At 32.9% G+C, this 144,179-nt stretch overlaps 4 protein-coding genes and 1 long non-coding RNA gene across 5 annotated transcripts; all 5 read left to right on the forward strand.

Moving 5' to 3' along the window:
- The first annotated feature begins 34,963 nt into the window (after positions 1 to 34,963).
- On the forward strand, positions 34,964 to 38,349 carry LOC114924845 (uncharacterized). Its single transcript, XM_072208357.1, has 5 exons — positions 34,964 to 36,191; positions 36,273 to 36,356; positions 36,438 to 36,723; positions 37,709 to 37,899; positions 38,003 to 38,349. Exons 1-5 carry the CDS (start codon positions 34,964 to 34,966, stop codon positions 38,347 to 38,349), a joined length of 2,136 nt encoding a protein of 711 aa, XP_072064458.1.
- Positions 38,350 to 38,681: 332 nt separating this feature from the next.
- LOC140176807 (secreted RxLR effector protein 161-like) lies at positions 38,682 to 39,389 on the forward strand. Its single transcript, XM_072208358.1, has one exon. The coding sequence runs from the start codon at positions 38,682 to 38,684 to the stop codon at positions 39,387 to 39,389; it is 708 nt and encodes a 235-aa protein (XP_072064459.1).
- A 28,526-nt stretch (positions 39,390 to 67,915) lies between these two features.
- On the forward strand, positions 67,916 to 74,544 carry LOC112727818 (BEL1-like homeodomain protein 9). Its single transcript, XM_025777728.3, has 4 exons — positions 67,916 to 69,939; positions 73,031 to 73,389; positions 73,520 to 73,580; positions 73,675 to 74,544. Exons 1-4 carry the CDS (start codon positions 68,743 to 68,745, stop codon positions 74,203 to 74,205), a joined length of 2,148 nt encoding a protein of 715 aa, XP_025633513.1. The 5' UTR covers positions 67,916 to 68,742; the 3' UTR covers positions 74,206 to 74,544.
- A 10,008-nt stretch (positions 74,545 to 84,552) lies between these two features.
- On the forward strand, positions 84,553 to 89,712 carry LOC140177344 (uncharacterized). The gene is made up of 2 exons (XR_011869180.1): positions 84,553 to 84,916; positions 89,527 to 89,712. It is a non-coding gene; the product is annotated as an uncharacterized lncRNA (long non-coding RNA).
- Positions 89,713 to 105,411: 15,699 nt separating this feature from the next.
- Positions 105,412 to 110,888, forward strand: LOC112727819 (uncharacterized). Its single transcript, XM_025777729.3, has 6 exons — positions 105,412 to 105,568; positions 106,808 to 108,233; positions 108,312 to 108,387; positions 108,940 to 109,319; positions 110,298 to 110,396; positions 110,523 to 110,888. The coding sequence occupies exons 2-6, from the start codon at positions 106,899 to 106,901 to the stop codon at positions 110,667 to 110,669; spliced, it is 2,037 nt and encodes a 678-aa protein (XP_025633514.1). The 5' UTR covers positions 105,412 to 105,568; positions 106,808 to 106,898; the 3' UTR covers positions 110,670 to 110,888.
- Positions 110,889 to 144,179: the final 33,291 nt, after the last annotated feature.

Raw genomic sequence — 144,179 nt, forward strand, 5'->3', positions numbered from 1 at the left:
CCAAGACAAACCAAAAACACAATATTTTTCTCTATAACAACAAAACACAAAAGCCACTAGAAGCCAATGGAGCACTTCCCCTCAAAACAAACCCCAGAATACCCAACACCCACCTCCCCTCACGCATGGAGCATTAAAGCTGATGACTTTACTCTTATCGAAGACCTTCTAGAAGCAACGGATCTGATGCTTAATGTGTGTTCCTTCGAAGAAGCAGAACAGAGAGAATCAAAACACAGAAGAAGAGAGAGACAGAGGAATCGAAGAAGGAGAAGAGGTTGAGCAAGACGATGCTGGCGACAAGCAAGACCATTGTTGACCACGACCGAGGACGAATCAGAATCGCTATGCGCTGCGCCGGAGGCAGCAACGGCAACAGCGGCGCATCGGAAATTAGCAATGGGACGGTCAAACCCGCACATCCCAGCTTGAGCGAATGCTTCGAAGAACATAACCGGGCGAGCCACCGAGAACACCATCGTTGTGTTGGCGGAGGCGGCTAAAGGGGAGAGTGAGGTCGAGCGTTGGCGGCGTGGGTGCCGGTGGCGGAGGAGAGGAAGAGTCTAGAGTGCTGCTCTGGCTAGGACTACATGCGGCGGCGCTGTTGATGATCTCGGATGGTAGGATGGGGTTTGGGGTGCGGGGTGGGGGAGTTCAAAGAGGCTTAAAGTGTAGGAGGAAGGGGGCGAAGAAGAGATGCTGGGAGTCGGGTGGGGTGGGGTGGGGTTTTTCTTTTTTTTAATATTATTTTTATTAATAGTTAAGGGTAATTTGGTCAAAAAATATAATTGAAGTAGAAAAAGATGATTTTATAACGTTTTGTAACGTTGGGGATGATTTTAATAACAAAAAGGTCAGAGACAATTTTAATTTTCACCTTAGACCTTAGGGACGAAAAAAGTACTTAACCCTAATAATATTAATAATAATAATAATAATAATAATAATAATAATAATAATAATACAAGTCTAAACTTGTATATAATAAAAAATAAGAAAAATTCTAACATAAATAAAAAAATTCTAACATCCTCTAGAGTAAATATATTTAAAATTTTAACTTTTACTTATTAAATACACCAATTAAATGTATAGCATATCACTGGATAGACTAGACACTTCATCACCATATTTTGATAACAAAAATTTGTGTAGAGCTGCCAACTGGATTTTAGTTTCTTCATATCCATAGTTTTTTCTCTAAAGATCTAACATGCTTCTCTAAATTTATCACATGTTGTTGAGATACGTTGTTGGAGACTCCACCAGTTGAAAACTCAAAAATACGTTTAGACTTGTCAAAACCTACCGGACATACAGCGCTACACTAAAACTACGCACTCACCTTACATTTTCAGCACCAAAGACCTTTCCAATTTATAGCGTTGCTCTACAGACCATTACACCTAGAAATCGTACCAATAAGTTCGCACCATTATCTCAACCTTATCCATGGCCATCAAGTTCCATCATGACTGTTTTATTCTTTTTCTAATGGCAAGTTTGAATTGTTGTCATCTTGCTAGTTGTGATTTTTTTTCGTAGAAATGTCTACAATCGAATGCGAAATTGAATAAAAGAAATAAATTAAATATTAGAACCCAAAAACTCACGTAAAAAAATGAAATTGCATATACCTTTAACATTCACAACTAAAGAATCATTATAATCTTTTTTGGTATGTGCAGTTGGTTGAGACTTATTTCATCTAAATCTTCTACAAATTCTTCATTGTTGTTGATATTCTATGGTTGTCGAAGTTATGCTAAAAGGGTCTCTCCTGAATTACTACGTTTTTGCTTCACGAAAAAATCCTCTAAAAGAAAACCAACAAATAAGGCTCATTTTTTTTTGTTATGGAAGCCATGTATGTGTTGTGCTTGGTTATGGATTCTAGGAGTGCTAGACAAATGTGTGGGACAGCTTTTTCTGAGTTACCGTGTGAAGAACTCGGACCATGCAAGTTCTTTAGTTAAAAAATTGGATGAGCGAATCGGAGGGTCCGATTTAGAACGAGGTAAAATTTGAATTTCGGAACAAGCTAATCGGACCGTCCGTGTTGTATATATATATTTAATTTTTTTTAATAATGCAAAAATCAAATCGCACAGTCTGAGTTGATTATTATAAATTTTTTTTGAATGAGCTGAAACTAATCGCTGGGTACGATATATATATATATATATATATATATATATATATATATATATATATATATATATATATATATATATATATATATAGTGTGTAACTCGTAAACAAGATATCAGATCCCGTCTTCTTCTTCTGCTTTGCTATGAAATAAAAAAATTTGGTAGTGAAGTTTCTGTTCTTGTTTAGGTGAGTGAGAGAAATGGATGATAGAGTTATTTTAAAAGTGTATTATTTTGGGTCAGATTTTGTTACAAACATTTGAAGGAGTAAAATTTATTTGTGAAAATTCGTTAGATGTTGTTATTCATTTCATAATCTCATTTGAAGAGCTCAAATGTGTGATTTGTGAGAAGATAAATTCTGAGATGTCAAGGAAAATATCATGTATTTTATACAGATATCCCATACCAGTGTTTGGTGGATTCATCCAATTTCAAACTAAATATGTAACGGACGAAGAGAGTATGCAAGAGATGTTTTCAATGTATATTGAAAGTTGTGCTCAAATCTTGTTCATCGAGTTGTACATTGAATTCGAACAATCTGAGGCCGACCGGAATATTGTACGGAAAGATTACAATAGTGACAGTGAAGAAGAGTTCGAAAGCAATTACGAAGCTGACCAGATGGAGATGAAGATCAAGGTGACGGCACTATGGCTCCAAATGTGACAGACGTGCCAAATGCACTCGCAAACGAAGTGCCATTTGAGGAGCCATATTTCATGCGAGTTTTGGATTTGGAACCCATGCATGTTCTGGAGTTTCCGGAATATATGAGTGCAGGTACGTAATTTCCTATATTTATAAAAAATATTAGAATTTTGTAATAATTTATCTTGATCGATGGACCAAATAGTTAAGTGACATGTGAAAATATACTCAATTAGCATCTGTTTATGTGTTTATTTAGTTAAGTTTAAGATAATAATTTTTTTAGTTAGTTATTGATTTAGTTAAATAAAAATTAGTATTTATTAATCAGTATATAATTATGTGTTTATGTTTTTAATTGATGTAGTGAGTATTGATTTGCTTTTAATTTCGGTTATTAAATATTCGTGTATTAAGTATTTTTCGTATGGCTGCCGTCGCGGCAGAGATTTCTATTGTCACAGATGGTGAATTTGCCGTGGGGATGTTCCAGAGAAGCTGTTATTAAGGCGATGAAAGAGTATCCCATCCGAACAACTGTAGACTACCGGGTGTATGAGTCGAAGCCGTTGACATTTTATGCCAAGTGTACACAGTATGGGTCCGGGTGTGACTGGCTTATCAGGGTTAGCATGATTGGTGCACGAAATTGTGATGTCCAGGCTCAAACAATTCCTGGCAACGTGAGCAACTTGGTACGCGCAATCGTGATTACGCTTTGATTATGTAAAATTCATGGCTCTTTCTTTCCCTGGCAATGGCGCCAAGAACATGGTGCCAATACCATGGTTCACAACTTCGATACAACTAACCAGCAAGTGCACTAGGTCGTCCAAGTAATACCTTACGTGAGTAAGGGTCGAATCCCACGGAGATTGTTGGTATGAAGCAAGCTATGGTCACCTTGCAAATCTCAGTTAGGCAGATATAAATTGACAAGGGTGTTTTCGAATAATAAATAAAAGAATAGGGATAGAGGTACTTATGTAAATCATTGGTAGGAATTTCAGATAAGCGAATGGAGATGCTTTCGTTCCTCTGAACCTCTGCTTTCCTGCTATCTTCATCCAATCAGTCTTACTCCTTTCCATGGCTGGCTTTATGCAAGGGCATCACTGTTGTCAGTGGCTACATCCCCTCCTCTCAGTGAAAAATATGCTCACATGCTCTGTCACAGCACGGCTAATCATCTGTCGGTTCTCGATCATGCTGGAATAGGATTCACCCTCCTTTTGCGTCTGTCACTAACGCCCAACAATCGCGAGTTTGAAGCTCGTCACAGTCATTCAATCATTGAATCCTACTCAGAATACCACAGATAAGGTTTAGACTTTCCGGATTCTCTTGAATGCCGCCATCATTCTAGCTTACGCCACGAAGATTCTGGTTAGGAGATCTAAGAGATATTCATTCTAGCTTATTTCATGTAGAACGGAAGTGTTTGTCAGGCACGTGTTCATAGGGGAGAATGGTGATGAGCGTCACACATAATCATCACCTTCATCACGTTCTTGGGTGCGAATGGATATCTTAGAAGCGAAATAAGATGAATTGAATAGAAAACAGTAGTACTTTGCATTAATCTTTGAGGAACAGCAGAGCTCCACACCTTAATCTATGGAGTGTAGAAACTCTACCGTTGAAAATACATAAGTGAGAGTCCAGGCATGGCCAAGAGGCCAGCCCTCAAATGTGATCTAAGATAGCATACAACTGATCAAAGATGCCTAATACAATAGTAAAAGGTCCTATTTATAATAAGCTAGTCACTAGGGTTTACATGAGTAAGTAATTGATGCATAAATCCACTTCCGGGGCCTACTTGGTGTGTGTTTGGGCTGGGCTTTAGCTTTCCACGTGCAGAGACCATTTGTGGAGTTGAACGCCAGGTTTTGATCCATTTCTGGCGTTCAACTCTGGTTTTGAATCCTTTTCTGGCGCTGGACGCCAGATTTGGGCAGAAAGCTGGCGTTGAACGCCAGTTTACATCATCTATTCTTGGCCAAAGTATGGACTATTATATATTGCTGGAAATACCTGGATGTCTACTTTCCAACGCAATTGAAAGCGCGCCATTTCGAGTTTTGTAGCTCCAGAAAATCCATTTTGAGTGCAGGGAGGTCAGAATCCAACAGCATCAGTAGTCCTTCTTCATCCTCTGAATCTGATTTCTGCTCAAGTCCCTCAATTTCAGCCAGAAAATATCTGAAATCACAGAAAAACACACAAACTCATAGTAAAGTCCAGAAATGTGAATTTAACATAAAAACTAATGAAAACATCCCTAAAAGTAACTAGATCCTACTAAAAACATACTAAAAACAATGTCAAAAAGCGTATAAATTATCCGCTCATCACAACACCAAACTTAAATTGTTGCTTGTCCCCAAGCAACTGAAAATCAAATAGGATAAAAAGAAGAGAATATACTATAAATTCCAAACTATCAATGAAACATAGCTGCAATCATATGAGCGGGACTTATAGCTTTTTGCCTCTTGAATAGTTTTGGCATCTCACTTTATCCATTGAAGTTCAGAATGATTGGCATCTATAGGAACTTCAGATTTCGAATGGTGTTATTGACTCTCCTAGTTCAGTATCATGATTCTTGAACACAGCATCTTTATGAGTCTTGGTTGTGGCCCTAAGCACTTTGTTTTCCAGTATTACCACCGGATACATAAATGCCACAGACACGTAATTGGGTGAACCTTTTCAGATTGTGACTTAGCTTTGCTAAAGTCCCCAATTAGAGGTGTCCAGGGTTCTTAAGCACACTCTTTTTTTGCTTTGGACCTTGACTTTAACCGCTCAGTCTCAAGTTTTCACTTGACACCTACACGCCACAAGCACATGGTTAGGGACAGCTTGGTTTAGCCGCTTAGACCAGGATTTTATTCCTTTAGGCCCTCCTATCCACTGATGCTCAAAGCCTTGGGATCCTTTTTATTGCCCTTGCCTTTTGGTTTTAAGGGTTATTGGTTTTTTGCTCTTGCCTCTTGGTTTTAAGAGCTTTTGGCTTTTTCTGCTTGCTTTTTCTTTCTATTATTTTTTTCGCCTATTTTTTTTTCTGCAAGCTTTGCTCTTTGCTGCTTTTTCTTGCTTCAAGAATCATTTTTATGATTTTTCAGATTATCAAATAACATGTCTCCTAGTCATCATTCTTTCAAGAGCCAACATATTTAACATTCTTAAACAACAACTTCAAAAGACATATGCACTGTTTAAGCATTCATTCAGAAAACAAGAAGCATTGTCACCACATCAATATAATTAAGCTAAGTTCAAGGATAAATTTGAAACTCATGTACTTCTTGTTCTTTTGAATTAAAACATTTTTCATTTAAGAGAGGTGATGGATTCATAGGACATTCATAACTTTAAGACATAGTTACTAACTACTAATGATCATGTAATGAAGACACAAATATGGATAAGCACATAACATAGAAAACGAAAAAAAAAACAGAAGAAATAAGAACAAGGAATGAATCCACCTTAGTGATGGTGACGTTTCCTTCTTGAGGAACCAATGATGTCCTTGAGCTCTTCTATGTCTCTTCCTTGTCTTTGTTGCTCCTCCCTCATTGCTTTTTGATCTTCTCTTATTTCATGAAGCATGATGGAGTGCTCTTGATGTTCCACCCTTAGTTGCTTCCAATAATTGTGTGGAAGAAAATGTATCCCCTGAGGTATCTCAGGGATTTCTTGATTTGCAGTCAAATGTTCTACCACTGAGCTATAGACCCTTGATGGAAGCTTTTTTTCTTCCCTTTCCTCTTTCTAGAGGTTTCTCTGGCCTTAGGTGCCATCAATGGTTATGGAAAAAACAAAAAAGCTATGCTTTTACCACACCAAACTTAGAATGTTGCTCGCCCTCGAGCAAAAGAAGAAAGAATAGAAGAATAAGAAGAAGATATGGAGGAGATGGATGGGAGTGTGTATTCGGTCATATGGGTGGGATTGGGTGGGAGAGAGATGTTGAATTTTGAAGGTAGTGGGTGTATAGATGTGAGTGGTAAATGGAAAACAGAAGGGATGATCATGAATGGAAAGAGAGATGATGAGGTAGGTGGGGATCCTGTGGGGTTCACAGATCCTGAGGTGATCTTGTGGGGTCCACAGATTCTGAGATGATCCTGTGGGGTCCACAGATCCTGAGGTGTCAAGGCATTTACATCCCTGCACCAATTTAGGCATGTAAAATGCCCTTGCACACAACTCTGGGCGTTTAGCGCCAGGTTGGTGCCCATTTTGGGCGTTCAACGCCCATTTGCTGCCATTTCTGGCGTTGAACGCCAGAACCATGCCTGTTCTGGCGTTCAGCGCCCAGAAGCTGCCCATTTTGGGCGTTCAGCGCCAGAACCATGCTCTGTTCTGGCGCTGAACGCCAGACAGATGCTCCTCCAGGGTGTGATTTTTCTTCTGCTGTTTTTGATTCCGTTTTCAATTTTTATATTTATTTTGTGACTCCACATGATCATGAACCTATAAAGACATATAACTAAGAAAAATATAGTTAGATAAATAAACATTGGGTTGCCTCCCAACAAGCGCTTCTTTAATGTCAATAGCTTGACAATGGGCTCCCATGGAGCCTCACAGATGTGCAGAGCTTTGTTGGGACTCTCCAACACCAAACTTAGAGTTTGGATATGGGAGTTCAACACCAAACTTAGAGTTTGGTTGTGGCCTCCCAACACCAAACTTAGAGTTTGACTGTGGGGGCTCTGGTTGACTCTGCTTTGAGAGAAGCTTTTTCTGCTTCCTCTCCATGGTTGCAGAGGGAGATCCTTGAGTTTTAAACACCAGGGAGTCCTCATTCCATTGAAGGACTATTTCACCTCTGTCAACATCAATCACAGCTCTTGTTGTGGCCAGGAAAGGTCTTCCTAGGATGATGGATTCATCATCTTCCTTTCCAGTATCCAGGACTATGAAATCAGCAGGGATGTAAAGGCCTTCAACCTTTACTAACACGTCCTCTACTTGTCCATAATCCTGTTTTCTTGAACTGTCTTCCATCTCTAATGAGATTTTAGCAGCTTGCACCCCATAGATTCCCAGTTTCTCTATTACAGAGAGGGGCATGAGGTTTATTCCTGAACCAAGGTCACACAGAGCCTTAAAGATCATGGTGCCTATGGTACAGGGTATTATGAACTTTCCAGGATCCTGTCTCTTCTGAGGCAATGTCAGTTGATCCAGATCACTTAGTTCATTGATGAACAAGGGAGGTTCAACTTCCCAAGTATCAATGCCAAATAATTTGGCATTCAGCTTCATGATTGCACCAAGAAACTTGGCAGTTTGCTCTTCAGTAACATCCTCATTCTCCTCAAAAGAGGAATACTCATCAGAGCTCATGAAGGGCATAAGGAGGTTCAATGGAATCTCTATGGTCTCTAGATGAGCCTCAGATTCCTTTGGTTCCTCAGAGGGAAGCTCCTTATTGGTCACTGGACGTCCCAGGAGGTCTTCCTCCTTGGGATTCACGTCCTCCACTCCCCTTGTAGGTTCGGCCATGGTGCTTATGTCAATGGCCTTGCACTCTCCTTTTGGGTTCTCTTCTGTATTGCTTGGGAGAGTACTGGGAGGGATTTCAGTGATCCTTTTACTCAGCTGGCCCACTTGTGCTTCCAGATTTCTAATGGAAGATCTTGTTTCGTTCATGAAGCTCACAGTGGCCTTGGATAGATCAGAGACTAGATTTGCTAAATTAGAAGCATTTTGTTCAGAGTTCTCTGTCTGTTGCTGAGTGGATGATGGAAAAGGTTTATTATTGTTAAACCTGTTTCTTCCACCATTATTAAAGCCTTGTTGAGGCTTTTGATCCTTCCATGAGAAATTCGGATGATTTCCCTATGATGAGTTATAGGTGTTTCCATAAGGTTCACCTAAGTAATTCACCTCTGCTATTGCAGGGTTCTCAGGATCATAAGCTTCTTCTTCATAAGAAGCCTCTTGAGTACTGTTGGATGCAGCTTGCATTCCATTCAGACTCTGAGAGATCATATTGACTTGCTGAGTCAATATTTTATTCTGAGCCAATATGGCATTCAGAGTATCAACTTCAAGAACTCCCTTCTTCATAGGCGTCCCATTACTCACAGGATTCCTTTCAGAAGTGTACATGAACTGGTTATTAGCAACCATGTCAATGAGTTCTTGAGCTTCTGCATGCGTTTTCTTTAGGTGAATGGATCCACCTGCAGAAGTGTCCAGTGACATCTTTGATAGCTCAGATAAACCATCATAGAATATATCCAGGATGGTCCATTCTGAAAGCATGTCAGAGGGACACTTTTTGGTCAACTGTTTGTATCTTTCCCAAGCTTCATAGAGGGATTCACCTTCTTTCTATCTGAAGGTTTGAACATCAGCTCTAAGCTTACTCAGCTTCTGAGGAGGAAAGTACTTGGCTAAGAAAGCCGTGACCAGCTTATCCCAAGAGTTCAGGCTGTCTTTGGGTTGAGAATCCAACCATAATCTAGCTCTGTCTCTTACAGCAAAAGGGAAAAGCATGAGCCTGTAGACTTCAGGATCTACTCCATTAGTCTTAACAGTATCACATATCTGCAAGAATTCAGTTAAGAACTGAAAAGGAACTTCAGATGGAAGTCCATGAAACTTGCAGTTCTGCTGCATCAGAGAAACTAATTGAGGTTTCAGCTCAAAGTTGTGTGCTCCAATGGCAGGAATGGAGATGCTTCTTCCATGTAAATTGGAATTAGGTGCAGTAAAGTCACCAAGCATCTTCCTTGCATTATTATTATTTTCGGCTGCCATCTCCTTTTCCTGTTCGAAAATTTCTGAAAGGTTTTCTCTGGATTGTTGTAATTTATCTTCTCTTAATTTTCTCTTCAGAGTCCTTTCAGGTTCTGGATCTGCTTCCACAAGAATGTTCTTATCCTTGCTCCTGCTCATATGACGAAGAAGAGGGCACAGAAAAAATAATAATAATAATATGGATCCTTTATACCACAGTATAGGGATCCCTTTGTGAGTGGAAGAAAAGAGGGGGAGACAAAGAATGTAATATAATGGAAGAAACACAACTGTGAGGATGGCAGAGATGTGAGATGAGATGTTAGGATATGAATGAATAAATAGAATAAGATGGGAGAGAGAGAATTTTCGAAAATAATTTTTGAAAAGGAGTTAGTGATTTTTGAAAATGGTTTTTGAAAAATGTTAGTATTTTTTTTTCGAAAAAGTTTTAAAAATTAAAATAATTAATAAATTAAAAAGAAATTTTGAAAAAAAAGGGGGAAGATATTTTCGAAAATGAGAGAGAGAGAGAGTTAGTTAGGTAGTTTTGAAAAAGTTAAGAAACAAACAAAAAGTTAGTTAGTTAGTTGAAACAAATTTGAAAATCAATTTTGAAAAGATAAGAAGTTAGGAAGTTAGAAAAGATATTTTGAAAAGATTAGATGAGAAGATATTTTTGAAAAGATATGATAGAAATTAGTTTTTGAAAAAGATTTGATTTTTAAAATCACAATTAATGACTTGATTCATAAGAAATCACAAGATATGATTCTAGAATTCAAAGTTTGAATCTTTCTTAACAAGCAAGTAACAAACTTGAAATTTTTGAATCAAAACATTAATTGTTATTGTTATTTTCGAAAATTGGATATAAAAATAAGAAAAATATTTTTGAAAAATATTTTTGGAATTTTCGAAAATAACTAAGAATTTTGAAAAAGATTTGATTTTTGAAAAAGATTTTGAAAAAGATAAGATTTTCAAATTGAAAATTTGATTTGACTCATGAGAAACAATTTGATTTTAAAATTTTTTTGAAAAAGTCAATCCAAATTTTCGAATTTGATGAGAGAAAAAGGGAAAGATATTTTTTTGATTTTTGAATTTTTATGATGAGAGAGAAAAACACTAAAAAGATGCAATGCATGAAATTTTTAGATCAAAACATGTGATGCATGCAAGAATGCTATGAATGTCAAGATGAACACCAAGAACACTATGAATGTCAAGATGAACATCATAGACACAATTTTGAAAAATTTTTAATGCAAAGAAAACATGCAAGACACCAAACTTAGAATTCTTTAATGCTTACGCACTAGGAATTCAAGAATGCATATGAGAAACAAGAAAAGACACAAAACAAAAAATCATCAAGATCAAACAAGAAGACTTACCAAGAACAACTTGAAGATCATGAAGAACACTATGAATCCATGAAATTTTCGAAAAAATGCTAGATGCATATGCAAGTGACACCAAACTTATGATATGACTCAAGACTCAAACAAGAAACACAAAAAATATTTTTTTTGATTTTTATGATTTTCTAATTTTTTTGGTATTTTTCGAAAATTAATTGAAAAAGGAAAATAAGGATTCCAAAATCTTTAATATGAATTCCAGGAATTAGACATGGCTCACTAGCCAGCCAAGCCTTCAATGAAAGCTCCGGTCCAAAACACTAGACATGGCCAATGGCCAGCCAAGCTTCAGCATGTAATTCAGATATGACATGCCTGACATACTCATTCCCAAAGGAATAGACATGGCTTTACAGCCAGCCAGGCTTCAACATGCTTCATGAAACACTAGAATTCATTCTTAAAAATTTTGAATAAAAATTTTTTTGAAAACATTTTTATTTTTTTTTCGAAAACAGATGAGAAAATTTTAGAAATATTTTTGAAAATAAAACAAAAAGAAAATTACCTAATCTGAGCAACAAGATGAACCGTCAGTTGTCCAAACTCGAACAATCCCCGGCAATGGCGCCAAAAACTTGGTGCACGAAATTGTGATGTCCAGGCTCAAACAATTCCTGGCAACGTGAGCAACTTGGTACGCGCAATCGTGATTACGCTTTGATTATGTAAAATTCATGGCTCTTTCTTTCCCTGGCAATGGCGCCAAGAACATGGTGCCAATACCATGGTTCACAACTTCGATACAACTAACCAGCAAGTGCACTGGGTCGTCCAAGTAATACCTTACGTGAGTAAGGGTCGAATCCCACGGAGATTGTTGGTATGAAGCAAGCTATGGTCACCTTGCAAATCTCAATTAGGCAGATATAAATTGACAAGGGTGTTTTCGAATAATAAATAAAAGAATAGGGATAGAGGTACTTATGTAAATCATTGGTAGGAATTTCAGATAAGCGAATGGAGATGCTTTCGTTCCTCTGAACCTTTGCTTTCCTGCTATCTTCATCCAATCAGTCTTACTCCTTTCCATGGCTGGCTTTATGCAAGGGCATCACCGTTGTCAGTGGCTACATCCCCTCCTCTCAGTGAAAAATATGCTCACATGCTCTGTCACAGCACGGCTAATCATCTGTCGGTTCTCGATCATGCTGGAATAGGATTCACCCTCCTTTTGCGTCTGTCACTAACGCCCAACAATCGCGAGTTTGAAGCTCGTCACAGTCATTCAATCATTGAATCCTACTCGGAATACCACAGACAAGGTTTAGACTTTCCGGATTCTCTTGAATGCCGCCATCATTCTAGCTTACGCCACGAAGATTCTGGTTAGGAGATCTAAGAGATATTCATTCTAGCTTATTTCATGTAGAACGGAAGTGTTTGTCAGGCACGTGTTCATAGGGGAGAATGGTGATGAGCGTCACACATAATCATCACCTTCATCACGTTCTTGGGTGTGAATGGATATCTTAGAAGCGAAATAAGATGAATTGAATAGAAAACAGTAGTACTTTGCATTAATCTTTGAGGAACAGCAGAGCTCCACACCTTAATCTATGGAGTGTAGAAACTCTACCGTTGAAAATATATAAGTGAGAGTCCAGGCATGGCCGAGAGGCCAGCCCTCAAATGTGATCTAAGATAGCATACAACTGATCAAAGATGCCTAATACAATAGTAAAAGGTCCTATTTATAATAAGCTAGTCACTAGGGTTTACATGAGTAAGTAATTGATGCATAAATCCACTTCCGGGGCCCACTTGGTGTGTTTTTGGGCTGGGCTTTAGCTTTCCACGTGCAGAGACCATTTGTGGAGTTGAACGCCAGGTTTTGATCCATTTCTGGCGTTCAACTCTGGTTTTGAATCCTTTTCTGGCGCTGGACGCCAGATTTGGGCAGAAAGCTGGCGTTGAACGCCAGTTTACGTCATCTATTCTTGGCCAAAGTATGGACTATTATATATTTCTGGAAAGCCCTGGATGTCTACTTTCCAACGCAATTGGAAGCGCACCATTTCAAGTTCTGTAGCTCTAGAAAATTCATTTTGAGTGCAGGGAGGTCAGAATCCAACAGCATCAGCAGTCCTTCTTCATCCTCTGAATCTGATTTCTGCTCAAGTCCCTCAATTTCAGCCAGAAAATACCTGAAATCACAGAAAAATACACAAACTCATAGTAAAGTCCAGAAATGTGAATTTAACATAAAAACTAATGAAAACATCCCTAAAAGTAACTAGATCCTACTAAAAACATACTAAAAACAATGTCAAAAAGCGTATAAATTATCCGCTCATCAATGATCAGCAGAAAGTACTGTTGGATTATAAAGAGGTATAATGGTAGTCACACTTGTACTAGAGCCACCATTTCTCAGGATCATTCGAAACTGGATTCGAACACAATTGCAGAAGCAATAAAGCCGTTGGTTGAGGCTGACCCCTCGTTAAAGGTAAAATCAATTATTGCAGAAGTGCAATCGAAGTTCAACTACACCGTCAGTTATCGGAAATCATGGTTGGCTAAGCAAAAGGCAATAGAAAAAATATTTGGAGGTTGGGAAGTATCGTACGAAGCATTGCCTATATGGTTTGAGGCCACGTGTCATAAGGAGCCATCAGCTGTCGTCCATTTTGAGACTATGCCTGCATATCAAGGCGATGACTTGGTAAGTGATATTCGGGTATTGCATCGAGTCTTTTGAAGTTATTACCCCTGCATTAGAGCATTCAGACATTTTAAGCCAGTTGTCCAGGTGGATGGGACTCATTTGTACAAAAAGAATAAGGATTGTCTGTTAGTGGCAATTTCACAGGATGACAACAACAATATCGTCCCAATTGCATTTGCTATTGTAGAGGGAGAGACTTCTGATGCATGACACTTATTTTTTTGTAATCTGCGACAACATGTTATGACTCGAGATGGTGTGGTACTGATATCCGACCGACACGAATCCATCAATGCAGTTGTGGCACGTAGTAACGGAGCTTGGTCACCTCCTAGAGCTTTCCACATATTTTGCATCAGGCATATAGAGTCGAATTTTCAAAGAAAATTCAAGGCACCATACCTGCAAAAATTTGTCATCAATATAGGTAACGTTGAGTTATTCTAAGTTTGTTATTAACAGAGTTACCTTCAATAAGTGTTTGTCATCCCTTTTTTTCGTTTGTTTTTTGTTATTGTGCAGGATATTCGAGGACGGTGCGCGAGTACGAAATGCGTTACCAGCGTTTACAAGAATGGAGTGAGGTTTACACTAACTGGTTAAACCGAATCTCCTGCGAACAGTATGCGTTGGCATTTGATGGTGGCTATCGATGGGGTCACATGACGATGAACCAAGTGAAATGCATCAACTCAGTCTTGAAGTGTGCTCACAATCTTCCCATCACTGCACTTGTCAAGGCAACATTCTCTAGAAGCACCCGACGAAGTGCAGGACGAATTCCTCGCGTCTAAGGAATACCTACCCTCTATGAACTCAGGCTGTTGTCTATATTGTGATTGTCCTGCATCTTCAGCCATGTACCCAAGCAACTGGCTAAAAGAAGCTCCTTCCCCTGAGTCTGACTGTGGCATACCCCAATACTACTGATGTATTGGGTATGATGAGGTAAACTGTGTTTGAGGTACATATTGGCTTGAAGACTGAGGTTGTTCTTGTAGAAGTGGATTTGGAGGTGGAGGTGGCGGTTACTGTGGCTCCTGCTCTTGATTGTCATCATCCATAACTTGATTATCCTCGTCATTCTCTTGAACCACAACATCCGACAAGTTCAAATGGCCCCCATATTTTGTACGGTACCAGTACATGTAAGTATCCAAGAGATGCTGTGAAGGCATGGGAAGCTCAGTAAGAATGTGATTGTACCTGTTTGTCTACTACATCACCCAAAACGAATGAGTCGTGGCCGTGGCCTAGTTAAGATTCTTAGGATCAGTCAGGACTTCTCCGTGTGCCTTGTCTAGATTCCGTTCCTGATGAGGAACTCCTTGGACAAAACTGAACTGTCGCCTATACTTATCGGTTGCATGCCACTCAATGCATTCAAAAGACACCAACGACACCGTAGCGCTCCACACAATCGAGTGCATGTAGATGTCTGCAGGAATTATGTCCGGATCCATATGATCCACAGCATAAGCAACCCACACAAACTGGGAAAAATAAAGGAAACTCATGATTACAATCTACATAACAATAACAATAACAATAATACTAATACTAAACCCAAAACGAATACTTCTTTAATGAAAACACACCTGGCCTTCCTGAAGATCATCGAAGGCCTTCCTAAAGTGAGCAAGTGTAAGATATCTATAGTGTCGGTCTCCACGCTCCCAGTTACGCCACCTAATATGACTTATTTCATTAACACAATTGGATTCTAAATATGAAGATAGGGGTAAATGTAAGATAATATTATCTGTTTGCGAGCGGAAAACTGCGGGGTTCCCTAGGAACTGGCGCTAGATATGGCAAGCGGATCCAAGCCCAACCGAGCAGAAATGTTAGTGGACCATCGATTTTCTTACAGTCAAAACGAGATGCCCTACATAATGCCTTGTAGAGGTGTGCTAGGCATGTCGATCTCCAACTGTACTGTCCAATACAACCAAAATCACGAAGCAAAGGCAGAAACTTCTAGTGCATAGATGTCCCAGACTTGTCCCTAAACAAGATCATTCCGATCAACAACATAATATGGCACTTAACGTACCTCTGGATATTGTTTTCATCAGTCAACTATAAACGTTCTTTTAGATCCCGAAGTCACGTCAGTTTTATGCAGCTTCCTCTACAGTCCGACTTTCTCGGTGCAACTCTAAATTGGTGTAAACACTCCGCCTCTAAGGCTTCAAAACTACTCATAGTCATCCCTGTGACTGGAAGACCGTTCGTCAGAAGACCAAGAATTATAGCCACATCTTCAAGCATCACAGCACATTCACCAATCGAAAGGAGAAAAGTATGTGTGTCTGTGTGCCACCTTTCGACTAGAGCATTTACCAGTGCTTTCTGACATTGAACTACCCCAATTTGGGACACATGATAAAACCAGTAAATCGTAAATACTCATCCACCCTATCATTGTACCGATCCGGAGGGACTGAGTGATCACATGTCAACATCCGTAAACTCTACAAAAACATAACAAATTATTAGTCAACTCATTAACAATTATTAACTCAACCTACCAACTAATTAACTCTCATTATTAAAAAATTTGTACAACCAACTCAACAACACATATTAATTGAAATCACACAACTATCATAGATTATTTTACGAAATCCAACTAAAACAAATAATTTTAACTTCTAAATTTAATTAATAATCCTAAAAATTATTTCTAACTTACTATTAATAATAATAACTAATAAATAATTCCAATTTTTATTAAACTAATAATGTTCCTCTTTAATATTAAGACCTCAACTCAACTACAGTAACATATTTATGTCGGCTAAAAAGCTACCAATAACCAAATTAATATTACCAAAAAAACAAATCCACTATATTTAACTACATTTAACGAAACCGACTCATCAATTAAAATTCTCAACATTATTACAAGATCTAGATTAGTTTATTTACAGTTACGAAAAATTGTCATAATATCTAAAATTATAATTTCTAAAATTAATTATAAAAGTTAATTATATAATTATAATGTCTAAAATTATTATAAAAAATTCTAACCATATATTTTTTACTAATCTATCATGTTAGTGTAACTCAAATATTATCATTCATTCAAATATTTTCTAACTACATTTAAATACATATATTTCTAACTATTATTTAAACATATATTCTTAAATTTTTATCAATAATAATAATCATTGTGTATATTTCTAAATTCAATTTCTAACAACAATAATAATAATTAACTTCCTAACAATAATAATTATAATTCTAAAATATAAAAATTTTTTTAAAAAGACTTACATAATCAGGATGACAGAGAAATTATATAATATAAAGTTCAGGACGATCAACATCTCTAAATTTTTGTTTCTTTGGCATTTTAATTTTTTTTCCAGCATGTGGAGGAAGAAGAAATGGAGAAACGAAGAAGAAGAAGAAGGAATGGCTGCTCTTTCGTATCAAGGTGAAAGTGATATCGGATGGTGGGTGTGGGTTCAACATGGGGCTATGTTGGGATTAAGGGCACCGTTGCAGGGAACTACGTTTGCGCAAAACGTGGCAGGGGGATCACTACTCGGACCGTCCGTTTTGTCCCCTACAACTTGGACCGTCCGATAAACCAGCCACTTCTCACACTGTAAGACCTAGAAATTTTAGAAGATCTTATTAAGAGCTAATTTAGATTTATTTATCATTAAGTATTTTAATCTCTAAAATTATTTTATTAAAGATAATTAAAACAAATTTTGATTAATTGAGTTTAAAATAATTTAAGGTTTTATCTGATTTTACAATTATTGAATTATTTTCTATATTTAAATTATAAAATAGCAAATGTAAAATAATGAGAATTTTATATGATTTGGTTTAAATAATTTAGATTTTGGAATTTAATGCTTTAATTTTTATAAACAAAGAAAATTAATTAGATTATCTTATATTTTAAATTAGAATACTTAATTAAAAGTCAATTATCGAATTGATAAATAAATAATATTTTTAATATAATTTTAAGGGATTAAATTAGATTTTTAATTAATACTCTATACCCCTAATTTTATTAAAATTATCTAAACCACCCTATTCTAATCCTAATTCACCATCGCCATCCCCTTTCCCCTTATACTTCAACCTTCAGGAAAAGAAAAGAAAAGAAAGGGAAGAGAGAAAGGGGAAAAACCGATCGGGGAAGGGGGGAAGAGAGAATTATATCTGAGAGAGAGGGAAAGGGAGACGCAGGAAAGGGAGAAGGGGGAAGGAGAGGAAGGCGGCGCGGTGGGTGTCCCTGCTACCGCCACCGCTGCTGTTGGCAAAGGAGAATGAGATCTGAGAGAAAGAGGGCACCGAGGATGAGGGAGCTGCAACAGGGGAGAAGATAGGAAGAGAGGGAGACGCCGCCGTTCAGCTCGCCACCGTCATTCGGGCTGTCGCCGAGGTCCCGCGCCGTTGCGTCGCCGTTCGTGCCACCAACCGAGGAGACCACGCGAGAGAGAGCGAGACGCAAAGGAGAGGAGGCCGTGGGTCGCCGTCCGTGAAGCTCGCTGCTGCTGCTGTCCGTGCCGCTGTTTGGGTCGCGTGGAGGAAAGAGGAGGCGCCGCCATCGCGCACTCCGTCACCGCTGTTGCTGGAAGCCGCACCGCCATGGCCGAGCTTCTGCCGCCAGGAACCACCAGCTGCCACCACTACCATTCATGTCTGCCGCAGTCACCGTTGGAAGCCGCCGTTCCAGGAATCACCACCGCCACTACCGCTAAGGGTTTTAAGTTAGTTTTTCTTTCCGTTGAGTTTCCAGAAACTTCATTGTCGTTGCATGTTGTTCAGGCCGCCGCTGCCACTTGGGGTGGCTGTTGGGGCTGCCGCCAGATCAGTTCAGAGATCGCCACTGCTCTGTTTTTTTTACAATAAGTATTTATGTTCTGATAACCCCTGCGTTAGTGTCCTGTTACGTGTATTAAAGTCTTTGCGATATTAATGTGTTAGGAATTAGTAACCGAGCTTACATGTGGCGTTTGGGGCTATTTCTGTTATTTGAGAGAGCAAGCGAAGCAGAGGTTTTGGTTGTCGTTGATTTGGGTTGAGGCGAAAGGAACTCTGTGAGGCGTTTGGGTTGTGGTTTCAATGTGTTGAGGTAGGAGTTTTTTTTATACAAACTAATTTATTTTAAACTGAAATTTTTATAAATAGATATAGCTTGCTAAATGTATTTCTGGTGATTATGTAAGTCTTATGCATTATCTGATTTGTCTTTGATGAATATGGTTGTTTATTGAATTGAAATAATGTCTGATTTTGTTAAATGGAGGTTTCTGATTGTTTTGATTTGAAATGACCTTTAATATTTGAAAGTTTGAATTTGGTGTCATTGAAAACTAATTTGGTCTTGAACCCATTGGAAAGGGGTTGCGAAAAGGTTTGGTTGGGACCCGAAAAGGGTGGCAAAGTCCAAGTTTTAGGGGAGATGCTGCCGAATTTTTATGAAAATTAAGATTCTGTTTTAAAATATGATTTAGAAAAAGAATGAATTTGAGAGGTTCCATTGCTTGGTTCTTGATTTATTAAGAAATAGATATTTCGAATTTAATTTGTTTACAGGAAGTTTATGTTTAAGATTGATTTAAATATGAAAGAACCTATGTTTTGAAGTTTGACTAAAGAAGTACTTTTGCGAGAATTTTTAGTGGATTTTAAATGAAATTGAACCTTAATTAATTAAGTTCATTTTGCTTTTAAAGTACTCTTTAAATTTTGATTTAGCAAGATTAAACAATTTCGGGCCTTTGGGAAGGTTACCGATTTAAGAATGAAATGGAATTGATTTGGAACTTAGTATTTTAAACATGTTTTGGTTTTTGTTTTAAATCTCTATCTCAATTGACTTCAAATTAAGTAAGTATGATTTCGGGAATTTCTAAAGAATTTAAGAAATGATGTAGGCTATTCTTCTCTAGGGTCTTGAGTCATTGCCAAGGTTATTAATTGACAACTCTAATTTAAAATAGTTTAACGGATGATTTAAAAAGTGAAAGATTTGTGTCTTTTTAAAGAGGATTGATTTTAAAAGAAAAGTGGAATATAAACTTGGAACAATTGAGATATGAGGATTCTGAATTTTGAAACAAAGATGAGTTTGTTTTCTGGTTTTAAAGAAAAAAAGTGACTTGTGGCTTGAATGATAATTGATTTGATATGAATTGTAATGAAGTGCGAAAATGATGATGAATAAATGAATATGTAGCCTTTGCACTTCTTTTATCTGAGACACGAGTTTCCCTGAGTAAAGTACCGTGGCTTGCCACCACGTGTTCCAGGTTGAGACTCGATACTATGTTGACCCTACGACGTAAGCGTGACCGGGCACTTATAAATTCCTGGGAATGGTACCCCCATTGAGCGATTTGATATATATATATATATATATATATATATATATATATATATATATATATATATATATATATGAGAAAAAGCTATGTATAGACTCATGGGGATGCGCGTCGTGGGACAGTCCAAGGGTTTAGCAAACCGGACTTGTCGAGCTGGCTTGATAACCGACAGATGAGACTTATCAGCCATAGGGCAGGCATTCCTCATATGCATCTATGTGACATTGTTTGGGTGTGCACATTGTAATTGGTTTGCCTATGTGTATAATTATGTCTAATTACTAATTACTCTACTTGATGTAACTGCTTGATTGTGCTTGAACATTCCTACTTGTGTTTGTGACTGAAAATTGGTTGGATTGGCTGTTGTTTGAATTGTTTGGGTCTAGGGCCATGCTTGATGATTCTCTTGAATTTTGTAAACAATTGCCCTGTTTTCCTCTATGGTTTCTATTGGAGTTCTTTGAAATCAAAATTCTTTCCTATTTGTATTTCAATTCTTCCTTCCGGCATACTTCATGACTTTTGACCATTCTTATTTGTTGGTGATTTAAATCATTCCTTCATATTCTTGTGAACTTTGTGCTCCTCTGATTTGGTTTTAGTTTATTTTGGTCTAATTTACCACTACCCTTTTCTTATTTCCTTTGGGGTTCCTAAATTCAATATTTCTTGTTAAGATGCGAAATAACTCTTTTTGAAACGCTTTCTCGTGCCTGTACATTATTACTTAATTGTAATCCTACGCCTCCTTCCGAATTCATGTGAATCTTATATTTGTCTCTTATTCTTCTCTTACTGAGATTTGTATCTCTTTGAACATACTCGCGCTTATCTCTTTAAGAATTGTTTTGGTACGACACGGACCTTGAATCTTTGAAAATGTTAAGTGCTCCTTCTAATTAGGCGGTATAGGCTTATGCTTTCTAATCGTGCCATGTAATTTGACGTGTCATTTGTCCTTTTTTTTTCTTTGCTTGATATGTAACTTATATTTCCTTGCTTCACAATATGTACCTTATGCATCTCTTGATCTGTTTATGTTTCCAACTGGGTTAAAACTCTTGCAACACGATTGTTGATCTTATGTTCCTCCATGAACTATGAACCCTTGTGATAATTTGAAGTTGGTCCGCTGCGATGCGTTACTATTGGTTTTGATCATTTCTCTTCTGTAAAATCTCATACTTCTTCGACTTAGTCTGATCTATTTCAAACTAATGCACTGTTTTTCTTCTTATTGATCCTATCGAATTTCTCTGATTTAAGAATTATCCTCGAAGTTGATAAACGATTCCTTTTTGACAAACTTCATTGCTTGTGCATCTTTGTTTACTTGCAATTTCATTCATTCTTCCAAATTCTTATGAGTGCTGTCTTTGTTGCTTGTCCTTCCTTTCAAAAACCTCGTGATCTTCTGAGTGAACTCGAGATATATATTAGTATCACGTGCAATCTTAGATATGGCAAGTAATACATTAGTTCTTAGTACACAGTTAGCGAATGCGGAAGGTAAAGCTTCTAAGTGTGCGATGCCACAAGATATTATGGAGCTTTGTTTTACGCAAAAAAAATTTTGTTGATATTGGACTTGTGACCGATAGTGATTTTGCAATGTTTTGATGAGGTTGAGAATCTTAAGTTGGGAATTTTGACGACGAATTATGTTAATGTGTGGCAAGTTGAAACCTTAGGGCTTGATGTGAAAACTAGTTATCACCACGGATGTGTCAGAGGTGTGCAGCAGAATGAAATCATGAGATTATGAAGTAAGAATGTTCTTGGAAAATTATAAGTGAGTTGAAAAGTGCCTAGTGATTGATTAGTTCAGGGAACAAGAGTGTTGGCTTTTCGAGTGCATTGTTTTTGCAAATACCTATCCTAAAAATTTGCATCTTAATGTGTTTCAAATTTTGGTAAAGTGTTGACACGATATAACCCCTTTTGTTTTGAACCTATTTTGTAACTTCTGCTTTACACCATGCTTTTCCTTTATTTCTAAATCTTATGGCTTATCCGCTATTTGAAAATTTATATATATGCCGAGACTGCTTGCTTTTCTAAAGTATTCAAAAGTAACGTATTAAAACTATGTATTATCTTGCGTATTACTTTAATTTTTGAGGACAAAAATTTTTATAAGGTGGGTAGGATATAAGACCTAGAAATTTTAGAAGATCTTATTAAGAGCTAATTTAGATTTATTTATCATTAAGTATTTTAATCCCTAAAATTATTTTATTAAAGATAATTAAAACAAATTTTGATTAATTGAGTTTAAAATAATTTAAGGTTTTATCTGATTTTAGAATTATTGAATTATTTTCTATATTTAAATTATAAAGTTTAGCAAATGTAAAATAATAAGAATTTTATATGATTTTGTTTATATAATTTAGATTTTGGAATTTAATGTTTTAATTTTTATAAACAAAGAAAATTAATTAGATTATCTTATATTTTAAATTAGAATACTTAATTAAAAGTTAATTATCGAATTGATAAATAAATAATATTTTTAATATAATTTTAAGGGATTAAATTAGATTTTTAATTAATACTCTATGCCCCTAATTTTATTAAAATTATCTAAACCACCCTATCCTAACCCTAATTCACCACCGCCATCTGCTTTCCCCTTATATTTCAGCCTTCAGGAAAAGAAAAGAAAAGAAAGGGAAGAGAGAAAGGGGGAAAACTGATCGGGGAAGGGGGGAAGAGAGAGTGATATCCGAGAGAGAGGGGAAGGGAGACACAGGAAAGGGAGAAGGGGGAAGGAGAGGAAGGCGGCGCGATGGGTGTCACTACTACCGCCGCTGCCGCTGTTGGCAAGGGAGAAGGATATCTGAGAGGAAGAGGGCGCCGGGGATGAGAGAGCTGCAACAGGGGAGAAGATAAGAAGAGAGGGAGCCGGCGCCGTTCAGCTCGCCGCCGTCGTTCGGCCTGTCGCCGAGGTCCCATGATGTTGCGTCGCCGTTCGTGCCACCGACCGATGAGACCGCACGAAAGAGAGCGAGATGCGAAGGAGAGGAGGCCACGGGTCGCCGTCCGTGAAGCTCGCCGCTGCTGCTATCCGTGCCACCCTTTAGGTCGCGTGGAGTAAAAAGGAGGCGCCGCCGTCACGCGCGCTGGTGCGGTATTTTACAACCACACTTACTAACCGGCAAGTGCACCGGGTCGTACCAAGTAATACCTTACATGAGTAAGGGTCGATCCCACGAGGATTGATGGATTAAGCAACAATAGTATTTGATAGGCTTAGTTAGACAAACAGAAATTGGTGTTGAGATGCAATATAAAAGACATTAAACAATATCAAAAATATTAAAGATAGGCAGATAAATAAGTTGGGAATAAAATATGGAGAAGATAGTTAAGGTTTCAGAGTTATCTATTTTCTAGATTGACTTTTCTTATTAACTAATTTTTAATCATGTAAGATTTAATTTCATGGCAAACTATTTGTGACTAGACCCTAATTCCTTAGACCTTCCTAGTCTCCTCTAAAATTCATCAACTGCCAATTCTTTGGTCAACTAATTCCAATTAGAGGGTGATGATCAAATTTCCAGTTATATGCCACAAGAACTCTAATTATCCAAAAATAAAGGGATTATATGTCACGTATCCCGTTAAATACAAACAATTAGAAATTCAGGATAATATGTTTTCAAGCTATTGTTCAAGTAAAGAGCTTTTCCAAGTTTTGCAATAACTCAAATAGAACATGGGTCATACTTCCGTTCCACCCAAATTCATAAAATAAATAACGAAAACAATTATTGAAATATAAATCAAAACATGAATTAAAATAGAAAAATAATATTACCAATCCATACAATAGACAGAGCTCCTAACCTTAACAGTGGAGGTTTAGTTGCTCATGGAAAAGAGAAAATAAGGATTCAGGTAAAAATGTACAGAGTTCCAATCTGATGGCATCAGATCCCTTTTTATATCTAATCCTAATAAATTTAAAAATCTAATATTTAAAATTAAACTTAAAATAATATCTTTTCCTAATTTAAGATTTGAATTTAAATTTGAATTAATTAACAGATCTTCAGTTGATGGATGGGGACCACTTGTTCTGTCCATTCTGCAGCTTCTAATCTGTGATTTCTGGGCTAAGAACTGGGTCAAAACAGCCCAGAAATCGCCCCCAGCGTTTTTCTACATTTTCTGCACGTGGCACATGTGACGCGTCCGCGTCGTCCATGCGTTCACGTCATTTGTGCAGATTCCAGTCCACGCGTTCGCGTCAGGCACGCGATCGCGTCATTGCAATTTCCTCCATTCCGCGCGGTCGCGTGAGCCATGCGTTCGCGTCGGTATTCGCTGGTCATCTCCTTGGCTTCTTCTCTTTCTCTGCAGAAACTCCATCAAATTCCGCCAAATGCTACCTAAAATAAATAAAATTGCACAAAACTCAAAATAGCATCCATAGTGGCTAAAATATAATTAATTCTTAATTAAACTCAACAAATTAGATGCAAATTCACTAGAAAAAGATAGACAAGATGCTCACGCATCACACGCCGTCACCGCTGTTGTTGGAAGCCGCGCCGCCGTGGTCGAGCTTTTGCCACTAGGAAACACCAGCTGCCACCACTACCATTCATGTCTGCCGCAGTCACCGTTGGAAGCCGCCGTTCCAGGAATCACCATCGCCACTACCGGTAAGGGAGTTAAGTTGGTTTTTCTTTTTGTTGAGTTTTTGGGAACTTCATTGTCACTGCATGTTGTTCAGGTCGCCGCTGCCGCTTGGCATGGCTATCGGGGCTGCCGCCAGATCAGTTCAGAGATCGCCACTGCTCTGTTTTCTTTTGCAGTAAGTATTTATGTTCTGATAACCCCTGTGTTAGTGTCCTGTTACGTGTATTAAAGTCTTTGCGATATTAATGTGTTTGGAATTAGTAACTGAGCTTACATGTGGCGTTTGGGGCTATTTCTGTTATTGAGAGAGCGAGCGAAGCAGAGGTTTTGGTTGTCGTCGATTCGGGTTGAGGCGAAAGAAACTCTGTGAGACGTTTGGGTTGTGGTTTCAACGTGTCGAGTGATATACCACTATTTTATGATATATTTTGGACTAAATTGAGTGAGTTTTGTCAACTATTCTCACACTTATTCATGTAAATTGCATATTTTTAAGTTTCCTTCCTAATTTTGTGCTATGATTAAAAACATGCTTCCTAGCCCTTAAAATTGTTAATTTTTAATTATTCTTTATTACCATTCGATGCCGTGATGTGTTTGTTAAGTTTTTTGAGGTTTATAGGGCATGAATGGCTTAAAGAATGAAGATGAAGCATGTTAAAGTGGAAGGAACACAAGAAATTGAAGACTTAAGAAGCGAGGAGCGACACGCACGTATAGCTGACGTGTTCGCGTGATCATGAGCATTTTTCAGTGATGCGTACGCGGGACTGACGCATATGTGTGGCCAGGTGCAAGGTTCAGCGACGCGTACGCATGGCCGACGCATACGCGTGACAGAGCATCACGTGCTGCACTTAACAGAACTCACTAGAGGCGATTTTTGGGCTGATTTGGACCCAGATTCAAGCCCGAAAATACAGACTAGAGGCAGGGATGGAGCTGAGACTGAACACACTACACTTTTCACTTTAATTTTAGATTAGTTTTGAATTCTAGAGAGAGAAACACCTACTTTTCTCTAGAGTTTTTGATGTTCTTAGTTTTGCTTTGAATTGGATCTTGAGAGGGCTGCTGCTACCTTCCATTAGAGTCATTGTTCTCATAGTTTTCTTCTCTATTATCCATATTACTCTTTTGCACTTGATTGCTTTGAATTCATATTTAGATCTTGTCATTTTTTAATTTTATTAATGTATTGAATTATTTTTATGTTTATTTTTATTGCTTGTTTGATCGTCGTTATTTACTATTAGTGCTAATTTTAATCTAATTAATTTCTCATAATTATCATGTCTTTTAATTACTTCTATTATATGTTTATAAAAATGGCATTCATGTTAACAGAGTAGATCTTTCAACTTGGATTGGGGGTTGATTAATTGGGGTCCCTTGAGTTGTGATACTCAAGTATTGATATGTAATTGGGAATTGCTGGCTAACTCAACTCTCACCAACTCTAGTCCTTCCCCATGAAGTGACTAGGACTTGTGGGCAAGAGTTAGTGATACTCACTTGACTTTCCTTCAATTGTTAGAGGATAACTAAGTGGAAGCAATGAACAATTACTATTATACTTGGGAAAGACAACAAGGATAGAAACTCTAATTCTCTCGCCTGATCAAGACATTTTATTTTAAATACATATCACCTCTTGTTATTTATTCATTGCTTAATTCCTAGCCATTTATTTTTCCGTTCTCAATTTCAAAAATACTCAGAAAAATCCTAACCAATAATTTGCATCTTGTGTCAACTCTTAGGGAAACGACCCGAGATTCTACTCCTGATTATTTATTATTAATTGTGGCACAATTTAAATCGATAGTGAAAATCTCATCGGTTAAGACTGTACTTGCAACGCTGTTTTAGAAAATATTTTTCAGGAATTCTTAATCGGCATTTTTTTCACCCATCATCAAGGTAGGGTTTTTTTTATACAAACTAATTTATTTTAAACTGGAATTGTTATAAATAGATATGGCTTGCTAAATGTATTTCTGGTGATTATGTAAGTCTTATGTATTATTTGATTTGTCATTGATGAATATGGTTGTTTGTTGAATTGAAATAATATCTGCTTTTGTTAAATAGAGGTTTCTGATTGTTTTGATTTGAAATGACCTTTAATATTTGAAAGTTTGAATTTGGTCTTATTGAAAACTGATTTGGTCTTGAACCCATTGGAAAGACTTTGCGAAAAGGTTTAGTTGGGACCTGAAAAGGGTGGCAAAGTCCAAGTTTTAGGGGAGATGCTGCCAAATTTTCATGAAAATTAAGATTCTGTTAAAATACGATTTAGAAAAAGAATGAATTTGAGAGATTCCATTACTTGGTTCTTGATTTATTAAGAAATAGATATTTCGAATTTAATCTGTTTATAGGAAGTTTATGTTTAAGATTGATTTAAATATGAAAGAACTTATGTTTTGAAGTTTGACTAAAAAAGTACTTTGGGGAGAATTTTTAGTGGATTTTAAATGAAATTGAACCTTGATTAATTAAGTTCATTTTGCTTTTAAAGTACTTTTTAAATTTTGATTTAGCAAGATTAAACAATTTCGGGCCTTTGGAAAGGTTATCGATTTAAGAATGAAATTGAATTGTTTTGGAACTTAGTATTTTAAACATGTTTTAGTTTTTGTTTTAACTCTCTATCTCAATTGACTTCAAATTAAGTAACTATGATTTTGGGAATTTCTAAAGAATTTAAGAAATTATGTAGGCTATTCTTCTTTAGAGTCTTGAGTCTTTGCCAAGGTTATTAATTGACAACTCTGATTTAAAATAGTTTAACAAATGATTTAAAAAGCAAAATATTTGTGTCTTTTTAAAGAGGATTGATTTTAATAGAAAAGTAGAATATGAACTTGGAACAATTGAGATACGAGAATTCTGAATTTTGAAACAAAGATGAGTTTGTTTTCTGGCTTTAAAGAAAACAGTAACTTGTGGCTTGAATGATAATTGATTTGATATGAATTGTAATGAAGTGCGGAAATGATGATGAATAAATGAATATGTGGCCTTTACACTTCTTTTATCTGAGACACGAATTTTCCTGGGTAAAGTACCGTGGCTTGCCACCACGTGTTCCAGGTTGAGACTCGATACTCTGTTAATCCTACGACGTAAGGGTGACCGGGCACTTATAAATTTCCGGGAATGGTACCCCCCATTGAGCGATTTGATATATATATATATATGAGAAAAATTTATGCATAGACTCATGGGGATGCACATCGGGGGACAGTCCAAGGGTTTAGCAAACTGGACTTGTCGAGCTGGCTTGATAACGACAGATGAGACCCACCAGGCATTCATCATAGATATGTGACATTATTTGGGTGTGCATATTGTAATTGGTTTGCGTATGTGTATAATTATGTCTAATTGCTAATTACTCTACTTGATGTAACTGCTTGATTGTGCTTGAACATTCCTACTTGTGTTTATGACTAAAAATTGATTGGATTGGCTGTTGTTTGAATTGTTTGGGCCTTGGGCCGTGATTGGTTATGAGATGTGCCGAAGGCCGTGCTTGGTGTGTTTTTGGTTTAGTAAAGTATGAAAAACTAAACTGGTTCAGCATAGACTTAATGAGACTATGCTTGGAACAGTTTGGTCATTCCTGCTGTCCAAGAAAAACTTTCAAGAAGGCTTTTGAATTTCTGAGAAATTAACAGCTTTCCCTTTTAGAAAGCATTTCGGATTTTGAATATTAAATCCTTGGCTTTTGAAAAGAAGCATAAGGCGGTTATTAATCATTGTACTTTAAAAACAATTTTATTTTCGTATCTTATTATAACAATTTTGTAACCCTATAGTGAGAACCCTTTCGAGGACGATGTTCTCACTCCCCTACAGATCTTTCCTTTTCAGGTTATGGACGACGGAGTTCGGAAGAGCTTAGTTAATTCATTTCTGTTTAAATGCTATGTTGCGTTGTATTAGTTACTTTTTCCCCTCGCCTTTATCCTTACAAATTTTTATAAGAGAGATAGGAATTTGGATTATGTAATGTTTGTAAAATTAATTTTATATATATATATATATATATATATATATATATATATATATATATATATATATATATATATATATATATATATGTGTGTGTATCCTTTGTAAGTATTAATATTTATACGGATGTATGATGTTACTTATTAAAAAGTCCGGTTATATGGTTTAAGTTTTAAACAGGCTCATATTTTAGTATTAAATATTGTAAAAGTCGTCGTAATTCCTGAGCTATCAAAGTAGCGCAGCCGGAAGCGTGACATTCTGATAGTAAGGGTGTTACACGCACCGTCCGATTTCTTTCAATCTAACACCACATACATGTAAAGCACCCGTGTTCTCCATAACCATGTCCTACCCCATTATTGCCTCCATATTAAAATTAAAAAGTGAACAAATAACACCAAAATAAAGAAATCGGTTTTTTGGGTTTGGAGAATACTGTATCATATGATAGCGCTCATATAGTGTGGTTAAAGAAAGTGCGTGTAGAAAGTAGGAGTCAAAGACGACATGAATAGAAGTGATGAGAAGTTATGTTGGACTTTTTCCATAGTTACTTCAACTTTCCCCCAAAAGCTACCTTAAAAGTTAAGCGTACTTTAAAAGTTTAAATTTTAAAAATTCAGTTTGGTCATTGTTGTTTAGGTCGTCTTTTAACTTTCTTTAATCTTAAAAATTTTTCTTCTTATTCTACTGTTTATTATCTATTAAATATACTTTAAATTATTTTATTTTTAATACAATAGTTTTTTTAATGGTTAAATACGATTAAAATTTTAAATTTAAATTTTGAGTCGATATTATTTTTATCTTTAATTTTTGTTATGATAATAACAAATAACCAAAAAACTACTTTAATAAATATAAGTGCCTCACAATTTCTCACTTCATGCGATTGATAATTCAAATAATGCACTATCATTTAAATATTTACCTATTATGCAAGAAATAATATATAAAAGTTATACATTAAATCAGTTTTATAAATATTTTTACTTGAAAAATTTAATATTTAATAAATTTTAATTACTAAATCTGTTACTAAAATTTTATTTCGTTAGCCAAATTAATTATCACATAGAATTGCTATAAAAAATTTTACAAATCAATTTCTTTGTTACTTAATAAAATTACAAACTTTTATACGAGTGAATAATTACTCATAAATTAATTAGTATTAATTTTTTATAATTAAAAATAATTATAAAATAATTAATTAATGGTATATATCAAGTAAATAATAATATAAATAAAAAAATTAATTTATAATTTTACAAAATAATTTTTAAAAAGATAATTATGCATATAATAAGGACACAGTACTCACAAATATACGTAGTGAGACTAAACCATATAAATAAAGACTAACTTTTTTTTTAACTTATCCTCATGTTTTTTGAAAATCCAATAAATGATAAAATAATTATTTTTAATAAAATATTCACTGAAAATTTTTTTCTACTTAAAAATTACTGAATTTTTATTATCTATCGAAATTATATTATTTTAGCTAAATAAATTTTGTCTTTATAATTAACTCAAATATTAGAATATTATCTTTATCTTTATAATTTTTTATTTTAAAGAATATTATAGATTAATAAATTTATTTAAAAAAATAAATTTATTCAAGGTACGTCAATGTGAGATAGGGAGAGTACGCAGAATAAATAAAGTTAAAAGAGTATAAACTTAAAATTTAAAGACTATGAAAAATATTATTTGTGAAAAATGTCAAATTTTAGCTATTTATTTTGTTTAAATAGAAGACTTGCTCATTTATTTTTGAGAAAGTATGAAGAGATAATAATATTAGTGTACAAGGTGTACAATAAGGATAAAAAGAAATTTAATTCAAATGATAATTAATTTAATTAATTTTTAATAATTTTTTATTTTAAATTCAAAAAAATAAGAATTTGCAACAACGGGCAGTTACATATACTGCAGACTCCCCTCTTCATATGTGACGTGACTTCTTTAGGTACCTTCTTCTCCTCCAGTCTCTTCCCTTCTCACCGGTAAAAGCTCCGCTAGCAACATCAACCGTCGCCTGTCCAAAGGACCGATCGATGCCGCACTGCGCCCCACGAACGTACGAGTCGCACACGGTGCGTCATTCGCGCAGCCTCCCACTATGCGGCCGTGCGGTCCCCTCCCGCAGCCGAGAATTCACCGTGACAGCATTTTCATCAGCTGGGGAATTCACTGTGATTCAACGGGCGGCCGTGCGACACCTCCCGCAGATCCATCTGCAGCCGCACTCATGATTTTCAAACAAGAAAAACCAGCGTAGAATCCAAATCGTCATTGGTAGTATGTCTCCAGAGTATCAAGTGTTAAAAACTATACCAAGAGTAAGTTTAAAACTTTATCATCTATGGTCAATTAACTAACTCATCTTCAAATTTTTAACCCAAGTTAAAAAAATATATATTCACTATTCTTTTTTCCTTTTCTACTTCCTTTCCTTAGTTGTTTTATTCATGCCTTGACTTCACTTTACTTCTTCTCAAGTTTCCACTACCCCAATAATAATTTTGACATTTTAATTCTAAAAAATATCAAATATGCTGGATGGTCAATTTACTGTATATGCAAGTGGTTATTTTAATTTTTCATTGGATGGTTATTTTATTTGATTCGGTTTAAGTATATACAATTAATAAATATGGATGGTCATTTCACTAGGTAGTCGGATGATTATTTTAATAACTACATGGATGGTTGTTTGATGGCCGGTGAGAAAGCTTCTAACGCCGGAGATGATTGATGAGAGTGGGATAGCAGACGGTTGGGGAAAGATGGTGTTTTGAGTAATTTCTTTTAGTAAATTAGGATTGAGATGGTTAATTTTTTGAAATAACTGTTTAGGTTTTTTTTTTTCTTTATATTGGGCCAAATTTAAAACTCATTGTACACATTGTTAAAATTTCTCATTATCTCCCTAACAGAGTTCTTTATTTATATCACAATTTAGTGTTCGTAGTTAAAATTTGGTGGTCAAACTTCGTTTTTATGGTAACGAGAATTTCCTGAAATAATAATAGTATAGTAAAAACCTTTGTTTTGTTCGTTTTTTGTTTGGACCGAACAATAACTTTTTTATCCAAATGTTTAAGTGAATGTTTGGAATAAAGTTAATAAAAGTAGGTATTAAATTAATTTTATAAACTTGATTTTAATAAAAAGTAAATTAGTATAAACGTAATTTATATTTGATAATTTTGTGTCAAAATAAATTATAATAAAATGAATGTTGTTTGAATTACATTGTTCAAAAAATATGTTTAGATAAAAATTATTAAAAATAATATAAATTTATATTATTTAAAATCATATTTATTTTCATACTATTTGACTATATGTTTTTAAAAAAAAATTATGTGTTAAAATTTAATATTTTTTTTGTAATAATTTTTCAATATTCTTTTTTAAGTATTTTCTTGTATTTAAGTTGATATTTTTAATGAAATTAATAATTTATATTATAAAAAAGATAATGAAAAATAAAGTATATAATAATTCAAAAACACATAATGAAAATTATACAAAGTTAAACAAAAAAATAAAGCTCCATAAAAAATATGTATTAATAAAAATGATTAAAAAAATTATATGAACAATGAATACTAAACATTCCATTACAAAAATACAACAATATAAATTAGAGAACATAAAAAAACTCTAAATAAAAACATTCATACTATGAACCAAAAAATAATAAAAAAATTAAAACTTAAAAAAGAATATTAAAAATGATAGTATAAAAAAATATTTGTTTGTAAAGCATGACTATAAAAAATGAGAGAAAATGACAAATTGATCCATAACTTTTTGGTCTGTGGGCATTTAAATTCTTGAGAATTTAAAAATATATTTAAGTCTCTAACCTCTTCAAAATCTGGACATATCGATCCATGAGTCTAATTTGTTCAATTTTAAAAATTCTCTCACGTGTGCATCCGTATCAACCAGGTCAATACAACGGGAGTCACGTTTGATTTTTTTGTTGAGTCTGACAGACCCAAGTGAACATGAGAGATCAATATATCTAGATTTTGAAAAGGTCAAGAATTTAAATGTATTTTTAAATTCTTGAGAACTTAAATGTCTGCGGATAAAAAAGTCAAGGAACTATTTGTCCTTTTCTCAAAAAAATAAATATAAGAATTCTGATGATCAGGGATGGATCCACTCCTCTGGATGTGGGGCAAGCGCTCCGACTATAATTTGAAATTTTATTGAGTAATATATAATAATAATAATAATATTTATTTACCCCCACTAAATTATTAAATTTGACCCCACAATAATTTTTTATTCAATTTTCAACACTTGATAGCCAATTTGAGAACTTCATATTAGATGTCTATTATAATGATCAATTTTTTAATTTAAATAAGATTGATGTTTTTTCTTAGAAATTGACTCAAAGGAATATTATCTCTATCCAATTGTGTTTTTTCTTTTAAAATTAACTTTAGTTTTTTTTTTTTTCATAATAACTACACTAATTGAATGAACTTTTTCAACTATGAATATCATCAAGAGCTAATTATATGAAAGTTGAGTTTTAAATAATTGTTTAACGACATATACAAAAAAAAAGACATTTTAATTATATTGTCAAGTTTTCAAAATATGAAATATAAAAAGTTAAATTTTAAATTATATGTTATTATTTAAATTACTATTTTAGTATTTTAATTTGTAATTAAATATTTTGAAACCTAATCATATTTTATAATAACAAAATATAATTATAACAACAATTATGTTACGTATACATAAAACAATCACTTGTACAGAATAAATCTTAAAATACAAATTTTGAAATACAAAATATACATTAAAAATAAGTTAAATGATATATGTATTTATACACAAATTTATAGTAGATAATTTGATAGCAAATTTTTTTATGTAAACGTAATATTTTTATTATAAAAATTATTATCATGTTATATATATTTTACCCCATTATTAAAATTTTCTGGATCTATCACTGCTAATGATTATATCTCTTATTCTGAATGAGATTGAATGACAAATTAAAATTAATAGAAAAAATTAAATTTTTTCAATTACTTTCTAATCTAATAATTTAACGTTAATGCAAAAGTTACTATTTGTTATTTTTGGTGAAGGGAGTTAAAATACAGAATTATGCTTGTGTTTAAAAAAAAATAGTCAAATAAAAATTTCTACTTACTTTCTGTATTTCAAACGCGAAACTAAATACACCCTAATTACTAGATAAACATATATAAACTAAAAAGTACAAACCCGATATTAAGTTTATAAATAGGAAAAAAATTTCTCTAAATGAGTTAAGGATCTAGGGTTATACAAAAATGAAGGCTTTTTTATTTTTATTTATTTTAAAATCTAATAATTTGATATTATTTTATTTTATTATTTGTATTTAAAATAGCGACCCATTATTTTATAACATTATTTTTAGTTGGTATTTATCTTTTTATATAAATTTTCTACTGCAATTTTGTCCCTTTTTAATTTTCTGTTTTGAGATGGCCTAATTTACTCAAATCGCTGGTAACAATATTATCAATAGTTGGTGATAATTCGCAAACATGAATTAATATAGGATAATTAATAATGATAATATTTTTTATACAATATACTCTTGAAAAACCTTTGGGGTTTGTAACTTAAGTACAAGGAATAAATGCTGAAATTGTGAAATAATTATTAGTGCCAGCTGTTAAGAAATATAGTTAGTTGTAGTTAGCTTGCTGCACGTGTTAATATGTATAAATGGCTTGTAAAATTCTTATTGTAAAAATTAGTTTTCATTTTCATCAATTAGAGAACTGCACAATGCTAATTTTCATTTCTCTTTCCTCCCTTCCAATTTTACATTCTTTGTAAACACAACTCCTTCATTTTTAACTTTTTGGTTTTCTTCCCAATTTGATTTCTGCTTCACTCTTGGACTCATACAATAGAGTCTAATGAGAGCTTGATCCTCTCTTCCATGAAATTTCACATGGTGCGGTGAGCGTGGAGGAGAGGTTATTGCTCCGATTAGCGAGACCGAGAATGGAAGATCTGAATCTGACATCTTCACAGATTCATCGACCTGGTTAATTTTTTGTCTTTCTTCCCCTTCCTCTCTTTTCTCTTTCTCAGATTTCGTTCCTCTTCTTGGAGCTGTTTTTGAAATCCCTTTCGATTCAACATTTCTTCGAATTTCTTTAATCTTGATTGACAATGGAAGCAAGTCAAAATCAGTCTGCAAACTTCAATTCAATGGATCCCCAATCAATTGCAAACTTCCTAAGTCAGATTTCAGGAATCCAGGCTCATGTGGCCAAGAACACAGTCAATCCGATGCAAGATCCAGTAAGTCCGTATTTTTTGCATCCTGGTGAAAGTCCTGGTAATCATTTAATTCTAGTTACATTGAATGCACATAACTACAGCTCTTGGAGCAGAGCCATGTTGTTAGCCTTGAAATCAAAGAACAAATTGAAGTTCATTGATGGTTCGATAATAAAACCAAATGAGAATGATCCCTTATTTGAAGCCTGGGAGAGGTGCAACACATACATTGTGTCATGGATAAATCTGTCTTTGAGTCCAAATATTGCAGGAAGTGTCATATGGAATAACAATGCCTCAGATCTTTGGAGAGATTTAAGACGCAGATACTATCAAGGTGACAAGTTCAGAGTGGCTGAATTACAAGAGGAACTCTTTCAATTGAAGCAACGAGATGCTAGTATAACAGCTTACTACACAAAACTGAAATCGATTTGGAAGGATTTGGACAATTTCAGGCCCGTTCCTAATTGTGAATCTTGTGATTCAATTTGTTCTTGTGGATTGAAAGTCATGAGGGAGTATAGACGCGAAGACCACACAACCAGATATCTCAGGGGACTTAATGAAAAATATTCTGTTCCTAGATCACAATTAATGCTTATGGATCCTCTGCCTGACATCGACACTGCCTTTTCCATACTCACACAGCAGGAGCGAAAATTTAATGAATCTCAAGAAACCAAAATCTTCCTCAACAAAGCAACACCAAACTTCAATGATGATAGAAATAAAGGGAGAGGCAGAGGAAGAGGAAGATCTAATGCAACTGGAAGAGGAAGAGGTAATAGGATGCAGTGCACCTTCTGCGATAAATCAGGACACACAATTGACACATGTTATAAGAAGCATGGTTTGCCACCTCATTTGAGGCAAAGGCAGTTTAGCAGCATCAATTACATGGCTGCTGAGGCACCTGCTGAGAAGAAAAGTGATTATCTCAGCCAATGCAATCTAATCAATTACCAGAAGGAAGCTAATGACTCGTCAAGCCTCGATCTCACTCCACACCAAAGGGAAGCTATCATCAAAATTCTCAAAGGACAGGAAGCTCAGCCGCAATCTCAAGTCACACCTCAGGTTCAATTTCCTTCAGCCAATCCTCAAATGAGTCAAGGTAAAACCATCATTTTAAAGTACAGTAGCAATATTTCATCCTTTGTTACTGCCAAATCACACCTCTAAGTCATTGACACAGGGGCCACTGACCATGTCACATTCAATTCAAATGATTTCGAAACTTACCAACAAGTCAACCCCATAATTGTTAGAATGCCAAATGGTAACCAAACCATTAGTAACATCATTGGTACCATTAGGTTCTCTAATCAATTATATCTTTCAAATGTGCTGTTCATTGCAGATTTTGACTTCAAACTAATTTCTGTTTCAAAACTGACAAATGGATTAAAGTACCAAATGCTTATAGATAATAAAATCTGTGAGATCCAGGACCAAACTACTTTGAAGAGGATTGGAGTAGCTAAATGTGCTGATGGCCTCTATACAATGGATAGTCAGTCTCTTAATCATGCAGCACACACAAACAACCATATCATGCATAATTCACATCACCCACATCTGACTGTTGCAGCAGCTGTAACAAGAAATAAAGTACCTGCAGATGATGCTCATTCACATACTGCAGCGCATGCACTTTGGAATTTTAGATTAGGACACATTTCCCAACACAGATTAGAAATAATGCATAAAACTCATCCTGTTATTGCCTGTAATGAACAAATAAACCCATGTAATTCGTGCCACTTGGCAAAGCAAAAACGATTGCCTTTTTCTTACAGCATTATTGAATCCCTCAATTGTTTTGATCTGTTACATGTCGATATATGGGGACCTATTTCAACTCCTTCAATACATGGTCATAAATTCTTTTTAACCATAGTTGATGATAAGAGCAGATATACATGGATTTTTTGCATGAAAACAAAATCGAAAACTACGGAACTCCTTAAGAATTTTGTAAAACTGGTTCAAACTCAATTTGAAAAGGTTGTAAAATGCATAAGAAGTGATAATGGTCCTGAACTTTCTCTAAAATCCTTCTATGCATCAAATGGCATCATACATCACACATCATGTGTTGAAACTCCCCAACAGAATGTGATAGTGGAGAGAAAATATCAACACATTTTGGGAGTAACTAGAGCACTACTTTTTTCATTCATCCATGTCAAAATGTTTTTGGAACTTTGCCACAACACTTGTTGTGCATTTAATTAATATACAACCTAGTAAATTTCTCAACAATGCATCCCCTTTTAAAGTTATTTTCAACAAAATTCCAAGCTTATCAAATTTAAGGGTTTTCGGATGCCTGGCATATGCATCAACACTTACAAATGGCAGGACCAAACTAGACCCAAGGGCTAGAAAATGTATTTTCTTGGGATTTAAAGAAGGCACCAAAGGCTTTACTCTCATGGATTTGAAATCTAAAATCATTTTCACATCTAGAAATGTCATCTTTTATGAAAACCATTTTCCATATTCCACACAAGAAACTGATTTACACAATGCAAATAATGACCAAAAGCATAATGCTCAAGTGCATAATTTTGATCCATTTGCATATGACTTTTCTTTTGTTGACAGTAATTTCTCATCTTTATCTAGGGTCAAACGAATACCAACTTACTTAAAGGACTACCATTGTAAGATAAATAGCACTGTTTCCACTTCCAATGCTCCTAGTAGGTATCTGATCTCACAACACATTTCCTATGATGCACTTAGTCCAAAGTACAAAGCTTTTTCTCTGGCCGTCACTACCAATGTTGTTCCTCGTGACTATGAGGAAGCTGCTGGTCACCCTTGTTGGAGAGAATCAATCCAAAGTGAACTAGAGGCGTTGGAAAAAAAATCAAACTTGGCGAGTTATGAAACTTCCTCATGGCAAGAAAGCCATAGGATGCAAGTGGGTGTTCCGTATCAAATTCAACCCTGATGGGACAATTGAACGCTACAAGGCCAGGTTAGTGACCAAAGGTTTCACTCAGATTGAAGGAGTGGATTTCATTTACACATTCAGCCTAGTGGTTCGCATGACAACATTGAGAGTCATATTGGCTCTAGCTGCGGCCAAGAATTGGCACATCAAACAATTGGATGTAAACACGGCCTTTTTGCATGGAGACCTCAATGAAGAAGTCTATATGAAGCTGCCACCAGGTCTGCAACATCCAAATGTTGATTCGAATTCAGTTTGCAAATTAGAAAAGTCTCTCTATGGATTGCGGCAAGCGAGCAGACAATGAAATCTGAAATTAACAGAAACTCTGAGCTCAGCTGGCTTCAACAAATCAGAATCAGATCACTCCCTGTACACCAAAATCACTGCTCAAAGTGTCACGATCATCATGGTCTATGTCGATGACTTAGTCCTAACCGGCAACGACCTTAATGAGATTGAATCCATTAAAAGACTGCTGGACCAGAAATTCAAGATTAAAGACCTGGGCGATCTCAAATACTTTCTGGGTATGGAAGTGGCAAGATCCTCAAAAGGAATTCACTTGTGCCAGCGCAAATATGCAGTCGACATTCTAAAGGATCACGTTTTTTGGAGTGCAAGCCAGCCAGCACACCCATGGACTACACCTCTGCCTCTAAGTTGTCTCGGAACAGTGGTACAGCGCTTGAAGACAAAACTCATTACAGACAACTAGTTGGGAGGCTGCTCTATCTAACCAACACCAGACCAGACATAGCCTATGCTATGGGGAGGCTTAGCCAGTTCATTGATTGTCCCACCAATGTTCACATGCAAGCAACTCAGAAGGTGTTAAGGTACTTGAAAGGATGCCCATCAGTTGGCTTTTTCTTTGCAGCAGACAATGATCTCAAAATCATTGGTTTTTCAAATGCGGATTGGGCAACGTGTGCTGACTCTCAAAGATCCATCACTGGCCACTGTTTTTATTTTGGAAGATCCTTAATCAATTGGAAAAGTAAGAAACAGAGCACCATTGCTAGATCATCTTCAGAAGCGGAATATCGTGCGTTGGCTCTTGCAACTTGCCAAGCTCAATGGCTATCGTATATCATGTGGGACTTGGGAATGCCAGTCATAGAACCTATTACATTGTTCTGTGATAACAGATCCGCCATCCACATTGCTACAAACCCCATCTTTTATGAGAAAACAACGCATATAGAAGTAGACTGCCATACTGCGCGCAACCAACACCTCTCTGGACTCACCCACTTAATGCCAGTGTCCTCTTCAAACCAATTAGCTGATTTTCTCACAAAAGCTTTGACACCTGGCCCTTTGCAACCAATATTTTCAAACTAGGACTCTTAGATATTCATAGCCCTAGAGGACCCTAGATCTATCATCTCAGAATATACAGCAAAGAATGGTTATCATTTCTCTAAAGATCGATTATAATGCTAATTTGGTTGTTAATGATTAAATTAGTGATTAATTTAATAATTAACCGCATAACGACTAATTTAACTACCACTAAAATTTGTCAAAATTTATGTTTGTCGCTAAATCGATTGATTATCATTAAAATAACAACCAATTTAATAATCGATTATTTTAAAATTTGATTTTTTTTTGTTGGTTGCTGCCTTAATTATTAGCAACAAAATTTAACGACTAATTTAACAACTAATCAATTTTCAATATATTTTTTGTTAATAATTAAATTAGTCATTAAATTAAAAATAACGATCAATTTAACGATTAAAAGATTTCAAAACTTAAGTTTTTTGTTTTGATTTTTAAATCAGCTACTAAATTAAAAAAATAACAACCGATGTAGAGATAAATTAACATAGTTTCGGTGCTAATTGTTAAAGTCACTAATTTTAATTTGTCGCTAAATAAAAAAATTAACAAAAATATTATTAATCACCAAAATTAGTTATTAATGTATTTTGGAATGGGCATAGGAACATGTATTGATGTACCAGATCGGCTAATGCTCCCAGGTTGATGCAATGTATTCCACCAGTTGACGCGCTCGATCAGTGAGCTATTACGCACTCTTTCAAGGGTGGCTGCTTCTAGGCAAACCATCACTGGTTGTTGAGAGGTCTCTGTCAAGAAAAAGCTAGTGTGTAAGCGCTTTCCATCTGCCAGCCATCCATCTAAGGTCAGCCCTGCCCTTTTTGTTGGCTTAGAGTTTCCGGTTCTCCTGTAGCTGGATCCTCTGGAACCACAAGAATCCTTAGTTAGAACGGGATTCCAACGGGATGATACTGACTTTCATACAGGTGCTGCATGGCTGTCGTCAGCTCATATATGATTTAATTTATTTTTAATATATATTTATATTTTAATATATATTTGATATTGATAACTAATTTTAGCAACTAATTTTAATGTACGTATAATATAATAAAAAAAAGCTAATTAATGGCAATTACATATTAACGTATCGAAATTTTAAACCAAATCCTATCCTTCACTGTTACAAATCCAACCAACATGGTTAGATTTGTTTCTCGTGCACTGTCAATAATTGAATTTATGAGATCTGAAATAATGAGGCCCATTATTTCGTACCAAAGCAAAAAGTAGAATTCGGTTTCTCTCGGAGGAGTTGAAATCTGCGGTGTTACAAACAATTTATCTGTTTTTTATATGAGGAATTTTCTTCAACATCCTTTGTGTTACAAGTCCACGTGTATCTTGCTTACCATGTGAAAAAAAAAAAAAAAAAAGATAATTGCAAGTACTTTAATGAGAAGAAAGATTATTATGTTTAAAAATGGGCAATTCAAATGTTAAAGATAAATAAGTAAAAAAAAATAAAGATCAACATAATCGGTCAATATAAAATTACTTTTTTTGTAATCGAAGATAAAAAAATTTAAACAGCGACTTCTTAGGTGAATATAAGAGGACTATATCATTTAAGATATAACTCATTAAAAATATCAAATATTAATTTTTCAAATCTTTTTAATATAAAAACATAACTTTTGTGTCATAAACTAGTATAATTAATATAAGATTAATCAAGATAATAAAAACCTTAAATTTGATTAAAATATCTTAAATTCGAAAACTAAAAAACGTAAAAGGTAATTTTTGTAAATTTACATGATAATATATATTTTAAAAACAAAAAATTATAATATTAAAATATTTTTTTATAATATATTTAACCTAAGTATATAGAATAGCTAAAACTCTTATTATAATAGTAAAAATTGCCGAAACTTCATGGACCTTCGCAAGTTTTAACACTACTACTGTCCTAGTTCTTACAATTAATTGAAAACAGATAAGACGTGTTGATCATTTATACGACCCTGCTTTGAAGTTTAATTATTAACTATTAGCATGGGTCCTCTCAAAGTATACAATGATTTCAACTACAATTAATGATTAGAATCTCTTCTTTTGTTGTAGCTGTACAAGTAATTTTCATTGAAGTTAGTTAGTAAGCGGTATGAGAATATTTGTTAAAAATAATTTAAGAACACAACACACGGACTATGTGAAACAACTCATTTTTTAAAGCTTACTTTTACCATTAAATATACTTCAAACACTTTTTTAAAGATATAGCATACACAAATCAATTAACTACAATTTAAATAACATAATTTTTTTATTTTTATCTAAAAGTTTTATATTCGACTTTCATTCTTAATTTAAAAAAAAATACATAGCATACACAAATTAAGATTATTAATGTTGTTGTTACATTTAAAATTTTGGTAACATTAAAATAATATCTTTTTATTATTTAAAAATATTTTTTAATAATACTTACATAACCATTTTAATTATCCTAAACATAAATATGCTAACATTTATTTTATAAAATACTATAAAAAGATATTTAAAAAAAAGGAAAATAGATGAAAGCATAAAAACCTCGTAAAGCGGGAGAGAGATGCAAAAGGATATTTGATGGTTAAATTTGGCGGATGAGTGTTGAGAAGGGTAAACTCAGCCTTCCTTTCTTTCTTTCTTTCATCGCTCTGTTCCTTTCTTCTCACGTGCGTCATCAGCATCACTATCGTTATTTTTCTGAACTTTTTCTTTTTAATATTGTATTACTAGAGGTGAAATCCTTTATCATGAACCAAATTGTGTGTTGAACACAACTATGGCCATTTACAAAACGTCAATGACGTTTTGTGTTTCTTCAATTAAAATAATATTTTTCTAACAAAACGTCAGCGACGTTTTGTGTTTTAATAATTAAAATAATATTTTTTTTATTACAAAACGTCAGTGACGTTTTGTTCTTTGATGATTAAAAAAAATTTTTTATTACAAAACGTTAGTAACGTTTTGTGCTACTACCACAACCCTGTAGAACACCAAAATCATCAAATATTTTTGTATTTCACATTAAAATTATCCATATATAAAAATTTTAGCCTATTTTTCTTTTGATTATAAATTTTATTTTGTCTAAAATATAAAAAAAAATTATACAAATAATTAATTATATATTATTATATTAATAAAAGTATTCCTTTTTAAATTTATTATCTAAAGTATTATTTAAGCCCATAAATCTAATTAATTAAATAAATATGTCATATTTTTTAAACTAACTATATATTAAAATCAATTTTTTTATAAGTATTTAATTAAGTGAAGACTCACATAATTTTTTATATAAAATTAATAATCAAAATATCAACTTCACATCGAAATATCTACAAATAAATTTTTTCTGTTTAATTAAGTTTTCACAATAGCTAATCTTAAAATAACTCACTTATATAGTTATACTAGTGTATGTTTTTGTATCCTACTCGAGGTAATATACAAAATTATATAAATTTTTTTATTAAAAAATTAAATGAAAAATATACACAATAATAATTATTATAAACATTTTACAATTTAAAAATAATTAGTATTTATGTTAATTAATTTGGGTTGGTTGAATAATAATTTTATTTATTCGCTTAAATAAGTATTTGAAGTTCAAATCTTGCGTTGTGTGCATAACAATTTATTAGTTAGTGGCAGACCCATAATAAACAGAGCATTAATACGTGGTGGATTAGTTCTCGGTCTGTCGAATTAGAAAATTCGTAAATAAAATTGTATTTGTCTTTAAAATATAGAACAATTTCTCGTTAATAGCAATATTTATGTTTTGTTTTTGTTGAAATTTATTTGGTACAATTTTATTTGTTGCTATGGTATTTATTCTTGAAGTCAAAACAATATGATCAACATTATTACTTGTTAAAACTTTATATTTTATGACATAATTTTTAAACTTATAAACTCATGTCATTACAAAAGTTATTAAATTGATTAATATTTTTTGGTAATATAGTGTATCCAAACACCATCATTGAGTATTAGTTAGTGTAACAAGAAACTAATAACAACTTCTATTATTTAATATATAATTTATTCTATTAAAAATAAATTAGTATTTCCTGAATTAGTAAATACATTTTTTCTAATTTTTTACACTATTTTATTTGATAATATTTTCCATTAAAGAATAACAAATGATTACACTATCTTATAATATAATGTAAAAAATAATTTCTTATCTTAAAATTAATTCTGGTTAGTGAGATAAAATTCAAAATATTTTTTTATTTTTTTACTCTTAAATTGATTAACAACTCATCCTTTTTAATTTCAATAACAAAAATAAGATTGATTAGGTGCAAAATATTCGACATTTAATAATTTTAATAATTTAAATTTTAGATACCAAAAATTGAGTTAAAAATTAATTATAAACTTAATAATCAATAATATATATTAGTATGTAAATAATAATATCTAATGAATTAATTATTTATTTTTTTGACATGGCTAATTTATAATCTATTAAAGATTAATTTATTGTCCAAAATTTTTTCATAAATTTTGTAGTATGTAAAAATAGTGATTTTATTTTTTTATTATTATTATAATAATTATTTATAATTTTTAAATTATATAATTAACTTAATTAATAATCTTTATTATTGCTTTTATACTAAAAAAATTATCAATTTATACTATTTACATATTTTTCACTACTAATAAGTAAGTAGGTAATTGTACTATTATATTTATTGTTCTAAATGATAACTTAAATTATTTATTTTGTATGTTAAATAATATCTTGTATCTTAAATTTAGGGCAATTTACGTATTTAAATAAACTGTATGAATCCTTTACCCAAATGTGCAAAACAGATAGTTGTTACGTACTTGTGCAAATTTTGTTATTATGTAAACCGTGGGAGCCAACCACGATTTCTCATTTATACATAAACCGTGGCTGGCAGGGACGGTTTACGTGTTGGATGAAAATGAGCATAAACCGTGGAAGCCTACCACAGTTTATGATTGCATGTAAATCTTCATAAAATCTTGCTACGGTTTATGAAGGAGTGGGAATTGACATAAACCCTTGTAGCCTACAACGGTTTATGAGGAGTAAACATCTAGGTAGCGTTTGTTTTCGGGAGCAGGACACGGAGACATGGACAACACTTGTTTAAAAAGTGTTTGGAATCAGAGACATGGACAGTGGATATATTGTCTCCGAGATAGTTTTTTATACTTTTGTGTCCACTCTTTTACGAAGGACAATGATGGACACGGGATTTGGAAGAGTGGACACGGATAATTTTATAAATTTTGTGTTTCTTTTTTTCCACTATTACCCCTTCTTATTTTTCCTATTGCGTTGTTCAGAGATACTTTTTTCTTCCTGTTCTTCCTCTATCTCTTTCTTTTCCAGGTACTCTCTTCTTTCTGTAGAATTTTTTATTGGGGGTAGATAATTCTTTTTTTATCGTTTTACTTCAATACAATTTTAACCTTATATTATATTATTTGATTTGTAATAAAAATAATAACAAAAATAATTAATCTTGAAACTTTTGAAAGATAAATATTAGCAAAAGTAAAATTAATCCTTTAAAATGTTAAAAAATAATTTATAAATTGTAATTGATTTTATATACCTTAAAGAAAAATCAGTTTTTTATAAAGAAAAATCAGTTTTTAGATTAAAAAAATAGTTTTTTAAATAAAAATATATTTTTATATGCAAAAACTAATTGTTTTTTCATGTAAAAATGGATTTTTTTTAAATTAATTTTTTATTTAAAATTAATTTATCTTATTAACTTAAACAAATTTTTTTATTAATCAAACTCAAATTTATTTTTTTGTTAATCTTAACCATATGTATTCCTACATATTAATAATAAATTTTAAAATAAAATAATTATATTTATAAATTTTATTTTAATATAAATACTAATATATTTTTTTATTAAAATTTTTTGCCTCTTCAAATATTTTTTTCAAGTTCCGTCTATACTCCTACGTACTCTCAATTTTTTATTAAATTAATTTGTATTGATGTAGAAAATTTGGAATCACAGGGCTATTTTAATCATTTCATATAATATTTTAGTCTTGTCCATGTGTATCCAAACATAATACTAGACATTACATTAGTGTCTTATTCATCGTATCCAAACACAATACACAAAAGATAATTTTTAGTGTCTCCGTCCTATTGTCTCCATTTCAGTGTCATGTTCTGTCCTGTCTCTAAAAACAAACGCAGCCCTATATATATGTGGGTGAGATTCAAGCCGCATGAGAGAGATCATTATCATAATGGCAAGTGAGGAGGAGAGTGTTCTTGTCCTATTGCTAAATTTTAATTTTCTACTTTAAATAAAAAAAATAAATTTTATAATTTAAGAAATTAAAAATTAAAAAAATAAAAATTAATCTTTTAAAATTTTTAATTTTTCTAAAAATATTTTTTATTTTTTATTCACCGGATAATAATACACCCGGACTGTTGTTTTTTTTTGTTGCTGGACTTGTTCACAAATTAAGAATAAATTAATTTTAAAATTTTAAATTTTTTTTTTATTTTTTGTTTATTAGATATTATTGGAATTTTTTATTTTTTAACTGTTAGAATTAATTTTTTTTAGATTAAATAAAAAAATTTACAAATTTGTTGTTTATTAGATATTATTGAATTTTATTTTATTTTTCTATTTTAAATAAAAATATTTAATCTTATAATTAAAAAAATAAAAAATAAAAAAATTTATTTTTTAAAATTAATTTATTCTTAATTTGTGAACAAGTCCAGCAACAAAAAAGTCAATGATCCGGGTGTAGCGTTATCCGGTAAATAAAAAATCTGAAAAATATTTTTAGAAAAATTTAAAATTTTAAAAAATTAAATTTTTTATTTTTTTAATTATAAAATTAAATATTTTTATTTAAATTTAAAAAATAAAATAAAATCCAATAATATCTAGTAACAATAAATTTGTAAATTCATTTTTTTATATTGAATCTAAAAAAAATTAATTCTAACAGTTAAAAAATAAAAATTAACAATAATATCTAATAAATAAAAAAATAAAAAAATTTAAATTTTTAAAATTAATTTATTCTTAATTTGTGAACAAGTCCAGCAACAAAAAAAGTCAATAGGTTGGATATAACATTATCCGGTGAATAAAAAATCAGAAAAATATTTTTAGAAAAATTTAAAATTTTAAAAAATAAAATTTTTTATTTTTTATTTTTTAATTATAAAATTAAATATTTTTATTTAAAATATAAAAATAAAATAAAATTCAATAATATCTAATAAACAACAAATTTGTAAAATTTTTTTTATATTTAATCTAAAAAAAATTAATTCTAACTGTTAAAAAATAAAAAATTTCAATAATATCTAATAAACAAAAAAATAAAAAAATAAAAAAATTAATTTATTCTTAATTTGTGAACAAGTCCAGCAACAACAAAAATCAACAGTCCGGGTGTATTATTATCCGGTGAATAAAAAATAAAAAATATTTTTAGAAAAATTAAAAATTTTAAAAGATTAATTTTTATTTTTTTAATTTTTAATTTCTTAAATTATAAAATTTAATTTTTTTATTTAAAGTAGAAAATTAAAATTTAGCAATAGGACAAGAACACTCTCCTCCTCACTTGCCATTATGATAATGATCTCTCTCATGCAGCTTGAATCTCACCCATATATATATAGATATTTACTCTTCATAAACCGTTGTAGGCTACAAGGGTTTATGTCAATTCCCACTCCTTCATAAACCGTTGCTGGTAGCAAGGTTTTATGAAGATTTACATGCAATCATAAACCGTGGTAGGCTCTTACGGTTTATGCTCATTTTCATCCAACACGTAAACCGTCCCTGCCAGCCACGATTTATGTACAAATGAGAAACCGTGGTTGACTCCCACGGTTTACATAATAACAAAATTTGCACAAGTACGTAACAACTATCTGTTTTGCACATTTGGGTAAAGGATTCATACATTTTATTTAAATACGTAAATTGCCCTTAAATTTATTAAATATTAAGATGAGAAAAATCATGTAATAAATTATATAAATAATCATTACAAAAAAAATTATTTATCATATATAATAATCTTTGGTATATGTAGTGTCATGTATATATTAGGATTATCTATTTTAATTATGTGAGTGATTATTGTTATTTTCACTTTTTATTACATTAGTAAATAATATTTAAAACTAAAAAAAGATAATTAATTTTTTTAATTTGAATTAAAAAATCTCTTGTAAATATATCTAACTTTTACATATACTAAATGTTATAATATTAAATAGTATATTATTTATTACAACAATGACTCAAAATATTAATCCAAGATATACTTGGCCTAGTAAGTCTCAATGCAAGTAAGATCAACCTAGGTTCATTGTTAGGGTCTCAAATTCAACTTAGATTCATTACCTTAAAGGCCCAATGCAGATGAAGTCCACGTGTCCCCTATCAAATCAGTTTAAATTGGATCTCCGTTACTAGTTAGGTATGTAAATGGGTACTCAGGAGAGCGTGGCAGGTCTCTTCCCATCCCCCACTCCCGTTTTTAAAAAAAAATGTTCCCGTCTCTTTTCCGTCTTTACAAATTCTTGTTTAATTATCCCTTAGGGAATACACATCTCCTTGGATATCTATGAATATTTTTTGAAAATTTTTGAAAAAAATTAACACAAAAAAATATAATAATTATATAATAATCTATTCAATATAATTCAACACGAGAGAGAGAGAGAGAGAGAGAGAGAGAGAGAGAGAGAGAGAGAGAGAGAGAGAGAGAGAGAGAGAGAGAGAGAGAGAGAGAGAGAGAGAGAGAGAGGGGTTGAGAATGAATCTGGAAGAAAAAGGATGAATTCGAATTGGAGGAGGAATTAAGGTTACTAAATTTAAGAAATAGATTTATGTATGTATAAATTAAGATAAATTATTAATTTGATATTCGCGTGAATTTATTGGGTCTCATGAGATGGGTACTTATGTTTGTGTCCCATCCATTTTGTGTGGCCAGATTGTGGAGATTTTGTGGGTCCCCATCTAGCCCTAAAATGCGAGTAATTATCGCAAATACTTGTTTTGGCTGTTTTTGTGATCATCTTTATTGCTAGCATTCATTGGTTCATGACGTAAATCTATTCCAGCCACTCAGTAAATTTTTAGATAATCAAAATCTAGCTTATATTATTCTTACAAAGTTACATGTATTCTTGTTATAACAATATTAATAGAAGATAAATGGATAAACACTAAATAAGTCACATTTTTCATATATATAACAATAACTAATATCACATATTATAACTTGTGAAATTATAATACTTTGAGAAGTGATGTATAAACAACTTAAATGTTGATAAGTCTGAAAAATTTTAGAAAAAAAATATCAAAAAATTGTATGTTAATCTATAAAATTTTCTTTTTAGAAATTTGTCCATAATCTATGATTAATAACTTTTTTTTTTGTTTCCCACGGTATCCTCTAACCCGATAGGTCAAGAACTAATTCGTCGCGAATCTTAGCTCCATTTAAGGGTCTGCTGCAAGCCAATGGGTTGCTGCATGTAACTTTGAAATTAGGGATAAGTACTTTTTTCGTCCCCAAGGTTTGGGGTCGAAATCAAAATCGTCCCCGACCTTTTTTTCTTATTAAAATCATCATCAACGTTACAAAACGTTATAAAATCGTCCTTTTCTATTTTTTTGGACCAAATTACCCTTAACTATTAATAAAAATAATATTAAAAAAATAAAACCCCACCCCACCCACCCCCTCATCTCTTTGTCTCTCCCCCTCACCCTAAACCCACCCTCAATTTCCCTTCCTCCTTCATCAGTTGCCACTCCCTCACCCCCTTACTCCCTCACCCCCTCACTGTAACTCCCACCCCCTCACCCCATTCCATCACCCCCTCACCCCCTGCGTCCAACCCGCCGCCGCCCCTGCCTCCAACCCGTCGTCGCGCCGCCCCTGCCTCCAACCCGCCGCCGCCCGCCCTGCGTCCAACCCGCCACCGCACCGCCCCTGCGTCCAACCCGCCGCAGCCCCTGCCTCCAACCCGCCGCCGCTCATGCCTCTATTTTTGTTTTTGTTGTTGATTCACCCTTCTCTTTTTCTGTTCTTTGTTCTTCCTATTTTTCTTTTTTTTTTTAATTTTTGAAGAACATATACATGATTGATGATGGATTGTTGCTAATTTTGTTATTATTTTGTGATTGATGTTGTTGCTGAATTTTTTATTTATTTTGTGGTTACTGGGTTACTGGGAGGGAGAGAGAAAGAGACTTGGAGAGGGAGGGAAAGAGAAAGAGGCTTGGTGATGAAGAAGGGGGTAAGAGGTTTGGTGATGAAGAAGGGAATTGGGGGTTACTGGGTTAATGGTGATGAAGAAGGGGGTAAGGGGTGAGAGGAGTGGGGGGTTACGGTGATGGGGTGAGAGGGGTGAGAGGGGTGGGGGGTTACAGTGAGGGAGTTGGGGTGAGGGGTGGGGAGTTACGGTGAGGGGCTTGATGGTGGTGATGGTGGTGGTGATGTTAGTGTTGATGGTGGTTGTGGTGGTATGGTGTTGGTGTTGGTGTTGGTGGTGGTGGTGTTGGTGTTGATGGTGGTTGTGGTGGTAATATTGGTGGCAGTGGAGGTGGTGGGGTGAGGAAGGTGAAGAGGAGAATGATGATGATGAGGGTATTTTGGTCCAAAAATTTGGAAAAGGATGATTTTAAAGCGTTTTTAAACGTTGAGGATGATTTTAATAAGAAAAAAAGGTTGGGGACGATTTTGATTTCGACCCCAGACCTTGGGGACGAAAAAAGTACTTATCCCTTGAAATTACATATATGTTATTTATCTTATATATTTTTTATTTGACAGACTTATAATTTTTTTTATCGTAGAGAGATTTTTACTTTTAAATAAAAAAAATATAAGAACTAACTCCCTAACCAACCAATTTAAACAACTCAATTAATTATAATAATTTTAATTTATTTTAATAAAATATAATTTGAATAATTGACATTAATGATTTTTTTAAAAAATTAAGATTTGTGAAAAAAATTGCACATGAAGAATGTGAATCACGTCTCCGTTACCCATCCATCTTCTTTCACGCATTGAGTCTTGGTTGACACTGATCTAGTACACCGACAATCTCAATACCATAACTACCATGTCACTGCCTCCTTGGTGTTCCGCCGTGCGTGACGCCATAAGTGTTGTCGTTCATGAGAGGGGTGCAAATGTTGTTCACTGCTCGATCATGTTGTCGTTCTGCCACAAGGATCATCACACCACAAGGACCATCACACCACAAAGTATGTGTATTCTATTACTGCCTTGACTATAATAAATGTCATGATAGTGTGAATTTTTTTATGCTGAAAAAATCTATATAATTATATTTGATTTTTAAGAGTATTAAAATTATTTTTAAATTATAAAATTTAAAAATAAAAATATAAATAAACATGCTTGTATTAGTTTAAATTGACATATTCGTATTTTTTAAATTAAAAATTTTAAATAATTTCATACCTGTATTATTTTAAATTAATATAATAGTATTTTTAATTAAAAATTTTAAATAAACATACTTGTATTATTTTTAATTAACGTATTCAATTTTTTTAAATTAAAAATTTTAAATAAAGGTACCGTTGCTAATTTCATACTTGTATAATTAGTGAATGTTAGATAAACGTATTGTTGCTAATTTTGTACTTGTATAATTAGTGAGTATTAGATAAATATATTGTTATTAATTTCACTCTCCAACATGGTTTTCCTTTTTATATAAATAATGGATTTTCTTTTTGTTTTTGGTCTCGTACACATAAATAATGGGAATCTCTCATATTCTACTTTTTCATGACTTAAAATCCAGGTTGATCGCATAATTTATGCTCAGAAGGAGAATTTGGCCACTGCATATTGTCAGTGCATAAATCGTGGTACTTGTTCTGATGGTTACTTGAAACTGGATTGTACCTGGACCTGAATGTGAGGTCCAAGCTCTCAATGGGATGGTTTTTGACTTAGCCTGTGTCAAGCGACCGTCATCCGAGCTGTTTATGAGAAGATGGGGGTGGTACCTGCAAAACACTCCGATGCCTAAGTCAGCAAGGATCTTAGCAAGTTTTAGTGTATTGGAACTTAAGTATACCTGAGAGTGTTAGTGTATTTATAGGTGATGAGTCAATAACCACCGTTTGAGTAGTTCTACTTCTAGTAGTGGATAACCGTTCATTTATCTAAGGGTTGTTGAGATCTCTCTTCTAGAAGTGGAGAGAGATATTAGGAGTTTGTTATAACTCCTTCAGAATGAAGGGTGTTTCTATGTAATGTTTTTATCCAATCTGTGAAGAGGTCGGTTATGGACAGCTGCATTTTAGATTTTCTCTGTCTTTGGGCCTGGCTTATACCTTGGGTCAGATATGAACAGTACTCATATGGGTTTTATATAAATTTTTGAAAACCTATAGCAGATCCATAATTTATATAAAATAAGAGAGGATAAAAATGTTATCGTTTTTTATTTAGGATAATTGGATAGTTTTTACACTCAGTTAGTTTATTTAAGTAATTTATCCTATATAAATATATGAAGATGGAAATTAAGTAGCTAATTAATAGCGATTTTGAGGAGAAAAAGTCACTAATAACATTTTTTATTATTTTTAAACTATAAAAAACAATATTTCATAGGTATTTTGGCGATAAAATATTGTTAAAAAACACCTCATATTGTTATATATACTACCATTTTAAAATAATTTTTTAATTTCTAAACCATGTAAAAAAGAAAAAAAATTAGAACCACTCAAAACTCTTGTAAAATATAAAAAAAAGCCACCATATTTTTAAAAATAAGAGTAGTTTGTAATGTGATAGAGTGCATATATATATATATATATATATATATATATATATATATATATATATATATATATATATATATATATAGTCCCATAATTTTTTTAATAAAATTGATATTTGAATAAAATTATAAAAATATTAAAATTGAAATTATGTTTTGCTCATTTATTATATGTTCGTCTCCAATTTTTACTCTCTTTTTTCTTTCACAAAAATCACAATCACCATCAAATCATCATTCATAACATATCTTTCATGTCACAATTTCTCACTCTCCCACCCTCTCAAATCTCAACCTTTCACTCTTCCAAATCTCTATCTCTTACTTTTTTACCCTCTCAAATTTCACTCATCTCAATCTTTTACTCTTAGTCTTACTATTATATCAATCATTTTGTACTTTATTTTGATCTCTCACTATATCAATTATGTCTCATCTAAATCTTTAGCGATCTCAAACTCACAATATTACTAATTTTTATTTTAGTATTTTTTTTGTAGTTCTTTTGCTTTTCTCAACAAATATACTTTTATCTATGGCGAATCTAGCCTTATATATAGCAATTCTAGTTTTATCAATAACTTTATCAACAACTAAACTATATATAATGTATATATTATATATCTTAATCTAGTCTTATCTATAGAAACTAATTATACTAATATTATCAGAGTCATTCTAAAACTAATTAATAAAAAATCTACTTCTAATCTAATATAGAATCAACAAAATTTTTATACATTAATCTTTTTATTTATATATTTAGAAAACATGAATAATGTCATCTAGTCAGTAAAAATAATCTGTATTATTTATTATGAGTATTTTTTTGGTGTTCGTATCTCTGAATTTTCTCATTAAATAATAAAATGTAAATACTTAAATATATATATATATATATATATATATATATATATATATTTGCACTTTAGAATTGTATATATCTAGATCAATTTTTTCTATTTATTATGTTTATTTACTTGTTTGATTTTGTTTTTTGGTTGAATTAAATAGATCAAGTGTGTAATATTATCTTTTGTTGAGTCTAAGATTAAAAATAAATAGTTATGATAGGATATTTAAATAGGTTAAATTTATTAGACTAGTTCATTAAATTCGTAAAAATATCAAGTTAAACTAAAATTTTAAATTTGTTAAATTAAAAAAATTCACTAAATTTATATATTTTAGCAGAGTGAGAAGAGCTAATTAAATAGTCCCATAATTATTTTTAATAAAAAAAATATTTGAGTAAAATTATAAAAATATTAAAGTTAAAATTATGTTTTGCTCATTTATCATATGTTCGTCTCCAATTTTCATTTTTTTTCTTCTTTCACAAAAATCACAATGACCATTAAATCATCATTCACAACCTACCTCTCTTATCACAACTTCTCACTCTCCTATCCTCTCAGATCTCAACCTCTCACTCTTCCAAATTTTTGTCTATCACTTGTCTATCTTCTGAAATTTTACTCATCTCAGTCTTTCACTCTTAGTCTTATTATATTAATAATTTTGTATCCTGATTTGGCCTCTCACTATATCAATTATGTCTCATGTAGATCTTTAGCGATCTCAAACTCATGGTGTTACTAGTTTTTATTTTGATATTTTTTCTGTGATTCTTTTGCTTTCTCAACAAATATACTTTTATGGTTTAATTACTCTGTTGGTCCCTATAGTTTCGCAAAATTTTCAATTAGGTTCCTATATTTTTTTTCTTTTAATTGGGTCCCTATACGTTATTTTTTTTTTCAATTTAGTTCCTATTAACGTTAAACATCAAAAAATGTTAGTAAATTTTGAAATTACTTTTATACCTTTAGGGACCTAATTGAAAAGAAAAAAAATATAAAGACTTAATTAAAAATTCGGTGAAACTATAAATATTCAATGAAAGATATTCCTATAATCCCTTTTATTTTGTCACTATCATTCTTTTGCTTATTTATATACAAATTGTACCAAAAATACCTTCTTCTTTTTTTTATTTTCAAAATACCTTATCTTAAGAACCTAAAAAAAAGAATGGATAAAATGAAATAGAAATAGTAGTAATAAGTATATATAAAATTTAGTTTTCATCCTTCAAGTATTCATTATGATAATGTAACATTTTACATTTGTGTGAATTCATAGAATATAATTTGTGTCTTTAGCATATCATGGTACACAATAAAAAACTACAAGACTATGTTATTTGTGTTATTGAAATTTAAAATCTGAAAATCAGTTCTTATGTTGTAGTCTTCCACTCTCTGAACTAGCATAGAAATCAACATACCTATGTACATTTTCATAAGCTGAATGAAAAGCATCTTCACTATCGACAAAAAAATAACCCTAAAATTAACATTAAATACAACCAAATGTATATTACTGCATGTAAAAATATACTAGAAGAGCTAAATTAAGAAATAATTGCAGAGTGGACATAGCATATCAATGATATGTTTTCCAGTTGATTAAGAAAACATTTTAATGTAGTTATTATCCAAGTAATGACAGCATAATAAACTTTACATTAATACTTAAGAGCATACTTACATCTAGTTTAGAATTGGAGAAATGCATCCACCAATTGAAATTGTATATAAATAAGCAATAATCGATGTAAAATAAAATACTACAATTTTATGTGCACCCTTTAGCAAATGGGCAAAAGATTATCACTATGAAAATTCATGCTATGCCTAATGAATGCAAAATTGGGTGACTTCAATTCAATAGGTAGCTACTCATGCCTATCTAAGAACTTCTCTATAACGACTGAGAATGCCGCAAAGCCAGCACAACCAGCGCACAACCAGCACATGCTGCTTTTGGACCACCTACAATCACAAACCAACACCAAAGCATTTTGAAACAAAGACAGAGAACATATTTTTGAACTAAACAAGAAATATTTAAATCTTAATTGAAAATAGTGTATTAATGCCACATTTAGGATTAGAGTAATTATAGTTCTTCAGATCATCTTGAAAATTTTCAACCCATTTTTATCCTCCAACCAAACATACTCTAGTATTAAATTTTTAAGGTAATTTGCATATTCACAACTACAGATTATGTCAAAAGCAGAACAAAGCTTGAAATCAATACCTTTCTAAGTTTATCAATCTCCCAAACACAAGCATAAGACTAGAGATAGGACTTCAAATCAATGGCTAACCACAATTTTGTTCAACGGTTATCTAAAGATTTAGGACCTTACCACCTAAGAATGCAAAATCCTTAGGCTTCAGTTGCCACTTCTCGTGTATAAACGTATTCTTCCAAGCACAAAAAACGTCAAGAAACTAAATTTACAAAGCAGAAATTAATCCAACTATTAGCCCTTCTAAGCAGCTATGTTACATGCAATTAGAGCTACAAAGCTTTGATTCATAATCAGGTAAAAGAGAGAAGAAAACTTACCCCATTCATGACATTCTGCTCACTATCGGTCAAACCCAAGAACTCCAATTTTCTTGGCTCAAATACTCTTTGAAAGATACAAGTGCAATACAATACATCCTTAATTTTGAAGAATCTACGGATCATAGCCATCAACAAAATTTAGAATATAAATTTAGAATATAATTTGAGAAACAAACAGAAGTTGCAAACAATTAAGCAAAACTGAAATTGAACTGCAAATTCACACAACTTAAGAATTCACAGCTTGAGAGACAGGAACTGAAAACAACTAAAAAAATTGAAAAAAAAAAAACAACACAATACGAATAGAACACTCCTAAAATATTCAGCTTTTCCTTATTCCCAATCTCAGTCAATCAATTCTTCCTCAAAAACAAAGAGATTAAAATGGGACACTAAGATGAAGAAGAAAGGTTGAAATATCATCATATCTAAAATATCATTAACTATGTTGATCAATTATCTGGCTACAGAAGAGATAAGAAAATATAACAAACACCACAAGTAAAGAGCAATCATAGCTAATTCTTAAATACTTGATATTAGTCCTTTGAAGATCTCATATGACCCATCAGCCAAATAAGCTCCATAGCTCCCCACTGAACCAGAGATTAGAATAGGGCGTTTCTTGAAGATTCTACCATCAGGATCGACACCCGAAGAGCAGAGCAGCAAGGTGAGCTGCGGTCAGGCGAGGCGTGGTGCAGTGACGCGATGCGCGGCGCGACGATCCACGGTGAGGGAACGCGACGGAAGTGACACACCACCAACGCGAAGCATAGCAGAGCAGACGCTAGGGTTCTTCATTTTTGGGACAAAATGTTAAGGGTTAGTTTTGGTATTTTAAAAAGATGGGGTGAATTTAATTAGTAATTCTAATCTAATTAGGAGAATATTCTATTTTTGAACAGAATATTCCGTTATCTCAAACGATTTTGTCACGACAAGGACTAAATTGAAAAAAAAAATTAACGTATAGGGATCCAATTAAAAGGAAAAAAAAGTATAGAGACCTAATTGAAAATTTCGCGAAACTATAGGGACCAACAGAATAATCAAACCTACTTTTATCTATGACAAATGTAACAACTACCCCTTCTAGAAACAAAATTAAATTCGAAATTTGAAAATCAATTAGGAGATAAGCTTAGAATTTTGAATTTATGGATAGGAACCTAGTAACCACCCTCCATTTGAAATTTAAAATATCCCAACCACCCTATCCCCAAATCTATATAAATAGGGGAGCACCCATAGGTAGAAAATCACTCCTCTCAAATACTAATCATCTCCCTTCTCTCTCTACAAGAAAATAATATTCTGTGTGCAAACACAAGAGGCAAGCTCGAAGAAGCGTTAGGAAAATGAGTAGGGAATTATGCCTTTCTCACTTTATGTTGGCACGTAGTATGCTCTAGTTATTTTTCTTCCATCCATGCATGGTTACTATCTTTCATGTGTCTCATGGCATTAAGTACCTTTTTCTCATCCCTTATCCATATTGACCATGTCTATCTATTTTTGTCATTCATAATCTCTTGATTCATGAGTACATACCTTTCTACCATGTTTTATTTAATTATTTAGTATATCCTAATTTTATCCGGTGCATTTACATGACTTTTCATATCATTATATCATCAATGTTCCTTTAATATTGAGAGTACATACCTTTCTACCATATTTTATTTAATTATTTAGGGTATCCTAATTTTATCTGGTGCATTTACATGACTTTTCATATCATTATATCATCAATGTTCCTTTAATGTTGATAGTACATACCTTTCTACCATATTTTATTTAATTATTTAATATACCCTAATTCTACCATGTGCATTTACATGACTTTTCATATCATTATATCATCAATGTTCTTTTAATGTTGAAAGTACATATATTTCTACCATGTTTTATTTAATTATTTAATATACCCTAATTCTACCATGTGCATTTACATGACTTTTCATATCATTATATCATTAATGTTTCTTTAATGTTGAGAGTACATATCTTTCTACCATGTTTCATTTAATTATTTAGTATATCCTAATTTTATCCATCTTCATGCATGAATGCTTCTTGTATGACCCTCTTTTTATGTATGCTTAAACAAACCTTGATTGTAAATTGAATTGAGAGAATGATCTTTCGGTAAGGGAAGGTGACCCCAAAGACAAGATATCGAGATGATCCTTCGGTAAGGGAGAGTGATCGATCGAGATGATCTTTCGGTAAAGGAAGGTGATCGCCAAAACATTCGAGATAAGAACCTTGGTACGGGAAGGGGACTCTCTTTTTATACCGGTTTGAGTTCAATACCTTCCATGAAAGTTATACGTTAAGAAAGGAGAAAGTATAAATGAATGTTTTATTTTTATGTTTTTTTTAAAGATTTATTTATGATTATGTTGATGTTACATAAAGATGTTATCCTTCTAATTTTTTATGCTCTTTCCTTTTTACCTATATATTTTACGCTTTACGAGAGGTTCATATTACATGCCATATCATATGCCCTTTTTAAAAACCCCGCACGTGGGCTAGAGATGGATATGGAGGTGTTGCATAGCACTCCTACTGAGACGTTAGATTCTCATTCCTTTTCTTTTCCCATACTGTCTCCAGAGGAACATGGCACAGCGGATAGAGACGATGCAGTGCCCCCGAAGGTAACTTCTGAGTATGACCCCTCGAAGCACGCGTGGGTAGTTGCGACCACTACTACCGTGCTCCAACCTATCTACTTAGGTCGAGAGTTCGTGGAAGAAGAACCCCAGTTGCCCGTCGTAACCTTCCTAAATAGGAACGCTTCAGCATCTAGGAAGCGGTCATCTAAGGTGATACACCTCGAGTCATATTCCGAGACCGAGGGAGAAGAGTCCGACAACCCTGACCAGGAGGAAGACACCATGGAGGAGGATCCAGAGGAGGAGTTGAACCCTTACGGAAGTCCAAAGGTGGAATACGTGCCCTATTTCCCTACTTCGACACCCCGTCGAGTTTTGGTTCATCCCACACAACGGAACCGGATCTTCACTGCGCGAAAAGGTGTTGGAAGAAGACCCCTGGTACCTCGATTCGTGAATAACTGAAGAGTCCTGATCAAGGATAGGATAGGATACAAGTATGGGAGCCTCTTCGACGAGATTAGTTAGGACGTAATTAGTTTCTTTTCTTGTTATAATTTTCTCTAAGTATTTTATTTTGAACCGTACTCATGGTTAAGATATTATTTCACATTTATTCAAAACGTTGGAATTAAATAAATGTGAAATAATAACAAGAAAAGAAACTAATTACGTCCTAACTAATCTCGTCGAAGAGGCTCTCATACTTGTATCCTATCCTATCCTTGATCAGGACCCTTCAGTTATTCACGAATCGAGATACCAGGGGTCTTCCTCCAACACCTTTTCGCGCAGTGAAGATCCAATTCCGTTGTGTGGGATGAACCAAAACTCGACGGGGTGCCGAAGTGGAGAAATAGCGCACGTATTCCACCTTTGGACTTCCGCAAGGGTTCAACTCCTCCTCTGGATCCTCCTCCATGGTGTCTTCCTCCTGGCCAGGGTTGTCGGACTCTTCTCCCTCGGTCTCGGAATCTGACTCGAGGTGTATCACCTTAGATGACCGCTTCCTAGATGCTGAAGCGTTCCTATCTAGGAAGGTTACGACGGGCAGCTGGGGTTCTTCTTCCACGAACTCTCGACCTAAGTAGATAGTTTGGAGCATGGTAGTAGTGGTCGCAACTACCCACGCGTGCTTCGAGGGGTCATACTCATAAGTTACCTTCGAGGGCACTGCGTCGTCTCTATCCGCTGTGCCATGTTCCTCTGGAGACAGTATGGGAAAAGAAAAGGAATGAGAACCTAACATCTCAGTAGGAGTGCTATGCAACACCTCCATATTCATCTCCAGCCCACGTGCGAGATTTTTAAAAGGGGCGTATGATATGTCATGTAATATGAACATCTCGTAAAGCGTAAAATATATAGGTAAAAAGAAAAGAGCATAAAAAAATAGAAGGATAACATCTTTATGTAACATCAACATAATCATAAATAAATCTTTAAAAAAAACATAAAAATAAAACTTTCATTTATACTTTCTCCTTTCTTAACTTATAACTTTCATGGAAGGTATTGAGTTCAAACCGGTATAAAAAGAGAGTCCCCTTCCCTTTATCGAAGGTTCTTATCTCGAATGTTTTGGCGATCACCTTCCCTTACCGAAGGATCATCTCTATCGATCACCCTCCCTTACCGAGGGATCATCTCGATATCTTGTCTTTGGGGGTCACCTTCCCTTATCGAATGATCATTCCCTCAGTTCAATTTACAATCAAGGTTTGTTTAAGCATACATAAAAGAGGGTCATACAAGAAGCATTCATGCATGAAGATGGATAAAATTAGGATATACTAAATAATTAAATGAAACATGGTAGAAAGGTATGTACTCTCAACATTAAAGGAACATTAATGATATAATTATATGAAAAGTCATGTAAATGCACATGGTAGAATTAGGGTATATTAAATAATTAAGTAAAACATAGTAGAAAGGTATGTACTTTCAACATTAAAGGAACATTGATGATATAATGATATGAAAAGTCATGTAAATGCACATGGTAGAATTAGGGTATATTAAATAATTAAATAAAATATGGTAGAAAGGTATGTACTCTCAACATTAAAGGAACATTGATGATATAATGATATGAAAAGTCATGTAAATGCACCAGATAAAATTAGGATACCCTAAATAATTAAATAAAACATGGTAGAAAGGTATGTACTCTCAACATTAAAGGAACATTGATGATATAATGATATGAAAAGTCATGTAAATGCACTGAATAAAATTAGGATATATTAATAATTAAATAAAACATGGTAGAAAGATATGTACTCATGAATCAAGAGATTATGAATGACAAAAATAGATAGACATGGTCAATATGGATAAGGGATGAGAAAAAGGTACTTAATGTCATGAGACACATGAAAGATAGTAACCATGTATGGATGGAAGAAAAATAACTAGAGCATACTACATGCCAACATAAAGTGAGAAAGGCATAATTCCCTACTCCTTTTCCTAATGATACGTGCTTCAAATGTTCGTGATATGAAGAGTTCAAGAGTTATTTAGAAGATATTTTAGTTTATATTTTTAGAATATTTTATTTAATGTATTTTGATTTTGTTTATTTAATTACTAGATTGGGCCTTATGTTTATGGGCTTTAGGGTTTTCTTTGTTTTAACCTAATAAGAGGTTATAAATACCTCCTTAGCTATTGCAGTCGTAGCATAGAATGATTTAGAGGTTTCAAAACCCCTTTTTGGTTTCGTGATGAAACCATGGTGTGGACAATTGAGGTTGAGGAGTCCCTCTCTTGTTGCATCGGGGAATTGGTTAGAAGGTTGAGGAGTCCCTTCGAATCAATTTCCAAAATGATACGGAAATAAAAGATAAATAAGAAAATAAGAATTCAAACTGAATAAAAAGATACATTGAAATTAAAATAGGAACAAAAAAGATAAGTTGAAATTGAGTACAAAGAGAATCACTCTACTTTCTACCCAATTTCTTGACGCAACAAGAAAGGGACTCCTCAACCTAACTTGTCAACGACATAGTTTGGAAATTGAATCGAAGGGACTCCTCAACCTTCTATTCAATTCCCCGATGTAACAAGAGAGGGACTCCTCAACCTCAATTGTCCACACCATGGTTTCATCACGAAACCAAAAAGGGGTTTTGAAACCTCTAAAAATTCTATTCTACGACTATAATAGCTAAGGAGGTATTTATAACCTCTTAGGTTAAAACAAAGAAAACCCTAAAGCCCATAACATAAGGCCCAATCTAGTAATTAAATAAACAAAATCAAAATACATTAAATAAAATATTCTAAAAATGTAAACTAAAATATCTTCTAAATAACTCTTGAACTCTTCATATCACGAACATTTGAAGCACGTATCATTCTCCTCCTCTTCAAAAAAAGATTCGTCCTCGAATCTTGTAGGTGGAAAAAATAATATATGAAAAGGACAATAATTACAAGGAAGATAATTTCTTTTTTTTTTATTTTTTTTTCTTTTTTTTGTTTTTTTTTCACTTTAATGCTTCTTTTTTTTTACAATAATGAAACGCAAACGAAAATAAGAACACAAGAACAAAAAGAAAGACGCGAAAAATACTGGACTCTTTTTTTTTATGATAAAAGAAGCACAAATATAGATTAATAAGAATTAATCTAATACCTGAGCTCTGATACCAAATGATACGGAAATAAAAGATAAATAAGAAAATAAGAATTCAAACTGAATAAAAAGATACATTGAAATTAAAATAGGAACAAAAAAGATAAGTTGAAATTGAGTACAAAGAGAATCACTCTACTTTCTACCCAATTTCTTGACGCAACAAGAAAGGGACTCCTCAACCTAACTTGTCAACGACATAGTTTGGAAATTGAATCGAAGGGACTCCTCAACCTTCTATTCAATTCCCCGATGTAACAAGAGAGGGACTCCTCAACCTCAATTGTCCACACCATGGTTTCATCACGAAACCAAAAAGGGGTTTTGAAACCTCTAAAAATTCTATTCTACGACTATAATAGCTAAGGAGGTATTTATAACCTCTTAGGTTAAAACAAAGAAAACCCTAAAGCCCATAACATAAGGCCCAATCTAGTAATTAAATAAACAAAATCAAAATACATTAAATAGAATATTCTAAAAATGTAAACTAAAATATCTTCTAAATAACTCTTGAACTCTTCATATCACGAACATTTGAAGCACGTATCATTCTCCTCCTCTTCAAAAAAAGATTCGTCCTCGAATCTTGTAGGTGGAAAAAATAATATATGAAAAGGACAATAATTATAAGGAAGATAATTTCTTTTTTTTTTATTTTTTTTCTTTTTTTTGTTTTTTTTTTCACTTTAATGCTTCTTTTTTTTTTTACAATAATGAAACGCAAACGAAAATAAGAACACAAGAACAAAAAGAAAGACGCGAAAAATACTGAACTCTTTTTTTTTATGATAAAAGAAGCACAAATATAGATTAATAAGAATTAATCTAATACCTGAGCTCTGATACCAAATGATACGGAAATAAAAGATAAATAAGAAAATAAGAATTCAAACTGAATAAAAAGATACATTGAAATTAAAATAGGAACAAAAAAGATAAGTTGAAATTGAGTACAAAGAGAATCACTCTACTTTCTACCCAATTTCTTGACGCAACAAGAAAGGGACTCCTCAACCTAACTTGTCAACGACATAGTTTGGAAATTGAATCGAAGGACTCCTCAACCTTCTATTCAATTCCCCGATGTAACAAGAGAGGGACTCCTCAACCTCAATTGTCCACACCATGGTTTCATCACGAAACCAAAAAGGGATTTTGAAACCTCTAAAAATTCTATTCTACGACTATAATAGCTAAGGAGGTATTTATAACCTCTTAGGTTAAAACAAAGAAAACCCTAAAGCCCATAACATAAGGCCCAATCTAGTAATTAAATAAACAAAATCAAAATACATTAAATAAAATATTCTAAAAATGTAAACTAAAATATCTTCTAAATAACTCTTGAACTCTTCATATCACGAACATTTGAAGCACGTATCATTCTCCTCCTCTTCAAAAAAAGATTCGTCCTCGAATCTTGTAGGTGGAAAAAATAATATATGAAAAGGACAATAATTATAAGGAAGATAATTTCTTTTTTTTTATTTTTTTTCTTTTTTTTTTGTTTTTTTTTTCACTTTAATGCTTCTTTTTTTTTTTTACAATAATGAAACGCAAACGAAAATAAGAACACAAGAACAAAAAGAAAGACGCGAAAAATACTGAACTCTTTTTTTTATGATAAAAGAAGCACAAATATAGATTAATAAGAATTAATCTAATACCTGAGCTCTGATACCAAATGATACGGAAATAAAAGATAAATAAAAAAATAAGAATTCAAACTGAATAAAAAGATACATTGAAATTAAAATAGGAACAAAAAAGATAAGTTGAAATTGAGTACAAAGAGAATCACTCTACTTTCTACCCAATTTCTTGACGCAACAAGAAAGGGACTCCTCAACCTAACTTGTCAACGACATAGTTTGGAAATTGAATCGAAGGGACTCCTCAACCTTCTATTCAATTCCCCGATGTAACAAGAGAGGGACTCCTCAACCTCAATTGTCCACACCATGGTTTCATCACGAAACCAAAAAGGGGTTTTGAAACCTCTAAAAATTCTATTCTACGACTATAATAGCTAAGGAGGTATTTATAACCTCTTAGGTTAAAACAAAGAAAACCCTAAAGCCCATAACATAAGGCCCACGCTTCTTCGAGTTTGCCTCTTGTGTTTACACACACAGAATATTATTTCTTTGTAGAGAGAAAAGAGAGAGGATTAGTATTTGAGAGGAGTGATTTTCTACCTATGGGTGTTCCCTATTTATATACTTTTGGAAATAGGGTGGTTGGAATATTTTAAATTTCAAACGGAGGGTGGTTACTAGATTCCTATCCATAAATTTAAAATTCTAAACTTATCTCCTAATTAATTTTCAAATTTCAAATTTAATTTTTTTTCTAAAAGGTGTTGTTACAACAAATCTAACCTTATATATAACAACTCTAATCTTATCAATAACATTATCAAATTAAACCATATATAATATATATACTATATATTTTAATTTAGCCTTATCTATAGAAATTAACTATACCAACATGATCAGAATCATTCTAAAACTATAGTAAAAAATATACTTCTAATCTAATAATCAACAAAATTTTTAATACACAATCTTTTTTATTTATATGTTTAGCAAATATGAATAATGTCATCTAAATATCTAATCAATAGAAATAATTATATCATTTATTTCGAGTACTTTTTTAGTATTTGTATTTCTGAACTCTCTCAACAATAATTAAAATGTAAATAAAATGGTAAATTAACTGGAACCGATTTTGTAACCTCTCAATCACAATCGTTGTGGCTCAAATCAATTTATATAGATAAACCAAACATTAAATCACCCTAGCCAAAAACGATTTAACTACAGTCTTACTAGTAAATCGTTAGTCCCAAGGTTTTATATGGACATGAACCTAAAGCGATTTATATAGGTCTTAATCCTCTAATAAATTGATCCAAGAACACACTACTCATGCTTCTTATGCCATGCTAAATCGTCTTAGTTAAGGATGATTTAATTTATAATAGATTTAAAATTCAATAAATCGTTCTAGTATATGATTCATTAGCATTTCCTATTAAATCGTTCTAGGTCATAACGATTTGCATAAGCTAAATTTATAATAAATGTATTCAGTACAATCAGATAAAATTATATCTAAATAATTTTATATATGTACTTTAACTTAGAAATTACAATTCTAATAATAATTAAAAAATATTACAAGATTAAAATTTATTTTTTATTATTAATATTTTAAAAATATAAAATAAAATATATTATTAAACTAAAAAAATTAAATTAAAAAATTAAATTAATAATTAAATAATAATAAAAAATAATAAATTCTGATATATATATCTAATATTCCTCTAACAGTTATATAAACATGCATGCGACACCATTAACAGAAAATTAATTAAAAGAGAAAACCAAGTCGAATTTTAGAAATGAAATTATTAAGACGTTAAAATTTTTAAGAAATAAACTAACTCGATGCGTGTTTTTGATCGGACAAATTGAAAATAGTTATTTGTAATGTCTTACTAGAATAGTGAATAATATAAAGAGGAGATAAAGCAAGTGTATTGAGAAAACGACAAAAGAGAGGAACCCCGTTTGTCAGAAATATCTGAAACAACCCAACACAGAAAGAAAAGAAAGCAGCACAAATGTTACTCTCACACACACACTAGCACTCTTTACTCTTACTATTACCGGAAATAGCCGGTGTTCATCCGGTTTCTCTCGAAACCCTATGCAGTAGTAGCAGTAGGCGTTGCTATCCCCAACAAGAACAACATCATTCATCATTCATCAACAATAACACCCTCTTCCATATCCCTTCGAATAGAAATAGAACCGTCTTTTCTGTATATTCTCCCCGGTTCCGTTGCTACCGCGCGCTTTACGCAATCGATCGGATCGTGTAGATATCCCTTCAACACAACGTAGGTCATCGAAAGGGTCTCGAAGACTCACCAAAGCACGAAAGCCGGGATCTTTCAGAAAAATGGATTCCTATTCGAAGGGTGCATAACCGCATGGATAAGCTCACACTAACCCGTCAAAATGGGAAATTCATGGAAAGTTAGAATCACTACCGCGTAATAGTGCACCTACACGTCTTCATCGACGTTGTTTTTTGACCGGAAGACCTAGCTGATAGAGCTCTTATGCCTACTTCTACAAGTACGGAGGAACAAGGCTTGAAGGCGGATTAGCTAGGGAATTAATCCGACCGTGTATAAAACATATACATGGAAGATGAAGATAGCCATTGAAGAGACGATAAGAGCAAAAGCTTTGATGGCTTATGCCGACAGGAGCTGCTAGTCCAACTTCTTGAGCAGCCGAGATATTGCAGACCACTCAAAAGATAAAAAGATATCCTTGAGCCAGACCATCGTGGCGGAACGTACCTACCGTCAGGGACTTAGGAGCTAGGAAAGTGAAGCTTCACTCTCTCCAACCATTCACAATTTCCTGACTTCTCTATTGATCTGACCGGCTCGATTGAGACAGAGAGTAAAGGTGCGAATCGGCTAAAAGGCTGAGTCCCAATGAGAACCAAGAGAAGAAGGAAATTGGATTCCCAAGGACACATCTATACTACGGAGTGTCAACCAGTCGGAAGGAGAAGCAGGGGAGGAAGCCATTTCAAGGGACTTTGTATAGTTGATTATGAAAGTATAGATCGGGACTACTCAAAGCTACGGAATCAGTCTTTCCTGCCCTCTTGTCTTGACTTTTGTAAGAATGTTTCAATTCCACCCAATTTCGATAAAAGGTGGACAAATTCATAGCTGCCGCAGGTTAGACGAACTCCTGTACGGCGGCGTATTAGCCTAAGCAGCCGCTTGATTTAGTGTTACCCCTTAAACAGCATTTACTACGAAGGTTACCACTAGATGATCCATTACTCCTCAGAACTTATAGCTCACTCACGGAACACTTTCTATATCAATCTTGTACATCTTGAGCCGGATCTTTGAGTTGGAGTTTGTTTCAGAGCTGTTGGATGTTGCTCAGTGCTGCTATAAATTAACAACCAAAAAGCTCTGCGTCTATCTGTGAAAGTTTCTGCATTGGAGGCTGAACATGAGCCGTCTTCAAGACATTACGTGAGAAGGAGAAATGCTCCTTTGTAAGGGAAGAGGCTCACTTCTTAGGGCTCCCCCGTTGAGCGCCTGCGGAACACGAAGAGAAAAGCCGGTTCTGACTCCGTTCCGCAAAAGCTCTCTTCTAGGCGCTTATTCCCACTGCAGACTCCATAGCTGCAGTTACGGATTCAATTGCGACAAGATCTTATTCTTCCTTTTCTGATTCACGTGCAAAACCGATCCTCTTTCTTCTTAGAAAAGGTTGCTGACAGTGATTTGGGAGACTGAAAAAGGCTTTGTCAAGCAGGCATGATTGTCGCGTCGATCGACAGTTGAGAAATCCTATCTCCGGGGCCCGGACAGAATGAACTCTTACTGTTCTCGTAACCGGTGCCGAAAGCCGGAGCTGACTTTCACGAATCAAGCCCGGCCCTTTGGTAATACCAGAGGTGAGATGCCTTCCTACGGCTCACCATGAAATGGGCCATGTGGGCGAGTCTGGTGGGTTCTCACCGTAAGAGAATGTCGTCTTTTCGTCCTGTGGTACTCAGTTAAATATAAGGCCCGGTTAGTTGCTAAGGGCTACACCCAGAAGTACGGTGAAGACTATGATGAGACATTCGCACCGGTAGAAAAGATTAATACCTTTCGAATACTGAGACGAAATTCAATTCTTTTGCTGGAAAGACAAGAGACCAGAAATGAAAGATTAAATAGCTGGTCCAGCGATCGATGACATTTCAGAAGTCTGGCACTACATTGCTAGGTTCTAGTATGAAAGTTACGGAAGACCTGTGTAAGGGCATGCGGAGTTGGAACCTCACTGGCTTGGCTTAAGAATGCCAACTCACTTTGATAGCCGAGAGAAGCCGGTTGTTCGCTACAGCCTTGAAGTCTCGCTAGCCTCTCAAGGTGGCGAATAGAAGAAGCGGTACAAAGAGAATTCCAGGCAGGATTAAAAAGAATCCGATCCAACCTCTTCTCTATCAACCTAGCCTGGAATTATTGCAGTGACTCTGTTCCGGTTCTATATGCCAGATCTCTCTATCTGACTCATTTACGCACACAAATAACATATATATCTTAATAGAGTAATTTCTTGATATGGAATGCAATCGTGGGAAAGCTGTGCTTCTGCCAGATTAGCGTTAACCGTAAAGGGTCCGCTGTCTGCCAGGACAGGACCATCTCAATCTCGTTTTTTTCGCACTTTGAACAAAGAGAGAATCTCTCTGCGCCACACAAAATGAAAGACACACCAACACTCATAGACCCAGAACCCCATACCATATAGCTCCTATACACTTACTTCACAAATCACCCCTTTTATTTTTTTTATTTATTATTCTCAAATCAATTATTATTCATCATCATCATCATCAATTCACGTATCTCTCTCTCTCTCTTTCTCTTTCTATCTATCTAATCTTTTGCTTCTTCTTGCAATAACATACATCACTTGCTCTCTCTTGCTTACTACTACTACTACTACACTACTACATGCTCTTTTATTCTCTCCATGTCATTGAATAATCCCATCGTTTCTTCTTCTTCTTCATCATCATCATCATCATCATCTACTTGTTGCTGCTGCTAGCTAGCTACTACTTCTGAAAAGAAAAGCTTTCATTTTTTTATCTTTTATCTTTTGGTTACTTTTGAATTTTGTTTTCTATTTTTACCCTTTTATGGCTGAGGAGGGTTTTGAGGGTTACCATGTCCCACAACAAAGCAGAAGAGATAAGCTTAGAGTAGTTGTGGCTCACAACCAACAACACCACCATCAACAAACAACAACACTACTAGAATCTTCTTCCACTCCTCCTACTACTACTACTTCTACTTCTTGGTACGACCCTTCTTCATTCATTCCCTCCGATTTATTAACCTGTGCAGCAGCAACACAACAAGGTCATCACGGTAATTTCCACCTCAACAACGAACCTTCTAAACCCAACAACACCACCAACTTATTCGCCTCTTCTTCTGCAGTGAAGCAGGAAGAACAACAACGTTCTGGTTTGATGATGATGGGGTTTGGTGTAGTAACCGCCATCAACAACGGTTCTTCTTCTTCATCTTCTTCTCCTTCTTCTAACTCCTCTTCCGTTTCCCTTTCCCATCACCATGCTTACATGGATCCACAATCTTCTTCTACTTTGCATTTGAATAACCCGTCAATTCACGTTTTTGGAAACAACAACAACAACAACAACAACAACAACAATAATCCGTTGTTTCTCTACCAGCCACAGAATCTCAGAGATTTCGATAACCATGGCGGTTACGGTGGTGGTGGTGGCAGCGGCGGAGGCGGTGAAATCATGGTGTTCAAGCCTGAACCATTATCTCTATCTCTCTCTTCCCACAACCATAACCATGGTAGTAACAATAACAATCATAACAGCAACAATAACGGCAATAATCTTCCTCTAGAACTGAATCTTCAGCGGTATGGGGCTATGATTTGCGGTGGTGGTGGTGGTGTGATTCCGGGGTTGGTGGTTAACAGTAGTGGTGGGGGTTCTGGTACTTCGAACGAAGTTTCTAGAAGCTGTTCGTCGGTAATGGTGGTACCACAAATGATGGGTCCATTTACGGGTTACGCTTCGGTGTTGAAGGGATCGAGGTTCTTGAAACCAGCACAGCAATTGTTAGAGGAGTTATGTGATGTTGGTGTTGGTGTTGTTGGTGCTGAAGATAAGATCATTGTTGCTGATGCTTCGTTAATGGAACCTCCTCCTACTGCTGCTAGTACTACTACGCCATTAATGGAGTGCTTGAATCATTCTCATCATGAAGATCCTCTATTGCTTGCAGATCAGCATGCTGCTGCTGCTGTTGAGAGTCGCAAGAAGTCAAGGCTCTTAACCATGCTTGATGAGGTTTGTTGATTTCAAAATTCTTGACTAATGTTATTTGGATCAATTATTCATAGAAAATTTTAATTAAAAAATATATATTAAAAACAAGTTAAACATATAAATATATGGAGGAGGCTGATTTTTGTATTTGGATATATACTTGTGTATGGTAATTAATAACACCTACTTCTCTATTATATTATATTTGATTTTGATTTTGATGTGGTTTTGTTATCACAGTCCAACTTTTTTTTTTCAATGCTTAAATTGAGTAAAGTTTTTATAGACACAATTCAATTTTGTAAATAAGGATATATTTTTTTTAAAAAAAATTATTTTATTTTTTCCCTCTGATTTGTGTCACTGTCATTTGAAATAATTGGTGAAATGGGGTTTCATTCTCTTGTCAACTTCATATCTGAGTTCATGTTTATTGTAAAAAATTTTTTGTCACTTTGTCCACTTGCATTTTCTGTTTTAGATCAGTTTTTGTCCAGAAGGAAAATGGGTTTCTTTACCAAATTTGCATGTTCTCCTTTTATCTCTCTCTTTTTTTTTAAAAAAAAAAATTAATATATTCTTTTCTTCTTTTTTGAAAGTTATATTATGTGCTCATGTTGATTAATGCTTGTTTAATGATTCCTTCCAAGTGGAAGGTTAGTTAGGTTTGCTAGTACATAAACTAGTACAAGCAAGTTTATTATTACACATATTTCTTGAGTTAACTCAATTTTTTACTACTTTACAAGTTTTAAATCCTCAAACCGAGTTTAATATGATATGATTTGACTATGATTCTAGTTTACCTAAATTCTTGAGTTATATATATATATATATATATATATGATGGATCAACCTTTTGTAACTAAGTGTATTAAGATTCTTGCAATTAGTGTGATGGATGGCCCTCCGTGAACTCAATTATCTTTATGGAAAAGTTAATGGGAGGGAATATATGCACAAAGAGATTGGTATTGTAAAGGGGCTGACAACCATTGAAAGATATCTAATTGGTGGCAATGTTACCGATTTGGAGGGATAATTTTGCATAAAGTTGAAGGAATCCATTTGGAAAGATTTATACTCTAAATTAAATGAAAATTTTAGTGATATGATTGTGGAGGTGTTCAAATCTTTTAAAGAAAGAAACTTAGATACATATGTATATATTCTTGATAAGGTGTTTTGCCTTTTAAGTGGGATTGGCTTTGTTTGTTTGGGATTGTTTTGACAAACTCTATTCTAAATTATGGATATTATAATAGTAGAGTATGTCGCTAATAATAATTCTAACTAAAAACTAGTGATATAATTTAATTTATTCTAAACTCTTTAGCCGGCAATTATTGTTCATATTTGCCTTTTCTTTTTCCAACATGATGAAAGTAATATTCTCATATATGATATGGTGAATATATATTTGGCGCATATATTCATTCTGTGCTGAATATTAGATATTCATATATTAGGACAACATGAATAATAAACCATAACATGGAATTAAACAATATTTTTTAATGCATGGCTTGTTAAGGATATTAGAAGTAGTAAAATGTTTTTATAGAAAATATAAATCTTGTAAGTCGTTCTTTATGGCATGAATCTATTGGAAATGTAAAAACTTTCTACTTTCACTCTTTTAACCTGTGCTCTTAGATCATCACTTGTTAGCTAAATTCTAGTTTTATATTAAGGATAAATGATTTTCATAATGAAGAACATAGATTTTGTTTTTCAGGTGTAGTATATATATTTTTTAATTTTCACCCTACTTTTCCCTACCACATTTGTTATATACTTATATCACAGTTACTGCATAGTGATTAGTTCCTGTGGATTCCATACCCGTGATTCACCAGTGTGGGAGTTATGACCAATGCTTGTGCAAGGATTTAAATAAACGGTGTAACCATGATGTAAATTAAAGTGGTGCTAGATCATTATTACAACTAGTAATTTATATACTCCATTTGCTTTCTCAACATTAGATTGCATATTTATACACTCTTTTTACTACTAACAAGTCTCACTTTAGAAATTTCCTATGATATTATATTACTAATTGTAGCTTTAATTGAATGTTCCATTGTCCGTATGCTAAAAACTCTTCTGGTCTTAATATTATCATTAGTTAAGGCCCCAATAGAAATATTTAAACTATTTATTGACAGGATCAACAATTTTTGTGACCATAAACTAAATAAAAGCTTCATTGTTTGGTAGAATAATTAAATATGTGTATGTAATATGTATATGTGGATGTACATGGGTTCTTTTCCGAATTTAAGGGTATAGGAAAACATCAGAATGTGCTGTCATGTCACCTATGGTTTTGCATCATTATGGTTGTGTAGTATACACTTCCTTTGCTTATCTATTTATGACTTTCACCCTCTAAGAGAGAAGCAAACTATTGTGATATTTTCTTTCTTTCTTCTTTTTTCTTTTTTTAAAAAAAATGAAGATTAGTATCTATGTAAATGTGAAGATTAGTGGACAATATTTCCTCCCTATTGTAAGGGCTTTTTCTTCTATCCCTATGACTTTGAACAATTTAAGAGTTATTTGTGTTGATCATCAGGCAAACCAACTTAATTATTAGTGAACTGCATTGTGTTACCTAAAATCATAAACCTTTGGAAATAAATTTGAAGTCAAAAATCAACAATCAAAGTTAATATATGGGTCTTTATCCCATCAATTGTTGCTTGAAATACCTATTCATCAAGCCTATAATTGGATCGTGTCCTTGTTTTTCTCTGGTTTCCATTTAGGGAATTATTAATTTGTTTGTCTTGTTCTATGTTTCATCTAATGATTTCTAGACCTATTACTATATGATGCAACGGAGACTGAAGATTTTGCTATGGTTTGAAATGTTTGTTATCCAAGTTAGTGAACTAAGTATTATTAACCTCTCTATGCTTCTATCCACGGCATATCGATGCCACAGGGTTCTTGTCCAGTTGGCCAAATAATTAACTCAGTACTAAAATAATATCTGATGAATTGGGCATTTGAAACGATGACTATTGAATTTCTTGCATAAGTAGTCATAATTCTGGTTGGTAAAACAATAATGTGACAACTTTTGTTTCTTTATGATGAACAGGTTTATAGGAGGTACAGGCAATATTATCAGCAGATGCATGCAGTGGTAACATCGTTCGAGTATGTTTCGGGCCTCACGAATGCAGCTCCATATGCGAGTTTGGCCATAAAGACAATGTCCAAACACTTTAGATGTCTTAAGAATGCAATTACTGACCAGCTTCAGTTCAACAATAAGACTCATTTTCAACTAAGCAACAGGAAAGACGAGTCTCCGAGATTCGGCAACAATGATCGTGGCCCTTACGGCCAAAGGTCAGGATTCATTGAGCACCAACCTGTTTGGAGACCTCAAAGAGGACTCCCTGAGCGCGCCGTGACGGTTCTCAGGGCGTGGTTATTCGAGCACTTTCTGCACCCGTAAGTTCCATTTTCGTTAGATAATTCAGCCAAACATGTTCAGGAAAAAATGTCAAATCATCTAACGATTTATAATATCATGTTTCTTGTACTTATTCATATCACTGAGTTATTTTTCGGCCTCATGCAGTTACCCGACCGATACGGACAAATTAATGTTGGCTAAACAAACTGGTTTATCTCGTAGCCAGGTGAGGGAATTCTTGATAATTAATCTTCATTTTCATGCTTATCATTTATGATTTTGTCAACTGATTATTTTACTACATGTATCTATTTTTTCAGGTGTCTAACTGGTTTATTAATGCAAGAGTAAGGCTGTGGAAACCAATGGTGGAAGAAATACACATGCTAGAAACCCGGCAAGCTCAGAAAAATACTCAAAGAGAAGAGCATAGTAGGAACAAGTCGAGCGATCCCTTGCCTTCGGATAACACAACGCTTGTTTCAGATAATCCATCGACCTCGGCCGCCGATAAATTTCAGGAGGCACCTTACAAGCGAGCTATGAACGAGCTTCCGAGCATGGCGATTAGGACTCAAGAACAAGTGAATCTTGCATGCCACGGCAACCAGCAAGTTGGCATTGGAGTGAGCATGGGGAGTGCTAGCAATAATGTGTCACTTACACTAGGCCTTCACCAAAATCATGGGATTGGTTTGGCCGAACCGTTTCCATTGAGCGCGGCTCAGCGCTTCGGCCTTGGTCTCGAAACCAATAATGAAGGCTATGTCCTGAGCGGTTTTGAATCGCAAAACCGGCATTTCGGAAGGGATGTTATTGGAGGGCAACTATTGCATGACTTTGTAGGATGATGAAGAATCTTAGAAGAAGAAGGTCTTCAATCTTTAATAGCTTTGCTTGGACTTTTCAATTTGATTGGGGTGATAAAAATACTAACCATGTTTCTGTTGTGCTCTTTCATGAACCATCAAGAAGGAAATAGAATTATTGTATAAACTCATTTTAGGCGAGGGGTAAAAATGTCAATGACACTTTCATATGCTGATCCGATTCACCCTTTGTACTATGGGAACAAATCCTATGTTTCTGTGGCTTTTTTTTTTCCAACAAATATTTGTAAGGTGTAAGCTCTTTTCCATTTTAAATCATTGTCATCTTTGAAACCGGTAAATGGATTTCAAATTCGTAAATTTGACCTGCGTTCAAAGCATTCCAACCCGCATGACGTGGAAACAAACACTGAATCTTGCACAACATGGATGTGCATTGAAACTTGTTATCTCAGTGGTAATGGTATTTTTACCTTACTCTTATAATTTAAAGTGAAATAATATCTTCCCTTAACCACAAATTAATAATATATTTTTATGCAACAACCAGCAATCATCACTTTACTATCAAACGAATATATGCAAAGCCATGACATCATTTGAGTTAGGCTTTTAATTTACAAGTGTTAGAGATTCAAATACCAAAATTACATCTTCAATGAACTTTTTAAGAAAGACTCAACTGTATAGTGCTTTTTAATTGCCTTTTCCTTTTCCTTTTCCTTTTGCTTTTAACTCCAGAAGAAAGGGTTCTTTGGAAGGATCAACATTTACCAAAACTTCCAAAATGTGAAGAAAGACATGCACGACTTGCCATTGGTAAAGACATTCGTTTCCCAATGCACGAATACTGAGTTCAAGTTGGAACTTGTTTGAATCAGGGAACAAACATTTCTTAGTCCAGTCACTCAGGGACATCATATCAAGTCTGTCTAAATCACTCAGCTCAAGATCTTCAGCAATCAAGTCATTCCAACTGTATCTAGTAATAGAAATTTTAATGTTGTGAATGCAAAACATGTTTCAAAAGATCTCGGAGTTCGTTTTTTGGTCGTGAAAGATCTAACAGTTCTAAATTTTTTTTTTTTTTTGGATGACAAGAGTTCTAAATTCTAATAGCAGAATGAGAAACGATGGATAGTAACAAAGATTAGACTGTTAGCCCAAAATTTGAATTGTTTCTTGGGCCAAGAGCGGGCCGAATACTCCTTATAAAAATGCTAGTTGTAACAAAGAGAGGTCCAGCCTGATCAAAGGTCTTTTCAATCTGAGGTAGAGCTCGTGGCTGAGGCATGTGAGGTAGTGGCAAAAGTGTTTGCCTCAAAATTCAAATTAAGCCACGCCAGGTTTGAATCCTAGCAGTAGTGGAGAGGTTAGTGTGTGTGTGAGTGTGTCTGTAACTTTGTATGACCCTCTTTTTTAGTATTTCCAAAATAAATTAATTTTAAGGAAAAAAAATTACTGGTTTATTATTGCCAATTCCAGTCAAGGTTGTACAAAAGAGGTAGCTTTAAAAAAGAGTTTTATTCCTAATAATTTTTATAATTAGACAAAATATTTTCTCTAACAATTTTTTCTTATTTTAAAATAGCATACAAGTTACATCTTGTTCAATTCTGGTATAATAAATTAATTAAAATCTAATATTCAAGTAAAAAGAATAAATTAACACCACATACTATACAAATAACAATTTACACAGTCCAATTTAAAGAATATTCTTCAAAGAAACAAAGACAAATGGAGAGGTAGAGACAAGATGAAAGAATATAGAAAAACGTGTATATTGCTATAAGTCGTTACAATATTTATAACTAGCCAAGGAAAGAAAGAAAAGAGAATGATGAAAAGATGTTAGTGCATGTATTGTAGACAAGGGGATGACAAATTGTCATATTTGATAAAAAGAAAACGAATATGGATGTTTTCATGTGTTTTGCACAATTTATTTTATTATTTTTATTTTGTATTATTGGGCTAATCCTTTGTGTTAACTGTAAATGTAAAATGATTATGATGTTTTTATGGTTAGTTAATAGAAATTTTGTAAGGTATAGATCCAAAAAAATATCTAGAGATGTAGAACAAAATTTGTAGACTATAGAGTGTATGTGGAGCTGTGAATGACACCTGGGTCAATGTATTTTTTTTGTCATGGGTCGGTCTCTGACTGAAATAGAAATTTCGTTTGTTCATTCTCAGATTTGAGACTAAGTTTTTTGCGTTGCGACTAGTTTCTCTCATGCAAGATAAGATCAGGTGATCTCTTTTTATTTTCTTCTCAGTTAGGCTTAATAAGTCTCTTCCTTTTCTCCGATCAATAAGCCTCCGATTTTTTTTCTTTGTTTTTCATCCTCCCTAAACAGAATCTGACAATATCAGGAAAAAAAAAATATTAAATGATTTCTGACAATTATTTCAAAAAATAATAAAGTTTTTAACAAAAAAGATATTTTTTTATTTTTAATCTTTATTTTTATAAGACAGATTTGTCCTTCTATCAATATTTTTCTCTGTATTAACGGAATAAACTTACATGACATATCAAACCGTTCATTTATCCATTAAAAATCAATTAGGATTGACAAATTTTTTTTATTGAGAGTCTTTTTGTCTTTTAAAAATAATTGTCAAGACCGTTTAGTTTTTTATTTTTTATTATTTTTTTAAATATATTAGCTAAATTTATTATGTTAAACTAAGAAGTATTAGTGATTTTTAAATTATTCTTACTTATAAAAATTAAATAAAAAATATGTTAGTGATTAACATGTTATATAAATATGTTTTAAAGAAAAAAAAATGACTAACCAATCTCACAAAGTTAAATATCAAAGACCAAAAAAATATTTTTTTATCAAAAATCTCATAGTCCTTTAAAAAAATTAACAGAAACTGGGGTGGATATTCACTTGGTAATATCATTGCTGAACTGTGAATTCAACTTTTTGTGGGACACGGTAGAAGGACAGAAATTTGTTGCTTTTATAAATAAGGATTTGGTATTTTTTTAGTAGGATGGACAATTCTCAATTCAATACACCCATATTACAAACTTATTCACATAATACTAAAAAATTTCTTTTCAATACCTAGTACATTTACCAAGGTTTTTTTTTTTTCGATTTCAGGTACAACGTATTAAGAGGCACATGAATTATTACCTCATTTCTTTTTTTTTTTTTTTGACTTGGATTATCATCTCATTTCATTAAGTCAAATTTTTTTTATGTGGGCCACCAAAAATAAGTAATCTGAGGGAGTAAGGTAAGAGCTTTTGGTGTGTGTTTTAGGCCCGTTTTTTAGGAAAGATGCACTAGAATTTTTGGGTTTTGGGAGGGGGGGGGGGGACTGAAAAAACTTTGGGTTGGTTTATATTTGAAGTTATTTGGAGGAAATTTTGAGGCCGTTTTGAATTGCATAGGAGAAAGAATAAAAAAAATCTGAAAATTCAGTAAAATAATAATTTGAACTAATTTGGAGAGAAAATTTTTCGCATTAAAATAATCAAAATATTAAAACTATGTGGTGAAATAAAGATTGTTTATTTGTATATGAAATTTAAGTTGAAAATTTATGCGTTAAATGTAATTACATTTGGTGGGTCTGGACGAATTATTAAATCCAATTTGAATATAAATTTTATTATATTCTATATATTTATATATACACTTTATATATCCATATACTATATATAAGTATTGGCAGATGTTATTTATTTTTTTCCTAATTTTTTATTAAATTGAATTTATAAAAAATTTAAAAAAAAGTATCTATTGTCTAATGGATAGGATAAAAATTTCGTAAACCTTCAAATTTTGTTGAACACAAATAATTTATATTATATATTTGTTATGTAGATTTTTAATAAATTTGGATTGGTTTGATATTTATGATTTAGGAGCAAAATCTACTCCTCTTTTATGAATACTAATTTTAAAAGTTACACCAAAGACTCTATTTTGAACAAGTAAAAAGAGAAAAATTTAGAATGTAAACTGGAATTGAATTACTTGAATTTTAAATTACAGAAAATAGAGTAAATGATTTTAAATTAAAAGAAAGCAATAAATGCCTCCAACATAGTTGAAGGATTTTGAATTTAAAAAGACAACACAGGATTTAAAAGAAGAAAAGAAAAGACTTTGCAAAGAAAAAGTAAATTGCGAGAAAGAAAATTATAAAAAATTTAAAAGAAAGATAAATACATAGAAGGAATTCTATAGAAAATAAATTTTGCTGAGATATGAGTGTGCGAGAGTATTTTCTGAAGACAAATTCTAATCTCTTGCTATTTCCAAGCCCTCTTAATTTATAGAACAATCTAACCAATCCTGTGCTGTCAAATGTCACATCTGAAAAATCTAAAAATATATGTTCCTGCCAATTGCAAAGTCAAATAACTACCCTTGTAAACAGCATCATCAATCTCATCACACCATTTACTATCTTCGAACTGCGATGCAATTCAACATATCAATTCCTCTTCTGTCGATATCTTCTCCTCGAACTCACACCCTTTAGAATTCGACTACCAACACTTTGATGTTCAATTCTTTGACCATTAAATTTGTCGACTAATAGTATTTTACATTTATATGTTATAAATATAACTGTAAATAAAATATATTTTTTGTATCTCTATAAACTAAAAATAAAAGATGAAAAAAAAGATAATGAATAATTTGAATCAAATAAGAACTACCTATTCTTGTAAAATTAATATAGGTATGGAATATCTAATATAGTTAGTTTGTTATGTTATTTATTAAAAGAAAAGATATTAAACATGAATATTTAGAATAATAATCTAAATTTTAATATAAAAGTTGGACGTGAAAGGAAATAAATTTTTAATCACTTTTTTTTTGTGTAATTGTCTATAGAATTTAAAGATCTCTATTTGTTTCTAAATAGTCTCATTTAAAAGGGCTTATACTTCCTCAATGAAGGTCTTTTTAGAATGAATTATTTATTAGAATTGAGGTTTTTTATTTTAAATAAGCACGTAATTGAACTATGAGTTTTGCTTACTTTGTCAATTTCTAATGAATCAAGATAACCATTTATTCTAGTATAAATAATTTTTATTTGTTTTTTAGGGGTGATAGGAGTACTCGAATTCGCAGGTATTCGATCCGCCCTACTCTATCGGGGCGAGATTTAAACCCGACCCGAAACGATGCGAGTTTCAATCAGAACGAGTTGTTGAGCGAGGCGGGGTGGGGTCGGGTTTAGGATGAACCTGTCCCTACCCGTTTCGGATATATACATATATATAATTTTAGGAATTAGGGTTCTCTAATCCTTCATATCATCAGTTTCTCACTGCTATGCCGACCCTCAAGGCCTCCACTAAAGTCACCTCTTCTTCAAAGACCACAGCCAAGCTCCACTCGCCATCACAGTTCGTAGCTGGTGCTATAGCCAGTCGGCGTCGTCACAGCTGTCGTCGCTCACCAACCTTCCTCATTCACCTCGCTCACCTCGTCATTGTCCCTCATCGAGCTCACGTCGCTCCCATTTCTCTCCTTACCAGCTCACCTTTGCGGCTTGCGGTCTCCGGTCTCTGCTCACCTTGTTGTCCCTCCTTCCTTCCTCATCGTCTCTCTGGTAAGCTCTCCTTGCTCGCTACTTACTGGCTTACTCCTACTGTGCTTCTTCAGTTTTTTTTCTGAGTTAATTTTTATGATTTATTTTTTCTGTTAAAATAGTTAAACTAGACTCATTAATATTATTTATGATTGTTGTTGTCTTGTTGACGGTTGATAATCTGATTTTGTGTTATTAACTGTGGATGGGTGATTATTGTACTGTATTTTTGACTTTCTTCTTACTTAATTGTTGCTGATTTTATCATCTTAATCACTTAGCTGTTGCTAAATAAAATTGATAATTTAACTTTGTGGTGGAACATTATGAATTTAAATGTGGATTAGGCATTTATGCTATGATTTATCATTTTTGTGTATTTTAATTTTCTTCGAAAGCCTTGAGGTTGTCTTAATATGAAGGGGTTGGAGCTATGCAAAATTGGAGTAAATTACAAATTTTTGAGATGCTGGAATTTGGATTGTGATATGGAGAATGGTAATAATATATATGATAGATAAATTTTTGAGTTTGTATTGACTAATAAAATAAATAAACTGATTATCTCTTTTTGATATAGAGTGTATAAAGTCTACTTGTTTGTTCAAGGTTCTATATAGTTTGATTAGTTTTTTAATTTTTTTTAATATTTTCAATGTAGGTTCTTTAAGATAATTTCATGGTTAGTAACGCTAGAGAAGACACACAAAGCAATAGTGTTGCTCCTACTGATAATGAAATTGAAGTTTAGAGTAATGCTAATCCAACTTCAGAAATTCCAGAAGCAACGGATAATAATACCTCAAATCCAGAAGGATCAACTCCTGTTGAAGGTGACAATAAGACTAATGTTAAGAGTGCTTATTGGGAGTATTTTGATCGTTTGAAAATTGAGGGTGAATGGAAGGCGAAATGCAAATTTTGCAAGAGTGTGCTTAATGCAAATTTTGCAAGAGTGTGCTTAATGCAAATTTGAAGAATGGTACTAAATTATTGAGGAACCATGTGGACCGATATTGTAAGAGAATAACTCAAGGCAATCATCAATTGTTGAATCACTAGCAAAACAAGTACAAATACAAAAAGTAAATGAAGATGGCTTTGTGTTTGACCCTTAAAAGACAAGAAAGTGTGTCACCGAAATGATTATCCTACATGAGTATCCTTTGAGTTGTGTGAACCACCATGGACTAAGGCGAGCGTTTGCATCAATGCAACCAACATTTAAAATGCCTAGTCGAAACACTGTTAGGAAAGACATCTTAAAGATGTTTAGGGATGAGAAGCTGAAGTTAACTCTTCAACTAGATGAAAATGATAGTAAAGTTGCAATAACTAGCGACATGTGGACTTCCAATCAAGAAAAAGGATACATAGTTGTCACGGCTCACTATATTGATAGTTCGTGGAAGTTGCAAATGCGCCAATTGAGGTAGTTCAAAATTTTCATAAACTTTTTTTTATACATTGTGTTGTCTTTGTATGTTGAGTTTCATTAATCTAAATACATGCATGTTTGTTTTATTTTTCAACTTTTGTTATATTCCTTGTCCCCATACAAGTGAAGTTTTCACTTAAACGTTGATAAAAATATTGTTAAAATGGAACGAACATTGATAGAAAATTGTCTACTGTTACATTGAATAATTATTCTAGTAATAATGCTATGATAGATGAACTGCTGGGGTGTTTAGATTCTTCATTCTTGATGTTGGGGTTAAACTGTTACATATGTGTTGATATGCTTATATATTGAATTTGATTGTGAAGGATGGTTTAAGTATAGTTAAAGAAAGTATTGAAAAGATTCGTAGTAGTGTATTATATTGGACTGCAATGCAAAAAAAGAACGAAACTTTTGTGAGTTGGTGTGCTAAAACAGGGATTCTATTTACTAAGAAATTAGTTCTTGATTGCTCAATTAGGTGAAACTCAATTTATTTGATGTTAAAAATTGCTTTGTTGTATAGAGTTGTCTTTCCTAAATTAAGGTAGAAGGAACCCAATATAAAACTGTGCTAAGTAATGAGAAGTGAAAACTTATCAAAAAAATGTGATAGATTGAAGTTATTTTATGATGTTACTCAATTATTTTTTGATTCTAAATTTCCAACGGTCAATCTTTATTTTATTTGGATTTATAAAATAAAAGTCTCATTGGATGAATGACAACTTTTTAATAATTCATTAATTGCTAATATGGCATCTAGCATGAAGAAAAAATTTGAGAAGTATTGGAATGAGATTTATAATATTATGGGTGTTGCTGTTGTTTTAGACCCTGAATACAAGATGGTTGGGATTGAGTTTCAATTTGAAAAAATGTATCCAAATCTAAAAGAATATTCTAAGCAAGTTGATAGAATTCATCAGTTGTGTAATGAGTTGGTTAATGAGTATAATCAAAAAATGAGTTTGGATGTGTCACATGTTGGTCCAAAAAAAGTTGATGAAAGCGAAAATGTAAGCCTATTTGGGGGGTGATGATCATATAGTGTATCTTAAAAAAAAAATAACAAGGGGTTCATGTGTGAATGTTGAGTTTGATCATTATCTTGAGGAAGAAATTCATCCTCCAAATGATCCTAACTTTAATGTTTTGAAATGGTGGAAGAACAATCACATAAAATTTAAAATTCTTGCAAAAATATCCAAAGATATATATGCTATTCCGGTGTCCACTGTTGCTTCTGAATATGCTTTTAGTACAAGTGGTCATGTAATTTCTCTTCATCGTGGAAAGCTAAAAAAAAGCATTATTGAAGTTTTGATGTATGTATGGCCAAAGTTGGTTGTGGACAGATTTAGGGAGTAAAGATGATATATTACTTAATATTCATTTATGTTAACTTTGTACTTAATACTAATTAATTATCTCTTTTGATTTTCAAGTTTGAATCTTGACCTCTAAACCTTTGATGATGATGAAGATGTGGAAAGTGATCAAGAATAAGGATTGAAGACTCTTTTATATTTAATGATGTAATTTTTTTTATTGTGGTGTTAAATATGTAGTGATCAACATTAACTTTTTTTAATTTCAAGTTATTTGACATTGTATAAATTTTATGTTTGTACTTTAATTTAAGTATGAATTTTAAATTTTTATCTTAATTTATATATGAATATATAAAAATTAAAATATTATTTAATTTTTATAGAGACGGATAAGAGTGAGGCAGATACTCATAGGAGCGAATAGTAGTGGAGTAAAAAGAAGGTGAGATAGAATTAGGTAGAGCAAAAACTTACTCCTACCCCGTCTCACTGCTACTCTTATTGTTCTTTCACAGTGAATTGAGTTGATTGAAAATATTTAAGTTATTCATGTAATCATTGAATTCTTTTCAATTGATTTTAAATAGCTTTATCGAGATTAGAAGCAAATTATATAAAAACTTCTAGTATAAAATCGAGGTTAATAAATTGAAAACACGAGCATTTAGTGGTATTTATATATATAACATGGTAATACTCATGTATAATGAAAGTTATATGCGAAGAAGGTTTATTGAAGCATTACGTTAGTACGTGGAATAATTTCCCTGAGGGAGCTTCTATGGTATTGACCTTCTTTATCAGCATGCTATGTTATCCAGGCGTGTCATCAAAAGAGCACGATGCGTGGAGAGTGACCGAACGTACTTGCTTGTAGTGTAATGTCTTCCGTTCCGTGTCTTGCCTTTATTAGAGATAATGAATTGGCTAATGAAGTTTGTTAAAGTAGCTAGGTGGATCACTGGGCCATTTTCTTTATGGGCTTGTTGGGTTTTAATGTTGTTTTTTAATGCAAAATGGATATAATGTGAATTGAGGTCCAAGAAGGTGAGCAACTGTAAGTGCCAAAAGAATCATTAGAATAGTAATAACCCAATAGGTGAGAAAAAAAGAAGAAAAAAAAATAAAATAAGGAAAGACTCCTTCATGTTAAAACTTAAAAGTATTAGAAAATGAGTTTGTATTATAAATGAAATTAGTGATGCAGGGATAATTTGTGGCTAGTTCGGCAAATTATGGATAATTTGTACTTTGTAAGTAATGCTAACGAGGACTTTGTGGAATATTAAAAGAGTTGATTTTGTAGTAAAATAATTGGTTATTGAGTTGCTAATCTTATTTACCCTTTTGTAATTTGGTTTAGTGCTATGTTGTTAGTCCACAATGAACTTAGTTTGTTCGCAATGACAACTTATTTTCGGGGTTTATGGTGAAGGCTTGTTAGGCACAGGAGAGCCTGTTGATGTTCTAGCTGACGAGTCTTAGAAATAATACGTCAGTTGCATTAGGGTGTGGATACGCTGAGGTTTAGGATAGTATTTGAGTAGTACATGATTACTTTATACTTTTTGGTAATAAAATTGGTTAATCCTTCAATGCAATGGACCCTTATTATGTATGATGACTGTGGAGCTGCAATGTGACTTTGTCACATTAAATAAAAAAAAAAAAATCTATGGAATGAAAATAAATATTAGTGCAGTAATAGATAAATCATGTTATTCACAGTAATTTGGATTAAAAAAAATAACAAATACCAAATTAGTTTTGAATAAATTATTATTTTTCTTAAAAACTCTTATTTTCGTTAAGCAAATTGATTTATCTATTACTTTTAATAAATTTTTTAATACATATGTTTAAAAAATAAATTTTTAATAAATTTTATTATAAGATAATTTAATTCTTAAAAAATATCATTAAAGAACAAATTAGTATTTTTGCATTCATTTTAAAAATAAAAAGTGAACATCATATCAATATATTTTGTTTTTTTTTTTTAAATCTCCATATAAACTATTTTCTACACTTTTAAAATGTTTTTTATTTTCTCTGTACTCTAATTTTGATTGGTGGTCCTTGGTAAGAATAGATAGATATTTTCACATCTTAATCTTCACACGTGTCTCCTATGTTACAGGGCATCGCCGGTAATCTAGAGTCCGAAACCGGATACTCCGAGGTCCCCATTCCCGCTGCATATATAAGCCAATCCTCCAACCTTTCTCTCTCTTTCTCTCTCACTGTTGTTGAGTATTCTCTCTGCAATTTCATCACTTCTTTAATTTTTAATTTTTATTTTTCGCTCCGAATTTCGCTTCCAAAAGCAACGCTATACTTTTTCTCAGCTCGTGATTTCGATGTGAGTAGCTCCTTAACTTATTTAATCGAATGTTTGTTGCATACAAATCTATCTTAAAATAATTCCTTATTTTTCTTTTTTTTTTTTTTCTCACCTATTAGTTCATTACTATTCTAATGATTCCTTTGGCACCTACAGTTGCTCAACTTCCTGGGCCTCAATTTACATCATATCTATTTTGCATTATAAAACATTAAAACCCAACAAGCCCATAGAGAAAATGGCCCAGTGAGCCACCTACCTTAACAAACTTCATTAGCCCTTATCCTAATAATGGTGAGTGAGATACGGAACGGGAGACATCACACTATAAGCAAGTACGTTCGGTCACTCTCCACGCATCGTGCTCTGTAGATGACACGTCTGGACAACGTAGTATGCTGACAAAGGAGGTCAGCACCATAGAATTTTCCTTTTCCATAATGATTTACATGTTTTGTAAGATTCAAAATTTTTGAAAAATGACTATTATTAGCTAATTTTAAATTCAGTATTTCTGTAGTTTTAATTTCAAAAATTTTTTTATTAAAGAAAATTAAAGTAAGTTTTGATTTATTGAATTTGAGATAAGTTATGATTATTATCCAATTTGATAATTATTGGATTATTTGTTATAATTATATTATAAAGTTGGTAGTTGTGAAATAATAAGGATTTTTGTATGATTTGGATTAAATAATTAATATTTTAAATATTAATACTGTTACTTTGGAAAATAAAGGGTTTAATTATATTATTTCTAATTATTTTGATTTGGGCATTTTATTAAAAATAATTTGTAAAAATTGATGAGCAAATAGTATTTTTCCAATGTACAATAAGTGTTGGATTTACATTGGGTTTCAATTACCATATTATTCCCAATTTTATGTGAAATTACCATAACGCCTTTAACCCTAATTTTCAAAATGAAACCCTAAAACCCTAACCCGGTTTCCCCATCAGCAACACACCTTTCCCCCAAACACCCAGCAGTGGCAGTACACACACAAAGTTTCCCTTTTCTCTGAAAGAACGAAAAAGAAAGAAGAATGGGGTAAGGGGAAGGGGCCGCGGAATAAAGGAGAAGGAGAGGAAGACTCGTGCTGGCGTGCTGGTCTCACCGCCGCCATCGCGCCGCCGTCCTGCTCAACGCTGCCGTCCCATCTTGCCGCACTGTCGAGTCATGTCTTGAGGGCTGTCACGCAAGGGAAGAGAGAAGAGAGCGTGCCGCCGCGCCCTGCCGTCGACCCACGTCTTGCCGTCGCACCACCGTCCCTGTGCCGCCGTCATTCAGTCCATCCACAAATAGCCGAACCAGGCTGAGAGAGAGGGAGAGGCGCGAAGGAGAGAACGGATCTGAGGCCGAGCTGAGGTCCAACCACCGCGTCGGAGTCCTTCCGCGTTGCCGCCGTATGCACCTTGCCTCGCCGCCGTTGACCTCTCTGCAGTCCGCTGCCGCCGGAGCTCGTGCCATCGCTGATTGAGCACCACGAAGAACAGCACCGCGTGAATCAGGGAAAGGAGATGTCTTTCTGCCTCTGCTCCTAGGTTTTGGATTCTGACAAGGCGCCACTGCCGCTGTGGAGTTGATGTTGCTCTGGCCTTGCCCTAGCTCCATTTTGAACTGCTGTTGTTGGGTAAGCCTTACCCTGTTTCCGATTCCCTCTTGTTCCATCAATTCATTCCTACCTAGAAGCATTGTTGCTGACGCTAGTTGTATTAAATAAAATGGTTATAGTAAGTGACATTGTCGCTGCTTTTACTGGAGATGGTTGCTGGCTCTATTTGGAGATTTATGTTACAACTAGTATTTGTTTTGGGGACTGCTTCATCTGTTGCTGGAACTACTAACGGAACCATCGTTGAGGTTTGTGTTCTTTGGTTCAGTCAGTATTCTTTAGTTACCGTAAGTACCTCTGCCTCGAAACCTGGCCAGTTCATATCTCGTGTTGTGTTTTAAGGTTTTCGCAATAATAACGTTTTCTAGGATTAAGCTATCGGAGCCACATGTCGCACGTAAGGGTTGTAATTGCTGCTGCGAAAGTGAACAAAGCCGTGATGTGAGCTGCCGGTAACTTCGGGTTGATAGAGACTTCCGGTGACGCGCTTGGGTTATGGAATTTGCGTTTTGAGGTAGGGCCGCTTTCCAAAAACTATATTTTATATATTGGAATTATTACATATGGATACTGATGTGAGTGAATGTGTATTTGGTGATTGTATCAGCCTTATGTATGGCTTGATTTGCCTTGGTTGGTCATGAACGTCTGTTGGTTGAATTGTTGTGTGGTTTTGTGAAACGAAATGCTTTTCAAGTTGATTCTTTTAAAGCTTTGAGATCGAGTTTAACCTGTTGAGAATTGATTTGAGTTAATTTTATTTAGAATGTGAAAAATAGAATCCACTCTTGAATTCATCCTGGCTTGCTTTAAATGATTTGATTTTTGATGAATGATTGTTACTGAACCGTTTCTTTAAAGCTTTAGAAATGAGTTTATTCGGCTGATAACGATTTGATTTTTGAAACGGTTTCCTTGAAATATGGAATTGAGATGACTGTTGGATTTGGCTTGCCTTGAACTGATTTTGGATTTTGGGCTGTTGAAAAGGATTTTGGAACGGTTTAGTTGGGACCCAAACCGGGTGGTAAAGTCCAAGTTTTAGAGGAGATGCTGCCGAAATTCCTATAAAATCCGAGTCTTTATTGAAATGTTGTCTGGAAAATGATGAGTTAAAGACTTCTACTATTTTATTTGAATTATCGAGAAAAGGATGATTCATGCTTTCGAAATGAATTAGTAAAGAGGAAATTGTGATTTAGTCTTGCTTTTTAAGAATGGCATTGTATCTCTTTCAGGAAAAAGTTATTTAGATGAAACTTATGTTTTAAAGTTGTTTTAAATGTGACAAGGGCAATGCCTTTGAATTTGACTTGAGGGTTTCAATTAGAGGACTTTCAATGACTTTGAAAGAACCCGAATGTCTATTGACAAGTTTCATTTTGAATTGTTTTGAGAAAGGTTTTAAGTACTCTCTGAATTCTGAATTCTTGCAAGACTAAAATAATTTTGAACAGTTGAAACGTTCTAGAATTTATCATGGGGGTTGAAGTTGGTTTTTGCCTAAGTAAAGGAAACGGCTTTGAAAGAAGTAAACGATTACGTGACTCAGTTTGGCTTAGATCCTATTTTACTGCTCAAATCGGAAAGTCAAGGTTTTAATGATTTTAAATGAATTTGGCAAAATGAGCTATGTTATTCTCCCCTAAAGACTTGGGACTCTGCCGAGAAACTTTGTTATGAAATCCCATTGTTGAATGGATGATTTTGAATGTTTCAAAATGAATCTTTAACTTTCCATGGTTATGGAAGTTTTGAAAAGAGGATGCCGAGAGTGGCATGGTTTTAAAAGGGGAATTACCTTGAGTAAAAGTGGCTTATGAGCCTGAGATGATTTGAGAAATGAGATCTTTAAAGCCAAGGCTAAAAAGAGTTGAAACTTGATTTCAAAGTGAAATGATTTGGGAAAAAAATGATTTATGGCTTAAATGCCGATTTTATGAATTGATTATGTTGAATGTGGAAGTGCTGTTTTATTATGGGCCGGAATGGCTGTGTATGATTATGAATACTGGTTGGTTCTGGATTGAACCGTAAGCCGGAATGGCTGTGTATGATATGAATATTGGCTGGTTCTGGACTGAACCGTGAGCCGGATGGCTGAGATGGATGTTGATCCATGGATGAGATTGAATGCATGTATATGCTGAATCATTGATAAATGTGAATGTTGCACTTCCACTATCGGAGATGAGAGTTTCTCTGGGAGGAAGCAGTGGCTAGCCACCACGTGCTCCAGGTTGAGACTCGAAGCTCTTTTGACCCTATGTCGTAAGTGTGGCCGGGCACTGTGAAAGTCCCAGATGAGCTCGCCCTCGTAAATATTCACCAGTGAAGGTGATGGATATGGATCATGATTATGATCAAGTTTATGATGAGTATAACTCGAGTTGGGGATGCACGACAGAGGGACAGTCCAATGGTTAGCTACCAGGACTTGTCGGGTTGGCTCTATAACCGACAGATGATATCATCAGCCACTAGGGACAGGCATGCATCATATGCATCTATGTGACATTGCTTGGGCATGCATATTATACTTGGTTTGCCTATGTGATTAATTGCTAATTGTTCTACTTGCAATAACTGTTTGTTTGTGCTTGCATCTTCCTATTTGTGTTTGCTACTGGGACTTTGTTGGACTGTGGTGATTGGTTGATGGTTGAATTGTTTGGGCCTAGGGCCGTGGTTGGAATGAGATGAACCGAGGCTTGATTTCGGTTTTGTGTTTCTAGTTTGGAATAAAATATGAAAGGCTATTTTGTCTCAGCATAGATAAATCGTTTTGAAAGGCTTTTGAGTTTTTGAGAATTGAATGGTTCCTCTTTCAGAAAAGATTTCAGACTTTACTTTTATTGTAAACCATTATTTTTGAAAAGAGGCATAAGACAGTTATCAGTCACTAGTACGGTTTATCTTCACGTATCCTATTACAGTAATTCCCAAAACCCTCTACTGAGAACCCTTTCGAGGATGATGTTCTCACCCCCTACATTTTTCCCCTTTCAGGATATGGGCACAGAAGTCATGAAGAGTTATTTAGTTGTTGTTGAGATGCTCTGTATTGTTTTAGTTATGGTTTATTGAACCCTCGCCTTTATCTTGATATATTATGTAAGAGGGATAGGGATTGTATTGGTTAATGCTTGTAATATTATATATGTATATGTATGTATATGGATGTACCCTTTATGAGTTTTTGTAAGTTGTATGGTATCCATGGATGTACGTTATCGAACGAAAGTATTTTTGGGAGCGGTATTGCGGTTTAAAGTTTTAAACAGGCTCAATTCTTAGTATTAAATAGTATAAGTGTCGTCGTAATGTCCGAGCTATCAGAGTTGCGCAGCCGGAAGCGTGAGCTTTGGTGGTTAGGGTGTTACATGTTTAGTTATTTCCCATAAGAAACAGATATGTTTGGTAACGTGAGTAATAACACAAGACCAAATGGATAGATGAAAAGCGGATCCTGTAGGATTACCATGTGTTCATAACACGTAGTGGAAGAAAAGAAAGTAATCCTAAAGATCTATTTTGTGCTTAAACTTTATTCCAATAATAATATATAGATCAGATCTAAATACCTGTGTACGCTAGTAAAAACTTTATTCTTTGATTGTACGAAGACTCTATGCGTATCCACGCCGAGACCAACCTTTGCCGTCAACTCCTTGACTAATGGACATCTGATCTAAATCGAGAAACCTCTTGCAACTCTTTGCATGCCATAAAATTCTTCTCTAAGAATTAGGCTCACATACGTTTATGTGTGTAGAGGTGAAGGAATAAAACTCTTGTGTTTTATTCTCATCTATTTCCTGTACTCTTGGCATACATATATATAGTATGAGATTTATTACTGATTTTCAATTTGAGTCTCATTCAAATTTAAATCATATCTTATTATTTTAAACTTGAATCTTTTAAATTTATGAATTATATCATAACTCAATTTAAAACAGAATCAGTTAGGATCTCATCCAAATTTAGAATTCAAATTTAGAAATAGAATAACTAATTATTCTCAAATATTATTTAATATTCTCAATGATCATATTATTATTATATTCTTGGTGCTAGCAAAGAATACAATAATATTTCATTTGAATTAATATAATTATTTATTTGATCAAATCAAAATGATAATTAAATAATTCTACAGCAAAGGTTAGAACACTCGTTAGTGTGTGACCCCATAGGTTCAATACTAAGCGGGTAGTAAATTAGTCATACTAAATTTACTAATCAAAGTTGGCGTCTAGCAACACTCCTTAACGACCCGATAGTATGAAGTAATATATTTTTACTAAGAACCTGAAAAGAACAAAGTATAATTCCTTCCATCTTTCCAGCTCTTAGTTAACCCTTAGAGTATGGTTTAATTGTCAGACTCTAACTTGTTACCATTATTATAATGAACTGTGAATGACTTAAGAACCTCATTTCTTCATTCATTCAATCCCCTTGGCCAAGGTTTTATTCATCTCAATCATTATAATCATACAGCTCAAACTCTTTACCAAGAGTTGACGGATTCCTTATTGACTAATAATTAATTCTACAAGTATTTAAATTATACCCAATATCCATTCAACTAGCACCCTAGGGTATTAGGTGTCTGGAATCAAAGTATAATAAATACATTGTTAATTACTATGACAGTCGCAAGTCAAAGAAAACTCTATTACCATGTTCATCTTGAGAATATCCTATTGAAAAATATTCGATAATTATAACCATTAGAAATTCTCAAAGTGAGTCAGTTCAATGGTCATATCTCTATATGTACCATCTATATATATAATTTAATAAATGAGATCTATTAATCTTTATCCAATGAAGACCATTATATATATATATATATATATATATATATATATATATATATATATATATATATATATATATATATATATTGATCTTTTCAGATTATAATGTCCTATAATCCTATAACCAAGAACAATTTAGATTAAATTATAAAAGATTTATCTCTCAATATTATGATCACTATCACAATGATAAATATCTAAATTTAATCAAGAACCTTATTATATTAACATTTTAATATAATAACAATAACAAATTATTTGATACATGATTGATTGGATTGTGCTCATACTATTTATTCCCAACAGATCGACTGCAAGAGCACATGATAAAAGAGAGAAAGGTGAATTAATTATTTTTTTAACATGATAACAGTTATTTTAGATATAAGTGCACATGTAAGAAAATAGGACTGTCGAGGTGGCTTCTATAGTTAGTCATGTTGTTGCGTTAGAGAAAATACTATTTTAGTTTTTAATATTTGGTCTAAATTTAGTTCTTGATGTTTTAAATATTTTAATTTTCGTCTTAAAAATTTCAAGCGAATTTAATGTTGATTTGATATTGTTTCACTTGATTTTTGGTAATTTCGACAGGATTTTTCGACAGGATGTCGAATCAAACTTGTGTCAAGATTTCAAGTATCGGAGAGTAGATATGACTCTTCTGAAAAAGAGTGGACTCGACCCGAAAATTACTTAGCGTTTGTGTCAAAATATATAAGATGCTCAAATTGTGGCAAATAATAAAGAATTGCAATAAACCAGACGAAGTTTTCAAATTGAAATTGAAAGAAAGCAAAATGTTTGAAGAACTGAAGTAAAAACAAAATGCGTAAAGCAAATAATGAAAAGAAACGAAAAAAGAAAATAAAGAAAAGCAAATAAAAGTGGACTTCCAACACTCACATGCACTTGTGCTCTATGGTCTTCTGTTGTGTGGCTGGGACTGAAAATTTTGGCGAAGGCTTACCTGTGATGATCTAGTGTTTTTGAAGAAGTCCCAGACCTCTTCTGAGTTTCTACTATTTATATACTATGGAGATAAACTTGCCATGGAGCATGTTGTCCACTATCTTACTTTCTCCTTTTTCTCGGCCATAACCTTGTCTTGACCATGAAAAACCTTGACCCCCCTAAATTTTGACACACACGTCTTTCTTGGTCTTCAAGTCCCACGTTTTCTTTAGTTTGCTCCTCAAATCTCGCACCCATTTTCTCTACTTAATTGAAGGACAAGCAGTAAGTTTTGATGTTCAAGGAAAGGCAATAACTACCTTTCGACTTCGACTTTGTTCATCTTTCTTCGACTTCAGCTTGCCTGTTTCCGCTTTTGTAGTCGAAACTATAGCTTCTGTAGTTGAAATCATTGGCAGTCGAAATGCCCTCTTGTTGAGAAAAATTCATTTTTTGTACCAACAGATATGAATAGTTAATGAAGTAAGTGACATAAACATTAACAAAATTTTTAGTCAAGTCATATCTTATTTTTGCGTGTTAGAGAAATACAAGCAAAACTTTCTTATAACACCTCCTCTTTTCATTCTTCTTTTTGTATAAAATCTCAAATCCTAACAATCAATCATCAACACTTCAAAATCTAAGAAAATTCATTTATATTTGTGATCATTGAAAGGTTGATTTTACTTACATATTGTAACAAACTTTCTAAATAACTAGAATTTTATATATTCAATGTGTACATTACAAGACATAAACCGAGCTATTTATAGAAATGATAAATCATTATGACGACTACTATCTAACTACTGCTCAACTACTTCCCAACTAATCTTTCTAGAAGAAAAAAATATTTATGGTAAAATAAAGAAGAAAAGAAATTTTTATTTGTCCTGTAATTGGACTCCATTTGTTGCATATTATTCTGTATCATGTTGGGCCAATTGGGTTGAATGATTTGATATGCCCTTGCAAGCTGGAGGATGGTATATGTCTAGCATTTCCAGCTTGAAAAGATTAGTCACAAAAGGCTTCATCACCCTGAACAAGAAGATGGGAAGAAGTTTCATCACCCTTGCCTGAGCTTGTTGTCGCACCACATGACAGTCCACCTCCAAATGCTTAGTGCGCTCATGAAAAAAGGATTAGCAGCAATATGAAGAACACTCTTATTATCTCAAAGAACATCAAGACGATCACAAGGGATATACAAAGCTGATAACAAATTCAGTAGCCATTAGAGTTCACAAGTGGTGTTAGCAAGTGCACGGTATTCGACTTTAATTGAAGATCTAGCAACAATTGTATGTTTCTTATTTTTCTAAGAAATGAGTGATTTACCCAAAAAGAAACAATAACCAGTTAAAGAATGCCTAGTATTCGGATAACCTGCCCAACCAGAATTACTAAAATCACATAGCTGAGTGGGAGAGTCTCGTGGCAAAAATAAACCCTTGCCCAGACTGTCCTTTAAGTAGCGAAGAACACTAATAGCGGCACGACGATGAGCCCCAGTAGGCCTAGCCGTTTATTAACTGAGTTGTTAGGTAGCATAGGTGATATTCGGGCGAGTAGTGGTGAGATAAATGAGACGACCAACTAGACGACCATAAGAAAAAACATCAATGAGAGCAAGACTATCATCCTGGTGCAATTTGGTTGCATAATCCATCGGCACAGTAGCTGGTTTAGCCCCCAGTAAACCCGAATAATGCAAAAGATTAAGACAATACTTCTGTTGGGAAAGAGAGATACCCTCTTCAGAATAAGCCACCTCTATACCTAAGAAGTATTTGAGTTTTTTCAATTCTTTGATTTGAAAGTGCTCATTTAAAGTACGCTTAATAGAGTTTATTTCAGAAATAGAATTTTCAGTAAGAATGATATCATCAACATAAACTAACAGTATAAAAATTTTTGAACCCAAGATTTTGATAAAAAGACTATAATCTGAAAAAGGTCTGCTGATACCCATGATGACGTAGTGAAGACAAAAAAAATATAGGAAAATAGGGTAGAAATGAACGCATGGAGACAAAAACAGGAAGAGAAGCTGAGTGAGTGTGGTGGGCTTCGGCTATCATCACTATTGTCAAAGGCAAAACCGTGAGGCCTTGTGTACCAAAGCAGACAATATCGTGCTAGCGGGTGGTCTGGGTTGTTACAGATGGTATCAGATCCGGAGCTCGGATCGATGTGCCAGTAAGGGCGCTGAGCTCCCTTAGGGGGTGGATTGTAAGGTCCCACATCGATTGGGGAGGGTAACGAAGCATGCCTTATAAGGGTGTGGATACCTCTCCCTAGCATGACGCGTTTTGACGAGTGAGTGTGGGGGGTTTCGGCTATCATCACTATCGTCAAAGGCAAAACCGTGAGGCCTTGTGTGCCAAAGCGGACAATATCGTGCTAGCGGGTGGTCTGGGCTGTTATAGATGGTATCAGAGCCGGAGCTCGGATCGATGTGCCAGCGAGGGCGCTGGACTCCCTCAGGGGGGTGGATTGTAAGGTCCCACATCGGTTGGGTAGGGAAACGAAGCATGCCTTATAAGGGTGTGGATACCTCTCCCTAGCATGACGCGTTTTGACGAGTGAGTGTGGGGGGCTTCAGCTATCATCCCTATCATCAAAGGCAAAATCGTGAGGCCTTGTGTGCCAAAGCGGACAGTATCGTACTAGCGGATGGTCTGGGCTGTTACAGATGGTATCAGAGCCGAAGCTCGAATCGATGTGCCAGCGAGGGCACTGGACTCCCTTAGGGGGTGTATTGTAAGGTCCCACATTGATTGGGGAGGGGAATGAAGCATGCCTTATAAGGGTGTGGATACCTCTCCCTCGCATGACGCGTTTTGACGAGTGAGTGTGGGGGGCTTCGGCTATCATCCCTATTGTCAAAGACAAAACCATGAGGCCTTGTGTGCCAAAGCGGACAATATCGTGCTAGCGGGTGGTCTGGGCTGTTACAACCTTCCCCTATATGCTATAAAAAAAACTGGGTTGACCCTACTCCCTCATGTTTTCTTCAAATCATGAATACTGACATTCCTCTCTTAGAACCAAAATCGGCAAAGGATCATCAGATTTTAGACCTGCCAACTTTGATGAATTGGTAGAAGCTATGAAGATATTTGAATACCACCAACTAAATGATACGGTGGATAACCAAGAAGTGGTCCTCCCTGAGAAAGTGGAGATGTAATAGACATGATGTCCAACCCTATGATTAGTATCCTCTTTTCTTTAGCTGTGTTTAAGTTTTTTATAAAAAAATTTCCATGAAATGTGAGAGGGGCGGCGAATAAATCTACCATTTGTATGCTAAAAAAATCAAAAATAATAATAAAGAAGTAGATGTCATGATTCTGTTCGAAACAAGGTGTAGTGGTAACATGGCAATGGAGTCTGTCAAAGTTCTGAGTTTTAAGTATTTTATTTTCTTAGAGGAAGTAGATGGATTCTCTAGTAGCATTTGGGTGTTATAGTGAAGATCACAATTTCGGAGTCCCACAAGCAATATATGCACTTGAGAGTTTAATACATGGGAGAATCAGAATAGAATCTCACCGCCATCTACACAAGGCAAGAAAAATTATAGAAAAAATTAAAAAAATTAGCCATGAGAATACATAATCTATAGATGCTAATTGGGGACTTTGATGATATAATCGATGAAAATGAACAAAAAAAAGGGCTAGAGCTAACCTCAGGGCATGCAGAAAGTTTGATAACAACATAAAAAATTACAACTTAATTGACATGGATTATGTGGGTTCAAAATTTACTAGGAAAAAGGGATACAAGGTGTGATCTAAATGCTATTTTTAAACAACTTGACAGGGTTCTTACCAGTCCTGATTAGAGAATAAGGTTTCTAAAATCCAAAATTGAAATCCTTTCTCGAATCAACTCTGACTATCATTCTTTGTTGACCATCAACTCTGGCCATCATCCCAAAGCCCTTCCGACTTGAAGCAATGTGAAAAATTCACCCAAACTTTAAGGAATTTCTCAAAGAAGCTTAGAAGAATGATGAAAGACTACTAAATGTATTAGAACAAATATCAAATAGTATGTGTATTTGGAAAAAAGAAATCTTTGAAAATATTTAAAAAAAAAAGGGAAAAAAATTTTGAACTGTCTAAAGGGCATAAAAAAGGTGAATAGTAGAGGGGGGAGGACAAAAATATCAGATTTTATCACACAAAACTTTGGTTAGAAGAAGACGTAATAAGATTATAAAGGCGTAGATCAATAGAGAATGGAACGATGATCAAGAGACCGTGAAAAGAATGACTTTGAATTATTTCCAAAATCTTTATCAATAAGATTTATGAAATATACCAAAGCTGTATATTCAATGCACTTACCCAACCATGGAAGAACAATATTGGATAGCTCTTAGCTGTCCCCCAGGAATGGAAGAAATCAAAGCTTCCATTTTAATATTGCATCACTGAAAGCTCCAAGTGAGCATGGATTTCCTGCTATTTTTTAAGGAGAATTGGTGTTTGTTACAAGATTCTATTTTTAAGTTTATCAAATATTTATGGGTGGAGCCGATTGCTATAAGAGAGATCAACCAATTCTTAATTGCTTTAATCCCTAAAGTCCAAAATGCTGAGTTCATAGCCCAATTTCAACCTATTTTTTTGTATAACATCATCTACAAATGCCTAACCAAATTGCTTTTACAAGAATTAAATCTACCATTTCTTAGAGGATTGCACCAAATCAGTGAAGTTTTGTGATAGGACATTTAATCCATGATAATATACTCATTGCAAAGGAGTTAATATACACTATGAGAAGGACGAAGGGCAAAAAGAGTTTTATGACAATCAAAATTGACTTCGAAAAAGCCTATGATAAGCTAAGTTAGGAGTTTTTGACAGATTGCTTGAAAGAATTTGGTTTTTCTTAACGGATTTGGATTCTCTAAATTTTGAATTTTACTTTAGAGGAAAAAGTGTGATCTCTCACCATTTATTTCATAAGTGGGACCAAGAAAAAATATGAGAGAGAAACCATTCAAGGGTGAGAGATCATACTTTACTTTCTAAAGTGAAAATTCAAATTTAGAGGATCCAAATTCTTCCCTAACATATTGTGAGAATTGTCAGGGAATGTATTTCATCTATGTCATATAAGTAGTTGTAGAAGGGAACTAAAATAGAGTATTTTACCCATACCAGAGGCATAAGACAGGAAAACCTAATTTCTCTGTATCTCTTTGTCATTATAATGGACAAGCTTTAACAACTCATAGAGAAGATGGTTGATGAAGGAGGTTGGGTTCCAATCAAGGTAGGAAGAGCTAAACCTAACATATCCCATATACTTTCTGTTGATGATCTTTTATTCAGGAAAACATCAACTGAATAGATTGATATAGTTTTGATTGTCTTAGAACTGTTTGGTATTATGTCAGGCTTAAAAGTAAATATTAAAAAGACTTCAGTATACTTTTCCAAGAAAGTGGATAGCAACATGAAACAGAACATCTCAAGATAGGGTGAGTTTAAAGAAGAATCATCTTTGAAAAAATATTTAGGAGCTTTGTCCACCAATAGCAAGAAACGAACTCACAACTATAAGAAAGTCATTGATAGAGTTAAAGGCAAGTTAAAGGGGTGAAAGGCAAGCTGTCTTCTATTGGCGGGATGAATTATTCTGGCTCATGTAGTGGTGAGTCCTACTTTAAATTTGACATGGTGTATTTGCAAATACCAAAAGAAATCTATAACGAGATAGAAAATTTTCAAAGAAGTTTTATTTAGGGAGAAGAAGATGATATTTTATTTATGGAGAAGAAGATGATAAAAGAAAGGTATATGCAAATAACTGAAAAACTTTATGCAAGCCAAAATCTATGGGATGGGAGGACTAGGATTTAGGAGACTTCATGTGATGAATAAAGCTTTCTTTCTTAAAATCCTATGGAGGCTTATGACTGAAGAAGGCACTTTGTGGATAGAAACTCTCTTGAACAAGTATGGAAGACAGCAGAATATACTTGAAGGAATGCACATGGCTACCATGGATATCCCCTTTTAGAAGAGTATTTCAAAAATATAAAAAAAAATTTGAGAACATATTTCCTTTTCAATTGAAAATGGTAACACTAACTTCTAGTTTGATAAATGGATAAAAGTTAAATGCTATGAATTCGGATGGACAATGAAATTTCTAGTTCTTGGGAAGCTCTCTAAATAAAAAAATGGTAAACAGAACTAGTGTTATACCCCCTTCCTAGTAATAGTCTAGAAAATGATAAGTTTTCCTGGACTATGAGCACGAACAATAATTTCTTAGTTAAGAATGCTTATGAAGTTTTAACTAATCAGAAAGAAGAACAGAATCAAGTATGAAATATTGTATGAAAGTGACAGTGTCACTAGAAAATAAAGTGCGTTATGTGGTTAGTGATACATAAGAAGCTCATGACATCCCTAAAAAGGAATCGCTTATTTGATGCAAGTCCCTCTTGCCATATATGTAATAATTGTGATGAATCTATGCTGAACGTCTTGAGAGATTGTCCAAAAGCCTCTTGTATTTGGAGCAAAGCTATTCTTCCCTCCCATGTGAATGTATTTTTTAAAGCTCCCTTTGATGCATAGATCCGTTGGAACCCTAAAATGGATATTGGAAATTCCAAACAAGTTCTATGGATGCCTCAATTCATGGTAACTTATTGGTGGATTTGCATATGGAGGAACAAAAAAATCGTCTCCCCTCCTTATAAAAGATTGAGAGAGACAAGCTCAGTAATGGAACCCTATATTAAGATAATGTTGGATGCCTTTTGAAAGAAAGACTGATTGTGAGAGTACCTCAACAAAGACAAGTGCATGTTTGCTTGTTCCCACCAATGGATGGATAAATAAAAATAAATACAAATAGAGCTTCAGCAGGTAATCCAGGTGTAGTCAGCTAGGAGGGCTACTACATAATCATTAAGGTCGATGGGTGGTAGGTTACATGGCGAATCTGCGAGTATGTAGCGCATTCCAAGCTGAATTGTGGGGTATTATCCATGGATTTAAGATAGCATGGGACCTTGGATTCAAGAAACTGGTTGTTGATACTATTTTCGAGCTATTTTTAAATTGTTGAAACAATAATGAAAGCTTGAAGAGCACCCAAATAACCTCGTAAGACTTATTGCAACTCTCACTTAAAGAGATTGGAATCTGAAGCTCACCCATCAAATAGAGAAGGTGACCGTTGTGCCGATTGGCTCACCAAAGAGAGCCTCAATCCATCAAGGTTTTCATTTTGTGGATCACCCTCGAAGTGAATTAGGGAGTATTTTGAATTTTGATTGTAGAGAGAGATGGTTATGTCCCAATCTACCATGGAGGTTATTTAGTTTTGGGCGTTAGTCCCATTTTGATACAAAAAAAGAAGTATAAAAAAAACTTCTAGGTTATAGTTTCCCAATACAACAACAATAATAACAATAATAAAATCTATTAACAAATAAAAAATAACAATAATAAAATTTTATCCTACTAAGTAGCGACGACTATATGAATTAGATGATGTTATTGAACCTTATCATATGTTACGTTTGTGTGGAGATTGTCATGCAGGGATATCACATGACCACCTCATGCAAACTTTTAGGGACTTCTACTGTTTCTAACCACTAGTCTATCTTCCATTTGGTCTATCATTCTCAATGGATATTCTATCAATCTTCACACATGTCAAAACCACTTAATATGAGATTTTACCATCTTTTGACTCCAACTTTTTTTAATATCCTCATTCCTTATTCTATCCATACACATATAACTACTCACCTATCGAAACATCTTCTTTTCGGCTATACTAGATTTATGTTTATGTTTATCCTTTGACGGCCAACACTCCACTACATACAACATAATTGGTCTTATAGAAATGCAATAAAATCTATTCTTAAGTTTTAAAAGTAATAAGCAATCTGTCATTTTGACTAACCTACTTGAATACTTGTCTTCACGCATCAACTTTTAATTTATATCCTCCCATAATTTTTTTAAAAGGAATATGTCACCGGCATAAAATATGAACCATGGTATGTGTTCTAAAATATACTCGAAAATACCTATAAAACTGAAGTAGAAAGGTGTGAGTTTAAAATATAACCCTTGTTGTAATCCTACAACTATGAGAAATTTCTTATTACACTATTTTGGATTTTGACACTAGTTGTGATCTTGATTGTAGATCCTTCTTGTAGCTTTGCTCTCTATCATTCTTCTTAATAAGTATATAGTCTCTAAAGTATATTTACCCAGTATGAAACCAAAGTAGTTCTTGAAACTTTAGTCTCTAGAGTCAACCTTAGTTTAATCATCCTTTTATAATATGGTCCATGAGTTTGATTTTCTATAATTTGAACACCTTTGTGCAATTCTTTTATTTTTGAAGATAGATTCCATGATATTATTTCCTTTATCGGTTTGACATTTTTATAGATCTTAAATCATATTAAAAAGTAAGTTAGTCATGACGCACCCTTTCCTTTTAAACCTTTCAAACTTTAATTAGTATATTTTTTGGGCCTACTAATCTACCATTCTTTATCTTTTTAAGGCATTCTTAAATTCAAATTCTCAAATTATTTGATATTGATTGAAGTTTTAGTTCTCCTCCCATATGTATAATCAATTCAATTGTGAAAGGTTCTCATTAAATAACTCATGAAAGTAGCACTTATATGTGACCAAAATTTCATTGATTGAATTTAGGAGACCTGCTCCTCTTCCAAACGACATCCTAGTTAATGCGTCCCTTGATTGGTGTGGTGCCAATGAGATAAGGGTTTTCATCAGTGCCTTCTGAGATATCCTATAAATCTTGGTTCTAGTTTGGACAGTTGTCATGTCGTTCGGTTGCTTCCCATCGGGGTACAGTCGAGGACAAATAGTCCTAATGTTATGAAAGTACTAATCTGAATCCTTAGAATGGTTAGCTTCTGCTAAGGAGAGAGATAAATTTTCAGTGAGCAATGATCTAACAGAATAGTGGTGAGGGTATTTGCAAGTGACTTAGAGGATTAAGCAAATAAAGGTCCAAAAGGTAATGTTTTGTGTAAGATTGCATACTTGGGGTGAATTTCATGCCTTTATTTATAGTAAATGGCAGAAAATCTGGAGAAAATACTAGTTCGATCCATGTTGATTTCGGCATAATTTAGTATGGATTTGGCTTAAATTTCACCTTTTTGGGCCATTGTTTCCCCAAAAGAGGCATACTAAGGCCAATTTTTAGTATTATACCCACTTCGGGAGTCAAGTCATAATAGTTATTTCTTGGATCAATCTCCAAATCTTCCCAAAATCTTATCTTGTAGTATTTTTCCAAACCGACCTATGGTGTATAAGCACTAATCACATAAAAATCTCCCCATCTATTACTAGTTTTAATGTGATGATCCGCCTACCCTTATGTTATCTACCACATTATTCTTCTACTATTTATCGAGGACAATGTCTATTTCATGTTTATTCTTCATCTTTCTTATATACCACAACTTAAAACTAAAGCGTCTAACTCCTTGACCTTTATTTTCCCTTTGTATCTTAGAGGCACAAAAACTTAATCTTTTCTCATCACGGTATTCATTAACTCCATAGATTTTCTTGTGTTTATATTTCATGTCCCAAATTACAATTTATGTTTATTTTTACTTTTGTAAATTAGCTCATTTATCCTCGTTCCCATAAAAATTTGAGAATACTTACTCACTTTGTACTATATCCAGCCACTGATGCAGTGAGCATTACTCATTTGACAATGTACTTGAGTCATATAATGCTTGTTTTTAGATAATAACCTAGCTTTAGTATAGTTATTAAAAAAACCGACCTAACAATTGACCCCGGGTCAAAAATACCGTGTTATTCTATCGAACCGGTGATCATTAGTCAAAATGGTTATATCAAAATTAATTAATTTAATATATAAAATATATTTTATTACATATATTTAATATATTTTATAAAAAATAGTATATTTAACAAGTAAAATAGCCTAATTGTTCCATGCTTTATAGGTTCCCTTGAGTACCCTTCTTTGAACCTTTGGGAATTCTTGCCAAAAGCACACTGATGTTATTACCAGTGTGCTTAGGGCTAGAACTTGTTAAGTATGCTGAGTCTAATTAAGAACAATTTTTACTGAATTTGAACGCGCTAAAATGGAGTTGATCGGTTTAATTGCATAAATGGTTTATATATCAAACCATCATAACCGGTTTGGTTCGAGTTTGATATCAGTGAACTTTAATGAAATATCCTATTTATAGGGGTATACGCGGATCGGATCGGATATGGCTGAAATTTCGATCAAATTCGCACAATTCTCATCAGATCAGATTGAATATAATATCCAGTTTTTTAAATGTCGGACCCGATCCACACATTTGCGGATTGGATCGGATAACGGGTATATCCACATTAAAGAAACTTATTTAAAAAATATATTTCTATATAAAAAAATCCAATAAAATTCTGTTTTTTACACTTTTAAACCTATTTATTCATAAATCAGCAACCCTAAAAAACACTAAAGTCTAAAATAGCTGCACCTCATATAAACAATAATAATAGTATAATTCATATATCTAATTATAAACAAATAAGCAATAACAACAACATAATTCATGATAAACAATAACAATAGGAGGATGACAAACTGGCAGGAATAGAAGATGGTGAACTGGCGAGAACGGAAGACGGCGATGTAGCAGGAACCGAGTACGGCAAGGCGACGAGCACGTAGGACGTCAAGGCGGCGAGAACAGAAGACTATGGCAGTGGAACAGATTGGTGGACAATGATGTGGCCGAAACTGAGTGCCACTGACAGTAAGAATGTGAAGCGAGAACGGCGGAGCGGAGAGACGGTGAGAACCACGGTCATTGAAGAAGGAGCGGCGAAAATGTGATGAAGAGGGATGAATGCGGCAACGCGAGGAACAATGGCAACACTGCAAAAGAAGAATGCGACAAGGAAGGAGGAATAGCCGGCGAGCAGTTTTCGGTGGCGGTCAAAAAAGAAGTGGCTGATTAGTGTCTGAGTGTGGCGGAGAGTGAATGCCTCAAAGTTGCAGCGCCAAAATTCGAAGGGAGAAATGTGAAATTAGGGATTTAAGGTTGCTGAAGTAATGTTACTAACATATACATATACATATATTATTTATTAATATGCGCATACGCGGATCTACAGATACAGACCAGATATCTGCGATCCGATCCTTTAAGAGTGCAGATTGAATTATCCGATTCGATCAAATTCTATCCGATCCAATCAAATTGCGGATCAGATCACATTCATAATTTGCGGATCGGATGCGAATAATTACCGCGAATTTACATATACGATCCGATTCATCAAGACTCCTACCTATTTAATCTACGTTATGGGATTCAAAGTAGCCCTTAAAAGTGAATAAAAATAACTAAATTCTAGTTACGACTAATATAATTCTTTTTAAATAAAAACTAAATTCTTGTTTTTTTTTTTTCAAAATAAGAAGTCGTAATTCTATTAAAATCTTTTTGATGACATAGTTGATTATATAATTATCTAATTAGGTGAGATTTAATAAATTAAAATAAACTACTAAAATGATACCCAAAAATTTACATTATTCACAAAGCGAAATTTAAAATATGCTAACAACAAATAAGTTCTCAAAAAATTTAAAAACACAACAAAAAGAACTATATATTAAATATATATTTTAAAAAAGAACTTTAGAGATCAAATTTTTTATGCAAATTTTTATAAAACATTATTAGAAAAATATGATCTTTTCATCTCTAAAATTTGATAATTTTTTGTTAAGTGATTTTTTTTAAAAAAAATTTATATTGTAAATGACCAAAATTTTTTAAGGTTTAATTACTTTGTTGGTCCCTATAGTTTCGCTTAGGTCTCTATACTTTTTTTCCTTTTAATTGAGTCCTTGCACCAAATTTTTTTTAAATTGAGTCCCTAAACTTTTTTTTTCCTTTTATTTGAGTCCCTAAATCAAATTTTTTTTAGTTGGGTCCCTATATAACTAAGGCAACTACTACCAAAAGGGACTTAATTGAAAAAAAAATTGGTGTAGGGACCCAATTAAAAGAAAAAAAAATTTAGGGACCTAATTGAAAATTTTGCAAAATTATAGGGACTAACAGAGTAATTAAACCTTTTTTTAAAAATAAAAAGAAAAATCTAGAGATCAAATTTTGCTCCGAATTTTTTTGTGCACCTTCTAAATATTTATTCAAATGTTGCCACAAAAATTTAGATCTAATGAATAAGTTGTTTGCTAAATATAAATTTTTTTTTGTTACTTACAAAAATTATAATATTTATTGGTTCTTTTTGTCGTATTTTTAAAGCATTCATGAGCTGTTTTATCGATAATATTTTTCAAGAATCTTTTTGTTAGTGACTGAATCTTTCAAATACCAAATTGGTAGTAAATTAACCCAATAAATTATTACATAGAATAAATGATAAAATTCATCCTTAAAAAATCATTCATTCTCCAAATTGGTCTCCAAAAGATTTTTCTTATCAAATTTGTCCTTCATAGATTTTAAATTAATCAGGTCAGTTCTTTCGTCACTTCTTTTGTTGACGACGTCAAAGTTTGCTGACGTAATACGTTAAATGACACCACAACACACACTTAAGAGTTTTAATTGGTTGTTAATACGATAAGTTTATGAAATTAGATCAAATCAAAATATATTTAAGAGAGAATTTTAAAGCATTAAAACTCTTTAATTTGGGGTTGATTTGATATAATTTTATAAATTTATTTTGTTAGCCCCAGTTAAAACTATCAAATATGTGTTGTAGTGTTAGTAATTCGTAATATGTCACATTTGCAAACTCTAACCATATTAGCAACGAAAATAATGAAATGATCGACACGACTAATTTAAAATTTTTGAAGAATAAATTTAGTTAATTTTTTTTTTTAACTAATTTAGAGACTCTTATTAAGTACGGGATTAAATTATTCAAGGTGCAGCAGTCAGTCCCGCCAAAACGAATTGGCGCGCTTTTAATTCGTAATTTATACATAAGAAAACTCAGTTGTTCCTTTTTCCAATGTTACCCCCTTTCTTTCTTTCTTTCTTTTTCTCGCGCCTTCTCTCTGTTTCACTCTCACGAGCGTGCTCTAGGCTAGGTCAGATTTCAGATCTGTGTTTTCTCTCTTCTTTTCCTCCTTCCAAACGCAGCATTTCGTTTCCGTTTACTCCGTCTCTGGTGAGTGTTTACTGAATGAATCCGATACCGTCTTTTAATTTCCAATACCGTCTTCTTGTCTTATAGATCTGAAAAAATGCTAAATCTGTTTGCTATTTTGTTCTCTTCAATTTTATTTCAATTTCGCACTATGTTTGTTCATTGCTGTTCTTCTAGTGATTTAATTAGTGTTTGAGAATGTCAATGTGTCTCTCTATATTTAAGAAATTCGTGCATATGCCTTTTTCTCGTAAGGAATTTGCTGTGCAGATTTGAATTCGAAGTTTGGCGGTTTTCCTTTGTTCTTTTTCTTTTCCGTTTTTCTGAGGGCTTATTGTGCAGAGAGGGATCAGTGTAAAATATTTTATTCAACTTTTGTTTATTTCTTGAATTGTTCCAATTCCACAATAACTCGGTTCAGTCCTATTTTGCTTGGATATTTATTTTCAGCTTTGAAAATGTTTTGCTCTATTGTTTTTTAGTGATTCTATATTTCTTTGTGTAACAATTTGGAAGCAGACTTGTTTTTGCGTTTCAGAAGTATTGCTGATGTTTTCCCCCAAATTTTGAGCTATAGTGTTTGAAGGATAAATTCAAAATTCTGCGTTTATTATTATTATTATTATTATTATTTGTCAATTTAATTTTCTGTAATTCTTGATGTGGAGAGAAGTATTTGAAGTTCCCAGCTACTGAGTTTGATTTTGAATGTTCTAGGTTAATCAAACCCTTGGTAATTTGTGCTTATGGCTTGAAACCAATGCCTTATAATTTCTCAAGATTTGTTTAATCCGATAATAGCATACCTTTGGTATCTAGGCTTATTAGTTTTGCTTCTTTCTTTGTTTTTGGTTGGTCTGCCTTCAGCTTCTATTTGAGGATTCTTACTTGGTAGTGCTGCCACTAGAAATTCGGTATTTGCCATCTTTGATTTAATCAGAATGATTTAGCTTGTATCCTACACATATGTAGAATCTTGTTTTGGTGGCAATTTTCTTATTACTAAGAAAAACACTACTGTGGTACTGTTATGTTGAAATTAATGTAGGTTGCATGAGTGCGCTAGAGTTTGCCCATTGTTGAATAGGATGAAGAAAATGTTGATATCTTGAAACTTGTGCTTTAGATTTGCATTTAATGGTTTCTGTCTGTCCCTTACCTCAGTTTCTTTATGAGTTTCAAAGCATGTGTAATTGTGCGAACATGATTGATTGATCCTTAGATTCATCTTCTAATAATGTTAGGTTTTACTGTTTTCAGTGGTTCAAATTTTTGATTGACTATTAGTCGCAAACATCGGAAGAAAATAGTGCAAATATTGTGATTTGTTAATACCTAATAGAGAATCCAAATGGAGCTGCGGAGTTGTGGCCAACTGCATTTCATCCAGGCTATTAATGGTGGTTTAGTTACAAAAGTCCTCAATATTACCTGTGGGCGACCAAGACTTTCATTTAAAGATGTCAAAGACATATATGATGGCTTCTCCTTTAATCATAATGCTGCAAAAGTTGAAAGATCTTGCATTGATGCATTGGAGGAAGTAACAGTGAAAAGTGAATCAGATTCTTCAGAAAGTAGTCCTAATGATGATGATGATATGCTGATAATCAACTTGGTCGAGGATGATTCTGACAATTTTACGCTAAACCAAATTAAACAAAGGTGCAAAACAAGGAAGAGAAAACAAAAACAAAGTACTGACCCGGCTAAAGGTAAAATTAAAGTTGAAGCCTCACCATTGCTGGATGATCACAAGAAAAAGCAAATCGCAATGGATGATTCTGATTTCATGGAGACTCTCGGTAGCTGGAGATCTAAACAATCAAAGAAGGCCAAGAAGAGAAATTGCATTAAAGACCCAATCTCTACTTCTACCCAAGAGATTATTCCAGTTGTCAAGGCTGAAGACGTCCTACATGATGAGGTGTCCCCACCCGTCAGTGGCGTTTCAACTGCTCTTGTTGAAGTGAAATTTGAGGTTCCTGAAAGTGATTGTATGGACAGGCCAGATGACTATTTTTGCATAGTAGCGAAAGAAGGGATAGAGATAACTGATGAATGGAATTTGGAGAATCAATTCAATTATGACTGTAAAGAGCATGCTGATCTTATTCCATTACGGATTGAATGGCCATTTAATATGGATAACGTTATGAGTGATTCAGACCTAAACAATGACCAGTCTCCAAACTTTCCAGCAATAGAATTCAAGAGTGCTGAAGGTATCATTCATCCAGATCCCAATTGCATCCCCAAACTGGAAGCATCTTTGGTTGAAGATCAAAACTCTGATACTTCGGATTATCAACCTGATGGTGACAGTAACACCAAAGTTATACTACGCATTGAGGCCAATAATGAAGGCCTTGACCCCCTGGTTCCAGGGTCTAGAGATGATAATGCTTCCCCATGTGACGGCTGTAAAGATGATGAGTCTACAGCTGGTGCTGAGGTTCAGGCAAAACCCACCTCTACTAGTGAACATGGCCTCAATCCTGGTGAGTCTTTGGTGTGTGTCTCAGACGATTCATCTCAATGTGAGGAGAAGGAATCATTTTCTTTGGAACATGATGATGAGAAGAGATATATCAATGATGAGGCTACTGATGAATTGAATTCTTGGGAAGAACATGAAGATTGCTCAAAGGTGCATCGTCCTGAAAGGCTGTTATCAACCAGAAAGGTGACTCTTTTTTGCTAAATTTTTGTGTTAGTTCAATTTTCATTTTCTGCTGCTTCTCATTACTTGGTTTCTCTGCAGACCATTTCACCCACTTCCCAGGAAAAGCTTTGTAAAGCCATGGAGTCCGTACATCTAATTCAGAAAAACAATCTGAGTAGGTGCCTAAGATATTTAGTTTTAACATTTTATGTAGTGATCTAGATCATAAATGCCAATTGAAATACAAAGTGAACTACCATGAAAAAGGAAATAACTTTTTAGAAAATCATGACTGTTGAAAGAGTAGAAATCTGTTGTATAGCTAGCTATTCACTACATGAGAAGTAATCCTAATAACTGAAAATTTAATCCATGATGGTGATGGTGAAGAAGGCATACAAGGCTTGAAAGTTGAAACAGTTAATATTTCTATCATCTTGACCAACAATGTGACAAAATATGCTTGTCTTAAAGTAAAATGCTTTTTCCAGAAATCTTGTGTTTTGTGGGTTCATTTCTCTGTCAAATATATGGTTTTCTAGTTAGTGGCTTTGGCTTTTTCTATTGAATAAAATACAACATAGATGTTCATTCAATAATTCTCCTTGTTTGCATATTGTGTGTTTGATGGGTTATTGTTTTATCATAAATATATAATTAGACTTTTTGTTCTTTCTATATATGCTATTTCTTTTTATTACATCCTGATCCTTATATTGGGATACAGTGCATTCAAGTTGCAAGGGTAAACTACAATATGGTGAGCAGACTAATAAGAGTGATGCTGATGAAGGGCTTAATGATAATATGAGACCAGGATTTACTGATAGCCCCGACAAAATTATTATTACTCCTAAGACCTCTAAAAGAGGTTCCCAGCCTAAAGGGATTTTCAAGAGTCCTTCTCGCCCGGCCAACCGCATAGGGTTTAACTCTGTTCAGAGTTGCTCTAAGAGTGCCATAGCATTTTCACAGCAGCAGATGCACGATGTAGAATGTTTGACAATGAAACTCACAAAGGAATTGAAGTCAATGAAGGAAATTGTGGATGACATGTTACGATCTGAGTTCTGTCTAAATACATCACTGAGATATAAAGTAAATGAGGTATGATAATCAGAAACCTATTATCTTAAAGGATTTTGCTTAAATATTGGAAATTTGAATTGAAGCCTTGTTATATCCTTGTAGCTCGCATGAAGCTTATATAAGTGCTCTGATGATAGAAAAATGAAAAAAAGAAGAAAATGCTATGATGGCTAAATATGGTACAATTAATCTCTATGCTTGTATAATTGGTAAAACTATGAACAATTCTTGTCTTGGTTACATTTAAGAGTTATTTTCTTTTTCGGTTAAGCATGAGGTCGAAGGCTGAAATTCCTGAAAGGAACACAAGCTCTATCCTCTAGAGGATCAAATCGTGAAGTTAGAGCTTGCATAGTAAATTACAAATGAACATCTCAAATAAAAATAGTATTTTTTATAAACAAATAAAAGGCCAACTAACCAAAGTTTCGCTTGGAAGTATACATTTGACATTTTTGGAATAGGTTTATACCCTCGTAATTTTAGAAGCTTTAATTCGAGTAGTTGTTCCATGAGAATACTTTGTATAGTATATATGGTGTCTCTTGTGTGTGCTTTGCAACACTAGATTAGTTCTTGTAGATCTTGCTTGTTCTGCAATCTGGAAAGAGGGAGGAAACCAAATCTTTATGGCAATGTGCTACCTATGCTGCAATTCTAATGATAGATTTTGACAAGCAAGTTTGTGATATTTGTTGGATCTTTCATCTTTGGCCTCTCTATAGTGTAACACACATGATCTTACCAGAGGATTTTCTGTTCTAAATGATTATTTAGGCTCCTTTCAGAAAGCTCTGTCTTCATTACAGTAATTGTTATTGTAATTGTAATATCTTCCCTTCATGTTCTGTGGCTCATGACACACTCCTTCTATGATTAGTACTGAGCAGATTATAGTGACTTCAGCTTTTGCTCTTGCTATTTAGGGCTGGAGCCATACTTGTCAATTGATGTATTTTGATATTTGTTGTTAATTATCGATAATTGATTTTTCAGGCAAGAATGGCTGTTAAAAATGCCACAAGAGCTGAAGAAGCTGCAAAACGATGCTTGTCTTTCATGGCAAGGGATTGCAACCGTTTCTGTAAGATAATGGTATGTTCTTCTTCCTCGGTCATAGTATTAATAGACTCGAAGCTCCTGATTTTAAAACAAGTTTTATATGGTTTTCTATTTCCTTTTTCATGTTTGACTCATTATTGGATCCTTGATTAAATGCAGAAATTAAGTGAAGGTGGCCCTCCAGCAGCCCAAGAGGTAGTGCGAAAAGAAAGGAAAAAGATAGCATTTGCCGATGAAGCAGGTGGAAGATTGTGCGAGGTCAAGCTCTTTGAGGATGATGTGGTGTCTTTGCCAGATTCCAACTGAGAGGAACAACGCTTCATTAACGTTCCTTTCTCTTTATACTGAATTATTTGTCAGTCCCCACTCCCAGTGATAAGTTTAACTGGGGAGCATCCGAAATTGAATTCATTTGATTTGCTGTTGTAACAAAGCTGAGATAACTCAAATTTTACATGAGGAAATCCTGTATGTTTGTATGTAAAAAGTAACTTTTAATAATGTCTGAATACTCATTACTCAATACTCTCATGAGGTTAAGAATGATACTGTTCCAACTGCTGCAAGTCCATATTTTTCTATACAAAAATGCTTGCAAACTCACTGCAATGAGATCAAAGCTACGAATTTTTAATTTGTTTGTGTTGAAGACGCCAAGTGGCAATGGGAGATGAACAATGGTGGTGATGGTGAAGGAATAAGGGCTTGCAATTTGTCCTAATAATTTTAGAGATGACTAGATGAGTTGTTTGTTTTCATCTATCTTTTCTTCCATCTCCCAAAATATAAAAGGTGATAGAATATAATTCACAATCGAAATAGTTATTATTCAAACCTACAGTAAATCAAAATATTATCGAAATATACAGAGTAGCATAATTTAGGAATTATGCACTTCAGTTTTGGATTGGCTCATTTTCCTTATCAATTGAAAGCAGGAAAAGATTCTGCTTCCTTTTTACATCCTTCATTTCTACTTTATATCCCATCTACTTCTGCATGCAGCTGCCATGCTCTTTCTTTGGACTTAACTTCTCTATGTGATGTCATCCATTGTTGAAGCATCAATTTCCATATATTCACAGCACCAGAATTTAACAACAATTAATGTGGCCTACGCATGCTGATGCTTAAACAAGTTCCTATTCCAACCAAAAAACAAGACCCTTGTTGCATAACAAAGTTTACAGAGCTACAGAGTTTTCGAAAAACATTAAGGACAATGTTTGCGTTTCTGTTTCTTATTTATTTATTTTAATTCTAAAAATAAAATATAAAAATGAAAAATAAAATTTTATTAATTTCACAATTTTTTAAAAAAAATCCTGAAAATAATTGAAAAATACATAATGAAAATTTAAACCAAACAAGTACTTTCATGCTAATCATCCAGTGCAAGTTGAACTCTACTCTGAAGCCTATTTTTATTTATTTTGGACTTGACTTTAAACTGAAGTTTTGGATCTTAGTAAGTAGTAACTGAAGTACTTGTGCGGTTGGATTTGTTGTCGATCTCACATGGCACTAACAACATTCCTATACTTTGTCCATAGTAAATAACTTTTTTTTTTTTTTGAAATAAATAGCTCAACACACAAGGTGGAGCATACAGAATTCAGAAGCCATACGTACAAATAAAAATAAAGATTACTAATAACTGAAACAGGTAGCGCAGCCCCGAGTCATCTTCGGCATTGCCATCAACAATCAAAGGATGCCCCACCATTCCACTCGTCGGAGAACACAGAGGACCTATTAGTGATTTCATGAACTGCTGATCCTTTATTCTGGAACACCCGATTATTTCTTTCCAACCAAATTGCCCAGATTACAGCAAAGAATCCAATCAACCACCTCTTCCTCTCATCCTTTCGTGGTGCAGCAGTCGTCCAACTCTCAAAATGTTGCTTTAGTGTACCTGGGACAGACCATTCTCGTCCAAGCGCATAAAGCCAAGCACCCCACACCTGCCATGTGACCTCACACCCAAGAAACAGATGAAAAGCAGACTCAACAGACTTACCGCATAAGGCACATAGATTATCAAGCGGGTTAATGACCCCTAATCTGCACAGTCGTTCTTTGGTATTCACCCTCTCAATCAGAACAAACCAAGAAAATAATTCGACCCTTGGTGGGACGAAACCCCTCCAAATAGCACTAGTGAAGCTATAGCTTGTTACTTCCTCCGGAAGGACTGCCTCTTGCATGACTTGCACAAAGGATTTAGTTGAGAAGATACCAGTTCTATCAAATTTCCAAACCACCCTATCCTCTCGCTCTGTTGCTAGCTTAATTGAACGCAGTCTCTCATGGAGTTGGTTCAAGAGTTCCAACTCCCATTGGAACAACTGTCTCCTCCACTGAAAGCTCCATATCCACTCTAACCCATCCCAGAACCCGCAGTCACCTATAACAAATCCTTTAAGGTTTGAAACCGAGAAGAGTCTAGGGAACAAATCCTTCAAGACACCACCATTTAACCAGTCATCTTTCCAGAACCTGATCGTTCTACCGTTTCCCACTTCCATTGACAAGCCTCTAATCATCTGCTCTCTGATTTGTGGCTCTCGAATTTGTAGCTGGCAAATGTCTCTCCACGGACCCCCTCTTGAAGGAATAGGTTGACCATGTAGCATCTCAGACGGATTCATGTTATTACAAGAGCACACTACTTTTTTCCATAAGGGACATTCCTCCTTCGAGAACCTCCACCACCATTTGAAAAGAAGAGCTGTATTTCGAACCACCGCATCTCCCACTCCCAACCCACCCGCCTTTTTAGGGGCCATCACTACATCCCATCTCACTAGTGGTATCCCGCTTCCCCCATCGTCTGTACTCCACAAGAATCGTCTTTGTAAGGAAATCAATTTTTCTGCTACTACCTTTGGCATCTTATACAAACTGAGATAGTAAACAGGCAGGCTATTAAGAACCGATTTAATGAGCACCAGCTTACCCGATTTATTAAGAGTTTTTGCTCGCCACAGACTCAGCTTCTCTTCCACCTTATCAATCACTGGCTTCCACGTCTTAACTAGTCTCGGGTTTGCTCCCAAAGAGATGCCAAGGTATCGGATAGGGAGTGAGGCCTCCTTACACCCCAGCAAGATACACATCTTTTGCACCCACCTTTGTTCACAGTTTATCGGAATGAAACTGGACTTGTCAAAATTAATGCTCAAACCAGACATCAGCTCGAAGCACCGCAAAAGTCGCTTGTAATTCCGTATAGTTTCTTCCTCTGGCGGGCAGAAAAGTATCGTGTCATCCGCAAACTGTAAGTGTGATAACGCAATGCTATCCCTGCCAACCATGAGCGAGGCTATACGCCCATTCCTCACCGCCTCCCCGATCATTCTATGGAGCACATCAACAACTAGTACAAACAAAAAGGGAGATAAAGGGTCCCCTTGACGTAGGCCCCTTTCCATTTTGAACGGCTTAGAGGGAGACCCATTAATGAGCACTGACATAGACGCCGAACAAATACATTCCTTAATCCATCCCCGCCACCTATGTCCAAAACCCATCTTCTGCAGCACTAAATCCACAAAGCTCCATTTGACCTTATCATAAGCCTTCTGAAAATCCAGTTTAATTATCCCTGAGCTTCTTTTCCTTAACCTTAGCCAGTGCACTGTTTCACAAGCAATCAAAGCCCCATCATGAATTTTCCTACCCTGTACAAAAGCAGTCTGAGTCTCGCCTACCAGGTCCGGCATCACCTTCCGCATCCTTCGAACCAGCACCTTAGAGATGACCTTATAAACACAACCCACCATACTGATCGGTCGGAGATCCTTTATTTCTGTAAGTAATATCCATCATAATTCATCATTTAATCTGTAATTATTTATTATAATAATTATTTTTAAATATTATATCTAAAATATTTTCTTATATATTTAAAATTTTAAAAATTTTGTCTCCTTAAAATTAGAATATTTAAATTTAAATTTAAACCAAACAAAATAAAAATAACAAACTAAAATTAAACTCTAACTAAATTAAAATTAAAATAAAACTATTAAAATTAATTTTTTCAATTTTAAGATGGATATATATGATTTTTTTATAATAATAAACATAATTATTTTTTAGATGAATTTAGAATATGTTAAAAAATTATTTAATATACAATTTTAAAATTTTAGATATGTTAATTAATGTATACAATAACACTATTGAACATTAGCCTAACAGTAATAACGATCACGTTTGCTTTATGACAAACAACGTTTTCTTTTTCTTTGAGTATACAGAAATTTTTATTTTATTAATTTTGTATGTGTAGCTCAAAAAACATGTTTAACGACCTTGTTTCTGGATTTTACTGTAGAAGAAATGCTATATACATTGAGCTATTCCCAAACCAACACAACAAAAGAGAATCAGTTTTTTCTTATTATTTGTGTTAAAAAAGTATTTATGTTAAGAAAATATAAGCACAAATTTGATGAATTTTAGATGCGTACTAAAAGTATTTTATATGTTATCTTATTATTTTGGATATCTTAAAAATTATTTATGTAAAAAAAATATAAATACAAAGTTGAATGAATTTTAGATGTGTACCAAAAGTATTTTGTGTGTTGTATGTCTTATTATTTTATATGTGTTATGAACAGGGGTGGTAAACGGAGAATCCCGTCCTACTCCGTCCCGTCCTGCTTAGTGACACGGTTTTGAATTCCTTTTCCGCCTCTTTTAGCAGCGAGCTGGCGGGCTAAGTCCGTCAATTTTTTTTATCAAACATTAAATATTAAACAATATATATAATTTTACAACCATTTTAATAAATTTATAATTTTTAAAGACATAACAAAATTATAATTTTTAAATTCACAATTATTAAAGTGTTTATAATCATAAATATGTAATAAACATAATTATAAACCAAGTTGTTTGAAATAAAATAATAAAATCAATATTATTCAAAGGAAAACAAATATTGTCCAAAATATATAATTAAACATCTTCAAGTTTACAATCAATCAAACATAAAATATAATTCAAAATATAACTTATAACATTTTCAATTATCATCTTCATCCTCTTGTAGATTAATAACATCATAGAAATTTATAAAAAAAGACTCTGGCCAAAAAAACGCCTAGCCCGGAGGAAAAGCCTACGCCACCCCGCCGAAACCCGTCAAAGTTCACGGATTAGGCAATACGGATTAGATGGGCTTTTAAAGTTCGGCTTTCTCAAATTTCCAATCCAACCTACCTTTTTTGGCAAGTTATGCGAGCCGGTCCAGCAGTTTATTCGGTCTGGTCCGATGGGTTTCGACCCGTTTGCCACTTCTAGTTATATATATACTAGCGGCTCAACAGACACTAACGTGCATGTTCAGCCGCTTTTCTATTGTTTTTAAGAAATTAATTTTATTTTTTTAATATATTTTTCGCTCTTCAAATTTATTAGATCACTATTTTTTATTTTAATATTGACGTGATCTTATTTATATCATATTTTAGTATTAGTGTTAATATATTATCCACCCTTTAAATTTATCAAATAAGTATTTTTTTCATCATTTTAAAATTAACGTAGCCTTAGTTATATGATATTTTGTTGAAATTAAAATTACTATAAAAAACTTTTAAAATGCTAAATTATAAAAGCACACATTAAAGATATGTATATGTTATCGAAAAAAGATATAGTTAAAAAAAGACAAAAATGTTATCCGAATTTAATATCAATAATTATAAAAAAATATTCAATAATTAAAAAATAAATTATAAAAAAATAAAATATTTTAAGTTATTTAATATTTGTAAGAAATATAAAAAAAATAAATTTAAATTAAAAAATAAGAAAAAAGAATTATGTTGTTATTATGTGTAATAAAATCAAGATAAAAATTTACTAACATTATTTACAAATTAATTATTTATATATTAAATTTATTTATTTTCTCAAACCTATTTAATTTGAAGCAAATTTAAAAATTTAAATTCAAAATCCACTTTATCTTTATGCATAATTCTAATAGATAAAAATATTTATTTTTTTAATCTTATATTGAACATATTTAATTATCTTTAATTTTATTATTATTTTTAAGTTATTAATTTTTATTTTGATTATATCATCTCATCATATCATATACTATTATTTTTTTATTATTCTTTTTAAATGTATAACTATTATTGTTTTGTCGTCATTATTATGTTGCATTGTTTTACTCCCCTCCTTTTTTTCCTTCTTTTATTAACCCCAACCGCAATCAATTACCACCATACCATTATCACAACTCTTATTTTTGTTTATCACTTTGATCCATAACTATCAATTGTGTTAACTTTTGAGTTGTTAAAGAATTATTTTCTTATTTGATTTAGATATCTAAATTTATAACTATTATATAGATACTTATTTTTCGTAGTTACTTTTTAAGTCATATTTTATCATTTTAAGAAAAAATTAAGATATCAAGCATTCAAAAATTTTGTATTGAATAATTAAATAAAAAAAAATTATAAGTTATTTAATTTTTTAATATATAGAATAGTTAAATTTGAATTAATTTAGATATAATACTAAAATCATTATGTTGTTATTAGGGTTAAAAACATATTTAAGCCAAGGGAAGAAACTTGTTACACAAATCAGCCAAATAGAAATCTGATTCATCAATCAACCACAATATATTATTATGTAATTCGAAGCAACTTCTTTCGAATTACATTCCTACATAATTCGAAACAATATAGTTCGAATTATGCACAAGCGTTTTGTGAAGGTAAATCGAAGCAACTTGGTTCGATTTACTCCTTAGTTTTGTTTCTACATAATTCGAATGGGGCTGATTCGAATTACTATGCATTGAGCTATTACTCTATTACAAATTTTTATAGTATTTCAAATATCTTTTAAGTCATTTTTTAAAATTATTTTACATGGAATAAAATATTTTTTTGTGGTATAATTTAAAAAAGTATTAAAAAAATTTATTAAACTATATATTTACTCAAATTTTAAATATAATACTCTTCTACATAATTAATAATTTAAAAATTAAAAAAATTATTTTATTTCGTGTAAAGTAATTAAAGAGAAGACTAAATTTGAAGATAAATATTTATGCATGTAGTCAAATTTTAAATAAAATACTCTACATAATCAATAATAATTTAAAAATTTAAAAAATATTTTATTCCATACAAAATAATTTAAAAAAAAGACTTAAAAGATATTAGGAGTACTATAAAAATTTATAATATCCCAATAATTTAGATAAGTAGATGATAAAAATATTTTTTTAATTTTTAAATTATTATTGACTATGTAGAGTATTTTATTTAAAATTTGAGTACATATATTTCTAAATGACTAGGACATTACAACTCTTTATAGTACTCCTAATATTTTTAAACCATTTCTTTAATACCATCTCCTAGTACATGTATTTTATTTTATACAAAACAATTTGGCTGATTGATGAATCAGATTTTTATTTGGCTGATTTCTGTAACAAATTTTTTTTCTTGGCTTAAATACATTTTTTACCTTTGTTATTACGTGTAACAATGAAAACAAAAATTTATAAATATTTATAAATTTATTTATTTCTCAATTTTATTTAACTGGAAGCTGATATAAAAATTTATATGTAAATCACTCTTTCTCTTGCATAATTTTAATGGTTAAAAAACTTTTATTTCTTATAATTTTATATTTAATATTTTAAATTATCTTTAGTTTTATTATTCTTTTAAAATTTTAATTTTTATTTTCATTATTCTTTTTCTTTTACCATTATCTATCCACATGTTCATCGTTGGCTCACCATCACTCTTATATTGCCATGTTCTCTCTTCTTTCCTCCATTTTTATTCTCCTTTTAGGTTCTCTTCAATTGCAATTAGTTACCACTTTATATTAGTTTGTAATTATTACACTCAAAAGTGAATACTACTCTAAAAATAAGGTTAAAAAAAATCTAGCAACTTTTATGTGAATTATCTACACTCCTATAAATATAACGAAGAAGTAAATTTAATTTTTTTTATTATGAATTTTTTTTATTATCTAATGCATACAAAGTCACATATTTTTATTTATGATTAAAAGTTAAAAATTAAAATTAAATTATATTAGTACTTTTTGGTTTAATAAAATTAAAATAAAGAACAAAAATAAGGATAAAAACTAAAAAAAAAAATGGATCTAAAAAAGGATAATGTTAAATTTTATGTCATTATGTATGAGAACATTGATTTATTTTATTATATTTAATTTTATATCAAATAACAAAAAAGTTAAATTTTATGTCATTTTTTATTATTTATTTTACTTATCTATAGTTGTTTAAATTAGACTTTACAGTTATTGAGTCATGTTTTCTTTCAACAAAAAAAATAGTTGCGAAGTCATTTTTATTTTTTTTATAGTAGTACATCCATTATATCATGATTTTAATAATTAATGTAAATTTTAAAAAAATTGAATAAATTTATATTTATTTTGATTACATTTAAGAGTTAATTATATCTACTCCTATAGTCAAGAAATACACTTAACTTTTTGCTATAACAAATAAATTTTCAATCATTTAATTTATAAAAAAACCCATATTTTTATTTATCCTAAAAAGTAAAAATTAAAACTAATATAAATACTTTTTGATTAACAAAACTAAAATAAAACATAAAAATAAACCTTGAATAAAAATAAAAATACAAAATTTTAAATTCTAAAATATAAAATAGTTATAAAATAAAAAAGTTACTTAAATATAATTTTTGTAAGGTACTCTATGAATGAACTTAGAAGAATGAATATTATATGTAAAGAAAATCATGATATGTTGGTATAAAATTATTATGTTTAAATTTTTTTAAAAAATATTTCCCTTGTTAAACTATTTTCAAAGCATATCGATAATAAAAAATTTGCATGACTAATTTACAACAAAAAAAAAACTCTTAATGAAGTTACTGAAAAATATGTGGAAATTTTTTTATTCAATGTAACTCTCTAATGTACAGAATAAATTTTTTTAATAATAAACCTCTCTCGTTAAGGACAAATATTAGAATTTACTCAATTTAGGGGTGTTCGCGGTGCAGTTTTAAGGAAAAAAGTCATCCGATCCGAACGCTTAATCTATGTGCGGTGCGGTTTGGATTGGATGAATTTTTTTTGAAAATCTGATCCGATCCGATCCGATTACAAGCGGTTTGGATCGGTTTGGATTTGCGGTTTTTTAAATAAAAAAAAATTAAATACATATAACAAGTCTCAATATCAAATTTTGAATAATCAACAATGACATAACAAGTTTTAACAATATCTTAAAAAGCCAACGATAACATAACAATAGAAATAAAATTATAGGTTAGTTAAAATAAATAAATAAATAACATTTTGAACATAAAATATTTATTAGATAATAATAATACATGAATAATAGAAAAATGTATAACAAATTGAACATGTTATAAGTATAATTGTAAATATAATAATAAAATAATAATATTATAGCCAAGGTTCTGAAAACCGAACCGGTCATTGAACCGCTCTAAGCACTGGTTCACTGGTTCATAGGTTCAACCGGTTTGATCGTGGTTGAACCGTAAAAACCGTTTTATAATAAATAATAATTAAAATGTAAATAAGCACATGAAAATATAATTATAGTCTAATCTAAACTTTAAAATATCATTCAAATTAAAAGTACTACATAAACCAAATGTTATCATCTCATTCAAATACAAATTCAAAGTTCAAAAGTCCTCAAATAACCAATCAAACCCAACATAGCATCATCAAAATGATCCAAGTACTCAGACAAAATAAGCATTGGTAATGCGGTTTTCCATTTATATTCTGTAAAGCAATGTATCTCCAAGCAGGATCACTTTTCCCCCTAACACTACAAGTTTGTGATTGATTTTCGTTACTCGCGGGAGGAGGAGAACGTTCATTCGAAGTAGAATTTTTTTCAGCATTATTATTCCTAGGTAGGTCTTGGTTGATACTTTCTTCCATACCTAAATATTACCAGCAATCCAACCCAATAATCTCAACTCTCAATTTCACAATAAATGAACAAACAACATCCAAAATCCAAAATCAGAGTATACAAACAAGTACAACATCTCAGGTTCAATAAAATTCTTTGTTCACAAAATCAGAATTCAGTTCATCAAAGTTCAGTTCATCAGAATCAATGAAATCCCAAAATTATTTCATAACAGTTTCAGAGAGTAGAGACTCAGAGTTCAGTTCATCATAGCACAGTTCATCAGAAATAATGAAATCAAAAAATAAATTCATAACAGTTTACTCAGAGTTCAGTTCATCAGAGCACAGTTCATCAGAATCAATGACAATGAAATCAAAAAATAGATTCATAACAGTTTACTCAGAGTTCAGTTCATCAGAGCACAGTTCATCAGAATCAATGAAATCAAAAAATAAATTCAAAACAGTTTCAGAGAGTAGAGACCCAGAGTTCAGTTCATCAGTTCAGTTCATCAGTTCAGTTCATCAAAATCAATGAAATCACAAAATGAACTCATAACAGTTTCATTTTTTAGAGAGTAGAGACTCAGACTTCAGTTCATCAGAGCACAGTTTCATCAGAATCGGATTGCATCACAAAATCATGTTGATAACCTAATTAAAAATTACCTGGAAATGAGGAAATCTGTTGCTTTCTCTCAGAGCTTGAAGGACAACGCTTCAACGCTTCAACGCTTCTCTACTGCTTTCTCAGAGGCAGAGCTCGACGGAGGTGACATGCGAAGTGGCTGAGGGCGTGAGTGCGACGGCGGTGAGGGCGTGAGTGCGACGGCGGTGAGGGCGTGACCGTGCTGAAGGCTGGAGTTGAGGGCGTGAGTGCGACAGCGGTGAGTGCGTTGAGGGCCTCCTGGAGTCTGGAGTTGACAACTGGGTGGTGAGTCCAGTGAGTGCGGTGAGTGCGGTGAGTGCGGTGACTGGGTGGTGTTCTGTTCCTTGGAAGGCTGGAGGAACGAGGAAGTGGAGGGCTGGAGGCTGCGAACCTGCGAAGGAGAAAGAAAACTCAGAATTAGGGTTCCCTCAGCAGCACAAAACGGCGGCGTTTTGCTGCAATGTTAAAAAACCGGCCAGGTCCCGGTTCGGTTCGACCGACCGGTAACCGGCCGGTTCGTCGATTCAAATTCGGTTTTCAAATACTGCGGTTTTTACTATTGCCCGAACCGCTACAGCCACCGGTTCACGGTTCAACCGGTCCGACCGGCCGGTTCGAACCGGTTTTCAGAACATTGATTATAGCACATTGTGCGGTTTGGATTGGATTGGATCGGTTATGAAAAGTAGATCCGAAATCCGATCCAATCCAGCGGTTTGCAAAAAATAAAATCCAATCAAATCCGAATTAGTGCGGTTTTAATCGATTTTCGGTTTGGATCGAATTGGATGAACGGTTTAATTTGGATCGGTTTGGATTTGAACACCCCTACTAGAACTTAGATTGACATTATATGTTATGTAGGTATTTAGAGTACGTTAAAGAGTATGATAATAATTTGAAAAGAAAAAATATTCTGAATAAATTTATTTTTTAAAAAATTACCTCTTTGAACTATTTTAATCTGCACCAATAATTTACTTCCAATATAAAATCTTAATGAGGTTATTACGAAAAAATGGATAAATTTTTTTTATTTGACGAATTAGGCAATATGGATTAGATGGACTTTTTAAGTTTGATTTTCTCAAATTTCCAATCTAACCTACCTTTTTTGGCAGGTTATGCGAGTCGGTCTAGCAGTTTATGCGGTCTAGTCCGATGAGTTTCGACCTGTTTGTCACCCCTAGTTTTATATATATATATATATATATATATATATATATATATATATATATATTACTAAAATAATTTTTTATTTATTTTTATTATTATTTTTATTTTTAAAAAATAATTTTTATAATTATTTTTTTATAATTTCAAAAAACTAACACCAAAATGATATTCTCCTTCTCGGTGTTAGTTTAAAAATAATCATAAAAAATTGTAAGAGAAAGAATATTATTTTAGTTTTAATTTTTTAAAATTACAAAAAGAAAAAATAATTATAAAAAATTTATTATGATAAAAAATAATAATAAAAATACTTAAAAAATAATTTTGATATTATTTTTAGAAATTATTAAAAATAATAATAATAAAAATAATTAAAAAATAAAAATAATTATAAAAAAATCATTTTAGTAAAAATAATTATAAAAATAATTATAAGAAATTATTTTTTAAAAATAAAAATAATAATAAAATAATAATTAAAAATATAATTAAAAAATTATTTTAATATTTTTTAAATTATTTTTATAATTATAAAAAAAATTATAAAAAATTATTTTGATAAAAGTAATTATAAAAAATTATAAGAAAGAGAGAATTATTTTAGTTTTAGATTTAATTTTTTTTGGTCATGTGTCATTATTTTATTTATTGGTCAAATTTATGCCACCTTTAATCACTAAAATCAACGTGACCATAGAACTTCCCATATATATATATAATATATAAATAATAAAAAACACAAACAAATTAATTAGACGAGACATACCATTAACGATTTGAAGTGTTAATATAATGTTAAATATCAATTTTTACTAATGCCTATATAGTGCATGTTCTTTGTGAAACTAAGTTTAATAAAATAATTGAAGTGGCAGATTTTGTGAATAAAAATTGCTAAATTTTTGTAAATAATAAAAAATAAAAAAAAACCGTAAATAAAAAACTAAAACTATAAATAAATGATTATTTACTTTGTCAAAAGAATAAAGAATCGCAACTATAAACTACATAATAATAAAAAAAACTAAATACAATGACGAATATTAGTAGTTTTTTTTTTTTTTTTACCAAAGATAGGAGACTCGAACCCGCAACTTCTTAATTGAGTATAGGGAGGCTATGCCATTTGAGCTATTACTCGTTTGCTAAAATTTGGAAAGATAGGATTAGTAGTTACACATAAAAATAAAATAAGGTGAATAGAGTAACTTAAATGACTAATTTTTTAAAAAACGTAAAATATAAAAAATAGTTACTTACCGATGTTAAATATTTGTATTTTTTAAATTTAAATTAAATAAAAATATTAATAATTGTTAAAATTTAAGAAATATAATTAAAAAAATTAAAAAATAATATAATAAAATTATTAAATTTAAAGATTAATTAAAAAATAAAATTTAAAAGACAATAATATTTTCCATAATCTTTGTAAATAAAAGTGAAAGAAGCGTAAGCATTTTTTTTTTTTGTAGAGCGACTCACGTACAGTTGCCACGTCCTTTCCTAAGGATAATAATGTAGATGGAGAAAATGATGTACCTGTATTGGCATGATATTAATTAATTAATTAATGTAATCAAAGTTATAATATGAAGCTAATGAGTAATAGCTCAAATGACATAGTCTCCTCATATTCAATTAAGAAGTTGCGAGTTCGAGTCTCATATTTTTTGTAAAAAAAAAAGTTATAAAATAAAAAAATCGGTTGGTTTATAGTTTTCGATTTTAAGTGTTAATTTATCATTTAAAAAAAATGCTAAAACAACAAAATTCCAGGTTATAAAAGCCCATTATATAGTCCAGGTAATTTCTATTAGATATATTTTTGTTTGACAATAAGAATCCCACAACTCTCGTCTAAAAAGGTGTAATATATTTACTTAACTTCAATTTGGGTAAACAACTTAATTAAACTCTTTTTGATAAAATAATTTAAATAATAAATAATTTTGTTAAAAATAACTTATAAATAAGTTATTTTATATTTAGATTTTTAACTCTAAAAATATTTATTTTATAGAAATGTGATAAAAAATAGAAGTATTATGAGAGAAGTCATTTTTTTTAACTTCTCTATAAACTCTTAAATAGTTTCTTAAAAAATTACAATTTAATTTTAAAAATTACATCAGATATACTACTATTTTTCATAAGTCAAAAATTAAAAAAAAAAAAAAGTTATTTTTAAAGTTTTCAAATGAACCCTTGGTTCACTTCAAACCAAAAATTATAAGCCGATCGATTTTTCTAATATTTACAACTTTGATTATATTAATTAATTAATAGATCCCAACACGCGTACATTAATTCTTCCATAGTTCGTCACAAAAAAAAAAAAAAAATTCTTCCATAGTTCCATTTGTTAGGAAATTATTTTAATTTCCTAATTTGTTTGTGGGCAATACATATATTAACTGTAATCATAAATTATGCTATTTCACTATAAATGACTTATATAATGATGATCTCATTTATCGTTATAAATGCTAAATTGAATAAGTCATTATTACTTTTGATTTGGAATTAAATGAGAATAAAACTGGATATTATCTTTTGTCCCTTAGATAATTATCTTTTTTGGATTTTAGATATATTATTTTTGAGCTTTAGATACTATTTTATTTGGGCTTAAGGGTTTAATGGGTGCCATACTCAAATATAAATAGACCTTCAGGGTTTCGGTCCCCAATATACCAAAGCCGCCTTTGTTGCTCTTTCCCCATCAAAAGAGTTGCAGTTCAGCCTCCTAGAAATACAGAAGGCTTTGGTTGAGGAAGATCGAAAGAACCACAAGATCCAAACTCTTCCAATCATAATTCATGTTTATGAATTCAGGTACGCTTCCGCATTATGATATATATATTTTTGGTGATTCAATATGGATGATCTGGGTTATTAAAATAATTTATTCCAACAAGTGGTATCAGAGCCATCCATAATTTAGTCATAAAAAATATTCAATTTATTTCTTCTGTTATCGAATCAATATATATGTATGTTGTTCACGTTATGAAATTGTTACACGCATACGAACTTTTCTGCGTTGTGCGTCAATGTATATAAATTGGTTCGTATATACATACATATAAATTGGTTCGTATATGAAACGCTTCTCCGTATATATAATATATTATTTGCGTTGAACCGATCGTGTTTTCGGCCATTCATATATATATGTATAATATATATATATTATTCTTTGATTGCATATATACATTCTTGCGTGCAGAAAGTGTAAAGCATATTCTATTTTATTTTGTTTGTAAAATTGATAATTTCCTTTGAAATATCGATGAAGTACTGTTAAATTATAATTTTTTTTTAAAGAGTCTGAAAATACACCATTAAAATTTAAATCCTTTTACGATTTAAATATTTTTAATTGTTACATAAGGAAATTAGTAACAATTTGGATTATTATACCCATCTATTATAAAGATTTGGTTTTGAAATAAATTGATTGAACATTATGCTGCCAAAGTAGCCTCTTTTGTGAAAATTGATTTATTTAAAACATTAGGAATATGGTGTTATGTAATTCATGCGAATATTGGTCGGCCCAAAGGAAGGTCTATATTTGGCCGAATTACATACACATATTAATGGTAAATAAATATTTGGGTAACTGATTAAGAATAAAGTAATACTTATTATTTATGCGAACAATAATCGGCCCAAAGGAAGTTTATTGTTTGGCCAAATAATAAGCATTGCACACTTTTGTTTATTTTCTATTAATTATGCGGTCAATAATCGGCCCAAAGGAAGTTTATTGTTTGGCCAATTAATAGAAAATATATGCGGTAATAAATAGGTTGCGAAGTTTAAGTTTCCATGTGCGCATTAAGTCGGTCCAAAGAAAGGCTCAATGTGTGACAGGAATTTTGACAATATTCGATTACTGCAATGAGAGTATCACTTACAGTTAATTTTTCTATCCAAAGATTGAAAATTAATGTTGTGCTAGATATCTCAATATGGATTTTTACCCATTAATTAACTAATATCTACTGCATGTTCCTTTTGTTATAATCCAGAAACTATGGCTTTAGCTACCAATGTTTCTGCGCAAATTAACAGTATTCCTATGCTGAATGGTACAAACTTTAAAGTTTGGAAGGATACCGTGGAGATTGTCCTCGGTTGTATGGATCTAGATATAGCTCTTCGAGAGGAGAAATCCACTTCCACTCCGGAAAACCTCAATGAGGTTAAAATAGAGAAGTGGGAGAGATCCAATCGAATGAGCATTATGATCATGAAACGCTCAATTCCTGAGGCGTTTCGGGGCTCAATTACTGAGGATAAAGATGCCAAACAGTTCCTAAAGGATGTTGAAAAATTCTTTACTAAGAATGAAAAGGCGGAGGCAAGTAGTCTTTTGAGCAAACTTGTCTCCATGAGGTATGAAGGTAACGGGAACATAAGGGAGTACATTATGGAAATGTCTCATCTTGCTTCAAAATTGAAAGCACTAAAGTTAGAGTTGTCTGAAGATTTACTCGTGCATTTCATTTTGATTTCCCTTCCTGCACACTTTGGGCAATTCAAAGTGAGTTATAATACTCTGAAGGACACTTGGTCCTTAAATGAGCTTATATCTCACTGTGTGCAAGAAGAAGAAAGGCTACAACAAGATAAGACTGAAAGTGCTCACATGGCTTCATCTTCTCAGTATAAAAGAAAGCGTGATACTACTGCGAATGTGCCTTCTCAGCAGAAAAAGGCTAAGAAACAAGATTAAGTTTCAACCTGTTTCTTCTGTAAGAAGGTGGGACACATGAAGAAGGATTGTACCAAATATGCCACCTGGCGCGTAAAGAAGGGTATAATTCTTACTTTCGTTTGTTCTGAGGCTAGTTTAAGTTATGCACCTGTTGATACTTGGTGGGTAGATTCTGCTGCTACTACTCATGTAAGTGTCACTATGCAAGGTTGCCTGTGGAGCCAACCGCCAAGTGATGCTGAAAGATACATCTACGTGGCAGACAGCAATATAGTTGCAGCCGAAGCTATAGGAACCTTTAGATTATGTTCCACGAGTGGATTTTACTTGGATTTATTAGAGACATTTTTTGTACCGTCGTTTAGACGAAATTTGGTTTCTGTTTCTCGTTTGGACAAATCAGGTTATTTTTATTCATTCGGAGACAATAAAGTCAGTCTCTTTTATAATTCGAATAATATTTGCTCTGGTCATTTGGTGGATAATCTATACATGCTTGACTCAAATTCCTATAATAATGAAATACTGCAAACAGGTACAAAACGAAAACTAAATGAGAATTCGGCATCATTATGGCACAAACGCCTAGGCCACATCTCTAAACAGAGAATTCAGAGGCTTGTGTCGGATGGAATTCTCGGACCCCTAAATTTGGCGGACTTTGAAGTCTGCATTGAGTGCATAAAGGGGAAAAGGACAAACGAAAGGAAATTAGGTGCCGAGAGAGCTAAAGATGTCTTAGAACTGATACATACCGATATATGTGGCCCATTCCCTACTGTCTCTTGGAATGGACAACGGTACTTCATTACGTTCATAGATGATTACTCTCGTTACGGGTATCTATATTTAATTCATGAAAAGTCCCAAGCCTTGGATGTTTTCAAGTCTTTCAAAGCTGAAGTTGAACTTCAACTTGGAAAGAAAATTAAAGCTATCAAATCTGATCGTGGTGGTGAATACTACGGAAGATATGATGGTTCAGGTGAGCAACGTCCCGGGCCTTTTGCTCTTTTCCTAGAGGAGTGTGGTATTGTTCCGCAATACACCATGCCAGGCAAACCTAGCATGAATGGTGTTGCAGAGCGAAGGAACCGAACTCTTAAGGACATGGTGAGAAGTATGATTAGTCATTCTTCCTTGCCTGAATCACTCTGGGGAGAAGCCTTAAAGACCGCAGTGTACATCCTTAATAGGGTGCCAAGCAAAGCAGTTAACAAAACCCCATATGAAATTTGGACTGGGAAAAGGCCCAGTATAAAGCATTTGCATATTTGGGGATGTCCAGCTGAGGCGCGACCTTATAGGCCGCATGAAAGAAAATTGGACTCAAGGACAATTAGTTGCTACTTTGTTGGTTACGCTGAGCGATCACGGGGGTACAAGTTTTACAATCCTGCATCAAGGTCTATTTTTGAGACGGGAAATGCGAGATTTCTTGAGGATGTTGAGTTTGGGGGGGAAGGAAATATTAGGAATGTTGCTTTTGATGAGGATTCTATAACTGAAATGATCAGGACCTTGTGCCTATTATTGTTCAAGATACAGTTATAGTACAAGAGCACAATGAGAATCCTGCTGTAAATCCAGCTACAGTACAAGAGAACAATGAGAATATTGTTGTTGCTCAAGATATTGTTACAGTACAGGAAAATAATGAGAATCCTCCTCAAACCCAACCCATACAGCAAGCTCAACAACCTCAAGAAGTGCCATTAAGGAGATCCATAAGAGAAAGGAGAAGTGCAATTTCGGATGAATATGTTGTCTATCTCCAAGAACATGAGGATGGCATTGGTTTGACAGAAAATGACCCAATCAATTTTCTTCAAGCCATGCAAAGTTCTAACTCTGAAAAGTGGATCGATGCCATGAAAGAAGAGATGAAGTCTATGAAAGACAATGACGTTTGGGATCTCGTGGAATTACCTGAGGGTGAGAAACCAATTGGTTGTAAATGGATATTTAAAACCAAAAGGGATTCTAAGGGTAATGTCGAGAGATATAAAGCTCGTCTAGTCGCTAAAGGCTTTACTCAAAAAGAAGGCATAGACTATAAAGAGACTTTCTCTCCAGTATCATCGAAAGACTCTTTTAGAACCATAATGGCACTAGTAGCTCATTTTGACTTGGAGCTACATCAGATGGATGTAAAGACAGCGTTTCTCAATGGTGACATTGATAAAACGATGTATATGGTACAACCAGAAAATTTTGTATCAGGTGATTCAAAATCTATGGTTTGTAAGTTAAAGAAATCCATCTATGGTCTCAAACAAGCTTCCCGTCAATGGTATCACAAGTTTCATCAAGTCATTACCTCTTACGGTTTTGAGGTGAATATCATAGATGAGTGTGTATACCGCAAGTTCAGTGGGAGTAAATATATCCTTTTGGTCTTATATGTTGATGACATTCTACTTGCCAGCAACGATATAGGCTTGTTGCATGAAACTAAGAAATTTCTATCGAACGAATTCGAAATGAAAGATCTTGGTGATGCCTCTTTTGTATTAGGAATCGAGATACTAAGAGATTACTCTCAATGTATTCTTGGATTGTCACAAAAAAACTATATCGAAAAGATTTTAAGTAGATATGTCATAGAAAGTTATAGACCAATGGACACACCCGTAGTTAAAGGAGACAAGTTTAGTCTCAAGCAATGCCCCAAAATGATCTTAAGAAGATAACAATGCATGATAAACCTTATGCATCAGCACTAGGAAATTTAATGTATGCTCAAGTCTACATACATCTCGATATATCATTTATAGTGGGAGTGTTGGGTAGATACTTGAGCAATCAGGATATGGATCATTGGATAGCTGTTAAACGCGTAATGCGTTGTTTAAAGAGAACAAAGGATTACATGCTTATTTATCGGAGATCAGAAAATTTGGAGATCATTAGGTACTCTGATTCCGATTTCATGGCATATGGTTGCGAAACTTTGTCACTAAGCTTCATATAGTAGATGACATTGAAAGGCCATTAAAGATATTTTGTGACAATAAGTCAATAGTACTATACTCCAATAACAATAAGAGCTTGACAAAATCGAAGCATACAGACATCAAGTTACTTAGTTGTCAAGGAAAAAGGTTTAAGAAAAACAGATTTCCATAGGACATATGGAAACAGAGTATATGCTAGCAAACTCATTAACTAAGGAATTGATCCCTAAAGTCTTTCAAGAGCACACTGCTCAAATAGGTGTCAATATTTGTGATGCTTTGGTTTAGTGGGAGTTTATGCTATATGTCCTATGACAGATATTGAGTTATTTTTCTGCAGAATTAAGTTGATGGTTTAATTCATGTTATGTGAAATGTTCATTTTACAATATTTGTATCGTGTTTGATCTCAATAAAGTTGGACCAGCTGGAAATAGACATGCATGAGATCACTTGGCATGTAATTTCCATATTACTCATCCAAATTTGATCTATGTCGTTAAGTATATTAGGATGGTGATTGGCGTGGTTTAGTCACGGCATTTAATGTGATAAAAGCTGCGGTAGTTCCATATCTAATGTATGAGACGGACCAGATTGTTAAAGTAATGAGAGAAATAGCATTCAGATGCGCGCATAAAGTTTATAAGGTGTGATTATGTCAAGAAAGAATATATGTATAGCCCAAGTGGGAGATTGTTAGGAAATTATTTTAATTTCCTAATTTGTTTGTGGGCAATACATATATTAACTGTAATCACAAATTATGCTATTTCACTATAAATGACTTATATAATGATGATCTCATTTATCGTTATAAATGCTAAATTGAATAAGTCATTATTACTTTTGATTTGGAATTAAATGAGAATAAAACTGGATATTATCTTTTGTCCCTTAGATAATTATCTTTTTTGGATTTTAGATATATTATTTTTGAGCTTTAGATACTATTTTATTTGGGCTTAAGGGTTTAATGGGTGCCATACTCAAATATAAATAGACCTTCAGGGTTTCGGTCCCCAATATACCAAAGCCACCTTTGTTGCTCTTTCCCCATCAAAAGAGTTGCAGTTCAGCCTCCTAGGAATACAGAAGGCTTTGGTTGAGGAAGATTGAAAGAACCACAAGATCCAAACTCTTCCAATCATAATTCATGTTTATGAATTCAGGTACGCTTCCGCATTATGATATATATATTTTTGGTGATTCAATATGGATAATCTGGGTTATTAAAATAATTTATTCCAACACCATTTATGTTGTCGTCCTTAGAAAAATCGTTTTTGGCAACTGTATGCGAGTCACTCTCCTTTTTTTCCTCATAAAATTAAGTTAACAACAAATCTTATTATCTTTAATTTGTTATTTTATGTTAATTAACTTATCAAAGTTACTCTAGCTCCAGTAATAACCTCTATGAAAGCTTCCACACTTTTTTATGAGATCTAAAAATCATGAACAAAATTGTTTCTGGTAAGAAGGTCGATAAAAATATATTTTTGAAAGTGTTTCGCCTGATTTTGGTTTTTAGACCTTATCAAGAGGTAGCGGCTACCAAACTTGTATTAATAATTCCAATTTGAAAAATAGATATGATTCTTTTTTATAAATTATTTTTAGGATTTAGAGATCATATCCAATAAAAATGTAAATAATAATAATTATAAAAAACAAAAAATAAGAAACAATAAATACAAAAACATAAAGAATTAAAAATTATTATATTAAAATATGTAAAATTTAACAAGTACTTGAATGAAAATGATAGAATTTAAATAATAAAAAAAAAGTCATAATTGAAATTACTAAAAAGAAAAAAGATAAAGTATCCCATTACTTATATAAATTCGTGACTTGCATTTTTGGACGTTAATGTGACTAATTCCTCTAATTTATTGTGTGAAATCTTTAGAAGATTTGAAGTAACAATATTTTGCATGCACAAAGAGACACAAATTTGAACGAAAAATAAAATCCTCTACTGTAACTCCTCATTCTCCTTTACAATAGATGCATAAGGCCTTTTATAGGCAACCAAATAAACCAAACCACACAATATACACACTCAAGATTCTAAACTTAAATTACCACTAATAGAATTATAATTACCATTTTATCCATTATCACTTGCTGACCTTTTTTTGTAACTTATATTTATCATTTATACCCCCTCTCAAACTCATGACTTCCAAAAGTTGGAGTCCGAGTTTGTTTCTAAAATTATGAAAGAGTGCCAAGGAAATTGGCTTAGTTAGAAGATCAGCAACTTGCAACACTGCTGGGATGTGAACCACAACCAGCTCTTCTTCTTGACTTTGTCTCAGATAAAATGAAGGTCCACTTCAAAATGTTTGGAACGGCTATGAAGAACCGGATTAGCCGCCAACAACACAGCACTCAAGTTATCGCAAAAGATAGTTGGTAGGACTGAAGAAGAGATCCTAAGCTCTTTGAGCAGATTTTTCATCCAAGTAATATCAGCTGCTGCATCTGCCAAACACCTGAATTCCGTTTCAGTCGATGACCTACTCATTGCAACTTGTTTTCTACTCGACTAAATCACTGGATTGCAGCCCAAATAAACACAATATCCACTCGTCGACCTTCAATCATCAAGATCATTGACCCAATATGGATCTACATAAGCTATTAAACGAAAATCAGTACATTTTGAAAAACATAAATCATAATCACTAGCACCTGAAAGATACTCAATATTCTCTTCACTGCCAGCCAATGCTACTGAAGAGGCCGATGCATAAACTGGCTCACGCGATTTACAGTAAAAGCGATCTCCGGATGAGTAAGAGTAGGATACTGCAGTCTTCCCACAATAGACCTATAAAAAGTTACATCTTCAAATAACTCAGAGCCATTAGAAGTTAATTTCAAAATTGATAGCATGGGTGTAAGCATTGGCTTACTATGAAGCATACCAACTTTGCTCAACAATTCGCTGATATACTTTCTTTGAGAAACATGAATACTTGAATCAGATAGTGTATTAAACTCAAGCCCAAGAAAAAAATGTAAGCTTCCTAAATCTTTGAGAGAAAAAATATTATTTAAACTAGAGATCAAATTAAATATTTCTTGTGGATCACTTCCAGTGATCATAATATCATTGACATAGACAAAAATAAAAATAGTAGAGGAGGATGTAAATTTAGTAAACAAAGATGTGTCAGTTCTTGTAGGAGTAAACCCAAATTTTGTAAGAGTAGAACATAATTTTGTTGTACTAGGCACGTGGTGTCTGTTTGAGTCCATAAATGGCACGATTTAACTTACACACAAGAGTAGTGTCTTGATCCTCAAATCCCGGTAGTTGAGTCATATAGACAACCTCATTAAGGTCACCATTAAAAAAGACATTATTAAAGTCAAATTGCCTTAGACACCAACTATTAGAGAGAGCTATGGTAAGCACAATATGGATAGTGGGAGGTTTGACAACATGACTAATGATTTCAGTAAAATCTATGCCATGTTGTTGATGACACCCTTTAGCCACAAGTTTGGCTTTGTACCTCAGAATTGAATTGTTAGGAGTTTTCTTAATAGCATATACCAATCTACACCCAATAATAGTTGAATTTAGTGGAGGTAACAAGGGTTCAGGTTTAATTTTTCAAGAGTCCAGTATACTCTTCTTGCATTGTCTGAACCCAATGAGGAGAGAATTTGGCTTGTTTAACGAATGAAGGAATATTTTGCACTAAGTCCAAATTAGTAGATGTGGCAGCCAAGGCTTTGGGCTTATGAATGCCAGCCTTAGCTCTTATAGTCGTAGGATGATTATTTTTTGGTATATGAGGAGGATGAGCATAATGGCTAGAGTTTGTATAGGTTCGATGAGGGAGGGAGCATGAAGGGATTAAGGTCTTGGTGGTGTAAAAGTGTTTGGTGGAGGGGCAAAGTTAACCAATTTAGGAGTGGATGATAAGCTAGAATTAGTTAGAGTAATACTAGACTACATTGGAGATGAATTAGTAACTAAATCAGTAAACATAGATTGAAAAGAAAAGTATGATTCATCAAATACAACATTTCTTGCAATAAGAATTTTTTTAGAAGAGTTCAAATACTTAAAAACTCTATGTTGAGGTGCATATCCTAAAAAGATACGCTTCTCAGATCTAAAATCAAGTTTATGTGCATTATAAGGACGAGTGTGTGGATAATATGCACAACTAAATATGCACAAAATACTATAATCAGGTTTCTTAAGATGTAACATTTCATAAGAAGTTTTCATTTTCAAAACTGGTGTGGGTAAACGATTAATTAAAAAGATAGATGAAAGAAAGATATCTTTCCAATGTGTTTGAGGCATCCATGCAGTAGCAAATAAAGAAAATCCAACTTTCACAATGTGGCGGTGTTTTTTTTCAACAATACCCAGTTATTGATGCGTATATGGACATGCGAGACTATGATTTATGCTATGATCCTGCAAGAAAGTATTAAAGGAAGACGATAGAAATTCCTTGGCATTGTCCATTTGAATGGACTTTAGAGAAAAACTTGTTTGTTTGTCCATCATTGTTTTAAATTGAACGAAAATTTAAAAAATTTGGGACTTAGCATGCAAAAGATAAAGGCAAGTGTAACGTGTATAAGCATCCACAAAGCTAATATAATAACGACAACCAGATCGAGAGTGAACTGGGGCCGGTCCCCACAAATCAATAAAAACTAATTCAAGAGGAAAGTGATATGTAGTTTTAGAATCAGGAATTGGAAGAGCATATATTTTGGAGAGACAGCAAACATCACATAGATAAGTAGCATCTTTATTTTGAACAAAAAGAATATTTCAGAATTGCAAGATAATCTTAACTATAGTCATAGAGGGATGTCCAAGCCTCTTATGCCATATTAAACTAGGAATATTAGATTGAGAAAGACAAGCTTGATAAAAAATATTACAATCAAGATGAGTTTGTGCAACCAAATTATTGAAGGTGTAAGGCCATTTCTAAGGAATCCTCGAAGAAGAGTCTCGCGGTTGACCTGAGATTTAATAAAACAATCAAATGGGTGAAATTCAAAATACACATTATTATCTAGACAAAATTTTGAGACACTAAACAAATTTTTGGCAATTTCAGGAACTTGTAAAATATTTTTCAAAACAAATAATCTATTAGATTCGGAAATAGATAATAGCATAAAACCAGTTTTAACAATAGACAAACCTGTGCCATTAGCAACATAGAGTTGGTCTTAGCCGTCATAATCAGATACTGAGATTGGATGCATCACTAACGAGATGGTGGGAGGTTCCTGAATCAGCATACCAAAATGCTTCAGAAACAGCAGAGGGTGTAAATTCTGAGTAATTAGTGAATAATTAGTTAATAAATTAAATATTAATAAAATAAATTAGAAAATAGAATTTTATGATTTAGTGAGGTAGAACTAATTAAAATAAGAATTTTGACACCAATTTTAAAGAATTTAGCCCAAGATTAGGCCGAAGGGGCCTAACCGAACGAACCGGGCCTGTATTAGGTCCAAGGCCCAATATATTTAACTACCCTCCATGAGCTCATAGCTTATTCAGCATAAGAAACGAAGAGAGAGAGAGAGAGTGCAGAACGGTGGAAAGCAAGGGGAAGAACAAAACCCTTGCTCTTGAAATTTCAATCCAACATAACTTTTGATTAGGAGCTCCGATTGACGAGCCGTCAGCAGCCACGCGTTCATCTCAGAATTCTCTACAAAACTCATCCAAAAATTTGGTAAGAAATTCACTTGTCAGTTTCATATTCTCTCCTTCCCAATTTTGAAATTCAATGTGTATCCATGTTGAATCTTTCTTAATTTTGGTATTTAGGTTCGAATTAACTTGAGAGTTTTGTTGGGTTTGACTCACTTGAGCTATGAACAAGGTAAAAACCCTAACTCTCTTGTAGATTCTTGAGATTTTGAGTTTAGGGATTAATTATAGTGATATATGTGGTTTAGATTGAATGTTGTTGGTGAAAAATCAAATTGGAGGTCAAACTTGTGAAATTGAAGCTTTGGATCAATTTTGGAAGCTAGGATTCATTGGTGAGGGGCGGTGGTTGATAGCTTGTGTTGTAGGGAACGCTTCAGGTGTTCCGAGTTTATCAAAAAATCGGTTAAGGTATGGTTTTGGTTTCTCATATTTAATATATAACGTTTCATAGAAACTTAGGTTAGATGACTATAGGATAAGTCGAATATGTGCTTGGGGCATGTTTAATGATTTTAGTTGTCTATATATATTAAAATGATGAGGTATTGCTAGGTGGATTATTTATTGATGTGAATGTGGTTGATGTTGGTAAAATTGATTGATGAATGATGATTTTGATATTAATGAATGAGAATTTTAAATGTGAACATATGGATGTTGATAAATTGACAATTGTGGTTGTATATTTGAGGATTTATGGAGTGAAGTGGTTCAAATTGAGGCAAGGTTGGTTGTGATTGAATATGGAGCTATGTTGGGTAAGTTTGGAGTCATTTTGAAATGTAGAATTTTGGTTTTGGTAAAGGAAATTGGTGAAATAGAGGTTTAGAAGTCTTTGGTGAAAACTTAGTTTTTGGCCAAACTTCGACGAGTCATAACTCGGCTTCCGGTCCCCCAAATGGTTTTAAAATTGTTCCATAAGAAAATTGGGTCCGTGAAGTTACATCGTTCGAAGAACGGAAGAAAAATAATTTAAAATAAAAAAAGTTATGCACGTCTAAAGTTTGGAGTGCAAAGCTGAAAATTCTGCAGCATTCAGCATTTTTACTGTTTTGCATAACTCGCGTACGCGACCACCTGCACGCGATGCGACCAACCTTTTCGGGTTGGGTATCTCGCGTACGCGAGCAGGGTGCTTGCATACGCGAGCATAGAAAATTGTACTCCCATGCGTACGCGTGGCCCCTGTTTCAGCAAAAATGGATTTTGTGTTTTAAAGATAAATTTCGAACCTCTACCCTCTATTTTCACTCTTTTAGACCCTAAACCTTAGTTGTAAACATAGTAGAGGGATCAAAGTATGAAGGGTTGGTAACTTGGAAGTGAAGAGAGCTTGAGATGTTAATGATGAGATTGAGGATGACTGTGTATGGCCGAAATGGTCGAGATGTGTGTGTGGCCGGAACGGTCGAGATGTGTGTGTGGCCGGAACGGTCGAGAGGGCAAGGTTCGTGGTGGTTTACCGCTCGCCCAGTGTCGAGACGTATATGGGGTTCGTGGTAGTGTACCACCTACATGTTTTTAAAAGAGAATATTGTGTTGGGTTCGTGGTGGTTTACCGCCCACATGTGTGTGTTGTTTTTCCAATTGAAGATCTTGCGAGATTCGTGGTGGTGTACCGCTCGCAATGGTGGGGTTCCTGGTGGTGTACCACCCACCGATTTTCAAGAGGACGATATCTGGATTAACTATCGGATGTGTTGGATTCTGGCAAAATAACTGACACGTAAGCTCACGGCTAGTAGGAAAGGCATTCATCATATGCATATTTTTTGAATTGCTTGCTTGTGCATTAATTGGGATTGCCTAAGTGATTTTAACATGCTAATTGTTATACTTGCTATTTGTATTACTTGTATTCTTCCTGTGTCTTCTATTATCTGTTTGTTTGTCTATGTAAAGTCATCGGAGTTGGAGGAACGGAAGAAAGACAGAGAAGTTAGGGATTTAGTTAGGCTTAAGACTCGATTAAGTTAGGAATCCTTAGAAAACCACCTTAATTTATGGTTTTTACTCTAGTCCTTTAAGTTTTATAATCTGAGTGTCGGCGTTCTAAGAATGCCTCTGGCTTTTCCGGGACCTTATTTATTATATATATGAGAACCCCCGGTTCTCATCCCATACAATATTGTTATTTTTCAGATGCATGTTGAGAAGCACCACTCTGTATTTTGGAGACTTGGATGAAGCGAAGAACTCTTAGGGGCTCAGGGACGTATGTTGTTTATATTTACATATGTATGTAGATTCTCCACCTTGTATTTTTATGTTTGTCCCTCTTAAAGGTTGACTCAGTGAAATAGGCTGTCTTTTTTCTGCTTTGGGTTATTTTCGGATTTTTCTTATATATATATACTCTGGCCGGTTTATCTTTGCGAACCGAGTTGGAAGCTTTGTTAATTGTATCTTTGACACTCCCTTTTTACTATATATATATATATATATATATATATATATATATATATATATATATATATATATATATATATATATATATATATATATTATGTTTCTTCGTACGCAAGTTTTTCATTTTCGTGAGCGTTACACCTTTGTTTTAAACTTTCTTCAAAGGCTCCTCGGTATAAATTCCTTTCAATTATTATTATTATATATATATTTTTACTTTTAGAGGTAGTAATTCCTTGCCACCTCAACTTTATGACTTAAGTATAAGACTCTGTGTGGTAGGGTGTTACAGAGAGAGTGGCCAAATAGGAAGTAGGTGGAGGGGCTGTGTTGCAAGGAGGAGGAGGTGGGTTCAGGTTTGCAAAAGAAGATGAAGCCTGTTGTGATGAGGAAGGAACAGATGGCGATTTAAAAGATGAAGGACCTTGAAATTTCTGATCATAACGGTGATAGCAATGAAGAAGAACATGTCCAAACCATCTGCAAAATTGGCATTGAGAGAGATTTTCAAGTTGCCAAGAATTTCTTCCACCACGTGTGTAGCATCCACCTCTGCCTCTTCTAGAATCAAAGCTTTCCCGTCCAAAATTTTTAAAATTTAAAGAAGAAGGTTGGGCAAGGTGAGCTTGAGCCATGGCGATAGAATTTTGTTTGAAATTTTCTAACATGTCATCGTGAGAAATTAAACGAGCCTCCACCTTTCTGATAGTGTACAAATCTGATTTTGCACGTACAGTGATGATGAATGAAGAATATTTCTCTGTGAGGCCATCGTACAAAGTTTCAATGTGATCATTTGTGGAAATTGAATCACCAATAGCAGAGAGAGAATTCACAAGATTTCTTATTTTTGTAACGTATTGAGAGGCTGTAAGATTGAGTTTCTTGCAATTCTTGAGCTGTGATTTGAATTGCTTGGACTTGGATTTAATTGAAGAAGAAAAAGAGATTTGAAGTTTTTCCCACATTTCACAGGCAGAGATGCAATGAACCATATAATTTTTGAAGTACACATCCATGGATGCTAGGAGCTAGGAGCTGAGGATGTAATCCTAAAGAACCCAATCAGAATAGGTTTTAGAAACTGTACCAGCTGTTTTCTCTGCATTAATTGCATATTGCAGTGGTTTCTTTCCAAAAATAATATAATCATGAAGATTTTGGCCAAGAATTGTGAAGAGGACTTGTTGCCACGTAAAAAAGTTATTCTCGTGCAGTTTCTCTGGAATCGGATAAAGGAGAGGACGATTTTGCGCAGTATCATTGATGGTGAGAGCCATGAAAAAAAAAAAAGAAAAGGCACCAAGGATCTTACGCTCTTGATACCATATGAAATCGGCTTTTTTATTTAAATAAATTAATAGAAGAACTAAATTACTCGATTCCCCTAAATGGATTTTAAAAACGTGATTCTCCTAAATCATATAATATATAAATCGTCCTAGGCTTTTGTGTTTTAAATAATATATGAATCATGTTACCTTGGGACGATTTATGCATGAAATGCAATGCTCAAAAACACATAAATCATCACAGGCCTTTGTGTTTTACAAAATGTATATAAATCGTCCTAGGCCATCATGAGTTACATTTTTTTTATCCTAAAGTTCATTGTCCTAGCACGATTTATGTGTAACTAGTCACCCCTCAAGACCCTAGCACGATTTATGTATTACTATGGTAAGGCACATTAGGTTGGAACGATTTACATTAAAAAATACAAAGCTCATGACTATGGAATAATTTATGTGCTAAAAGAGATTATAAATAAAGGAGAACCATGAATATTGATCCATAGTTAAGTTGAGAGTTTTAGGAAGATGGCTGAGAATGTGTTTTTGTAGTTCATTACCAGAGAAAAATTGATGAAAAAGTAAGGGTGTAACGTTCTGTTCAGTAGTAAAAAGTAGGTCAGAGTGTTCGTAAATCCTTCAACGAGTTTAGAGGATTTACGAAATAGTATATTATAGAAGTAAATAAAATTACGATAAAAAGTAAATAAAATTCATATGAATAAAACCAAATAAAAAAATAAAAGATTTTATATACAACATAAATATAGTACAATAAAAGATAAAAAAATAAAAATATCATAAAAATAAGAATTTATACAACAATATTTGTCATATGAATAAAAAATACAATAAAAATAAATAAAAATCATATGAATAAAATCAAATAAAAATAAAATTCATAAAAAATATACATATAAAAAATAGTTTAGTAAATGATAAAAAAAACTCATCTGAACTAAGAAGTAATACGTACTCTAAAATATAAGATCAGCACACTAAAAAGTAATATAAAAAATATTTATCATGTCCATAAAAATACAATATGATCTTATATTTTTTATATTAATTTTAGTATTCTAATCTTATATTTTTAGAGTACATACTATTTTTTTAATTATTTATTATACTATTTTTTATATGTATATTTTTTATGAAATTTTTTTTATTTTATTTGATTTTGTTTATATAATTTTATATTTATTTTTATTGTATTTTTTTATTTATATGACAAATATTGTTATATAAATTCTTATTTTTATTAATTTTTATGATATTTTTATTTTTTTGTGTATATTTTATTGTACTATATTTATGTTATATTTATGTTGTGTATAAAATTTTTTATTTTTTATTTAATTTTATTCATATGAATTTTATTTACTTTTTATTGTAATTTTTTTTACTTCTATAATATACTATTTCGTAAATCTTCTAAATTCGTTAAAGAATTTACGAACATTCTGACCTATTTTTTACTGCTGAACGTTACATTCTTACTTTTTCATCAATTTTTCTGTGGTAATGAACTACAAAAACATATTCTCAACTATCTTCCTAAAACTCTCAACTTAACTATGGATAGATATTCATGGTTCTTCTTTATTTATAACCTCTTTTAGCACATAAATTATTCCATAGTCATGAGCTTTATGTTTTTAAATGTAAATCGTCCCAACCTAATGCGCCTTACCATAGTAATACATAAATCGTGCTAGGGTCTTGAGGGGTGACTAGTTACACATAAATTGTGCTAGGACAATGAAATTTAGGATAAAAAAATGTAACTCATGGTGGTCTAAGAGGATTTATATACATTTTATAAAACACAAAGGTTTGGGACAATTTATGTGTTTTTGAGCGTTGCATTTCATGCATTGATCGTCCCAGGATAACATGATTCATATATTATTTAAAACACAAAAGTCTAGGACGATTTATATATTATATGATTTAGGAAAATCACGTTTTTAAAATCCATTTAGGAGAATCGAGTAATTTGATTCTTCTCTTAATTTATTTAAATAAAAAAGCCTATGAAATCTTTAGAAGACTTGAAGTAATTCTACAATATTCTGTAGTAAGTAATACGCATAAAGAGACACAAATTTGAACGAAAAATAAAATCCTCTATTGTGACTCCTCATTCCTTTTTATAATAGATGCATAAGGTCTTTTATAGGCAACCAAATAAACCAAGCTACACAATATACACACTCAAGATTCTAAACTTAAATTACCACTAACAGAATTATAATTACCACTTTATCCATTATTACTTATTGACCTTTTTGTAACTTATCTTTATCATTTACATATTAAAACTAATCTTATTTATCGAAAAAAAATCCTAAATTAATTAGTATAACTTTGGACTTCAAGTAAATTATACTTTAAGCATATAAAATCTCAAGCAAATTTAAATTTTAAATAGTCTTAAATTTTAAATAAATTTAAACACTAAATATAAAATAACTTAACCATCAAATCTAATTCATTCTTATTTTTTTTAACCATAATATACTTCATGAATATATAATTTTTTACATTAATTATTTAATCTTTTCGATACCAACCAATTGTACCAAATTTTTGGCATAATAAAAAGGTTCTTATATTATAAGATACCCCATCTCCTTTAATCATACATTTTACCTATGTATTTCACTGAAATCTATATCCACTAGGCGGCGCCACTACCATTTTTCAAAAAACTAAACAAAAGAATATATATACTTTTTGGACAAGGATCTATCGACTAATTATACAGGTAGGAGCAAAATTAAATATTGTTAGGAAAAAAAATGGTCAAAATTAGGTAAGGGAAGTTAATGGAGGTTGCTTGTATAATACTTTACTAAAAATAAGGGTTAATGATCAAATGCTCAATGAAGTTACTGGAGGGTTGCTTATTATGGCCGTTATATAACAATACTTTTTTTCATTCATCTTGGTTTAATATCTTATGTATATATATAATCATTATCCTTTCTAAAATAACTCTCTCTTTTATATTTTAGATTCATCAAAAAGTAAAGAAGACTTATTTTAAAAAGGGTCATCTATTTATTTTTATTTTAATACAAAAACGGTAATTTTTGTATCTAACTCTTTTATAGTTAAGAGATTTATCTATACTTTTTAAATACTTACAATCGTATTTAGGGGTTATTTGAGTGAACTTCTAAAAAAAGATTTTTTTTTTTAGTTATCTTTTTTTTAAAAGATCTTATAAAAAAGTAAAAGTAATTTTATATTTGGGTATCTCATATTGATACGGCCGTTATACATCATCCAAAAAGTTATAGCTCGGCTGCCGTTTTTGTAACTGACACACTGATTTTACCGAGTTATGATCGTAACCGATCTTTCTGCAAGTAACGCTCCGAAAGAGATTAATTCCTCTTAAACACTAGCAAAACGGTTATCCTCGTTTTCTAGCTATAAAACGGAGCTATCAGAATTTGAAAGGTAGATTTTCTAATCCAAGATAATAACTCCTCACACATTTTCTATTAACTGACTTGAGCGTCAGAGTGTTTTTTGCAGGTGCTCCTCCACTTGCTGTATTAGCTGGCCGAGGTATACCAGGTTTCAGCTAGAAGAATTGGTCGGCCTACGTCAGAGGACAGGCTATAACTCGGCTCAACCAGGCAAGAACACATACAAAAAAATCTTTTTATCTATTAATTATGTTTAGATATAACGATATAAAAGTATTTTTTGTTTATTTATTACATGAAATTTTAAAAAAAAAATCTTTTAAAAAAGATGTAAATTACAACTTCTCAAAAAAGATATTTTTTTAATTTTTTTAATGCTTTTATTTTTATTATCAGAAATTTACTAAATATACTAAAAAATAAAAAAATATTTTTTTTATCAAAATAATCACACTAAAACAAACACTTCAAATATAATTCTCATATTATAACAATAGATAGTTTCGACAAGAGAATCAATTATTTTTTTTAACCAATAAATACCCAACAAATTTTAAATACTTTCTTGAACTTGCAATTAGAGAAAAAGAAAAGAAAAAATATATTAATTAAAAATTTGATTTAATTAATTTTTTTATCTTTTATGTAAACCTACACTCACATATATCAATGAAAACATAAAAAGAAAAAAAAAATATAAATCCTCTAAAATGAACAAGGTTTTAGGATAAGAAAATGAAAAGTGAATTATATTAACTTCTAATAGCATGGTGAAAAGTCCTAAAAAATGATCTTCTGAACGATTAATTCTTAAAATTTTCACTTTACATATATATAGTTGCTCATTTTAAAGAATTTAAACACAAAAATAAAATCCCAAGATAACTATCATGCGGTTCATTTTAAATGAAGATGTATGTGATTGGTGATTTGCTTTTAGTTTTAGATAAATAAGAAAGAGTCACTTTTATCCCCTGTCCAACATCATTAGAAACCAAAGAACATTAGTAGGCCTAAGAATAATACAGGGAGAGAGATGGTATATGGAGTAGTGGACATTGGACCGGCCATTGAAGAACCATGCCCGTGTGTGAGTTTAGCCACATTTAAATGTGTCCAAATTCAGCCAACTTGACTTCATCTAGTAATTAATTTATTAGTCTGAATAAATAAATGTTAAAAATTTAAATTTTATTTTGTACATATAACAATTTATTGACTAATAACAAATTTTTAAATTAAAATTAAATTTGTGACGAATTAATCTTTAATTTATCAGATCAAACAATACCATCCAAAATCAAAAAAAAAAAAAAAAAAAAAACAAATTTGTCCAAATTCAACACCTTCGCTTTTCCCACACGTCACCCACCTTCTTTGGTTCTTCATGTATGCTAAAAACCAATCCTATCCATTTCACATTCCCCACAAAAACTCAAATCC

The sequence above is a fragment of the Arachis hypogaea genome, chromosome 12 (assembly GCF_003086295.3).
Source record: "Arachis hypogaea cultivar Tifrunner chromosome 12, arahy.Tifrunner.gnm2.J5K5, whole genome shotgun sequence".
Classification (NCBI taxonomy): Eukaryota; Viridiplantae; Streptophyta; class Magnoliopsida; order Fabales; family Fabaceae; genus Arachis; species Arachis hypogaea.

Coding starts and splice junctions, on each gene's coding strand:
- LOC140176807 (XM_072208358.1), top strand. CDS start 38,682: ATGGACTACACCTCTGCCTCTAAGTTGTCTCGGAACAGTGGTACAGCG.
- LOC112727818 (XM_025777728.3), top strand. CDS start 68,743: ATGGCTGAGGAGGGTTTTGAGGGTTACCATGTCCCACAACAAAGCAGA. Junction 69,940..73,030: donor TCTTAACCATGCTTGATGAG/GTTTGTTGATTT, acceptor TATGATGAACAG/GTTTATAGGAGGTACAGGCA. Junction 73,581..73,674: donor CTGGTTTATCTCGTAGCCAG/GTGAGGGAATTC, acceptor CTATTTTTTCAG/GTGTCTAACTGGTTTATTAA.
- LOC114924845 (XM_072208357.1), top strand. CDS start 34,964: ATGGAAGCAAGTCAAAATCAGTCTGCAAACTTCAATTCAATGGATCCC. Junction 36,724..37,708: donor GCTCATTCACATACTGCAGC/GCATGCACTTTG, acceptor ATCTTTATCTAG/GGTCAAACGAATACCAACTT. Junction 37,900..38,002: donor TGACTATGAGGAAGCTGCTG/GTCACCCTTGTT, acceptor AGAAAGCCATAG/GATGCAAGTGGGTGTTCCGT.
- LOC112727819 (XM_025777729.3), top strand. CDS start 106,899: ATGGAGCTGCGGAGTTGTGGCCAACTGCATTTCATCCAGGCTATTAAT. Junction 108,388..108,939: donor AATTCAGAAAAACAATCTGA/GTAGGTGCCTAA, acceptor ATTGGGATACAG/TGCATTCAAGTTGCAAGGGT. Junction 110,397..110,522: donor ACCGTTTCTGTAAGATAATG/GTATGTTCTTCT, acceptor GATTAAATGCAG/AAATTAAGTGAAGGTGGCCC.